At 45.5% G+C, this 121,883-nt stretch overlaps 3 protein-coding genes across 3 annotated transcripts; 1 reads left to right on the top strand and 2 right to left on the bottom strand.

Moving 5' to 3' along the window:
* Positions 1-3,531: 3,531 nt before the first annotated feature.
* KLHL3 (kelch like family member 3) lies at positions 3,532-50,548 on the bottom strand. Its single transcript, XM_075715129.1, has 15 exons — positions 50,535-50,548; positions 42,185-42,301; positions 39,139-39,245; positions 33,560-33,681; positions 24,639-24,801; positions 21,546-21,655; positions 16,485-16,601; positions 15,317-15,466; positions 12,595-12,712; positions 11,659-11,856; positions 10,729-10,830; positions 7,866-7,994; positions 4,173-4,313; positions 3,815-3,958; positions 3,532-3,560 (listed from the first exon to the last, which is right to left on the bottom strand). Exons 1-15 carry the CDS (start codon positions 50,546-50,548, stop codon positions 3,532-3,534), a joined length of 1,761 nt encoding a protein of 586 aa, XP_075571244.1.
* Positions 50,549-64,297: 13,749 nt separating this feature from the next.
* Positions 64,298-65,239, bottom strand: HNRNPA0 (heterogeneous nuclear ribonucleoprotein A0). Its single transcript, XM_075715389.1, has one exon. The coding sequence runs from the start codon at positions 65,237-65,239 to the stop codon at positions 64,298-64,300; it is 942 nt and encodes a 313-aa protein (XP_075571504.1).
* A 16,771-nt stretch (positions 65,240-82,010) lies between these two features.
* LOC104035088 (neuropeptide Y receptor type 6) lies at positions 82,011-83,132 on the top strand. Its single transcript, XM_009488270.2, has one exon. It carries the CDS (start codon positions 82,011-82,013, stop codon positions 83,130-83,132), a length of 1,122 nt encoding a protein of 373 aa, XP_009486545.1.
* Positions 83,133-121,883: the final 38,751 nt, after the last annotated feature.

Genomic DNA, 121,883 nt, shown 5'->3' on the forward strand with positions numbered 1-121,883 from the left:
CATTGCAAAGAAGCAGCCTGAGTGCGGGTTGTAAAGCTTTGACAAAACCTCCGGCAATAATTTCACTGGTTTTGGCAGCCTGGGGGGTTTGCACGCGTGCACTGTTGTGTGCATGGCATCCTCTGTCTTCAAGCAGCACCACGCTCACACAGGAGACAAGAAACGAAACCGCTGAGAGACAGCTGGTCCACCAAGCTGACTCGGAAGCAAACACGTGGCACAAGAAAATTAAATCAGGGTATTGAAATTGTTGTAAAATAACTAACAATCTAAGAGCGTACTGGTGACTGAGGTAATGGATTTTAATTTATCTCATAATGTTGAGCCCAATGCCGTCCTTCTAATACGTTAAAATCACCATAAGAGCTATCCCAGATCTTAGTTACAACATTTAATTTCTTGTGCAGAAAACATACAGATTCACACCTACATCATGGCCAGCAAAAACTGCACTGGAGTGTAAGAATTAGATCCAGAATTTAACAGAAGTGTCATTGATGACCATAAAAAGCAATCCAAAAAATTATTTAAAATTATCTTATAAAAATATTTACAGTAACATTTGTTAGCGCTAATGCTACGTTTTCAGTCCTAGAAAAAGGCAATCTTTAAAGGATCTGGCTCAGGTGCTCAGAATTAACAATACAAACATGAAACTACACACCAAAGAGACAAATTCAAGAAGCATTTCAAGGGGGGGGATACAGCTGGTTCGTCACGTGTTACGGTTGTTCGTATTGCATAGCTGGAAAACGAGGTCACTTGACTTGCATAACACTGCAACGTTTGAGAAAGAAAGAAAGAAACGTGTCATTCGCCATCGAGAAGAACTGGCTGCAGCCAGGAACACGTCCCTGGTAAGGGCTGTGAGTCCTAGCCCTGTCCAGCAAGCCACAGGTCTGGGCCAGCAGTGGGCAGAAATGCCATTTTACAATAGCAGAAAAACACCAAAAACCATTTTCCTCATAAGCAAGGAAGGTTTATAAAGAGATGTATAGCAGGGGAAAAATTATCCAGCTTTCAGGAATGTTCACCTTTCACAACATCTGACAAACACAACAAATTTCAAACTTGCATCTCTCTAGCACTAACTACTACTTTCTATCTCTAGCCCACGTAAACTCTTAGTCTCTGGGTAATATTTGCCTTTGCTCCAGTGATGCTATAAGTGAGGTTAGCTGGTAACTGTTTCCCACTAGTGAGCTGTAGTTGGGCTATATACTAGGGCTTTACGTTCCCTATGTCTATACCAGACCTAATGAGGGCCATGTGTGCCCAAATGCTCGTCCACCCTTGTCCAGTCATCTCAGTCTAGCAAGAGATGCTTAACTGACCAAAATGCTTTGCCTGAGCCATTTTATCCTCTATTCCCACAGGCTGAGTGAAAGGGAAACACCTTCTGGTGTTTGCTTTTGGGGCAGTGAATTTGAGTCAGTCCAAACCAAGGCATCCTCTTGCTAATGTCACTGTGAAGATCCATCTCAGGACTCCGATCTGAAGGCAGCTGCAGTCAGGAATACGTTTCTACCAGCCTCGATAGTTTTTACAGTAAGCAAGCAACACCTCGTAAGAGAGCAGCATGTCGTACTACTACTTTGGCACATTTCACTGCAGAGTGTAGAACCCAAAGCAAAAGGTTTAAAGGGTACGATAGAAAACACTAATTTTTTTTTAATTATTATTTTTCAAGACCTCTGAGCTGACATACAATGGAAGGGTAGACATCAAGAATAACACTACCATTTCTTTGGACAGTTTGCTTTCATTTGTAAAAACAAGAACATCCAAAGAGGAGTGGGTGCTACCTAACGTTCCCCATGAAGGTCAGCCCTGCTGTGGGAGGTAACGCAGCAAAGGTAGGTGGTGTTTCCCCCAAAGTGAACAGGCACCCATCTTACAAGGACTGCGTCAACTCCAACACTAAAAAAATCTACTTATTTACAGAACTAACCTACGCCTCTACAAAAGCTGCACAAGGTCATGTAGCCTTAGATCCCTCTGAAATAAATTTTCACTTATTTTTCTTTTTTACTGTAGAAGGTCACACGGAGTCTTTTTGTTAGGAGATCTATGGAGAAAGAAACCAGCAGAGCAGTGGTAAGTGCTGGAGCTCAACAGTAACATGGGCAGATTCTGTCCCGCATGCCAGTTGCCCACTACAAAAAGCCTCAGCTGACCTACAGAGGGGAAAACAAAACAAAAACACAAAAAAAAAAAAAAAAAGGAGAGAAAATATTTGTCTTCATTAGTTCTCTTCAGCTGGGGAGTCTTTTGGGAGTCCACCCCTGTATGCAGAAACATTCCAGAGCTCAGAAGGAGACACAAAAAGGTATTTTAAAGTCAAACATCTTCTTAACCAGGAAGCTTTAAGAATTTGGGATGTAAGCAAGACAGCTACATTACAGCTGGATCTAGATTTGTCTGTTTTGAACAATCTTATGAATTCTTCATACTAATAGAGGAACGCCTTCAGTACAGACAAGATTAAAATAGCAATTACAGTGACAGTGATTAGTTAAGCTCCATACTCTGGAAGCATTAAAACACTGCAGGTATTTTACCTTGCTCATTAATCACTGCTTGGGTGACAGAGCATTCTCGCTGTAGGCAATGTCTCTACATTAATGGCACCATAAGGTATTTCTTTTAACATCTAAACAGTCTATAATGAAATGGCATCGAGATGCTGGACAGAGCTAGAACTGGGGCTTTCAGCACAGCTGAAATGCATGGGTTGGGAATACTTTCTATTCAAGCAACATTTGTTTCACAGGAGCAATAAACCCCATGGGAACAGCACGCGTTTTGTGGGGTTGCAAAGTTTTGCATGGTTCAGGTGCTGAGACTTCAGCCCCAGGGAAGACACTGCCCAGCAGGTCCCATCACGTACAGCAAACAGCATTCATGGCAAGTAGAAAAATCTCATGGTATTTATTTCCACCGTAGGACAAGCATTTCAGGGATACATACAGTAGTCCAGTGGCATATACAAATGTATGACTGAGACAGCGTCACACTCAAGCCAGAGCACCCTGTTCCAGTCCATTTCTGCTGACTGCTTTTCTCCGTTGGTACTCAGAAGTTTCCACTGCCAGTAGTAAAGTCCACCCTCCAGGCACAGTGAGTAAACAGTTCAACCGATAATGTGCACGGAGCATCAGTAGTGAAGAAATCCAGAAGTGTTCATTTTTACTCACATGCCCAAACGTAGCAGTTTTGTTTCACACAAGAAATTCGGTGCCTGCAGTTCAAGCACAGTGTTTATCTCGGGACAGTAGCCATTGAGAAGAACAGTTGATTGCACCACAGATAACAAGCAACACCTCGTGTCTAGCATGGAACAGGTCCCCAGAAGGATTTTTGCTTTGCTACACAATCCACCGCAGAGCAGATGATGTTTGTAATGTTATCACTTGTCATGCTAAGACGTTAACAGCAATGAGATGGGTCAAGTCAGAGGTCAGTCACCTTCCCAACACCACCTAGCTGGATCCACTTCACTTCTGCTCCTTGCGTTGGCTTGATCATGTGTCACAACGGTTTGTGAATCACAGCCACACCTGTTGTAAGAATGGACGGAGATGCAGTTATCGTAGGAACAATTCCTGGCTTGCGATGTGGGTAAGATCACCCTGCAAAGCCAAAGACCAGCAACAGGCTAGCAGAGAGAGAGGTGTCTACTATTTCTATGAAATGTTCCTCTACTGAAAGCCACATAAAACACACAAAAATGTAAAATTAAAGCTTCAGGAGGCACAGCCCATGAGTTTATGAATGACCCCAGCTGTTGCCAGCTCTCCCACTGACTATTTACCTGCATAACTTCTCCCTGTGCTCATGCTGGTTGGTAATAATGTCCACTTGTCCGTGATGGGGTTGTAGTATTCCACTGAGGCCAAATTACAGGAACCATCATCTCCTCCCACCACGTAGAGGAGACCATTCACTGCACACACACCTCAAAGCAGAGCACAGACGGTTAGACGTGGGCTAACTCATCCCCGACGACACGTCGCCTGCCACATTCTGATTCATTCCCAAGCAGATACATCATCTTCCATTTTTATCACTTTCTTACAATACTGAACACTTACATCACTAGCACATTAGTCACATTAAAAACCACACAGACAACTACAAGCAAGCACCACAGAAAGGCTTATTATGGTTACCTGCATTTCTTCTACACATATTCATGTCTGCTACTTGCTTCCAGGTGTTTGTTCCTGGATCGTAGACTTCTACACTCTTCCTTACTAAGGGGCCATCGTGCCCTCCGGTAGCGTATAGCAGCCCGCTGAGAACACCAACACCTGCCAAACAGAGCCCAACATTAGCCAGACGTACAGGGGAAAGGGTTGCATGTCCCTGGGTCTTCTGCTGGGTATTGTCTTGACCTCTCCAAGGCATTTCCAAAACATGGGCCACATGTGCCTCAAGATCACCTGGGACATGGTCAACTCTCCACCCAACCACCACGTGGCATTACAGCAGACCTGAGCAGTAACACCTGGCAGATGTCCTATCTTTCAGGGCTGTGCTTCTTCTCAGGTAGATCTCAGTCCGAGATCAACAGTCTAGTCCCACAACATTCATCTCCCTTTATTCAATCTCTTTGGACTGACTTGTTCTCTCTTCCCTTTACCTCCCTGACCACTGCATCCCACTCCACCTTGTCCCTGTCTGCCTGATCTTTTCTGCTATGGGGCCCTTTGCTTTTAAGCTTGATTCCCACTTCCAGGAGCTTTATTTTTGCTTTTCCTGCTGCCTTTGTGCCACATGGCTTCATCCCTTGAACACTCAACAACTCACTGGCTTCAGTTGCTGAGGCTGTCACTGCGTTCCTCTCCCCCAACTCCTTCCCCCAAACATGGCAGCAGCACTTGGCATAGACAAGGTGCTTCCAAGGCCACCTTCCCAGCCACTTTTGCAGGCCCTTAGCTCGGTCTCTGGGAATGACAGGGCAACTCCCATGCCACGGGAACATCTCCTGGTGGTGTGTCACATCCCAAAAATATGATGTGTCACATTGCTCCGAGTCTTGCCATGGTCAGCAGGAACACAGACCACAGCAGCTGCTGTGCTCCACCTGCAGGACAGCAACATAAGGCAGGAAGGGAAACCATCTGAGCATTATTGCTCCTCCCTCACCCAAAAATGGGCCAGCACCTAACTGAGACTGACTGATGAATTAAAACTCCAGCAGGCACACCACTGTTTGGGGGACAGGAACGCTGCCTCAGGTCTACCACCATCACCTCTCTCTTCTCCAGATTTTCTTAACTTGCTACTGCTGGGTTTGTCTTTGACTAGCCATCTCTTGCTGCACCAAGAGGTGTTGAAATCCCAACATGACATTGGGATTCATGGTTCATCTCTGGAAAACACTGGTAATTAATCTCTGCCATAAACATCCACCTTACTTGGTGAAATTCTCAGTCTGGTTGAGGTACTCCAACATGCACCATCTAAGAAAGCAGAATACATCCCAGTATATGTCCTGGCCCCAGAGCTGGTGGCTTCCAGTTGACTGGGGAATGGGAACGCATTTAACTGGCGAGGAAAGCCGACTGCATCTGAGCCCAGCAACCTGGGTTTGCAGTGCCTTAGCATTTGACCATACCCAGCTGTTAGCAAAAATTTTACACTTTTAAGAAGTAATTTAATTAGTAAACTAATTCAAGCGAGTAGGAGAGTCCAGCTCTGGAGCCCTCAGCACAAGAAGGACATGGACCTGTTGGAGCAGGTCCAGAGGAGGCCACAAAAATGATCCGAGGGCTGGGGCACCTCTGCTACGATGACAGGCTGAGGGAGCTGGGGGTGTTCAGCCTGGAGAAGAGAAGGCTGCGGGGAGACCTTACTGTGGCCTTTCAATGCTTAAAGGGGGCCTACAAGAAGGATGGGGACAAGCTTTTTAGCAAGGCCTGTTGTGACAGGACAAGGAGTAATGGTTTTAAACTGAAGGAGCATAGATTTAGACTGCATGTAAGCAAGACATTTTTTACACTGAGGGTGGTGAGGCACTGGCACAGGTTGCCCAGAGAGGCGGTGGAGGCCCCATCCCCAGAACCATCCCAGGCCAGGTTGGACGGGGCTCTGAGCACCCTGGGCTGGTTAAAGCTGTCCCTGGCACTGCAGGGGCTGGGCTGGGTGGGCTCTAAAGGTCCCTTCCAACACAAAGCATTCTATGTTTCTGTGAGAGTAAAAGAGTCAAAAACACTCCAAGGCTTCTCCACCTAAAACTGACTCCCTGTGTGGTGAGACAGGGCACACACAGATGGGACGTCCCTGCCAGGAGGGGAAAGCCCAGCAATCCCAGCACTGCCAGCACCCGCACATCCACACAGCTCCTCTGCCTGGATTGGGGTCACCCCTGAGACTTGGGGACGCCAGTCCTCACCTCCGCTAGATGTCAGCACCGGGACGGCAATGCCGGCAGCTCTCCGCACAGTCTCATTTATGGAGCTGTACGATAGTCACTCTGCAGCACCACTTGTGATGAGTGGCACTGGGCAGTCCCCTCCCTGGTGCCTGCTAGAAGGGCATCTGGGTGACAACCAGAACTTGAAGAGCTCAGCTTTCAGGTTGGGAACACAAAATTGCAAGGCTATTTGGCAGGCAAGCAAGAGCATTCCTAGGGCTGGACTTGCCGTGTGGAGATGGACTTGCAAAGCAGTGCTCAGTGTTTCAAACAAAGAAAATTCACTAAAATCCATCTCACTACAGGCACAAACTGTTTTGCGTGTTTCAACATGCTGTCAACAGCACGAGATACTCATTCTGTTCTCCTGTAAGGTTGCACTGTAAGGCTAGGTTTAAGCATCACGCAGATACTAAAAACCTCTCCAACTGAATTCAAACCAACAGTGTGTGACCATATTTGCCTCACCTGAAGTTATGGAAAAGGTATTAAAGTGAGGAAAGAAAGATGGTGTGTAGAGAGCAGTCTCCCAACCTCCCAGCTCAGAAGGAAATTCCCCACAGCTTAATCTGCAGGGTCATTTCAGCCCACACGCAAAGGGAGCCAGCTTGGCTACCTCTGGGCAACTGCCACTTTGGCTGCTGTAAAATGAGAACTGCGCAATTTGACATCAGGGAGGACCCACTGCACACACTGAGCAATACGACCAATATTGACACATTCCCTTTCATCTGAAGATGATTTTAAATGCAATGGGCAAGAGTTTTTATCCCTTTCAGACAGGGACAGCCACAGAGAGGACAAGTGTCTACCTGGCTTAAGGTCATGTAGTAAGTTAGAAATCATCGAGGCTAGAAGATAATCCTTTTTACATGTCCTTTCCTCTAATCCTCCGGATCACCAACTCTTGCCAGCAAAAGGTACACTAAAAACTAGCTTAGCAGGGGCAATCTGAGATGAATTTTGTTACCTTGACTTGGTCTGCACATCACCCAGTGCAGATGTGCTTTGTGCTGCAAAGCACCCACTGGATGCTTGCAGAGAAGATCCAAAAGGAAAATTTATCTGACAACCCCTGAATGATAGGAGAAAAGGAGGCACAGCTTGGCTTTCCAGTCCCCGGCTGAGCTTGCAGCTGGCAATTTGGAAAGATAACTCTTTTTGCTCACAAGTGAGATGCATCTGTTAGCAAGGCGACTTAGAAACACCAAACATTATTTCATTAATCCAGAAATTCATTTCAATTTGGCAGATTTTAACAAAGTCAGGAGAGCTGCTGAGAGCTTCTAAGCAATTATGGTTTCTCCCCTCACGGGAAGGAGGGCAAAACAACAGGTTGCACTTGCCAGCCCAGCAATGCCAAAACACACTTCTCCTTCCTTTCCATGAGCAGAGGAGAACCCAGCGATCATCCACTCGTAAGAACACATCTCGGAGCCAGTACCTGCACCGCTGCGTCGAGTGCTCATGTCGGCTACATAGGTCCATTCGTTCGTGGCTGGGTTATACTGCTCGACGGTACTAAGGCACTGACGGGACGCTCCATCGTAACCCCCCACAGCATAGAGCTTACCTGGAAGAGACACACATTGGCATTGGCGTTACGGCTACAACTGATTTACGTTACCATCACGCCTGACGGCCCCAGGTCAGGACAGATCCCAGCTGGGGGAGGCCCTGGGAGACGTACCTAAACCTGCTGGGATGTCTGGGGAAAATCCTACCAAAAGGATCTAAAGTAAACTCGCAGACAGGCAGGATTGTTCTTAAAGCTGTTTAAGCTGTCAACTAAGACAAGGAAATACACGACACAACAGCTTAATTAGAAGCCAAAAGCCCAGAGGGTTTTCCAAATGACTTGTTGGCCCGGGAGAAGAGGTAACACCAAAGCATGTTCTGCCGATTGTGTGTTTCCTCCTGTTCAGGTGCCACAAGGCAAAGTGTGCTGTCAAAGGTCAATACTGTACATTAATTGCAATATCACATGAGCAATAAATAGGCAATAGCCTCTTATGTTAACATAATACCTGCATAGAAACCTAGACCTGATTTTGAAGAACCTGGGCCAAATCAAAACCAACCAATGCTGCTCCAGCCTGCTCACTCATGCCAAGCAATCACAACACAGAAGATACCACAGGAGACCCTCACAGCATGGTGTATCTGCCCCTCCCTACCTCAACTCAATGAAAGTTGGATAACATACACCTAGTGAGATCGGAAAAACACAGTCCGATGTCACGGGACTACACCATACATGAAACAAGGCTGATGCTCCACCGTGTCCTCTGTTCACAGACCTGACTGATAATGTCTCCTTACCTCCCTGCATCGTCTGTCAGCTCATTTTGCATTTAGGCAGTAAACTCTCTGGGCAGAGAGGGTTTCTCTGTGTTCCTTTACTAGACCACCTAGCACAAAGACATTCTGGTTCTAGACCAGGCCTCCTAGACACTGCAACAACCAACCATTAATAAAGTTCAACAAACAGGTAGGAAAATTCTAATCCAAATTTTTGTACAAAACCTGTGAATAAGACCAATTTTCAGTCCATAACAGCAGAGCCTGGCCACAAATGAGCCATGCAATTCTTTATCACATGAGACTCCCACCAGCAGTTATCATCTACACTCTTACACTTCTCCATCCTCCTGTTTCCTTGATGTTTGCAAGGCTCAAAGAACAGGCCAGCTCTTTTCTTTCTCATGGTCCTGCCTCTGACCCCTTTTCTCCCGCAGCTCCACTCATACCTTCCTCGGGTTGTGATCATTAGAAGAGGTTTGCAAGGATCAGGTTTACAACCGCGCTCCTTCCGCATCTTCCTGTCTCTATAAACATTTCAAGCTCTTATTTGTGGTGTTGTTTCAACCCGCCTGGTGTTAGTCAATGAATCAAGGCAAGAGTGCCAGACAGAGCAAGACAAGATAAAGTTCCCTGGCTGGCATAAATGATTAGATAGTTTCAGTACCCACAGACATCAGATCAATCTTCATCACGTTCAGATGAACACTGTGGATTAACTGCAGGCTGCAGCTTGTTCCCTACACCAATATGATGAGCTCTGCTTCCCCACCACACGCCCTCATTTTTTTTATCATGGACTCCAACATGTGCAACACTTATTTGCACTTTCAAATAAAGCAAAGGAAAAGGACGACTTATGTCTCCAGTAGAAAACCTGTCCACGGAAACACATGTCTCGGGTATGTACTTAATATTTGCTCCACATTCAAATGACTGACCCACTTTAGCAAATCCCACTGACTACCGGCAGCCCAGCACTTCACAAGCATGGGTCAATTTTGAAGGATATGCTTCTTAAATATGCAAGTTTTGCACAACCACCACTACTTACTCTGCCGTTATCTCCCTCCCTCTTCTCACATAAACAAACACATTTCATGTACATAAACACATTTCATGTATTTCCCATGCGCAGCGGTCAAACCAAGCCACTTCAAAGCACAGTTTGTAACAAGGCTTGTGCCAGCAGCTGCTCCGCACTGTACTAATTGGAAAGTGCTACACCACACTAGAGACAAGGTCAAATAAAACCTTCCACTTGCTTCAGAATTGATTTTGCTACAGGAAGAAAAGGTTCCTACTTAAACTGCTCTTTCTCCTGGATCCAAACCAAGCTGCTCAGTTCCAGCTCACTCGAGTTTGGTGCTGACACACAGGTGCCAACAGCCGCCGCGATCCCTGCAAGCACCCTCTCCACCCACCTCGCCTGCCTCACTCCCGAGCTGCCGCAGCACCGGCGTTTGCTATTGTCAGTCCCTGCTCATTTACAAACCAGAGCAAATCGTGCCGTGCGTGCCAGCAAGCCTGATGTCAATAAACACAGGTTTTAGTATTCCTGCCAAACCGCCAGCTTGGGGCTGTGGGATGAACTATGCTCCTGTTTCTCTTGCCGAGTAGATTTTCTGTGATGGGTACTCCATCCACGCAATGTCTGCTGATGGCAACAGCATACGCTGCACAATACCATTTGCTTCCCCAGCAAGAAGCAGCCCAGGAAGAATAAGGATTCAAAGAAACCTGCACACACTTAATAGCATTCACAGGAGGCATGGGCTGGTCCAATACAGGTCTGAAGCTCTTGGAAAGCTACACATGATTTTTCACTACGATAAAGAGGAGAATGGAAAAAGCTGCAGCGATTACGTCATATAAAATAAATCTTTACCAACTAAAGATAGTCTAGAAAGCAGTTCCTTCAGTTCCCTCCTATTGCACTTAAACATTCAGGCTTCTATTTGACACAGTAACATTTGCTTGATGGAAATGGCTGCTGATTTTCTTACCCTCCACAACTCCAACTCCAACACTGCTTCTTCTTGTGTTCATGGGAGCCACAAAAAACCACTCATTGGTTTTATAGCTATAGGCCTCAACTGATGCCAGACCTAGTTAAAAAGGGGATACACAGGTTTTCTAATTAAAAAAAAAGAGAAGAAAAAAAGATTGGTGTTGCACTTTCATCTGCCTTCCACCTCCTCCCAAGCCCGTAATTCCCCCCACACTCCTGCAACCCGATTTTCTAGTCCCTCGCTTTTCAGGCTGGGGTCAGCATGTCAACGCCACTTCAGCAGCTGGAAAAATTGTTACCCCATGGTCCCTGCCCTGGGACTGCTGCCCCTCCAACGTGCTGGGGACACCAAGGTGGAGCAGAGTCCAGATTCCAAGCCCAGAAGTCCCACATCCTTTCAAGCATTACAAAACGTCCATGCAAAGGTTTAAAAACTTCCCCAGACCCCATTGCATTGTACTCAACACCAACTGAAATAGTGAGTTTAGGGCTTAACCAAGTGGCAGAGCGCTACAGCAGAGGCAGAGGTGTGAATCTAAACATGCAGTTATGCCAAGATAAATCCCAGACACACGGACCCCATAAGATGCCTTGCTGGCATTTTATTCACGTTGCTATGAAAAATTTAACTAAGCAAAAAAAAAACCCTTTTCAGTCCAGAATAAGCATATTCATACACAGAATGAGACTGAAAGAACCGTATCACTAAAGAAAAAAACTAGGGTGAGATACCCTGCAATTACTGATGGGTCAGAACGTGCATGTGGTTAGTTACAACATGCAGTAAACCCAATCTCTGGCTCTTTCTCTACAAAATCATAGAGGAAGGGTGCAGGAACCTCACTAAAGCACTGCAGTCTTTGCACAGGTTTCTGAAAATGTTTTTCTGGGTCAGGCACTGCCTGATTTTTGCTCAGTCACCTACCAGTGCTGCCATCAAAGCCGCCCACTGCATACAGGAGATCATTGAGCACCGCTGCACCTAAAGTGCTTCGTCTTTCCTGCATACTGGCTATGGACGTCCACTGGTCCTTCACACCATCGTACACATCAACCGTCCGTACCCTTAAAGATCCGTTAAAGCCTCCGACAGCATAAACATTGCCAGCCATAAATACCACACCTGATAAAAGAGAAGAGAGATTTTTACGGAGGTTTTACAAACAGCTCGGGAAGCAAGTATCATCAGGCGTCTGTCGAGGCGTCTAAGACAGCAGGGAAGAGCAGAACGTGGGCAAGTCTTTGGCATTTTCTGCAGGTTAAGAGCATTGGAGCCAAGTATGATAAAACGTACATGTCATATGGAAGGTGAAATGCACATAAACACACAGCAACATAAGGCACAGATGGATTTCACACCTGAATGAGTAATATTCTGAGCCAGAGAGGACACCAAATGGTGATCCACATTTGCAACCCTCTCAGATGTCTTCAGAGGAAGACTCCCAGCTTACAGATCTGCTCTCCATACCCACTCAGCACTGAGAGGGACTGACTCAGCATCTTTGATTTTCACTACGAAACCAGCAAGTAAAACTGGATCCCTGTGGGCTGCCAGGCCAGCGGGACGGGAGGAGGAGGGGAAACTCTGATGGAGGAGCAGCCAGGAGAGAGAGGTCATGAAGGGGAGACAGTGGCTGTGGAGGGCATGCAGGCAGGAGCAACCCCTCTGGAGAGCAGGGCATCCACCTGAATGAGGATACACGTGTGTAGGGAAAGAGGAAGAAGGAATGGCAAAAAGAAACAGCTGCTTGAGGCTGGGGGCACAGAGGAAGGCCGGAGGGACAACTGAGGACATCCATCCAGCCCTGAAGAATTGCACTGGGAAAACAAAGAAGGTTGCAGGAGAAGTTCCCGTTACCTGCTCTGCATCTCCTTGAGGGAAGCTCAGCAACCTGATCCCACCGCTCCTCCTCAAAATCATAGCACTCCACACTGCGAATGGCTTTGGGCGCTTGCCCGCCCACCACGATCATCACCTGGAGAGGGAAGATGAGAGCTAGAAAACCTCAGACACCAGCCTGGGAAGCTGCTCTCTGCAAAGAAACCATCAGCACAACCTGGTCAAGAGCAGCTGCCAAAACCATGCTGCAGGCCCACTGAAAGCCTCTGCAGGGGGGGAAAAAGTTATCTCCAATTTAAGGCATGCTAAATATGGCAGCACCGTTAACTATTCCTCACAGTTCCCGAGGTGGGCAACCTGCCATATTTCCCCATGAAACACAAAACCGCTTGGCACTACGGCACACACAAGACTTGCTGCAGAAGTATTTTTAAGTGATGATGATCCCAGTGGAATTTCCAGAGCCAGCCCACTGTTTAGTCACTATCTCTATGGTGGTGCTAAAAATAATCGACGCCACTTAGCAAACAAAACCTGACAGCTGTATTGCCACCTGCGGGGAAGACAACACTCGTGGAAATCACCAGGACTATTAAGACCCGGGGTGCTGGGCTGCCGAAGGAAGTGATTTGTCAGCTTCATTAAGGCTTTCGGCTGCAACATGTATTGATGCAAACCCAGTAATTAAACCCTACATTCCTTACAGATAGGGAAGATCTATGTGAAGGTGATCAAGGGCAATCTCAGGAGCTCAAGAACCACTCTGCCAGGTCAGGCTAAAGGTCCGTCCAGCCCCAGGCTCTGTTCCCAGCACCAGCAAGTGGTGGAAAAGTGAGAAGGCCTGGATGGCGTACAGTGCGGTCCTTCCCAAATCTGCCCTGTCTGCCACCAGAAGACAAACGCCCCATGGACTCGCTGACTTGCCCAGGGGCAGTGGTGCCAGGAGCCTGCAGCTCAGCACTCGAGGGCTGCCCATTGCTGCGGAGCCCCAGCTGGGTACTGCAGACCAACGCGTGCACAGGCAGCATCCAAACCACCCGCACCTACAAACAGCTCGACCTGCACTTTGTTCTGAACACATTTCCTTCGACCCTCCACAGCTATCAAGAGGGAGGATTTGCTCCCCTTATCACAGCAAATCGGCAGGAGCAAACACTACCCAAGACAATCTGATTTTTACAAGGCCAAGGAGCTAGAAGCGAGATAAAAGGGCTTCAAATCTAGTCAAAGAGTGGATGGGAAACCGGCTTCAGCCTCTGCAAGGCAGCTGTGAGTAGCTGAGGGGATAAGATTGTCACTCGAGGTCACTCGGGTAATGAGCTCAACTCCAATCACAGCTGCTTTAAAAGTACAGAGCTAGACAGCAATTTAAAGAATATGAAGAGTATGGAAGTAGTGGACTGTTTGATCTACAAAGCTGAGAACGTGACATTAGAAAGCAAACTGAGTCTAAATTAGCAGCCTGACTACTAGTCATGTAACAGTCTTCCATGGAAAGCTGCAGAGCTTCACACGATTACAGAATTAAGAGATTTCACAGCAGACAGTAATCCCTCATGAGTGGGACCAACAGAGCAGATGAAAGTTTCTCAGTAACAGGATTGCTGGAAGATCATCACCTTCTCCCCTTTCTTTACAGTTAAAAAGAAGGGAGGAGCTACCTGCAGAAGATCTGGGTTTGTACTCATAGGTCATGCTACAGAAGATGTTGAGAACCTCTGAACTCATTGGCTCACTGTTGATTTTATCCTTAACTACTTTAGTCCTTGAACAAGGGTCACGTCAGCCCTTCATGATACCCCCAAAGCTATGTTCTACCAACTTCATCTCAGCACCAGCAGGCTGAAAGGATACAACATGCCGACACACTCTGCAGAACCACAATTTCTCGATGGACAATCCAATATCTAACATCTGAATAGTCCCTCATAGCACAGATCTCATACATCATCCCACAAACCAAGCTCCCTATGATTTGTGCTTAGAAAAATAATACACTGTGGGTTTGACATCTTACAATCTCCAAAATGTTTATTAATAACTTCAGCAACGGTCTGTTGAGAGACATCGTGCCAAACTGCGTTTATCTCCGGGGCACAGGGAAAATAGTTTCTGCTGTCATTTTTTTCTTCACTAATAAAGTGGTGGCCAGAGCATCACATGCCTGCAGGATAAATGCACGGAGTAACAAGGATTATTTATTCAGTAGCTGCTTTGAGTCTATTGAAATTTGCTTCAGACTTCCTGCCCATGGGTCTGGGTGCCGTTGTTTCCTGCTTTCCTGGCTTCTGATTACGTGTAGAGGAAAAGGAAAGACACCTACTGTGACCCTCCTCAGCAGGGCTCCATGACAAGTCAGCAGAAACCTCAGCCAACCCTCTGAGCACCACCGGCAGCTGCCTGCAGCCGCTGCCGCTCCACGGGTCAGCAATTCTCAAGCTGCAGCTCCAGGAGCAAGCCATTCACAAAACCACCGGTGGCTGACAAAACATTTCAAGAGCAGACCCCTGCCCCTGGGAGCAGAGATATTGCTTCTTCTAAGGGTTTATCTAAGTTTATCCAACTTAATTGTGCATCCTTGGTGGGCATAGGCAATATTAGAAGAGAGAGTAAAACACTTCAAAGGACAATCGTGGAGTTAGTGAGAAGCAAGGTGGCAAGTATGCAAGTTCCTTTCAAAGACAGAAAATGCCACCAGTGACATGGTGTGAGGTGACACGAAGCGACCAACTCAGCTTACCTTTGGCAGGCTAACAGGAGTCCTCGGCTTTGTTCTGGGATTCTTTATCAGTTGTCTTTGATCCAGAGGAAGCAAATGATATTTCATAGCCTCGATAAGGAAGTCTTTACAGGTGTTGTTATTCTTGATTAAAGCTTCTTCTTCAACTGTCTGAGAACACGCACACACATGAAAGATCATTTAAACTGAAGTACTTGGTGGCACAGGTCACAAGGAGCTTTGTAGAAAGAACATGAAACCTGGAATTTCTCTTCCAAAGTACCAACATAAAAAAAAAACATGCAGAAGACAAACACAGACTTCCAGCTCTTCCCAAAGAAACACATGCAGTAACATCCAAGCTTCTCACTTTTTTACAGTATTACTCACAAGTAGCAGTGCTCCCTCTATTTTACCACCCTCTGCCAGACACTTAACTCAGCAGAGGAGAATTCACCAGGAGCCTGGGTACAAAATAAGTAATTTCTTTTATTTGAGTCAGAATTTTTAAGGAGAGGCAATATCTTTTACCTGATCAGAAGATACAGTTGAGAAAAAAAAAAAAAATACATGATGGGTTCATCTTGTGAATACCGATTTTTTTTCAATCGTATTGATTTTTTTAGACACATGATAAAAGCATAGCAAAGAGCTATGTGCCAACCCCTTCTTTGGGGATTCTCAGCTCATTATCAAGGCTCAGATCCCAGGAATTAACACATCAAGAACAATCTCTAAGTCAGACTATGTCAGAGAGCATCTCGCCTGCCAGTCACACTGACCCATCTTTACGCACAGAACACATCTTAAGCCAAAATTATCACACATGACGTGTTCACACCAAGCTAAATTTACCTGTGCATTAGGGAAAAAAACGCACAAGCTTGTAACACCACCACCGGGGTATTTTCAGGGTGAAAAATCCCAAGATATTAACTTCTAAATGCTTCCACTAAGAGGGGCAGGAGCTCCGCACTTGGCACTGCCTGGCAGAGCACAGGTCACATTTGCAAGAAGGTTTCTGCGCACATACATTGATTTCAGAGTCCACACAATTTTTCCTTTTATTCCTCTGTTTACAGAATCAGCGACATGCCAAATTACCCATCTCAGACACAAACAGCCAAGCCATTGATTAAGGAGCTCAGCAGCTTAAGTGCAAGTATTAATTGCTTATTTGCAGACTAACCTGTACAAGATAATCTCTGGGCAAAAGGGGTAGGCGAACATGCTCCATCAGTTTAGCCATGTGCTCTAAGCGAGATTCCTTCTCATAATTTATCCAAGAAATAACCGCTTCAAAGACCTACACAGATAAAGTACAATTAAACAAAGAAGAGAGAACTGGCTGGCACAGTCACCCACCCAAAATCAGAAGCATTGTGATTTTACAGTATCGAAGGAAGGAGGTGCAAGATCTCTATCAAACAGACGAAAAACTCGGGAGTATGCAGAGAGCACAAGCACCACGGTAGCGAAGAGGTGAGCTGCCCATGCGTATCAATAAGCAACCTCACATCTAGATGTGCTGTATCACTCTCAAAGCTAAGCGCGCGTCCAGGACAATCACGTACCTCTTGGACATTAGTACTGGAAGGCAGCCAGGAAACTTAATTAGCCTGCTGGCATTTGCGCTGGACATTATTCATGAAATCAGCCACACCGATTACTCCTGATAACAGAGATCTCCCCTTCCGAAGGAGTCTGGCTACACAGTAAGTCACCCTGTTCACCATCATATTTAATCACTGCACCAGTTCTGCCCCCCACCCCAAAACCCAACAAGTCTTCAGGACTCGTTCACCACACACGCAGGCAAACCCGTATGCAGCCACGCACGCAGTTCACCACTAAAAATACCCAGATGCTTCTGCAGGGAAACAAGGGCACGCTGGACTTCTTGTCTGAACCAAAATCTAGTTTTACTCCCAGATCCAACCGGTTCAGATAAGCATCCAAACTTTGACTCCGTGACGAACTGGGCACAAACAACCCCGTGCAGCAGGAGCCACGCAGAGCCCTGCGCGACAAACGCACGCGGGCAGACGCGTCCTGCGTGGGCTCCTGGCATGAATATGCATGTGCTTATACAACCGTGAGCCTCGCTCCTCCCAGAAGAAAGGCCTAAAAATGTCACGGAGAGTGGGAAAGGCTTCCTGAGACACCCAGCAAGGCAAGGAGAGCGGCTGGTGCAGTCTCGGATGCTGCACAGCAGGATCTGGACCCTTGCAGTGGAGTTTCCCTGTGGAGTCAGAATTAAATTCTGACCTTTAACTCACATCTACAGGCAAAATTCCCCAAGTGCTCTCGCTACCCAGTTACTCACGGGGGGCTGAGCACAGCCATCTCCCGTGGACCCCGGCCGTCCTGCGCTTCCCCCAAAAGGCATCGCTGGCCGTCGCCCCGCACACAGCACGTGCCCGTGGTTTCAACTTCCTCCGGGGTCACCAAATGGTCAGGCCAATTTGCACAGATATTTTTTGCCTTCTTTCCACCCCTCCCTTCGCTCCCCAAGAAACCATTTTGTTCAGTCCAAGGTCGCTAATTTGACAATATTAACCAGAACCGAGGGCACCATCTCTCAGTCCCCAGTTGTTGCTGGCAAATGTATTTGCAGGAGGCACCGGCAGACGCGTCCTCCCAAAAAAAGGAGAGGCAGAGCGGAAAGGGGTTTCCTCCTCTGAAGCTAAACTATATCCTTAAAAAAAGGAAAAAAAAAAAAAAAAAAAAAAAAAAAGCACCAGCCTCATTTCCTTTCCTATGCCAACAAATGCTCTTGCTGAACTGTTTGGAATTCAGGACGCCACGATAAGGATTTAAGCAAGGCAATGGGGTGCCGTGTAATCACACCCCAGCAAATGCGGAGGAAAATAACTACAGCAGAATCTTTAAGTATTTTAAAAGGAAAATAAACAAACAAACAATTTCACTTTGGCTACAAGGCATTTAAAGTAGAAACTAGGTTGTTGTGAGATTCTTAATTGCAAATGAGTGTGGAAGATGCATAAAGCAAATGTTTAGCCAACAAACATGCTTTTCATTAACCTCTTCTGCACAAATGCTGAGCTACAGAGCAGGTCACGGGACTGGAACATCCCCAGCTACAGACCAAGATGACAGTGAACAAGTCTTAAAGGAAGGTAAAGCAAGTGTGCAGAAGGAATAAACTGCTTCCTCGGTGCTGGAGACCGCTCCTGAGTTAGGCACACACTGATGCTACCCTGCTGTGCCTACTCTAAAAATAACAGAAATTTTTAAAAAATCAGATTCTGGCACCTTCCATTGGCTCTGATTCCTAATTTTATGGGGGGCAGGGGGGGAGGATCTTAATCCAAGACAGCAATCTCTCTATTTAAAGGCCACATCTGTTTCCACTACTGCTATGCCCGCCCTCCGCACGCTGTGCCCGCTGCAGACCTCGAGCAGCTGCTGCCGCTCCCCCAGGAGACGGGTTTTTCCAGCCACGCAAGACCCGCTGCCAGGGTGCGATGAAATGAAGCAGTCACCCACACAGCTTTATTTAGAGCACGGGCATGGGCTGAGGTAGCAGCTGGCACCTGCCTGGCTGTAGGAGCAGTCCCGAGCTTGCGAGAAGCAGATTTCCCACTCTATGGAGTAGAAGGCTAAAAGCCTGGATTATCCCTTTTCTGCACACTACCTAAGCAAACAGCAAGCCCAGATGTTTTCCCAGTCTCTTTAGCCAAAAATCCAGTTGTTAGATACTCCCAGGAGTGAGGACCAAACTGCGTATCAGCTTCTACTGCGTGTTAGCAGCATGAGGCAATGAGTCAATTACTGGACGCTGTGTAAAATCCCCAATCCAAAAATCCCAACTCTTCTAAAAATTTCTTTCGTCACTGTTCCGAGTTGGCAGAAGCCCTTTCTTGAGGGCTGGAAGCCCCTCCATTTCACACATCATTAGTAAATATGAATAAACATGATTTTTTATAGTTTTTCCGTGCTTGCATACACTGTTATAATTAAAGAGCCAATTAGGTCGGGTACAGAAAGCATTGATAAAACTGTCTTCAAAGCACTCAGCTATAGCAAAAAGAGCAGGCAGGGACCAAAATAAACCTTTGCCCTAGGCCGAAAGGGCCAGTGCAACTGCGGAGGCTGGTAACAGCAAGGGGGAGAGGGAGAGAAAGGAGGATAATCTTTGAGTAACAGGGAAACGTTGTCACCATGTCACAATTAAAATAGATTTCTGCGGTAGCAGAGAATTTTTGCAGTCCTGATAGCCTAGGGATATAAGTATGCCAAAATTTGTGGAGATAAAGAATATATTTCATTAGGCCAACTGGTGTTAGCTGGGGGGTGGCAGAGGAAGGGGAGAACACACAAGCCCTTGGGCACACATGCCTTGAAGCACTGTAAGGGCAATATTCCCCTCCCTGGCCCTGTTACCTTCCGGCCCTGGCAGGAGCCAGCTATAACACTTCCCAGTGAGCCAGAGATGGCAAGGCTCTGGCTCAGGCTGCAGTACATGTATGGGACACGGTAAGAACCGGACCAAGAAAGCTTCTCGTGAAATGTGGCTGTGGCAATTCAGCTCTCCAATGTTTGAAGTATTTGCCTATTTACAACATCTTGTTGCTTAAAAATAGTTACCTATCCATCACATGTGCGCATGCATACACATAGATATGTGTGTGTGTATAGATATACACACACATATATACGTTTTTATATCTATATTTAATTTTCATAATATACATCTCATACATTAGCAGATAGGAAAAATAAAGGTCAGGAAAACTGCTTGTCTGTCATGAAGCTAACATAAAACAGCAGCCTACGAGTCTGTCCTCAATTTTCAGCACTTCTTTGGACTCCGGCACATATTTCACGTTTATGTTCCAATCCCATTCTCTGCCTCTCTCCTGTTATTCGTATCTGTTGTTTTGAACGTGCAGCTTATGCTTACATTTCCTTCCACTGCCTTGCATTCTCAACTTTTACAATCAGCCAAAGAAATACTGGGTTTGATTGTACAAAGCTCAGATGAGGGAGCGAGTACTTTGATTTCTCTGGGCGCAAGGCCAATAAAAGCTTTTCAACAATGCTGCACAGGACTCAAAAAATTGGTTACTAAACTTGCACTTCCTTTTGCTGGCTGCTTGGCTCGTGCAAAGCAATTCTCCCGCGAGTTCATGCCATTTGTTTTTTCCCTTTTTGGCCCTGCCTGTGTGGCACCTCGTAACACCCCGCCGAGACGCCCACACTAGCCCCAAGCCTGCGGAAATGCGCTCCCGAAGCCTCCGAGTTTGCTGGCTCAGGATCTGAATGAAGCATCGCTGCATTCATAACTCACGTGGTGCAGGTTTTCTGGCAAGCTTTACGGTCCGTACGGGCCCAAGCACCCACATGTCTGCAGCCCGGATGGGCTGAGCAGGATGGTGCACACAGCTGGACGTGCAGCCTGACCAGCTCCGTACAGACCAGCAGCACCAATACCCAGGTCCAGGCTCGTCCCACCAAAGCGCAGGCATTCAACAAGGGTCCTGAAGTTACGAGCCACATAATCCTCAAGCTCTCCTGTAGCCACAAGCGTCCATCTCCCCATAGGGACAATTCGGAGGTGAGCTGAAGGACCCGAGGAACATACCTCTCCCCAGAAACCTGCTGCAGGTCATGCAAGAAGCCCACACCAGAGAAAGGGGCTGGACCCGGTGTTCACCCTGTACCGTAACCACTGGTCACCCTCCTTCCCAGGACTACAGACCACACAAGATGTGCTGAATGTTTCAACCACAAAACAACATCAACCAGTGCTTTCCCCGCCCCCCTTCCATTAAAAACACTGATGATGCTAGAAAAATGTTTCCTTCCTTCTTTTTGGTTGCAGGCCTCCTTTAGTCGTCCTGTCCAATGTGCAACAGAAGCCAATACTCCTCCCTGGCCTAATGAAATTCACCTTTTTTTGAGGTTTTACGGCAGGTAGTACAAGCTTTACACCAACAGCAGATGGGAGTGCCCTAGTTTTCCAGAGAGGGAAGGTATTTGGTTCTGTCCCCCAGGGCTTTTGGAAGAGATATGGATCTGAGAATCATTGCTTCCTACAAAGAACAACCAAGTGAAGGTCATTTTTATGTGTTTTTAGGATTCACATTATTTTTAATTTCCCTTTCCACATAAGCTCTGTTGGAAAATAGCCCCTAAAGAGCATAACATGAGAACAGTTCCCGATGCAAGATCTAGAAACATTCCAGCATTCTTACATTCACTGTTGCTATACAATTTACTGTACCTTTTCTTCAGAGGAGACTGTGAGCTTGTCACTTGATATTAAACTGCAAACCTGGTCCAGACTAAGGCTAAGAAATTCTTCTCCTAGCATCACTTCAGGAAAGTGCTGCTCTGTTCAACAAATGAAAAGGGGGAACAGAAAATTATAATGAAATCCATGCTTTAAGTCAGTGGAAGGACTACAGCTTTCAGAGAACTGCTATTACTGCAGCTCTGGGCACCCGAGACGAACAATGCATCACAACTGCATGGCCGAACAGAAAAAGAAAATAGTCTCAGAGTAGGTTAAAGAAATTTGATGTTATTTCAAGTAACACAAGCCCCATGAGACGCTTTCATAAATTACACTAAATGGGAACTTAACTTTCTGCAAAGCCACTAAGTACATTCCAAGTGAAAATATGATTTGAAGTGGCAATTGAGAAAAGTGCCGATGCCTTTCTAAAGTAGTAAATAGCCTGGCCACCTCGAGATTCAGTTCTTGCCTACTTGAACAAGCTAGACAGAATCAGATCTGCTCAACACCTGGATGAGAGACTCCAGCAAGAGTCCCTGATATTTGTAGGTATTCAAAGGAAAAGCCCACCTTTAACATCAATCAGCCAAACAGTCAGTTTGGTGCATACGCTCAGCAGCAAATAGTGAGGTATCCCACGGCATCCAGCTGAATCTGTATGTGCAAGGGGGCACACAGAGAGGAGCAAGGTGGGGGGGGATCCTCATCCCATGCATACAAATGGAAGGAGAGCTGATCCCACTTGTCAATTCTTTCCCCAAAATGTATAAATTTAACCTTTCCCCAGCTCCAAACCCTTTGCACCCACCTTCCCCAGCAGCCTTGCCTCTTCCCACTTAGTCTGTAACTGTACAAATTTCTTCTTTTTCCCCTTTTTGCCTCTAAATCCCTCCGTGCTCTAACTTTGGGAACCACTTGAAGAACAAAATACAGCAATTCACATTACTGCTTATAATCCCAAACTGGGAGACTTGTGACCAATTGCAACACAGATCCAAAAGGGATCATCAGATCTGTTAGGCTTTACATTTAGCCAAAGGGCACTAGGAAAGAATTACTTTTCTAGAAAAGAGTTTTTAGGTCAAAACCATCGTTAGCCAGTTGCAGACAATTTTAACTTTGCAAGCATTTGTTACAAATCATGCCAATTTTATCTCACCTGCCATTTACTAAGTCCCATTTATCTTTGACTGAAATACAGAAACATGAATCTCAGACACTTTATCTGAAGCAGCTTTTTTCCAGCCCTAATCCCTTCAGCTTTGAGAAGCTCAGACTGATGTATCCAAAGAGCTCCCCCCGCAGCAAGATCTGCCTCTAGTTTTCACCTCTGCAAAGTACTTTGCCTGCCAAAAAGCAGCACCACAGGGACACAAGCTGGCATAACTTCCAGAGAGGAGCTCCTTGGAGATGGCACCTGAACAGCTCCTCACCAATCTGGTGCTGCAGAGGGCATCGGGGCTTCCCCAACCATGGACCCTACTTTGTCTCACAGGGACCAAAACACCACAGCTAAGCCAAAGGCTCTGAGTAAAAATAGCAGTATCTGGATAAAGTTTAATACTCTGTTATGCTGGAAATCATATATAAGATCTAATGAACTCTTCTGGCCCTAAACACTTGAGAAGCAGGAAATGCTCCCCACACGGTAAGCTGGATGCACTCCGACTTCTGGACACAATCTCCTATTCATTCTGGACTGGCATCTGGCAGTAGAAAGATATTTGATCTCTTGTTATTAGTTGGAAGCAAGTACAAATATTTACTGATTTTAATACAGTAACTTGTGCCTGCATCAAGAAGGCTCCTCCACCTCCTGAAGTTATCCATTGGCCAGAACTAAGCACTTCTCAAGTAACTGAGCTCATGCACGCATGGACTCTTGAGCTTGGGGACTTCTGTCTTGGTTTAATGCTGTTACATAAACAACATAGTGAAAAGAATTTTAATGGCATTTTTATTAATGGAGTTCCATTAACATTACATGGGCTGTTGTACTAACGGGGACTTATGAAGGCCAGTAAAACAACAAAGCAGACTTTCTAATTGCCAAACAACCAAATAAATATACAGTGAATGCACTGCTTGTTGAGTTAAAGATTAAACAGGGCCTGGAAGCAAGGATAATGAGATATTACAAGCAAGCCTTTATACAATTAACCATTCCTTCCAGAGTACCTTTTCCTCCAGGGGATAATACAGCCAGAGCAGCTGAAAAGGTTTTACTTTTATTTGCAGGAGAATAGGGGAGGACTTGGTGGGCACATTTTTATTCCACTGAGCCTACTTACGGTCCAATTAAGGACAAAATCATACCAAGAAAAATGTTGCAGGACAGAGCAGGTGCCCTGGGAGACAGCAGGTGTATTTTTCCCTATACAAATAGACAGAAAAGCAGAAAACCAAACTCAAGTAGAGAAAACTACCAGCTTCTCCAAGCAGAGGTCAAGGGCAACTCTGCCGGAGGAGACCGGAAAGCACTGGAGAGTTAAGAGCATGGGGCCACTTAGAACAGCTTTACATTTACAACGTAGAGGAGAAATGCTGAAAGCCATTGCCTGCACCTACTTACTGCAACCAGAGCCTATCCACCCTTGGGGTAAGTGGCCATTGCTCCACAGATCAGAGGCTCAAACTGCATGACAGTTTCAGCTGAGTGTTCCCACAAGATTTAATTTTGCCCAGTGCCATTTATTCCTAGAATGCACAAATCCCCAACATTGCCTACTGCTCTCACAGGGCAGCATACACAGGGAGGACACCAGCACACCAACACCGTGCTGTTGAATGGGCAGCCAAAGAGCTTACTAGGAACATACTAAGGAACTATTTCATGGGCTGGGATCCAGAGGATCAGGTTTTTTTACCTCCTTAACTGTTCCCCTGCAACCAAACCACATTTCACAATTTGCAGCATCACAGAAAGTTACAAGTCTACAACCCAGTAAAGTACTCCCTTCCTTCTTCTAACACTAGAAGCATGAAGAGAGCAACCAGGATGTGCTGACCTTGCTCAACCTACGAGTCACTGTACCTGGAAGCAGGTTTAACTCGACAAACAGATGACCCTTCCCTCACCTGCGTAGGCATTCGCCTGCTGCAGCAGTTCGGTACAGGCGTGCACATCAGCAAAAGCTCGGATTCCAAGGCAGTTTGTGGGATGCAGCTGGGACTGAAGAAAGTCACAGCAGTTTTTTCTAACATCCATCAATTGCAACAAACTAGCAGCTGGCAACAACACCTGCAAAGGCAAGAAAGGGGAATTAGAGTTAGCAACAAAGAAAGTTTGATCCATAGCTTTCACAAGTTAGATGTAATTCCCCTTCGGACAGGGACACATTCCTGTGGGGTACAAGAAGGAAGGTTAAAATTTTAGCACTGTCTGTATGCAGAAGATCCCTATCTGTGCTCCAGGAGATGGAAACAGCTATCCTATATCCTACAGCAATAGGACGAGAGGAAATGGACTCAAGCTGTGTGAGGGGAGGTTTAGATTGGATATTAGGAAAAATTTCTTCAAAGAAGGAGTGGTCAAGCATTGGAACAGGCTGCCCAGAGAGGTGGTGGAGTCACCGTCCCTGGAGGTGTTCAAAAAACATGTAGATGTGGCACTTCAGGACACGGCTTAGTAGGCATGGTGGTGTTGGGTTGATGGTTGGACTGATGATCTTAGAGATCCTTTCCAACCTTAATGATTCCTAGTTTTTACTTTCATTAAAAATAATCCAGCCACCAAGCCAGGAAACATGAAATTGCTACTCTACCCTTAATTGGTTTAGTGGTGGACTTGGTAGTGTTAGGTTAATGGTTGGACTGGATGATCTTAAAGGTCTTTTCCAACCTCAATGATTCTATGATTCTATAGGTCTCCTATTGCTGTGTCATGAGCTCTAATTTTCTAGCAGGGTGAGGGTGCGTTTTAAAGGGGTTTTGTGCAGTTTGACACACAGTTTTTCAGTCTTCCTCAGCAGCTGGAAGGAGCAATTTCTGGGTATATTTCCGGCTTTGTTGCCGGCAGGTCCTGTACACAGATTTCCCCCCTCCCCCTAGGAAGAGCTTTATATTATCTACATGCAATACCATCACATTCAAAGCCTATAGCAGACCAGCACTCCAACACCCTCAAAACCTCAAGGCCTTGACAAAACCACATTGGCTTGCGAGCAGGGTGCCCAAACTGTCATAGTAAAGAGGGGGTTCTCAGAAGCTCAAGCAGGTTTTGGTGACAGCAAGACTCTCAGGAAAGATGAGGCCAACTATTCAAACCAACGGCCCTCATTTTCACCCACACAAAATGCTGTGGACACTTGTGGTTCATGACTGCATCTGAAAATGAGGTACTGCTTTGTCTCTACAAAACTAAGTACGGAAAAGGGAGACAGAATTGGATCAGGAATGTGATATCTGCTGGAAAAACCACCTTTGAGGTCAGTGATCAGGACAGGAAGTAGAAAATAAAGTCGGTCAGGATGTTACAGCTCGTGACATCAGCTACTTCCTTTCTTATGTCGTCCAGCAACTGCAGACGTGTCTTAACCCAGCTCTTCCACAGCTCTGGCTGCTTCACACATGTCCTTCCAACCAGGCATCTGTGCTCACCATCTGAGCACAGATTTCTGGAAAATTATTTCCGACTCAAAAAAGCCCAAGCGGCTGTTAAACAAAACAAACAGGTTAACTGCAAGCACCTCCCTGGATCTCGATGGCAGGGAAGGGAAAAATAAGTCCCTTCCCCGTCCCTGCTTGCCGGCCCCCACAGTCCCGTTCCACATCGGGGCAGGACACACAGCCTGCCCCAGGTCTTTTCTAAGCCACTGATGCATTCCCCCTCTAGCCCAGCTGTACAGTGTCTGACTGCTGCCAAGCAGCCACCCCAACAAGCAACAATTAAAAAAAAAAAAATCAAATAACACGGGAGCCCGTTTTGGCCCAAGCCTCTTGATGCCAGGAGGAGATTAGTTTGTGGTTTTGATTAAATCAAGATAGCAATGCTCTCACATTTTTGAAACCTAGCTGTGAACAACTTTCTATCTAGCTGAACCATCTCCTTATATCAGCAGAAAGGCAAGCACCTGACTTGCGTAAGGGCTGTGGGTAATGAAGTCAGACTCTCTGCAAACTATCTCTGGCCAAATACCAGCCAAAGCTTCCTCCATGCACCCCCCATCCATCCAGCGGATGTGCCTGCAAATCCAGGTGGGATGCTTACCTGGAGTGTTTTGGTATATTGCCTCTAAGACAGAGGCTACTCACTACCATCGCTAACTCCCACATGCTACACCCCCTGAACGTCCTAGTACTGCTATTACAACCTCGTGCTGGCTTGACAGGGCAGTGTAGAAGGAGCCTTATGCCACTGCAGTTACTGGGAAAGGAGCATTATAGAATCATAGAATCTTTTAGGTTGGAAAAGACCTATAAGATCATCCAGTCCAACCATTAACCTAACATTATCATATAATACTTTTTAGAAGTAGAATATAATAGGCTATCAAGAGATGAGTGGATTTTCTCTCTTATTTCCCAGCTGAACATCTCACCACTCATCTTGTTTTTACCAGGGAAGGCGAAAAGCAAGCAAAGGATATCCGCTAGCACAAAGTCTGTTTCCTTTAGAAATAACAAGAGGAAATGCCCTGCCTAAACAGGCAGCAGGACCAAACTGCAACCCCATTAATATCCAGGCAAGTTACTCTACTTGGGTTTGGATTTGGCTCTTAATCTTTGAACTCCAACCACTGTGAAGGATTTACAGGGAGCTGGCTTCTCTACCAGATCAGCCTCCATACCAAAACCCAATCATCTTTTGAAACTATGTCAAAATGATCTGCTGTTACTACTGAGACTGACTTCTTTGCTAAATAAATTATGACCAGAACCTCATCTATGGTGTGTAGATATATACACCCATAACCATCTAGTTCACAGCTGTGCTCTCTCGCTCTGCAGACTCTGTACCAGCCTCAGGTTTTACAGAACATTGCCTGTGCAATTAAATACTTTCATAAACCTTTGATGTCTCTGAACTAGAAACATCTTTCAGCCAAAAGTGCTCTGTGTTGCTATAAGGTTTGTTCAATAGGCAGGGCATTAACGCTGGACTTAAGAGGCTGGGGTTAGTTCCCTGCTCTGCCACAGCCTTCCAGGTAACCTTGGCCAAGAGTTAATCTACGCCGTGCCTCCTCTGCAAAACTGGGAGAGGAGCATTTCCCCAAGGCAGGGGATATATTAAAGCTTATAAGTTGCTTTGCCATTTTAGTCAAATTGGAAGCCAAATAAGGGTACTGGCCATAATCCTCAGCATCACATCTAGTGCCACAGCTGGGTCTGCACATCTGCCCAAACAGGGAGACAGCTCCCAAGCACCCTCCCAGGGGAATCCGTGACCAAAGCAACAAGCAGATCTTGCATTTGCAAGGCAGGTTAAGGACTTGATTTTAACTGAACAGCTCTAAAACTGCACAAGTAACTGAGATAAAACTCCATTACTGTAATGTGGCTTTTCAGTGTTAGGAAGGCAATTAGGCTTTATCACTCCCCAGCTGCTACGAGGCAGTGCTGAGGGTGAACAATGGTGCTTCTACTTAAATACTCCACCTGGGGTGAAATAGCCACAGCAAAGGCATGTGTAGCAGGATCAGAGAGCCACAAAACCTCTCCAGGAGCAGGCATCAGAAGGAGAAGGGATATAGAGATGAGAGAGAAAACACAGGAGCAGCTGGCAACTTCCCTCCTGCTCTACCTTTCTCCAACTTCACTGCACAGAACAGCTACACCATCCCTCGGTTACAGAGTGGGATAAAAATGTGCAGAGATATCCATCAGACACAGCATAGTCCTCTGGTGTCATATCCAGAAGTTTCTCCTCACTGTTCTATTAGGCCAATCCAATCTGAAAGACTTTCCGTAGGCCTAGGAAGGGCCCCCAACCCAACTGCTCTAACACCCCAGAGAAGTCAAGCCTGCTGTTGACCAGGGCTCTCCAGCACTCCAGGAGGGTGATGCAAGGCAAGGAGCTTTGTCTCCAGGGAGGAAGACAGCCCTGATTTATTGCATCTCCTGAAGCTGAGTTGAAAGCGTCTCCGCCTCACGCTGGGCTTGCACCTACTATAGTTGCAGCTTCTTGAGTGAAAAAGGCGGGGAGGGAGATGAACTGACCCATTTATCCCTTTATCATCAAAACTGCAGCTGCCACAGATACTCTCCTTCCTTTGTTGTGAAGTCCTAAGTCCCTAGGGAAAGCTGAGGTGCAGAAGCACACTTCTGGAAGGGAAATCCTACAGCTTCTAGCAAAGCTTTTTTCCTCCTCTCTCAAGCCATTTTTTATTACAATTATCATGCCTGCAAAGCTGACAGTTTCAACATCTATTTCCTCCAGACAGCTGATTTCTAGACACCTCTTCACTCTTCTTTCTATATGAGCCATATCTCAAACTGTATATAGTATACAAGGACACACCACACACATGGTACGCTGCATCTCATTCGTAAGAATTTGTGTGTGAAATCAGGTTAATCAGGACTTTTGCCGGGGAATCATTACAACCCTAACGGTAATGACTTTCTTAATTGGGAGGGTAATTCTCAGGATGCCTGCAAGTAATTAAGTGCCATCAGTAAGGATTGGTGAGACACACCAAAGAGGGACTGTATTCACTGTCTACAGCCAGAGGTCCAGGTCTCTTCACAGGACTGCCCAGGAGAATGAAAAGCCTCCTCCTAAATCTCCTCTTCATTCAGCTCTGCTCAAGGACACCATGTTGAGCCTCTTCTCCATCACTGGACTTTGCTCCCATCACTCTTCACTGAGCTGCCAGGTTTGACATGAGTGTTGGAAAGAAAGCAGCAGTGCAGCCAGTTCAGCTGCAAAAATCAAGAACTAACTGAAAAATCCAAGGAGCCAATATGTTAAAACTGCCAGTTATTCCATAACTCCAGGTATGGAGCAGCAGGCCCTGTGCTCTGTTTGATGTGTGCATGTGGTTTCCATTGAAGCCAGCCAGGGCTGCACATGAGCATCTGTGAACTTCGTCAAGTCGCTCAGCTTTCATTTTCCCTCACTTTTACAGAAACTGTACAGCACAATTTTGTTCCAAATAAATTTATCAAGCTCCACCTTCAAACGAATGAGACCTTTTTGTCATGCATATGAATCAGATGTCTTTACAGCTAACCTTGATGTGGGGTGCAACAGAAGGGGAACAACAGAAGGCAGTGGGGACAGAAATGCCGGGATGGATTTTCCTGAGACTACAACATGACTGCAATGAAGACAGAAATTCTTCCTTGCTCCATGCCTTCCAAACAAGTGGGAGGTTAAATCCCAAATGCGTGTTCAGAGGCAAAACACTGCTCGGCACAGAAGTGTCTCTATCATCCATCATTCCTGAGCCTTCCTACTACTGCATCTATATTGCCTTGAAATCTCACTCTAAAAATGAGGTTCCAATGCATAAAGCAGAATTCCATTTGTTGGGGCAATTCTCACCCACGTACCCCCAATGGAGTTAGAAGACAATATTCGCTCCCACATGGGCTCAGTGCTCTCTCTCATGGAGCTAGGGTGGACTGGAAATCCCCTTCACTCCCCAGTAATTCACTACGAAGATGATGACTGGAACTGACTGTAAAGGTCTGGCCCCTTGTACACACATCCTTCCTTCCTTAAAAAAAAAATAAAATAAAACCCAAACAACACTTTGTGCAATGAAATGACAATCAGCTACAAAAATACGTGCTTAGAAAAACAAAGTCTCACTTCCTGAACACCATACCAGGTCTATAAAAGCAAAAAGAGACAGGTTTCTATCAGAAAAGAAACAACAAAAATACTGTAAAAAGGCTTGTTGTTGTGAAGTGCTGGGCACCACTCAGCATTTGAGCACACTTGGGAACACTCATTCCTGCACTACCATGTTACCTTTGCCGCTTACCTTTTTCCTCATTTCAGTTCTGCTCTCATTTTATTTTGCTCGCTGACAGGAACTTGTCTTTTCATTTATTCACATGTTTTGGTAGCTTGGCTGCATCTGTTCACTTAATGCCATTTAGCAATCTTTTTTTCTTGTAGTTTCTACAGTGAAATTACCTGGCACCGATACCCAGAAATTGCTCCTTCCAGCTGCTGAGGAAGACTGAAAAACTGTGTGTCAAACTGCACAAAACCCCTTTAAAACGCACCCTCACCCTGCTAGAAAATTAGAGCTCATGACACAGCAATAGGAGACCTATAGAATCATAGAATCATTGAGGTTGGAAAAGACCTTTAAGATCATCCAGTCCAACCATTAACCTAACACTACCAAGTCCACCACTAAACCAATTAAGGGTAGAGTAGCAATTTCATGTTTCCTGGCTTGGTGGCTGGATTACTTTTAATGAAAGTGAAAACTAGGAATCATTAAGATTGGAAAAGATCTCTAAGATCATCAGTCCAACCATCAACCCAACACCACCATGTCCTCCTCAGGAGATACCTGCTGGCAAAAGAGAAAGTCTCACCACGCTTAAGCAAGACAGTGAAGGAACATTGCTGAAACAACGCAGACCGGCACTACCGAGGCATCCTTCCCGCTGGATGGCTGACACAAAGCTGTGCAGCAGGAGGATGAGACACCGTAAGGGACCAAACCCGCTCACTGCTTAAGACTGACGTTGCTAATCCAAACCAGAGACTGCAAGGAGCTTAATATTTTGTTGTTTGTGATGTTTGCCTTGCCTTCACTGATGTGACTCTCTCCAACAGATCACAGAATATTCTTTTCTGTAAAATTCTTCCTGTCGTTGCAGGTGAATATTAACCTATTTATGTCATTCTGCTCATGGCTAAAACACCCAGAGACAGGATGGAAACTTCTCTTTAAACTTTCTACTGGTTTCACCACAAATGGATGATAAATTCCATAAAACATTTTCAACAAGGATATTTTTAACACATAATAAAATTTAAACTAGTCAGTCAATCCTGCTTTAGATCAGCTTCATTTCTTAGCTCCCATGAATTAATTTACATCCAGCCTAAAAAGTTATTCACAGGGTGGTTATTTAAATAAATCATGTAGAAAAAGAGCTGCGTTATTAGATCGGGAAAAAACCTAAGGCCCAAAACTTATCTATTCACCAAATTTGTATTTCTTGATCCTATTGCCTGAGAGATGGAAGCCAAAAGAGCCAGGGCTTTTACGTTAACTCTTTGTAATCCCTAGGCCATCAGAAGGCAGGCCTTGGTTAGGTTTTACTAAAAAAGATAGCATTCCGTTTGCTCAGAAAAGGTAACATCTGGACTTCTTCACAGACCTCCTGGGCAGTGCAGGGCTGAGCTGGCTCTCCAGCCTGCTCCAGCTCCCACAACACTGTTACACCCAGGTGCAGCTGTACTCGAGCACTGAAACGCTCTCATGGGAAAACAGCCAGAGCAGGCGTAGTCACTTCAAGCAAGCTTCATTCAACGCAGACCGACTCGGGCCAGCACACCAGATGGTATCCCGAGCTCAGCACCTCCCACGTGCCGAGTGGGTGCTTCTGGGCCGCCTAACAACCAGCAGCATGGAAGGAAAGCATACGTTTGAGAAAGCACGTGGATATAGTCTCCACATTTCCCACAGGAAGAGGGACCGGCTTGAGACTGTGTAAATGCCATTTTTTTCCTCCAGCAATGGAGGATCCCAGAGGTCCAAGGAACTCCACCCCGGTTCCCTACTGAAGTAATGTTGTATCTCAGCTCCCCATGACCCTGACTATATGCTGTAATTAAGCATGGGCTACGCAGCAGAGAGCTAGCCCAGATGACTCACAGTTGGGTTTGAGCCTCAGCTTCTTTGCTGTAATGGTACCTTGAAGGTCTCCTCACTGCTGGTCCTCAGCCTCACTGTAGGGCAACCAGGGTCCACACTCCTACCGATGCAACAACTGCCAGGTTGAGAGCGTGCCAGAAAGTCAAGTTTGTAAAACTGGAGGGCAGAAGGGGCAAGAAAAGGCACCCACAAACTTAGGTCATGGAGAATAGCGCAGGCCTTAGACTGCAAAGCGGACATAGCTCAGGGGTTTGTCCGAGTTCCTGCAGGAACAGCAATATGCTACAGGACAGCAAGAACCTGGAGCAGAAGCATGTCCCATCCACAGCAAGAACCTAATTTCAAGCAGAACCATTCTAATTTTACCATCTTAATTAGGTCAACATAAAGCACACAGCAGCACTGCCCCTCTCTCTCCAGCATCCACGGACCCAGACTTGTTACCCTGCCCAGCATCCAAGTCGCAGAGAGGAAGACAACAAACTCAGACGGCACTCTGCACTTGCAGAGACCAACTGAAAAGCACATCCACACATGAGCTCCCAGCAGCCCTTCCAGAAATCAGTGGCTAAGTGCACAGCTGTTTTCTTACCACAAACACAAGTAGAGTCAAAGAAAAAGCTTTACCAGCAGCCACAGCCACGTGAGATAGCAAAACGCTCTCTTCCTGAGCATCCCACTTTATCTGCAGGCTGCCTTTCAATTACTCTTTTCACTTCTACACAAATATTTACCTCAAAGAACTTCAAGATGGAGCACACACACACAAAAAAAAAGGAAGAATGCCCTCATTTGAACAATATATTCCACTCAAAGCTCTGCCAGACAACTCAAACTACCCAGAAGAATTTAAAAACTAACAGCCAGATTCCTCGACCATGACCTTAAAACAGCATTTGACTCACTGCTTGTTTGAGTCTATTTTGACCTTTGACAGACTGACCCACAAGTCAGCACAGCTTCTTGGAAGGCAAATGCCTACTCTCGTTAGAAGAGCTCGACACAAAAGCTAAATGCAACATGACTGAAGTGCGGGGAAAGCAGCAAAGTGCCTCAAGACTAAACAAAGGCTGGAAGCAGCTCTTTTCAAGCCCAACCTTTTACTTTCTGCAGCCTGAAGAGATCACTCACCGCTCGAAGGACCCGTGCCTTTGAGTTTCAAGCTTTTTACTTGGGTCTCCACGGGAGCCACTGAACCAGACCTACCTGCACGTTCTCTTCCGTGACCTCGATCTCAGCGGTGTAGATGTAATCAATCAGCTTCCTCAGGGTCTGCCCATCAACGTCTTTTATCTCAATCTTCTTGGCTTTACTTTCAGACATGTCTCCTGAAATTAATTTCAAAAGGACAGTTAGTGTTAGCTTTGCAGGACCTCGTTGCAGGCCCTGGCTCCCCATACATCCAGCACATCCTCCTGGTATTTGACTAACAGACTGCCCGGGCACTATCCCTGACCATCGAAGGACAAACAGCAAGATTCCCAGAAGCCTCCTAATGCCACCTAAAAAAAACATCTCAACATCTGAAGACACTAGTGTAAAATACAAGAAGTCAATAAATGGAAGCAGCTCAATTTCTTGCCAGAAAAGAACCTGCCATGGTTCACCTGCATTCAAACACATATAGGGGCTAAAAAAAAAAAAAAAAAAACCAAACCAGTATGACCCTCAACCATAGGGACAGACTCAAAGAGACTGTAGACAAGTCTTAGGAGGGCTTTTTAAAAAAATATATATTTTATATATTTATTAAAAATATTTTCTAAAATTTTAATATACATACATATATATATATATATAGGTAGATGAGTAAGTTGCAACAGCTAAGTTAGGGTGCTTTGTGGTACACCCTACAATAAAAGCAAGGCAGCATTACCCTCTTTCTTTAGAAAGAACCTGAAACCTGCTGAGGAAAACAAGCACACATGCCAGCAGTTACATCCAGTGTGCTGTAAGCTTCTCTCCTAAATCACGTTGCTGTAACCTGTCCACGCAGTTACACCTTACGCAAAGCATCTGTGCAGAAAGCTGTATTTCTCATCTCTCGCCTTCCCAACCTCGCACCTCAGGGGCAAGGCAGCCTTTGGATCCTTTCTCCAAATACATAACAAAAACAAACAAAAAACCCCAAACATGCAGAACTAGAGCAATAATTTCCCCTAGGGATATACAAGTAAAACCCATATCTGTGTAAGAGCCTACACATGAGCCGGTGCTTTACGTGCACCTTCCCCACCGCTGTCGCGGCCAACGCCGTGCAGGCACCATACGCACATACCCTGTGCGTAACAGGAGCGCGTCACAAGAACAAAAGCATGCTGTGGAGAGGAGAGCGGACTCCCTGCTGCCCTTCCAGCGTCCACGCACACGGTGACCTCACCTGGGTTTTAGTCACCAAAATCTTGAGGAACCATAGAAAAGAAAGAACAAACTCCCAAGCGGAAAGACAATGATAAGTGAAAAAGCAAAGCTAAACGAAGGAGAGCATGAAAGAAATGTCAATTCTTAAACCTGGGCATGAATAATCACTACGTTAAGAAATCTGGTGACTCAGTACCGCTGTGGGATTAAGAGGAAAAACAGTTCCTGCAGCCTATGGGAGAAGTAATTACAGCCTACATCTCTGTACAGCGTGCGACAAGACGTGGCTGGGCACATTAAGTGCACAGCACAGAGTCAGATGCTAAAGGGGGTCCAAGCTTGAGCAAAATCTGGATCCTGGAAATTGAACTTTGAGGGTTTCACTTATGCCGATAAGCAGGTAAATAAATAACAGGAGTTGGGTCAGACCATAAGTATTAGAAGAGCCAACAACGTCCCAAGGGAAATGTAGACTGAAATAATATTTGCCCCAAATTCAATTTTTAAAATTAAATAATAAAATGTTACTCAGAGAAGCCCATGAATACAAATGTACAAGTACAAAGGGATAAACGACCTACATTTGGGAGGCCTTCAAAGCGGGTAGGACTTTTTAATTGACAAAATAAATGTCATCTCCTTCACACGCTTCCTCCCCCACCAAAAAAACATCTCCAGAGATGAGAGGGGGCTTCTGAGAACAGGCCAGTCACCATCAGCCTAGGAGGAGCTGGAGGAGCCTGCACGGAGCACCCAGCCAAACCCCACCTGCACAGCCAGGGGCAAGCGGAGCAGCCAGAGCCCTGCAGCGCTCGCCGGGACCCGCGGGGCAGAGGAAGGGCTCAGATGCACGCACCCGGAGAACGATGCAGAAATAGCTTGGAGGGACTGATCCGACAACATCATCTGTCTTTGCGGCGTTCATGTGACACAGGCAACAAAAATAAAGGCTGCGTGGGCTTCCACACCCACCAGCAAGCTGCCAGCCCTGCATACGAACGGCCTCCGCTGCCTCTGCTCCGGTAACAGCCCAGCGCACGATGAGAAAGGGGAGTCTTGCATGCTGTGCCCCACGGTCGGGTGGGATCCAACCCCTCCAGCCACACTGGCACGATCGAGCGCCTGCCACGTGCCGGAGGCTGCTGCTCTGGACACATCTCTAACGCTGCAGAGCGAGGAAGAACCTGAAGACACCACAAGCGAACCAAGGCAGGGGTTGGTGCAGACCAGGAGCACACAACAAGCTGCACCTCCCTCCTCCAAACACAGACCCAAGGCAAACGCAGCCTCTAAAGCACGGCTGCAGGCAGCCGAATGGTGGGTCAATCAAGGCGTCTCATCCCACATCCTTTCAGAAGGAAAAACCACACCTTAAAGCCCACAAAACCCAACCCCTAGGATGTCTTTCACAAGTCAGACTCGAGCCTTACCCGATACCTTAATTACAGAATAATTCAAAGCGCTAGCATCATCTCTCATACATAAAGGCTGTGCTGAGAAAGGGCTGCCCTGCACGAGGTGCTGCACAGAGGGAGCAAAGGCAGGTAAAACAGGCGGAGTCGCTCCAAGCAGACCCTCTTCAGGGGACAGACTTTGCAAACACCAGCCCCTCGTGAAGGCAAGCCCTTCATGCATCACGCTCAGCACCCAGCAGTGCTTTCTCCATTCCCCTCTGCTCATGAGGGGAGGGGGAGAGCAGGGCTCTCCTGGTTTGTCACAAGATAAACTACAGTCAAAACTGCAGCAGCTCACAGTGCCTTGTTTACCCAAAACAGCAGCTTGCCCTGCCTCCTACATACTGCACTCCAGAGAGGCTTCCCAGCGCACAGCTACAGCTTTTATTGCTTCCTAAGTCAGAGATGTGCCGAAGGAGAATACGAGTGTCCACCATTCAATGGAACAACAAAACCACAGCCTCTTGCACATGGGGCGAGCACTTTGAAGTGGCTTGCGAGACCTGCAAGGGAGGTTTCTGCCTTGCTGCTTCCTCCTTCAGCACTTCTGAAGTTCCCCCACGTATCTCACAGGAGCAGTCCTAGCAGCATCACCGAAGTATCTCTCGTCCTTTCTGAAACTATTGTGTTTTCTTCTAAATGGATGGAAATTACCGTCCCCAATCATCCCCACAGAATGGTGCCAACGAGGACCAGCCACCATCCAAAATGCTCTAGAGAAAGCCAGCAGGGGAAGGGACACTCAGTTAGGAAGTGCTGGGTGCCATCTCTCCCTCAGCAGTGGAAGATACAAATGGAATACAGGCCTGCTTATTTTCAGGCTTCCCGAGGCTATTTCAAAGAGGAACGCCTAACCAGAAGACACCAGACGGTTTAGGAAAGACCCCAAGGTCATCCACGAGTCCAAAGTCAGGCCCAACGTACAGGGACAGGGCCTGCAGAGCAAGCATCAGGCAAAGGTGGATGAGCTGCAGGTCTCAGTTTGGCTCCCACTGCTCACAGCTTTACACTGATCATTCACTACCGCGTGGCTGCCGGCACTGCCAGGGGACCCCTCCAGCTCTCCAAGCCCCCAGAAAGCAGCTCCTTCGGTGGGGACTGGGTGCAGAAGCAGCTCCTGCCCAGTTCTGCAAACACCCACGCTGTGCAGCTGCCCCCGGGTCACTGGGTTGCATTGCTGATGTGCAATGCAAAAAAGGAAAAAAAAAAAAACCCAAACTAATTTTCAAGGTGCGATTTTAAAATCTCCCCCTACAGAGAGTGAACCACCACACAGCTGGAAGGAGATCACACGCTTGGTCTTTGCAAGAGGGAGATACAGACTTTAGAAATTTGGGACTAACTGGACCAAAAGCAAAGGCAGAACTGGTCTTTGCCTGAGCCGCTGCCCCCGGGGATGTGTCAGCGGGAGGGGACCGGCGGCGGCCGAGGCTGTCACCCAGCCCAGGGGAGCTGCCGAGCCAGCCACATGACGGCGGTTAGCTGATTACTGTTTAACTCGCGGCGTGAGGGATTACACGGCCCGGAGAATTCCTGCATGGAAACATGAGCAGCCCCACGCCACCGCCTTCCCGCTCAGATGACCTCTAAGGATCAGACCGTTTTTCCACCAATTTTTCTATTTTAAGCTGCTCGTCAGGGACGAACATCACAAGCACAAGGCCTCGCCGAGGTGCCCTGCGCAAATGGTTGCCTCTGCGCAGGGTTTGCTCCTCTGCCTCGCCACCATGGCCAATGCCCGCTTCCACCATGCGGTGCCAGTGCCCTAGCAAGCACAAACGCTCTCCACCTTAGCTCGCCACGCTGACAAAGCCATCACGGCAAACCTCACATCTCGTCTCGCATTCAGACATCTGTTTACACCGCAGGTTCCCCCCCTGCATTACAGAAGGGAAAAAAAGCTTCCCAAATGACAAGCTTTTTCCTGAGAAACACTGTGTTCTACTTCAGTAAAACAAATAAAACCAGGTCTAACCCCAAGGCTTCCTTTTTTTAAAAAGGAAGAAGCAACCCCTAGACCACAGGCAAAGGAACATGAAACAGGGGGAAAAACCCCCACGCCTCATTTATGCTGAAGCTGAGGGATGGTAACAACCACTCCCTGGAGCATACAATCATTTTCTTTGCATTTGGATAAGCCAGTTTCTATCCTGGAAAGTACGGCAAGAAAAAGGAAAGGAAGGTCAGCAGCTCCCGACCAGACTAATTTTACTAGAATGACTTAAGTCAGTCACTCCCTTGCCTTGGGATTAGCATGGCTTTTTTTGCTGCCCCACCTGGGCACAGCCTCCAAAGGGCCCATGCTATAGGGATCAGAGCAAGAATTTTGTCCTCTTCTTTCCTTCACACTGATGTTGCATCTGCCATTACCAAAACATACCGGACTGCAGCAACGCACCCTGCAAAAAGGCAGAGCTGCTAAAACACACTGGGATCGAGAGAACGGTGTTATTTTGGGCAGCAGCAGAAAGTGCCACAGGAGATTAAACATTCATGACTGCAAATTGGCATCGGCAGGGCTGAGCCTTGAAACTACAACTCCTGTGCCAGCGACTTCTTTGATGTGCACCATGAACATTTAGGGCATTGCACACGTGCTTGATGTTAATGATGTGTTTTCATGACCCAAGGTCTTGTTAAGAGGGGGAAAAAAAACCAACCCAAAAAGCAGTGAGCCAAACCTCATAATAACCTTCCTGTGACTCATATGCTACCCACTCACCCCACATCCATACAACCACCCCACATCCATACACTGTGCCTCAAGGAATTCGTCAAGGATGACCAACATCATCCATCAAGTCTAGCAAACTGCAGACCTAACCATACTTCTCCTCTCAAGGAAACTCTTTCCCCACAGGCCATGCCTACTGCCTCTGCTGCAGCTCCTGCCGGAGACACAACCAGAAGCCTCTGGGTTTGCAATGGCCCGTTCAACCCAAGTACGGTGTCTGGTGTCAAGAAGAGTACCTGTAAACATCGCACAAAAATAAGGGCTGCAGGCCGCAAGGACCACGCGGTGGGCTTCCATCTCCACAGTTTCAGCCACAATCACCACATCACAGAGGAGCCGCTTGCTGGAAAAACACCAGAAAAGACAAAGATCATTTCAGAACTCCTGGTCAGGCAAAAAGCTATGTCAGTGTAGCCTGAAAAAGTAAGCAGAAGACCCACCATTACAGACAAGGCACCTGAGCTTCTGCCAAATCCCAGTGGAAGGTCCTCTAATCCTTCAGCTACCAGCTCCTACCAGTGTTTGCCTGCAAAGCAAAGCCTGAATCCTCCCAGTGCTGCAGTCCTGCCTGTGGTTCTGCTGTTTCCAGAAAAAAAAAAAATCTGGTAGCCAACTAGGCATACATGCTGCCCGAAGAATGGATGGGTATGGGTCTCCTTCCACCTCTCAAACAATTAGGGCTTGGAGAAGGCACAGAAGAGCTTAAGAGTTTGGGCACTACCTGGAGCCAAGCTCTAGTAAATCTATAAGACAAGAAATAGCCGTGCAAGGGAACACCAGCAGCGCTTTCATCTTTCCACAGGGGAAAGGTAAGAGTGGAAAAATGAAGTTATTTCTGCACTTCCTTCCATGTTCGGCCCTACAGAACATGACCACCAAAACATCTCCTGGTACTGACCAGCGCAGAGGCTGCCCCAGCCGTCTCCCAGTAAGGAGATGTCAATCACTGGAGTTTATCCATGGGAGGACTTTGTTTACCACATGAATTAGTCTGGGATTAAGAGTCACTGGGATAAAGCACAGGATTCCAAACAGAAACCAGAAAACTTCTAAGCTCCCCCACTGACTCATTGTACAGCTTTGGAAAAGTCACTTCATTAACTAGTGACCTTTTCTACCAGCCCCACGTATGTCCTCTGAGGATTCATTAGTTAATGTTTGCACAGGGCTTCGGAGATGCAGACAGCTAGAAGTGCTCAGCCTCCCAATAAGTTGGTTTAAGATGTTTGAGCATACAAATGCAAAATAAGGTGTTCTTTTCAAATGTCAAGCCTGAAAAAGGATCAGTGTCTGTAAATCTAGATGTCACCTTTTCTTCAGAAATGCTTATCACCACGCTGCACTTTGTCTTTAGGAAACTGCATATCAAATAAACACACATGGAGCTTCTAATGGACTACATATGTCTTCCCCACATACTGGAATACATAAATAAAACATCTGTGAAATGGAGGGTTATAATTGGAAAAGAGGAAGAAGTACGAACTGGTAGTCTGTGCTCTACATTCATCCCAGTTTGGCAATGAGGGAAGCTCTTTAACATCCTCTTAATGGAGGCTTCCTCATTTTCTTCAGCTTATGCAAAAGGCGCTCTGTTCAATTCCTCTTTGGACTATAGTTATCTGAAGTACCACTCATGAAATTAATTTCACCTACATTTGAAAGCTAAAAATTTCAAGTGAGCAACATATAGCAAATAGGATAAAGGCTTTGCAAGATTTTTCTAGACCCCTCTGTCTGAGATTTCTGGATGCATCTGAATGGAGGCACTATTATCCAAGGTAGCTACTAACACTGATTGCTGACAGCCTAACGGATTGCAAGCTCAATGCACATACAATAGACATGAGAACTGAATACTCCAGAACAGCAGCAGGAGCTGACAAAAAGGAGTGCCCAGAAGAAGAAAACATCAAACAGGTGCTTAAGGGCAGCTTTCAGTCTTCTATTTTTTATCACTTCAGTATTGCACAAGATCTAGCTAACTACAGGCACTAAGAAACATTGTCAGTCTCCAGCTATTCCCACTATGCTTCAATTAACAAAGGAATTATAGTAGCACAATAGATTTCTGAATATAGCTGCACAAACCTCTGTTTTCAGATCCTTTGCTTTCAGCACAAAGAAAGGACTGGAGGGATGCCAATAAAAAAAAAAAAAAAACACCACCAACAAAACACAACCCCATACTCCACTTCATGTAATTGTTACAAGGGAACGATATTTCCATTTTCTGTTCCTATGCAACTGAGAATCACTGTCAGACATCTGTGGAAGGAGACATTGCTAAACCTTCTCCACATGAGAGAACATGTATATTGGGAAACTACTTAATCCACAGAAGAGAGGTGGCTATTACAGCATCTTTTGAGTACTTTGAGTCTGGAGGAAGAGTAAAGGGTGTTATCTGCTTTCATCATACCATCTGAACAGTGAGGGAGCACATACGTTCATGTGTATGACACATGTACTTTCCACAGGAATTATTCTAAAAATTGGGTTTCTAAGTCCCTATTTGAATGGTAAAGGACTTGAACGAACTAGTTGGAGAAATGCTCGCTGAACTTCTAACTGGTTTGTGGGATAGCAACAACAACCAAGAAACAACTTGGGTTTAACCACTGCCACGGCACTGCTGAGGTGATGACAGTGGTTCTTGAAGACTGTGTTTGCTGATACTTTTTTCAGCCTCCATTCTCCCTGTACCCACACAGCTGTGTAGAGACTGAGGTGTTCTCTTTTAACCAATATCAGGATTTTTAAATTTGCAAGTAGAGAGGTGACATTCTTCCTGAGTTGTTGCCTTTTTTTCACCCCCTATTTTGGAGTGCTAGTTTAAGAGAATAAGAACAGTACGTTAATAATCTTTGGTCTGTATTTATACGTAGGTGTCTTAATGTCTGTAATGTTCTATTATTGGTTTTCAGACCATTAGCTCAGTTAAGAACATAGTTTACAGCTGAATTTGCTGTAAGTAATGGAAAAGACTAAATGAATTATCATCCATAAATGAAGGCTATTGCTCAGGTAATGTTTTTGAGCCACAGCTGGCTTCCTTCTGCTGGAAAGATAGAGAGGTCTGAGATTGAGAAGAGCAACCCACCACATAAGGGCTATATTTTAGCTGTCTCTTCCTACTCGTTTATTAATACCCTACGCGCAACCATTAGCTGTGACAAAGATGGCACTTTTTTTTTTTCCTAAGTCTCCCAGAAGCCTTTCTGTTCCAATCAGCACATTTCTGCTAAACCAGAGAGGGTGCCCATTAAGTTGAATGTGTACCTCCGTAATTCATTCATGACTTTGAATGCCTTTCTCATGTGAGAGGGGTTGACTGTCACTGTGCGCTGGTCCTTTTCATCTTCAGCTGCCTCAGAGGAGCAGGAACTCTGCTTAACGCTAAAAACAGGGAAAAAAAGGAGTAGAAAGTTTGATTCAATGACACTTTAAAAAAAAAAAAAGGTATCATAAAACTGCAGCACAGGGTATTATGCTTGGAGTTACTTGCATGTTTGTAAGTTGGCGTGGGTTCACCGTATGAAGAGCATCACGAAATGCAGCTACTTCTGCATGGATGCTGAAAGCCAACCCAGCCCACATTTCAGTCAGCCGGGAAGAAAAGGAAAAAATGCCAAACACTTGAGGACAAAGCCCAGCCTTACAGGCTTCAGGCCAGGAAAGCAGTATAAGTTGAAATTCAAGCCAGAGCATACATGCTTCACTGAATAGAAATAGACTTCAGCACTGGGAACTACAGGAGTACCGTGGATACTTTAACATTCATCCAGAGAAAGAGAAGTTTAGTTTTCAACGCCCCGTCTGAAAAACGCAAGCATACAATACACAACTTGTATCTTCTTCTATAGAGGCAAGTAGAAAAGGACTATTAAAACCCCCTGCGCAGCTTCCAAAGCATTAGATTTACAGAGGCCACATCCCATTTCCATTTTAGAAATACGTCCATTTAGTGCCACTGAGACATATAGAAAGAATTATTAAAGCAGACCTTCCTATCAGAACCACTAGCTAGATAGGTAATGTCAAACCAGATGCACCCAGTTATGCGCTGCATTTAACCAGGCCAACAGGTGCCTAAGGCACATACACGTCCTCATTACTTTGTTGGGAGCATTGGCTCTTTATACAGAATTGACATGAGGTCAATATCTCTACCTCCCTGATCTGGAAGTGTGTGAAATCACTCTGAGCTAAAGGTTTCCACCTATGAAAAAAACAGCCCTTAGAGCCAGGTCCCTGTTCTGCTTACACCCACGGCTCACCCCTCAAACCTGCCAGCAGGCAAAGGCAAACAAGACAAATTGAGCAAGGTTGTTCGTGTCAAAAGCCAACCCCAAACGAACGGCAGACCTCCGGAGGTAACCCCTTCACCACCATGCACCAGATTGGAGACTTTCTCAGAGTCTTCCTTCCAAAGGACGGTTTCCCTCAGCTTCACGTTTGTCCCCTCCTCGCTGCCACCCTTCTTAGTTGGGCTTGTATCACAATAAAAGAACAGGCTGAATCAGTTTAAACCAATGGTCTGGGCAGCCCAGCATCCTGAATCTACCGGTGACTGGAAGATGATGTCTGAGGAAGGGTACGAAGCCAGGGAAGGGTGGAGGGATCCTTCCCCAGAACAGTCTGCCAGCCTCTGCTAAGGTGTGTACGCATGCACACATATATCTATATACACCTATACTCACACACAGTGACTTTGCCTTTGAAAAACACAATTATTCACAATTTACAACCCCTTGACAGCGTGGAGCCCTTGCTGAACATCACACCCTCCCCGCTGCCTGCTCCTGGCCGGTGGCTGTTACCAGCACCACATCCCCCTGTCCTGATTTCGGCTGGGATAGAGTTAATTTTCTTCCTAGTAGCTGGCATAGTGCTGTGGTTTGGATTTAGGAGGAGAAGAATGTTGATAACACACTGATGTTTTTAGTTGTTGCTGAGTACTGCTTATGCCAGTCAAGGACTTTGCAGCTTCCCATGCTCTGCCAGGGGCACAAGAAGCTGGGAGGGGGCACAGCCAGAATAGTTGATCCAAACTGCCCAAAGGGCCATTCCATACCATATGGCGTCATGGGCAGTATAGAAACTGGGGGGGTTGGCCGGGGAGCTGCAATCGCTGCTCGGGAACTGCCTGGGTATCGGTCGGTGGGTGGTGAGCAATTGCATTGGGCATCACTTGCTTTGTATATTATTATTATTATATATAACAATATTATTATTGTTATTATCATTATTATATTGTTATTATCATTACTATTTTACTTTGTTTCAATTATTAAACTGTTCTTATCTCAACCCAGGAGTGTTTCTCACCCTTACTCCTCCAATTCTCTCCTCCATCCCATCGGGGCAGGGGGAGTGAGCAAGCGGCTGCGTGGTGCTTAGTTGCTGGCTGGGGCTAACCCATGACACCCCCAAGACCACACGAAGCTCTTTGCCCCCCCAGGCTGTCCTCAGTGGGCTGCACTGTCCTTCTAGAAACAAGACGCTGAACAGCAGCCAAGCTGCACACAGCTCGAATACACGCCTGCATACTGAGCGGCCTCCAGCTTTGTGCCCGAGACAAAGGTTAATGCCAAAAACCAGCCAAGACCAATTCCTTCACTCTGCTGAGCAAGTGAAATATTTTCAGTCATAAGTGAAGTCGCGAGGCTGAGCACATCACTCAGCACATGTCCCAGATGAGGGAGACAACTTCCTAGACTGCGTTACAGTCATTATCCAATTAGCTTAGTATGGTTGGATTATTAAAAAAAAGTCAGAAAGACGAGTACCTCTTGTTAAACATTCAGTATTCAAGGGACTGGTACCGGGCAAGGACACAACCAGCTTTTCCGTGCCCGAAGAAAGCTGAACTCATTCTGTGCCCCACGTAGCACCAGCGGCGTTCATGGGCACGGAGCAGTGCCGGCACTCGGCTCTTCCCCAGGTCTGCACAGAGACCCGAGGGAGTCTCCTTGCTCCAGGGACACAGACAAATTCAGCTGAGCCTCAGCGCTGTATCTATCAAAAGCCCTGGTTGAAATCTTAGGCCAAGTGAAGGTTGACCACAACTGTAAACACGCCAGCGTAAACCCTTGCTTTTCAAACAGCTAGACCTGCCCTCGCGGCACGCCGGAGCCAAGGAGTGAAGAATGAGGTTCTGGAAGTGCAAGTGACTTCATCGAGGTTTCAGTCTCCAAAGCTGAAACACATACAGGAAGCAAACAAAACAAACGATTAAAAAAAAAAAAAAGAAAAAAAAAAAGAAAGTGAAAGCAAGAGGTGGTGGCAGGGACAGCTGTACCCATCGCTCCTGGGGCGGGAGAGCTGGACCGCCGCGGGACACCGCTTCGGTCGTTGTCAAAGGCAGACCTCGCGGGCTCCAAAATCAAGTGATGCACACAAAAATCATGAGACTGCTTTAATAAAAAAAAGCTCGCCACTGAGATTTATTTATTAGCACTCCAGTGCCAGAGACCAAAGATTCATTATTTTCAAACTTTTCCGCTAGCGAGGGATACAGTTCAAAGGACACGGCAAGTTTCACTGAACACCAAAGTAAATGTCAGATCAGGAAGCCTTCATAAAGCCTCAACCCCACCAACGTTTGTCTGTGTATTTTAAAAGCAAAAACCTTGCTTCAGAATTTTTGAAAAACATCAATCAGTTACTCTTAAAAAGCATGAAAAGTAAGTTTTTAAAAAGCATCCTAAAAGACATCCTCAGCTTTATTAGCAGGGGTGGATTTCACATTTTGCTAAAGGCTGACCATAAGAAAATACCCCAAATTGTCTGGTTAAAAACTTGTTTTAAAAAAAAAAAATCAAGATATGCTATTTAAAGTTTTTCCAAATGACTCACATAAAAAACACATTTAAAAAATTAATGGCCAAGAGCCTTTAACTCATCTTTGAGACTGACTCAGCTCCCACAGAACTGTGTTCCAGTAACGCACGGAGGATGATTTTATCTGAGAGAAAGATTTCACACCCCTTTGCACGCACTCTCAGAGATCACCAACACATTTCCAACATAAAAATGCAAGAACCTAAACGCTCCAAGCCAATGCAACCTGCCACAGAGCAAAAGCTACCCCGAGAACACCAAACCAGTGCATTGCATAGCACTTTTCTGAGGTTTTTTTCCCTACAATGCTAAGAATTATTACAGTTATTACACTGTTATTTATTAATGGAGCAAAGCAAAGGAGGAACAGAGTCCTCTGATCAGAGGTACTGGCTGAGACCACGGGGACGTGCAGGAGCCCCTGCGCGCCGTGACCACAGAGACTTTCCCCCCAGCACCTTCACACTGCCGTAGCTGATGTCCTACCACACCAGTGGGACTCGCAAGCCGGCTGCCAGGAGCAATTTGTTCTATTCCTGGGCTATCCGAGGCCATGCACTGAGCGAACAGACAAATGATTTAATTTCCCTGGGCCAGATGAACATCCTCGTTAGGGGCACAGCAGGATTCTCCTAAAATAAGCAAAGAGGCTCTTACTTTCAGAGAGTGCCAACCCCACCATCACCTCCTTCGTGGCCTTTCAATGCTGTTCCCAAGTAGAACAAACAAACCCTGATTTGGGAGTCCCCAATTAAGCCAGCGCAGCTAATCACAACCCCATTTACACCGTGCTCCTCCTCTCCAAGACCCACTAGCAGGGCTCGGCTCAAGCTACCCGCAGGCTCGCAGCACTGAGCGCGGCCACACACCAGCCAACAGGAAGGTATTTTAAAAACCCATAACCCGTAGCTCTGCTGCATGCATGCATGCATCAACTATAAAGTTGGGTTGCCTTAGTTACCAGCAGTAATTACAGATGTCTTTGTAGATTACGTGAAAGAATAAAAGCTTTCCTTAGAGCTAAACTGTCCCCTGGCAAGATTATTGCCATGCAGAGAGCCGGTAAACCCCAGGAACAAAAATCCCGTCTCCGCCAAAACCAGTTCTACCGCTGGCTTTACTGGAGCCAGGAGTTCACCCTAGAGGAGGGGCAGATCTCAGATGCGCTCTCCTTCGGAGCAGAGAAGGATGAGCTTCTGCTCATGCTTCTGGGAGAACAGCTGCCAGGCTCAGCTGCTGGCCCAGATGTGGACACCACGAAGGTCCCTCTCCACCAGGCTCTCACATTGGAGAGATGATGGGACTCCAGACACATCCAGTCCCGCCCAGCCTCATCCCACTTGTGCGGCACTGGGGAGGTAGCTGGGACCTGCTCTCATCTGCCTGGACACCACCAGCTGAGATCTGCTCTCCTGGGTTGCCCCGTAACACCGCAGAGCTTCGGCCTCCCAAGGTTGGCCAAAGAGTCAAGAGGGCTCAGCGACCTGCGCTCCCACAGCGCGGGCAATCCAAAACCTCCACGGGCACTTCATATTCTTATATTAACTTAAAAATGACATACTAACTGCAAATTTTCAAAGCCTCTGGAGCTTCTTTGTGGGATACATTACAGTCATCGCTGTAAAACGTTAATCTTCAGTTTCTGAGAGGTTTGACATAGCTGTGATCTAAAAGTTTGATAGATGCCCAACAGCAGTTTCTAGCGTTCAAAATTTAAATGCCTCTACTAAGATAAATGGAGACCCAAATATTAGTTTAGTCTTAGCAAAATGAAAAATCTTTTTACCTTAACTGGCGTAATTCTCTGTTTAGAATCAATGGCAAAGATTACGGCACAAATACATTACGCCAAATAGTTTCATTCCTTGAGTCAGGCAGACACAGTAAGAAAAAGATGTCAGTGTAATGGCATATCTAAAAATCTCAATTTTTGAATTTGTCTTTAGGTGTATAAAAAGATAGTAGAAAAATGTGACTGAAGGAATCAAAACAGTGAGACAGATTTTGAGACAATTTCAGAGAAACATAGTATCATTAAAACATATGGGAGGTAGCCTAACGGAAAGGATTATTTTTTTTCTAATAGCATTATTTATTTTCCTATTTTGTTGAATTTTTTCAGTGCCTACATCAACACGGAGATGTTAGCTTAGAAAAAATACACAATTGGTAAACAACAGATCCCCAAAAGGATATTCATATCAAAGGAGACCTCAGGGGAAAAGCAGACTTCAGGAACTACTGAGAAGAAAAGTCTTTGCTGACAGTAATGGAAACAACACAAAATAACTCAGATATGACAATACCATTTGCTTTCAAAGGTGAATACTGTATTTCTCAAACAAATACTACGAAGAAACTACCCCAAAGATAAAGTTAAAAATAATCTGGCATTTTAATTCTTTAACCAAAAAAATTAACATTCCAGGGGTTTTTTTTCCCCTAGTCAAACTCAAACAAATCTTGCAAATTCAGAACCAGAGTACCATGCCCGATCATACGGCCTTACGTAATTTCTCCATAAATGAAAGTCCCTAGGAGCACAGTAAAAGAAAATCAGGATTCTGAAATACTTTATTGCCAAATGTGAATGTTTCAAGTTAAATCCCCCTTGCCCCCGGCTGCTTCTGCCCACGTGCAATGACATGGGCACATGATACCACTGAACAACTCGGATGCGCAAGCTATCGGGACATTTGAGTGCGGGCAGGCTTGGGACCAGAGTCAGAGGTGATGTGAGCACCAATAACATGTTCCTCACTGACTACAAAAATGGAAAAAGCAGTAACATTAAAAAGCAGAGGGAAGTCTGCTGTCATGAAAGCCACAGAGTGTAAAATTTGAGGTCTAATCTGCATGACGTAGATCTGAGCTGAAATGCAGAGCAAAAGTACAAAAAACAGGAACAGAACCAGCCCACGGTGCTCACCCACCAAGGTCATTTTTCAACACCTCCTTCCAGGACTTGCTCACAGCAGGCAAGGCAGCCTCAGCACAGTCCCACACGACATGTCCTTTCGAACGAGAAAGCAGGTGAGTATTTCCAGCTTTCCTTGCCGAGAGTCAAACCCTACATCATTACTGCCCGCAACCAGTTCAGGGCCACCTTCCTCTTCCCAAAAACTAGAAATATTTGGAATATTGCTCGCAATTCGGGTAATCATTCCTCAGTTCCAGAGGCAAAGAACATGCTGATGGGGACAGTCCTTCGTGCCCTAAAAAACAGATGGGCTGGAAAAAAAAGATGAGGCAAAACAGTCCAGGTACTTCCCCAATGACTTTTTCACCGCCACATCCCAACAAAAAGCCTTCAGTCAAAATGAGACCATTGCTGGTAACCATAAGAAAAGATAGTCAGTAATAGTGCCACGGATGATCCCAGCCTGCAGTATCGAAACAGCCCCTCTCCACTTCCTCAAACCCTAGACTCATTTATATATAAAGAAAAAAGAAGGAAAACCTACTCCATGGGCTAGCATTTAGCATGATAATCTAAGATTTCAAGGGACCCAAAATTACTCAATAGCTGGATTAATATCCAGAGGTGGCCATTCACATGCTTCTGGGAAGCAGAAGCCATGCAATGTAATTTTAAGAAAAATGTGGCAGGCTGAAAGTTTTGTTTTGCACATTAAATACAAAACAATTGCAACCCTTGAGTCACGTAAGGGTAGAAAGCTGCCCTTCGGAGCTTGGAAAGCAACTCCCACGGGCTGCTGCGAGCATTTTTCCTCAACAGAGGGAAAATTTCCAGAATTTGGGGGTTGACCCCAGCTTAATTTTTCAGTGTATCATTATTTAAACGAAACTGCTGTCAAGCCCTGATGATTAGTACTACCAGCGGGTCGAGCCCCTTCTCTGTATCCCCCACCCCCTGCAAGGTCACCAGCACAAAAGGAAGCACTCAGCATGTCCTGTTTTTAAAAAAAAATACAAAAAAAAACCCCAAACCAAAACCCAAACCAGCTTCATGTTTAGTTTGAAGCAGTACAAGCGAGGTTCTGGTGCGCAAAAGGCAGAGAGGGGAGGAAGAAGGAAGGCAGAGCAGAAACACTGACCATCTCTCCGGCGTCTACGAAGTGCCTGTGCAGCAATAATCTCTTTTACGTGTTCAGTGGACTCTGCGAGCGCTTCTGCACACAGGTTTTAGAGCAAAATAGCTGCCTTGCAGGAAATAAAGTATATACGGCCCAGCTGCCGTGCGAGGGACACGGGATCCCCCGTGCCTGCCGTAACACCCGTGCGGTGCACAGCTTCTACGTACACCGACAGGTAAATTGGCCCCGAAGGCTCCACAGATGTTACAGATTTTCACTCAAACCTCAAGCGAGCCAAAATATCGGTGGGTATGTCTTCAAGGGAACGACAAAGTGAGCGGCTGGAGGTTGGAGATGCGGGCAAGGCGGGCGCGAGCCCGGCGTTTTTGCGAGGCACGTCTCGCCGACGAAGGACCCTGCAGCCCGGCAGCCCACCCTCCTGCGCTCCAGCAGCACCCACCCGAGCAGCCTCCCTTACCTCGCTATCCGTACGTAAAGAGCATCCTGCCGAAAAACCCCGCTCCGTTCCCTCGGTGTGGGTAGACGGGGCGAAGCCGCCGGTCACCATGACATTGCAACAGCTAGCGCTGCCACGGCAGGCGCTCGCCGCGGAGGGTATTTCTGCAAAGCGGGCAGGAATGGGGATGGCGGGGGGTCCCCGCAAGCCGCATGGCTCCGCACCGCCACGGAGGGCTCCCCGGCGAACGGCAGCCCCGCGGCAGACACAAAGGCTCGGCGGCGGCACCTACCTCTCCTCCTCCATCGTGCGGCGCGGCGGGGGCCGGGGCCGTGGCCGGGGCGGGCGGCGGGGCAGGCTCAGCGCCCCGGGCCCGGCATGGCTGCGAGCGGCCGCCCCCGCCCCGGGCCGCTTCCTGCGGGAGCGGAGCGCTGCGTCCCCGCCGCGGCCGCAGCCCGCACCGCCCCCCGCCGCCCGCAGCCTCCGCCCTCCCCGGGCCCGCTTGCGATCGTCTCCGGGCAACGGCAGCCGTGCAGGGCGGCCCCGCCGCCGGCCCCGAGAGCGCCCTCCTCGCCCGGGCTGCGCTTGGCGCCGCGGGCACCAGCCCCGCTGGCGGCAGCCGGGGACGGAATAGGTCAAAATGGGCCGCCCCGGCTGGGGGGGGGGGGCGGGAACCCGCCGGGCAGCGGGACGGGAGAGCGCTGGCACCCGCGGGGAGCGGCTCCGGTCTCCCCAGCGTCCACCGGCTGCTGCTCGTCGTCCTTGCACCAGGGCCGCTGCCTGCGCGGCCGGAGCTGGCCCCCGCGGAGGTGGCGGGTGAGCCGGGCGGCCCCCGCCGCTGCAATCCTTGCAGTCTGTAGGAGAAAGGGCAGCTTCGGCGGACTGCAAATCCCCGGCGCCCAGCACAAGGTCAAGGCTGCGCGCAGGGCAGCGGCAGGAGAGGACTGGCGATGCTCAGACCTGCTGAGGAGGGAGAGGGGCCCAGCACCCCCAGGTCTCCCCACGCCCTCCGCAGAAAGCAGGATCTGGCCTCCGGTTCCCCAGTTTACAAAAACCTTGCTGTCCTGTGCAGTCTATCAGGCCAAACGCGCGCTGCGCAGGAAATACGGGTCCTTCTAAACCGCAGGTGCTATTTAGCCTGAAGCGCTAGACATAAAATGAGGAAAAAAAAAAATTACAGATTTAAGTGAAAGGCCCTGCATTTGCCATTTTTATTCCAATTGCTACAAATGCAGGGACTTTCACTTAAATCTGTAATTTTTTTTTCCTCATTTTATTAAAAGATTCTCTCAATCTTATTCTGCAACAATGAGGCCCCAGAGGTTAATTATGATAGACAGGAACATTTACTTTCTTGTGCAAAGAGATAAGAAGAAGTATTGAGAGATTTCTCTTGCGAGAAACCATTCCATCTCTTTTGTAAATAAAATTACCTCACTTTTCCACACTTCTCCTCAAACCATGTCCTCCTCCTCCTTACCAACCTAAGTTTCATACATCTTTTAAAATGTACGGGAAATGACGACTGAACAGATGCTGTCGCACCTTCCACATGAGGGTTTCAAAAGCTTGTTGAGAATCTTAACTAGTCATCACCCCCATTCTTCAGATAAGAAAACTTAACACACCTGGAAGTTAAAGGACTTGAACAAAGTCACATGGGGATGCAGAGTCTGGAGTCCTGCTGTTTAAACACCATTTGGCAGCCTCCCCATAAGCAGAAGAAATACAGATAAAGTCATGAAGTCAAACCTCACACAGGATTCAGGCAAAAGGAGATGACTCCTGCGTCTCCCTTTGAGAATCCTGTTAAACTACTGGTTCCACACATCCAGATCCTCAAGTATTTCCCCAGTGTCCATTCAGTCTTACACCCTTGATGCACAACAGGCAAAACTGCAAGACGTAAGAGTTCAAACCAAAGAACAGGTAACGATACCAAAAATACTAGACTTTATCTAGAAAACAAGGGCTGGAACTTGTTTCCACTGAGTAAGTCCCTCAGTAATCATAAAAGATGTAAGAGCAGTCCTGAAATTGCTGCCTAGTACCTGTGTACTTTTATTAACACATAGTTTTTAAACACCAAAATATTTGGCTTTCATCATTTAAAAAAAAAAAAAAATATATATTATCTCACTTCAGTCAACCTGGGAACTAGGCATCTAGGTTGAACCACACCAGCAATACCTTCTTACGTGCTTTGCCCCACCGACACATCTACCGCTGGACTCTACAAATGCCTAGAGCAACCACGGAAAGGGAAATCCCAGCGACGGACAACAGCAAACCCGTGAACAGTCATTGCTGGGATGGGACAAAGACATGTTCCAGTAATCACAGATTACCTTTATAGCAGCCTTGCAAAATAATCATGACTGTGTAACAACCCCAATAAAAACAAGCAAGAAATTTTTGTAAGTGCAAAGATTGACATCTTGAAAGAGCAGGTGGTTAAAAGTAATTAGTAACACTAGCCTCTCTCAAAAATTCCTGGTCCCAAGTAGTCCTAAATTCCTCCTATATCTAATCTCCCTTCAATCACTGGCAACCATATAACCGATGCTCAGAGCAGAAAGGTCCACAGAACGCCTGTTCCAGCCGGTACCACCATCCCTCGGCCCACCAAAACCTTTCCAGATTCCTGCGACAACCTTCAGATCTACAGTGAAAGACCAAACCCCCCAACTCTAACGAGCCGTAGGGAGATATGAAGAGAGATCAAAGCATTGCCAGTGTCCCTATGACAGCAAGGAATTTCTACAATAAAAATGCCAGGAAGGGAGGGAATAAAAACAACCCCTGCCAATCCGATTCAAAACTCTCTCCCAGCCCAGAGTCTGGCCGCTGGTTTATCCCTGAGGTTGTAAGGAAAGCACGTTGAGTGCTTCTGAGAATTTAATTCTGTGAAGAGCCCCAACATGCTCTGACAACGCCCTGCCGATCTCCACAGCTTCAGCAGAAGCCAGAAAGAGCCCCCTCCCCAAAACCCAGCAGAAAGCACTCTGCATCAAGGGGGGGGGCGGGGGAATAAAACCACCAGTCCTGGCTCTTCAAGGCAAAATGCAAGAGCCACAAATCACAGGATCATACAGCTTAAATACAGTGCAAGCAGCAAGTCAGGAACCCTTCACTCCCCTGTATATACCCATTTTCGGGTATATACCAACATACAGATTCCAGAGATCTGTATCATAAACAATTTGCTATCTTTAGCAGCTCTCCTTTCTAGCTGTATAATCCCCGCCACCAAATTGCTAATCATCTTTCTTAAAAAACTATGGCTTCTGCATTGAGGAGCTGTGAAAGGTATGCATGAAACACCGCATTCACGGAAGCTTCCAAGGCTGAACCTTCTCAGCCTAAGTTATTTTTCATTCTGTTTTTCAAAAGATATATATGTCTCAGTCTTATAATCAAACTTATTTTATTTTTATATATATCTCTCTATATATATCTGAGTGAACAACCTGATCTAACCCTGAAGCTGGTCCTGCTTTGAGGGATGTTGGAACAGGATTACCTCCAGAAGTCCCTTCCAATTAAAATTATTCTGTGATTCTGATTAAGTAAATATTCATTTAGATAGACCTCTATTTAGACCATAAGTTTTCTGGAAAAAGGTCCACTAAGAAAACTAATCTAAGAAAAACAGTGAAAGGTATCTACCGAAACAGATGCCCTGGTATCTCAGTGGCTAACTGAAGTCACTTGGAGGTGACACTTGGGTACCACGCTGACTCCCAGGGGACCCGGAGCACGAGGTGAGGTGACCTGGCAGGGAAGTCCCGAAGGTATATGCTGCCTAACCACTGCTAGCATTTAGAGCATGTCATATTGCTTTCACATAACAAAACCAAAACAGCAGCTAAAATTCAGCTATTACAGCAACTCACAGGCACCCAAGTGAACACATGGCTCAAAAAGGAAGCTCTAGGAGACCTTCCAGGTAGGGACCTTCTCAGAGCTGGAATCAGTGATGTTTTGGCAGCTGAAGCTTAGAATCATAGAATCACAGAATGCTTTGGGTTGGAAGGGACCTTTAGAGCCCACCCAGCCCAGCCCCTGCAGTGAGCAGGGACAGCTTTAACCAGCCCAGGGTGCTCACAGCCCCGTCCAGCCTGGCCTGGGATGTTTCCAGGGATGGGGCCTCCACCACCTCTCTGGGCAACCTGTGCCAGTGCCTCACCACCCTCACTGTAAAACATTTCTTCCTTATATCCAGTCTAAATCTATTCTTCTTTAGTTTAAATCCATTACTCCTTGTCCTGTCACAACAGGCCTTGCTAAAAAGCTTGTCCCCATCCTTCCTATGGGCTCCCTTTCAGTACTGAAAGGCCACAGTAAGGTCTCCCCGCAGCCTTCTCTTCTCCAGGCTGAACACCCCCAGCTCCCCCAGCCTGGCCTCGTAGGAGAGGGGCTCCAGCCCTCGGATCATTTCTGTGGCCTCCTCTGGACCCGCTCCAGCAGCTCCATGTCCTTATGCTGAGGGCTCCAGAGGTAAGAGGCTCCCACTGAAGCACTGTTTTCTGAAGCGGGTGGTTTGTAGAGCAGAGAGGGCTGGAGCACCCACCCAGCACACACTCCTGTGCCACACGCCAGCAAAACTGGGCTCTATGAAATACATTTTCCTTTAATCTTTAACATAAATCACCATTCCTGTAAAAATAGTGGGTTTACTCCAACACTTTCATCATAATGTTACCAGCTTTAGAATAACAACCCCTGGCCATCTTCATCCCCAGGCTGTGATTTCTGGGGTGTAAGCCGTTCTATTGCTCACCCTACACAGCAGTAACAGATCAGCTGAAAATGTTCTTCCTGCTCCTCCTCTTAATCTTTCCTGTGGCATAAGCAATTGATGTCGCCCGCAGTCAGCTATGTCAGAAGCACAGACTTCCTGCCCTGTAGTCGCATTACATACTTATCAGAAACTTGCTGCAAGATTTTCACATAGGTTTTACAGTTTAGAATTGAGCGCTCAAAAGGAAAAATTAACATTCAGGAAGAAAGCTGTAAAAACAACTGTTGTGGGCACTAGAACAAAGGCAAAGGCCAGTATTCAGATGCCTAAATACTACCAAGTCCCTCTGCCTCACGAGTCCTTCGTTTTGACCCCCATTTCTGCACCTACTGAAGTGTACAGTTCTCGCTAAAGGCTGAGTGCATGGACTGGAGAAAAAGTTTAGGCTACGGCCCAAAATGTGGGATTTTTGTTTTCCCCAAAATTTTTTGCTGAAGTGTTGACATACCATTTTAATGTGATTGTCTTTTTAATATATCCCTTAATGCTTCCACTACCACCTTCTGTAACAAGGGGAAACTACCCATATGCTTCTTAAAGACATTGTATGCCTTAATTAGTATTTGTATACTGTAACTCTGAGAGACCAGCACAAACAAACCTATTCTCCTTCAGGATCTCACCACCCCAACCCAAGCCTCTTTACGACTACTCCTTGTACACCCATTGCCTCGCTCTCTTCTTGAAATTTTTTAAAAACATTTCATTTTTTGTTCTTTGCAAAAGCCAAGAAATCCAGTCCACCATCCTCGTATCATTAACACAACATGCTGCGACATTAACACGAATGAGCAAATCACACAGCTGCCACACAGAAATTTAGGCAAGGCTGTTTTCTGCAGGCACATTATTTTACCTGAGCAGAAGCAGCGCTCTCATGCAGCATGTCTTCCTGGCAGGTAACGGATTGTCCTTCGTTATCTAGCTTGGTATTTTCTGGGCAAACACCTTTTTCTGCCCAATCTCCATAGCATATTCAGAGTGGGAACTGTATGTCAGGGGCTCAGCTTGGGTTTCTGTTCACTTACTGAACTTTCACGGTGTGCTTTTCAGGGCTCAGCTTTCCCGTCCTCCCTCTCTCTCTCCACGCAGAAGTGCACCCTGTGAGGGAGAAAGAAAACACACTTTGAGAAGGCATTAGAGAGCGTGCCGCACCAGCTTGTTGCAAAAGTTTTGGCCTAGAGCAGCACTAGCAATAAGACAAGCCCAGCTCTTCCTTCCCAACCTTCCTTCCAAAGGCGATGTTTCTCAACTCCCTCTCGGCCGATTCCCCAGCGCACACAAAACAAGAGCTCCCCATTGCCACCAGCTACGCACAAACTCAACGTAAGGTTTCCAAAACACATGTGGTGCTGACTCATCACCAAGCTCGTGCCTCAAAGAGGCTTTAAAAGTAGCTTTGACACACAGAGCAGAAGCCCAGATTCTATCTGGTGCTGGGTGAGTAAAAGAAAACTCCAGTAATAGCTTCTAAAAGACATAATAACAGAAAAAAATAATTTGTCTACATTTAAAATTGCAGAAAGTAACGGATGGGTTGGGCCTAAAGGAAAAAAAGGCATGGTAATTTGCACCAGGTTACTTACTGCAAAGGCTTGAAACCTCCCCTTGTGCTCCTGGGGATCTCACTCTTTCAGGAGGATACCTTTCCATGAAAATAACAGTAGAAAGCTAGACATTACTTATCTTGCAGGATGCACTTTGCTAAATAATCTATGCAAGAGGCATTAGCAACTACTACCACAACTGTCCTGCAGTCCAGTAGCGATCTCAGGGGGAGAAGTCCTGAAGTTGCAGACAGGACTCTAAGGAGCCCTCTCCAGTAAATGGAGCATCATTATTCCAGCAGTGGTGGAAAGAAAACAATTAAACAAGCCCGAATGAAGTCACACAGTGAAGGACTTTGGCTGAATTTGTTACCCAGTAAATTTAAAAGATTACTAAAACCTGAAAAGGTACTAGACAACCACACAGAGAGAACTGGGAATTCAGCATCAGAAACCTTTCACGACTCCGCAAGCCAGCCAGGGAGCAGTCAGTGAGCCCAAAAGCAGAGGACACCCCTTTTGAGGGGGGAGGGGACCTGGAGGGTGAAACAGGAGTAAACTATTTCAAAAGACAGCTGATAGTGTTGTGCTTTTATACAAGAGCGAGGCAAGCACAGCCATCCCCCAGGGCCATGCCCTGCCCACGTTGTTGTAATTTGTTCATCAGGGTGTGTGGTTGGGAGAGGGAGGCTTTCCACTGAAGCTGCAGTAAAGAAAACAAGATTATTGATCCACAGAGAACAAGTAAAAAGAGCATGAACCTCCAGTCCTGAACACTGCTCCTGCGTTTTATCCAGCATTACTTTAATCCAAGTCTAAGCTGGAAACAGGGACCGGACTCCTGATTTTTCTTCTTCCCAATCAGTGCCTACAGTGACGAGACTCAGGCTTCCTTCCCTCTGGGATTTTGTAGAAAGCAAAATTTCTTACAAAACAGAAAAAGTCCATTGTAAAACCACAGAAAGCAACAAAAGTTACAGAAATGACAGAAGAGACTGAGACGCTATTCATCTTTTACATTGACCGGACTACAGGCTAACAGCGTATTTTCAGATGCGTAGCTTTGCACGCCTTTTAATTCAAAACAGTATTCCCAGTGAGAACGGGGCTTTCTGCGAGACAAACTAGTTGGCAATTGCATGGGATAAAGTAGCATTGAACAACTGAAGTATTTTCAGATTCATCAGCTCATTCTGCTTCTAAGGAATTTTTCTGCAATGTCCATCAGCAATTTGTACTTTGATGGTAGTGAGCAAATGTGCATCTTGACACATTTCCAGCCAGAAACTTAATCCCTTTCTAAATTGGCATCAATTCTTTACTGCATTACACATGAAAAGAGATATTTATAGTAGTTTAATGAATGTAATATGTAACAAAATTATACATAGCTCTACATTGTGTAGTTTGGGTTGGTTTTTTTTTTTTTGAGGAAGAGCTGTTCTTTCCAAATCTGTGTGTTTTCCATTTGTGAAAGCATTCAGGAATGAAGCTGTACGCATCAGACTAAGAGGGTTAATATCCAGATGCCTCAGAGAGATGGCATTATTAGTCTGACTGGGCCTGACATCTAGTTTTCAAAGTTAAGGAGCTTTGGTTACTTGGATGGCTGACAATCCGAGAATAGCCAGTGCTCTAAGCTCAATGCTTTCTGTAACAGCAATAGGCAATACGACAGCTTTGCCTAACAAACATTTAGCAAAAAAAAAAAAAGTTACACCAAGATCAACCGCACTGAGAAAGTACTTAAGAAAACGCTGCTGCAACTTTTAGTTTAGGACCTCTACTGGCAAAGGTTGAACTAAGGACAGAGCACAGTATTTTGATTTTATTTTTTATGCTTTTTTTTTTTGCTACAGGCTAGACCTGAAGTGTTTCAAATTTTTAACTGCTCAGTGTATTCAGCAGATAGGAGAACTATGGGAAATAAAAGAATCTGAAGAATGCCTCTCTTCTGCACCAAACTACAGCTTTACAGCCCTTGCTCTTTCAAAGTTCCCACTACCCATTTTCCCCACAAGATGGGTTAGATGTTTTTAAGGGGAGTATAGATATGACTGAAATGCTCTCAGAACCATATGAACAAGAGGTATCGGTTCAAAAGTGACTATATATTTCCTCCCATTTATACAAAACAAACACACACACACAAAAAAAATCGAGGAGGGTTCTGGGAGCAGAGAAGGCAAAAAGACTAGGATTTGTCAAAGGAACGTGAAGGAGGAAAGCACGCAACTCCATCAGCCCCTTCACAAGTCCTAGTATACAGGTAAACGATAGAAAATTCCTAGATAACGATATAGAGCAGAAAGACTTTCATCTTGTTATAAGAAATACACATCTGACACCCGTCAATAGTAGTACTTACATTACAGTACAAATAAATACTCATTAAAGGTAAGTGGAAGTAGAGGTAAGGTGGGTGTGCACGTATACACGCACCTACCAGAAATAATAGCGTAGCAACACTTCAATAGCAGACCTAAAAAAAGCCCATCAACAGAAGCAAATAGTGCTTGTTCAGGCTGGCTCCAAACTCCTTACGGTGTGCTTGTATTGTGGAATACGTTTTAAAATGAAGCAGGGATGTAACCGTTTTATTCGCTTAAGAAATACAGAAAACAACAAGCAGAAAATTCATCTTTAAGGGATGCATACACCAGGTCACAGAATCAGGTATGCGAAAAATATTAAATAACCCATTGTTTTGTAAATGACACCTCTGGTTAAGGTGAAAGACTGAAATTTTGGGGGTTACACTTTCAATCACCTAACATTAACCCAAGGTATTATATATAGACACATAGTTTGAAAAACATATTGGAAATGCCTTCTTCCTATTAAAATAGCTTAGAAAGCAGAGGTCTGTAACAACGTATACCACGTAAATGTGGTACAAACTTGATTATGTGATAAACACTAACCCGTAATAGCTACTACAGGACAAGCAATCCTTTTAAAAAGGCCTGGATAAGCTACCTTCTATTAGAAAACCAATCATCTCACAGACTGTAGGAGCAAAACCCCATTCTCACAAAATACACCATGTTTTTGTTTCCTGTGCGCGTATCAGAAGGGAGTCCTTCAGTTTTATTTTTTAGAGATTAACTAACAATTTAAACGGAACATTTGCATTTTAGAAAGAACATTCTGAGGTATGTAGAAAAAAGAAGCGGCTCTCTTTTCAGACTTGAATGGGAGGTTGGGGTCCTCAGCACCACTCAGGCTCAGACCCTTTCAGCAGCGATAGGAATGCCATTATATTGCGACAATAGTATCAGCTGACAGGGCAGGATAATAAACCAGTGTTCTGACCTACGCTATCCACTTCGGTCTTGCAATGCTAAATGAAAGCAAAATCTGCTTTCCAGAAAGGATCGAAGTTGGGGTGGGGGGAGAACACCATAAAGTATTTGAGAACTTTAAATCACATTTTTAACCATCTTAAATATTCCGGCTTCACCGATCGTTAAGTATGTACGCACAAAGTATCCAACAGAGTTCAAGCACAGCTCCTGCCAGTGCCCCCGCTGTGCACGCCGTCCGTCGGCATCCCAGCAGGTCTGCGCTCCCGTAAGCGGAACTGGGAGTCCGAGAGCGAGTACCGCAGCTGCACCACTTGCAACTATTTCAAACACACAACACAAAACCAAAAGCTTGCTCAATCCTGGAGGGTAAAGATTCTCTGCCTAAGTATACTACACAGGCCTGCAGAGCAAGGCACAGCTTTTATTTCTCAAGTCTCACAGCTGTAATACAGACAGTGACCCACAGAGATTTACCGTGATCACAGCTGTTTCAGTTGTTACTGCTGTTGTGAACTACCTTCTCACCACCTAATGGTAAAACAAGTGAGAGGTACTTCCACTGATTTGTGCAAGTATAGATTCATTACGTATACAGGTGTTTAGGGTGTTTCTTTTTAATGCAGTAGTCACCTGTATTATAAAAGTGTACATTAGGCCAATTTTATTAGCCAAATAAAATTTACAAGTCACACAAGAAGCAGAATCAAGAACAAATTATACTTTAGACATGAATACGCATTACTACTAAAAAACTGTGCGCACATCACAACACACTGAGCTATACTGTGATACTGTAGTCTCTGAAAAGCTTTATTTTATGGAATTTCTTTTTGTTCACGCAGATTACAAAAATGAACATCTGTGTTTTAAGAAAACTACTGCACTTTTACTTTCATTATTAAATGCTGAAAGTAAGCTAATTGCTCTCACTTCCTATTTCTCACAGGTGAAACCACCACAATCCAGCATTCATTCCTGAACAGAAGGCCATTAAATTATTGAGATAATCTCAGACACATATACTTCAGAACTAAACTACAAACTAAGGAACAGCAAACTAAAGTTATTTTATCTCTACCTCCGTGACCATCCTAGAGCGACTGTGCAGTCACAAACTTCTTTCTTTACACGCCAGCTATAGACTTCATTTCATCTTAGTTCCTCCTGTGCACCTCTACACAAATCCACCCAGGGGTCAGAAAATTACTAAATACCATGAAATACATAAGCAAAGCTTTAGCAACAAATCTCTTCTGTTCACTAGGAACTGTACTAGAAACCGGTTTATATTCAAAGAGAGTCGTTATCGTGTCTTTAATGCTATCCAATACAGATTTGCATCTCTCCCTATATGCCGTGGTACGTCCTAGCATTACTTATCAAACACGAGCCTCCCAGATGTTACCTGCGTTGTCACAAGGAATTTCTTGCTCCCAAGAGACAAGAGCAGAGCATGTCCCACCTACTCAAGACGCACACCACAGAACACTGTTAAACAGATGACAATCTTTTGAGAGAGAAATTAGGTAGCATACTCCCCAACAGAGGTGCAATTTCTAGGATCTGCTTTTTACCCTAGAAGACATTAGTCCTACAAGAGGACTGTTACATACAGGTAATCAAACAGCATGTTTCAGTACGATTCTCAAAATCAAGCTACAGCTTGGCAAAACTGTCAGATTTCACACATGAAGTCACTTTTTTAAAAAAACTACTTGCTTCTAGCGTCAACATATTCCTTCATGGCACACATGATGTGAAAATACCATAAAGCTATAGTTGGTGCGCAAATCTTTACCTTCCCGAGTCAAACGACAAGCCACATCACAGAAGTGAATTTATTTCTTTCAAAACCAAGCTGTCCCTTGCTAAGGTTAAGGCAATTCACCATTGCAAGAGACTGAATCATACACCCAAACTAACACAAGACCTAGAACTCAGTAGTTCATTTCAGCTACCAAAAGGAACGCTGTGCTTCAAGTGAAGTTCCAGGATAACTGTCCAACATGTTTTTTAAAGCGCAAAGGTAAAGTAAAAAACTTTAAGCCCAGTGAACTGAAATAAAACCAACTACCTGAAGCTGTTCGCTGACAGAGCTAGTACTTGCAGTGTTTTACAAATACTTCTCCAAAATGACTTGCACTTTCAACAACGTATCAGCGATACTGGTTCACAACAGAGGCTAACAAGCTTTTGAGACAGAAGAATTACAATATAATTGCAAACAGCAAGTTACTTGGAACCTATTTATAAAAGCTAAGCCAAAGAGAACCAGTTTCACTGCAAGAGCCATAAATTATCACAAGTCAAGAGGAAACTCAGGTCTTGGTTTAAATCCTGATGATGCCAAAAGGCTGCCCTGTTTATTTAAGCTTACGTTGGTAATTAAGTTGATGCTAGTTTTACTTCTAATAGCAACAAAAAGACTCAACTAAAATCAGCATCAGGTTAGATTGACTGGTATCAAAGGCTGACAATACCTTCAAATTTCACACGAAATCCTCCAGCCCAGAAGCAAAAGCCCTAGACGTTTACTTCCCACGGGAATCAGTGGGAATTATATCTCTAATATCTTGTATGTCTGGAGCAAAGCAAAAAAATCAGCTTTTAAGATGCAGTCCATAAAACATCAACATTAAAGACTAAGTGCTTAGAAACCTGAAGTCAAAATAACTTTTCACTTTTCAAATCCATGCCCCGTATCATACATACTCTCACTCAAGCATATAAGGAATTCAAATCTTTATTTGATATCCATAAACGTTGCTATTCTCTATTTCTATGCAGGAAGGCAGTTTTCCCCTAAAACATTATGCTTTTTAATAAACAACAAACTTTTAATTCTATTGCGTGAAAGGGCTACAAATATACATTTGTTAACCAAGCAGACTACACAGATATTTTTGCTTTACAACTGGCACCTATGTTACTGGTACACTTAGCTGGCTCATTTATCATAGCACTTTGCCCACGTAGTTTAGATTATCACTTTTTGAAACATGGGCAATTGCAATTATTTAAAAAAAAAAACCAAACCAAAAAAACCAAAACGTGCTGAGGCAGGTATTGCAAATCCATTCCTTTTTTCCAGTCAACACTCATGGAGCCCATCTTTATTCGTATGCAGGTGTCATTGCATTCTACACCAGTCATCTAGTGGCATAAAATAACTTTCAAAAGTCTAGTACAATCGTTAGCGAACCAATTTTACTCCTGCTGTAACGAAGCCTGCAGCAAGGGGGCTGCCATCCTGTCGGTAGATGGTGCTGCGAGAGATTCTCGGGGAACTTTAACGTAGGACAATAGTTCAGAGTGAAAAGTCTGTTAACCCGGTACTATGAAAACAAGTATGCCTTTAATCGAAGGGATAAATGTCGACCCTTTCCTGGAAGGAATCATACACAGACAAACCGGTAAGAGGACTTGAAACTAAGCAATTGGAAATTCTGAACATTTTATATGAATGAAGCACATGCTTAACACAAACTATTTCTTCCAAACTACACAGTACATACGTTGATGGAAGAGTCCTATAGAAAAAATTGACCAACCATGTCAGCACGTCAAACTGCCTAGTACAAGATGGTGGATGCACACAAACTGCATAAGTGAGAATGGATATTTAAAAAACAGACCACATCCACGGATTAGCACTTCAAAAATTTCTTTCTGCCGAGTGTTTGAAAAACCAATAAATCCACTAGGGGAGTAGCAAAAAAGTCAGTTAGGACCTTTACTGGCAATAAAATATTTACTCTAAGTACATAGAGATTTTAAAGCAGAGGAACACTTGCTTCAAACCTAGAAAAGCCTTAAAACCGTACGGAATGGATCCTAGGAAAAAAAATTAGACATGTAAAGGTCAATGAACACAATGATTTATTTAAAAAATAAAAAACGTAAAAACGATTTTTTTCCTCCTTTACAGAAATGTTAATTTCAGTCATGGGATCCGAGTAGATTTTGTAGAAAAAAATGTAGTAGCCAGGTATCGAGTCCTTAGAACAAAGGAAATTCCCCCGTAACCCTCCCCAGTTTTTACTCCAGATCGGCAAGACGCTTCCCACCCCGTACCCCCAAAAAACAAATTAAAACAAGACATTTTTCGTTGCTAGTATAAAAACGACCAAGGTCCAAGTAATAATAAAAAAATAGAGTCCATCAATGACTGTAACACAAAGTATGTGTATGTGGGGCCCAGTCCATCTTCAGAGAGAAAGAAGTGGCACAGGCAGCAGAGGCGACCCCCAGGGGGCATTTAGGAGCTGCTCCCACAGCAGGGAGGCATTTAAAAGGAGCTGCCCTTCGGCGAATGAGGGGAGAAACCATTGAGAAGCTGCCCCGTATCAAAGGGAGGGCTCTCCACGCCACCCCCAATGCGTATGGGCGCTCCAGCTCAGAAAGAGCCGCCCCCGTAGCCTCCCCCACCATAGCCTCCTCTGTACGGTCCACTGTTACTGCGGCCCCCCCAGTTGCCGCCCCCTCCGCCACCTCCTCCGCCGCTCTTCATGGGGCCGTAGGAGGACTGGTGCTGGCTGTAGCTGCCGAACCCGCCGTACCCGTTGCCGTAGTCGCCGCCTCCCCCTCCGCCGCCGCCTCCGTAGGAGCCGCTGCCATAGGAGCCGTAACCGCCGCCGCCGCCGCCGCCTCCGCCGCCGTAGCCGCCGTAGCTGTTGTAACCGCCGCCTCCTTTGGAAAGGCCGTTGTGATCCCGGTTGCCGGATCCGCCGCCGCCCCGACCCCTTCCTCCTCCTCTGCCTCCCCGGGAGGGCCTGGAAGAGCCGCCGCCGCCGCCCGACTGGATGTCCTCCTTGGGCACGGCCTTCTTGACCTCCACGCGGTGGCCCTGGATCGGGTGGAACTTGACCACGGCCGCCTTGTCGGCGGCGTCGTGGTTCTGGAAATAGACGAAGCCGAAGCCGCGCTTCTTCCCGCTCTGTTTGTCGGCGATGATCTCGGCCTTCTCCACGGGGCCGAACTGGCTGAAATGCTGCACCAGGTCCCCTTCGCCCACGTCCCCTTTGAGGCCGCCCACAAAGAGCTTCTTCACCTTAGCGTGGGCCCCCGGTTTGGCCGAGTCCTCCCGGGACACGGCCCGCTTCAGCTCCACCGCGTTCCCGTCCACGGCGTGGGGGGAGGCGGCCATGGCGGCGTCGGCCTCCTCCACCGCCGAGTAGGTGACGAAGCCGAAGCAGCGGGAGCGCTTGGTCTGCGGGTTGAGCACGACCACGCAGTCGGTGAGGGTACCGTAGGCCGCGAAGTGCTCCCGCAGCCCGGCCTCCGTGGTCTGCACGTTCAGGCCGCCGATGAACAGCTTGCATAGCTGCGAGTTCTCCATGCTGCCGCCGGTGCCGGGGCTGCGCCTGGGCCTGGCGCCGAGACTCCTCCTCCTGTTGGGGGGCAGCTCTGAAGGTTTTTTCCCCCCCTTCTCCGTCTTGCCGCTTCGTCCCCCTCGCTCGCTGCGAACAGCGCGACCTCACGGCTGCGGCAGCCGCCGGCGATGGCTCCCTCGGCCTGGCCCAACGCCTTCGCTTCGCCTCACCTGACCAGCAGAAGAGACGGGGCGTCCCAGCTGCCGCCGCTCCCGCAGAAAGGGGGGTGGGGGTGGGGGAAAACACAGGCACGCACAAAATGGCGGCTGCTACTTCTCCAGAGCTCGGCCGGCGACTGGTGCCCACACAAAGGGGACGCCGGGAGCCCCGCCCGCACGGCCGCCGCCAGGCACGCCCCCCACGCCGGCGCAGCCAATGAGAGCGCGTCGCCGGGGCCGTCCGCGACTCACCTTTGGGGGCGGGGCTCCCAGCGCGATCGACGAGAGCGCCGACTAATCGGAGGGCGCGACCTCCGCCGCGCGTCGGCAATAGGCCCGGGAGGGAGGGGGTCCGGCGGTGACAGACGCGGCGCGCAGCCAATAGGCTTGCGCTGCAACGGCCGCCAGTGCGGGGCTTGCCCTGCGCGCGCCGAGACAAGGGGCGGGCCAGGCGCCGGCCTGGGCCGCGCCAATGCGTCAAGCTCGCGGACGGGAGCCAATGGGCCGCCGCCGGCCCGGCCGCGCGCTTTCTCCCCGGCGGCCCCGCCCCGCGGGCGGGGGCAGCGGGCGGCGGGCGGCTCGCGCGGGAGCGTTTGAAAGGCTGACCGTTAGGCGGCCGCGCCGCGCGCCCCCCGCTGTTCCCGGCCCGAGGCGGGGCCGGGGCCGGGGCCGGGGCCGGGGCCGGGGCCGGGGCCCCCTCAGGGCTCGGCCTCGCCGGGCGGGGGCCGGGAGCAGGGGCTGAACGCTGACCGAAGGCTGGCCCAGCCCCGGCCCGGCAGGGCTTCCTTTACCTTCGGGTTGCGTTGCGTTCTCCGCCTCTGCCAGCCCCAGCCTTGCCCCTTCGTTGCCTTCGGCTCGCTCGCCTTCCCCGCCTTTATGGCAACAGGGACGGTGTATTCCTGGCGGGCGGTGACTCCCCTCTTCGGGGGGTTTCCCCATGCCGTTTTGTCCAGTTCCCGTCTACTCCCTCTTAGCGGTAGTCGGCTCTTCTTCCCTCATTTCTGTCCGTTTTCCCTTTTCCAACAGGCTCCCACCCACCCAGTCTGCTCTCCCAGGCAGCTTCTTGCTTGCTTTTCCTGCCACAGTTTCCTCCCCCGTTCCCCAGTCCTCTTTCCAGCCCTATCACTGCCTCCTCTTCTCACCCTTCAATCTCTCCCTGGCTCTAAAAAGGCGGTATTTTCTTAAAGAAATGATTAGAGCTGTTCAAGGGTGTGAAGCCCTGTGAAATGACTAACAGCGAGATGTATTTCCTTTTCTTTTTTTACTTTAATAGCACCTTAAACATTGTCAGCTTGAAGACTGCCGCACTATTTTCAACATACTGAATTTTTCATCAGAAACAGGATTTTTTTTTTTTTTTTTTTTTTTTTTTTGTCTTGCACCCACTGGGGTTTATCTTGGAAATTGCCTAGGAGCTAAGAATGATTTTTGTGGTGGAATTTTCTTTCCTTGAAGGTGAAAATGTCAGTTCACGTTTCACTAGGCAGGTTAACACCTGCACCACACAGTTTCTGAAACTCATGTTAACTTGCCTAAGTAAGTTAGACAGATACTTGTCTAATCTGTTTCTAAGAGCTTCAGCGACGGCAATTTCACAACCTCTTCAGGTAGCTTCTTCCCTTGTTTGTTATTTCCACAATGAGATAGAAGTTGCCATTTAGACATTGAGACAATCTTTGAAAAAATACACTACAGGGACTTCATCCCCTTCTATAGCACATAAAAGTTTTGACTGGGCAGGGCCAGCTCGATTGGCAGATCCCCTGGTGTTGACTACCCAGGTGGCTTTTGCTAAATGCGTATCCCGATATTTGAATGTCCCACCACCCACAGTCTAACAGTCCATTGTATCGTTCAGTTTTCCCAGAGGCTGGTGCATGACAGGGGATGTGCTATACCCTCTCAATGCCGTGCTCTTTGGCCCAGGTGTCTATGAGGTTGTTTCGGAAATGAGTCCCGTTGTCTGAGCCAATTCTTTCTGGGGTGCCATGTCGCCACAGGACTTGCGTTTCAAGGCCCAGGATGGTGTTCCGGACGGTGGCATGGGGCACGGGATATGTTTCCAGCCATCCGGTGGTTGCTTCCACCATGGTGAGCACATGGCGCTTGCCTTGGCGGGTTTGTGGGAGTGTGATATAATCAATCTGCCAGGCCTCCCCATATTTATATTTCAGCCATCACCCTCCATACCAGAGAGGCTTGAACCGCTTGGCTTGCTTGATCGCAGCGCATGTTTCACATTCATGGATAACCTGTGCAATACTGTCCATGGTCAAGTCCACCCCTCGGTCACGAGCCCGTCTATATGTTGCATCTCTTCCTTGATGGCCTGAGGTGTCATGGGCCCACCGAGCTATAAATAGTTCACTCTTATGTTGCCAGTCCAGATCGACTTCAATTTTAGCGGCCTGATTCACCTGCTGGTTGTTCTGATGTTCTTCAGTGGCCCGACTCTTGGGTACGTGAGCATCTGTGTGACGAACTTTTACAACCAGGTTCTCTACATGAGCAGCAACATCTTGCCACAATGCGGCAGCTCAGATGGGTTTGCCTCTGCGCTGCCAGTTGCTCTGCTTCCATTGCTGCAACCACCCCCACAGGGCATTTGCCACCATCCATGAGTCAGTATAGAGATAAAGTACGGGTAGATGTGGCGCTTCGGGACATGGTTTAGTCTAGTCTACCCTTGATTGGTTTAGTGTGGACTTGGTAGTGTAGGTTAATGGTTGGACTGGATGATCTTAAAGGTCTTTTCCAACCTAAATGATTCTATGATTCCTAAAAGCTGGATCTCCTGTGCAGGTCCCTTGACCTTACTTTGTTTTATGGCAAAACTTCAGAAGGATTTGGACTGTTTTCTTCCCTTTCCACAAACAATTCTTCTGCTGTGTTGCCCCACACGATGATGCCACCAATGTACTGTGGATGTTCCAGAGCTTCCCCCTGTTCCAGTGCTGTCTGGATCAGTCCATGCCCAATGGTGGGGCTGTGTTTACACCCCCGGGGCAGGTGATTGCAGGTGTACTGGATGCCCCTCGAAGTGAAAGCAAACTGCGGCCTGCACTCTGCTGCCATAGGGGTTGAGGAAAATGCATTGGTGATATCAGTTGTGGCATACCACTTGGCTGCCTTTGACTCCAGTTCGTATTGAAGTTCTAGCATGCCCAGCATGGCAGCACTCAGTGACAGCGTGACTTCTTTCAGGCCCAGATAGTCTGCTGTTAGTCTCCACTCTCCATTCGACTTTCGCACTGGCCATATGGGACTGCTAAAGGGTGAGCAAGCCTTGCTGATCACTCCTTGGCTCTCCAGTCGACAAATCAGCTTATGGATGGGAATTGGGGAGTCTCGGTTGGTGCGATATTGCCGCCAGTGCACCGCTGTGGTAGTGATCAGCACCTGTTGTTCTTCAACCCTCAGCAACCCCACAAGAGAAGGGTCCTTCAAGAGACTGGGCAAGCTGGACAACTGTTTAACTTCCTCCCGGGCAGCTACACCAAAAACCCACCGGTACCCTTTTGGGTCCTTGCAATACCCTCTCCTGAGGCAGTCTGTGCCAAGGGTGCACGGAGCCTCTGGGCCAGTCACGATGGGGTCCTTCTGGCACTCAGTCCTGGTTAGGCTCACTTTGGCTTCCAATACTGTTGGGATCCCCCTGTCACTCCGGGTTGACTCCTGTCACTATAGGTTGATGGCATCAGGGTGCACTGTGCACCGGTGTCCGCTAGAGCCTTATACTCCTGTGGGTCTGATATGCCTGGCCATCGAATCCACACAGCCCAGTAAGCCTGGTTGTCCCTTTCCTTCACCTGCTAGGGGCAGGGTCCCTCTAGTCCTGGTCACAGTATTTGTTATTCTCTTCTGGCAAATGCGAATCAAAAGTCCCTTTATTAAGATGAGATGTAAAATCAGCCCTTCTACTCTGTCTGGGGAACTGCTCACTGGAAATGGAGCAGCAGTTTTCCTGGAAGAACACCCTTTTGTGATTGTTTTTGCTTGTAATTCACGTACCCGTGCCTCTAGGGTCGAGGTAGGTTTTTGCATCCCACTTCCTCATGTCCTCTCCATGGTCATGCAGGTAAAACCACAGGGTGCCCCATGGTGTGTACCCACTACATCCTTTCCCTTGGGTAGAGAGGGACACTTACTCCTAATGGCTGAGGTACTGGTCCATACAGGTGGGGAGTAGGACATATCCTCTTTTTCTGTTGGAGTGTAACAGGCCTCAGATCCTCTGTATCCCCAACTCCAAAACCCTAGGGATCGACCTCAAGTCTCCCCTGGTGCTTTCTGCCAGAGGCTCCAGGTAGGGCCATGCTCCCCGGCTGTGGTGCAGAGCACATTTTTAACATCTTGTCCTGCCCAGACTGGCCCAAGAGCTACTGCATGACCAATCTCCTGTTCAATACTAATCCTGGGAGCCTTTTGTAAAGGCGTATACTGAATATTCCAATCCTTCTGACCTGGTGGTTACAGTTTTGTATCAGGCACCGTATCAGGATGTAGTTCCACAGTTGTCTGAAGTGATCTGCTCTGGGATTGCTGCGCTCCAGCCCTCCAGCCATGTGATCCTGCCTTCTCCCATGTGCCAGCCCTGATGCTTGTGCAAACACACAGCAATCCACTTAAGAGAACTGAGACAGCCAAAAATAATTTTATCATGAAAAAGGTCATAGTTTTTAGCTGCATGAGCTTTCTGAAACAGTTTTTTGCATGATCCCATGAGTGCCAGTGCTTGCAGGAGGGAGGAAGCAGAACTGCAACATCCCCCCGATTTAGATCAACTGCTGTGGAAATGCACCCTTGGAGACTCACAGATACAGCATAACATTGACTGCACTGGAGGGTTAGTTAGCTGTAGCCCCAGATGAAGACCAGAGAGGCTGAACATTTCAGCACAAAGATTCTTCCTTATTCCTCTTCAGATGGTGTCAACTCCAGAGATTAACACTGCTAGTAAAATTCTGGCCTCATTTCTATCGGTGGGCCACGTTTTCATGCTTTAGTCTCAAAGGCTATGATTATCATTAACTACTAGGATTAATACTTGCAACATAGTAATCTGATTTTTCTTAAATTGGATTTTTTTTTTCTGTTATAGCCAAGTCTGTTAAGAGTAACTTATTAATATGACAGGAATATTAAATGTCTGTGTTTGACAACCACTTACAGGGAAAGATGCCACGTGTTTAGATCCATTTATCTCAATGCATGAACAGACACAATCATTTTATCTAGTTTTAGAAAAGAGAATATGCCTATAATGTCACTGAAATATTTGTGGTTTTAAAAAAAACAAACATATCCTACGCCATTAAAAAAAAAACCTTCTTCCCAGAGGCCGTCTACAAGCTCTGCACAATTACAGGAAATACAAAAATATATTTTGCCTACCACTTATTGTAAAAACTGTGTGGCCCTTCCCAAGATAAATTAATGTCTGTTTCATGTAGAAAATAACCCTTGAGAGTTTTATAGACCCTTAACAATTTACAGCGAAAAGGAAGAAAAATTAAGAGCAGCTAATTATGGCCTCAACAGATAACAAAGAAAACAGAACGCTTGTTTACAGCTCACTTTCTCTCCCTGAAAGCAAGACAGACAAGTAGGCCAAGGAAGAGATCAAAGAAAGAAGTCACTGCTTCTTTCAGCAGGAGAAGGAGATGAGGGTCTTTAAGATGTGAGCAAATCAGTAGGCAGAATCAGTCGCTCACACAACTCAAGTATAGCACAAATGCTTCCTCTTCATTTGCACTTCTGACTGGTTGAGTAATGAAAGGAAAATGCCTTTAAATTATATATACCCATCTCTTGCAGATAGAAACGTCTCCTCTGATTCCACAGAAAGGCCAAACTCCACTTGACCTGGTGTCCTCCCACCCACCGTCCTTTCCCAGCTGCCGTGTAAGTGACTTCAGGTCGTCTATGCATTCGCTCGACATCGCGTTCTCAGAGTTCCGTCCCCACATTGAAAGGGCCAAGCGCACTGCAAACGTACACGTGCCCTGACACGTACCACCAGGCTCCGGTGAGGCAGGGTTTCCTAGACAACTAAACATCAGTTTCTCCTGCATATCCCACAGACCTTCGTACCTCCCAGGTCACCCGAGCCACCACAGAGACTCCAGCCAGACCTCTCCGATTCCTGTCGCATTGATGCCTGGCAAGGCATCCAGTCACTCAATCAGTGCACCGGGTCATTTGTTATACACATTCCTATGAACTACGTGCCTTTACGTGCTCCTGAAACGTGCCTTTTCCCTCTAGCTACGTCAGCCACTGCGAACGTGAGATACGCAGGTACCGCAGCAGTGTGAGAGCGGAACCAAAGACCGAGTCTCCCGCTGTGCATGTGAGATGTGACAAGTCTGCCAAAACAGGTGACACTCCAACAGCTACAGCAGCTTCCCCTCCATATTTTAAACTGCTTTCAACTCTACACGAGTAAATGCGTAATATCATCCTATGTATTTAAAAGGCAAACATCATTAAAAAGAAATACATACTTCTCCCCTCCTGACAGGGCAGTCGCAGCATTAAGTTGTTTCAATTCTGATAGCAACCTGTAGAACACAAATTCATCGTATAAGCAGTTTAAGTTTCTAACAGAGGTAAAAAGCTGCACCTGTATCATCACCTAAAGAAAATGTGTTTCTCAAACAAGAGGCACTGGCCAAATAATGCACTGTGTTAAATGTCTTCATGGGATATTTTAGTTAGTGTTAGAATATTAGAAGGAAGGAAAAACACATTGTTTTTGTACATAAAACATTCCAGTTATCCCAGTAGAAAGCATAATATCTGGAGTCCACAGGAGGGCATCACTGCTTAAGAGATCATAACAACAGAGGCGTTTGAACAGTCCCTTTCCAGCACTAGGCTTCCTATGTTACCATACATTCTTAGTAAAAGCTGATGCAAAATAAATTATTAAGGAAGTTTTTTTATAGCAATTTTTGTCACTAAAGAAACATAATTCTGTCATGCTGTTTAATGGGTCCAAACTTCTAAGGTAGAAAAGGAATACTGAAGGTTTGGAAAAGAGCATCTGAAGGATGAAGGTTTGGAAAAGGGGCAACAGAAGGACATTAAGTCGTCAAAAGTAGCTCTTATAAGTTATAAATATTTTGATTACCTAAACCCTCATTTAAACACAAAGTCATATCCTTTTAATTTGTTTCAACCTCTTTAATCTAGTCTGTATCAGTGTGGTTGGCTTCCATAGTCAACAGATATAGATTTAAAAAAAAAAAAAAATTAAGTTTATCAGCTGGATTTTTTAATGAATTTAAGAGTGTTTTGTTAGTATAGTGCAATCCTCTAGATTTAGGTCTGGGTTTACCTTTCAGGAACTATTTCTTCAGTAAGTAGTATCAAAAGTTCATCTTACTGAACAAAACCTTCCCTGAGCCCTTTGTAAGGGGGGTGTGCTGAAAGAGAGAAACACACCTTTGCACAGGGTGAAGCAGAAAGTGATCAGAATTGAATTTGCATCCTTTTCTTTGGACTTACATTACCATTTATCCTTAAATCCTGCCCTCCCTCCTCTTCCTCTGAAGCTCAATTTCTCTTTGCCCCTTCCATCTTCTCACTCTTCTGTCGTAACTGATGATTTCCTTTCTTCTCTTTCCTAAGAGTTTATATAAGAGCTGGTTATAATTTGGAGTGAAAGTAAGACAGCAAAATACAGTCTGAAAAGTCAAGGTTCTTGTCAAGGATCAAAGAATCTAGCAGTGCTGCGACAGGTGTGAGATCTTTCACTTTATCTTAGTCCAAGACAGACCAGGATCCTAAGTTTTGCCAAAGGAAGACCTGGAGCCAGCAGCAATCTCAGCCATGCTCTGATCTTTTTCCATCTGCAGATCTTTCTTTATGTATTTTCCAGTTAAGATTAAAATCTGCTTGCTTTTTTTTCCCTTAGCTCTTCCTAGGCCTCATCTATTTCTTGTTCCACAGAAGCTCTCTAGGGTGTTTTTTGTGGTGCTTTTGCATGAATGACATCTAGCTTTGTTTGAAAACAGCAGGAGGAGTTATGCTATGAAGTTCAATATGTACCTGCCTGAAATTAGCTGTAAGGCATTCATGCTATTCAAGAAATTTTAAAATGAGGCGGTGAATAAAAGCAAGGCTTTCTGAACACAAAATAGCAATCTAGAATTCATGTTTTTAATTCAGAAAATCAAAACTGTTATTATAGTTTGAAACATGCAGGAAAATTGAAGCAGACTGAGATTAACAGGAAAAACCTTTTGATTATTTAAGTATTTCTTAAGTAACAATTAGGACAGTGAAAAATGTCATGGCATAAGAACAGCGGGGTTTGGTGCTCACAGTGTTGTTATAAAAAGACAGTAGAATGGAAAAAAAACCACCAGAGATACAAATGATCATATTCCCCCCAAATCTGTGAGCTACTGAAATAATTCATTCTTTGGCAGAGATCACTCTTGGAAAACATCAGCTGGAGAAGTTCTAAAAAGCTACAAAGGATTGAATCAGCGTTTAGAAAGTGGAAACTATTATAAAATATTAATTAATGCAGTCACAGTCCTATTACAATTACTCACATATCTTATCTCTTTTTCAGTAAGAAAAGTGACTTTGCTGACCCCAAAAATAAAGACGCTAACCTTCCAGCCAGAAAGTATATCAATCTCCATCTCAATTGTATGCCAACTGAATAAGGTCCAGAAATTAGCCGAAAGTTTGTGGCATGATATAATTTTGAAAATGAATATGCTATTATAAGTAACTCATTTAAAGTTAAAGCAGATTTTAAAACAGTTGACTTTTCATTCTAGGCATGACCTAATTGAGAGGTACGGACCAGAATGAAGCATCAAGGATATTGTGAAGCTATTCTCTAGGGCTATGCAATATAAAGGAGTGAAACCTAAACTCCAGGTAGTGAGCCCGAGTGATTTTTGTGATAATTTTTTCCAATTAAGAAAGAAATTCTGAATCATGGAGCAGTGTTTCAACTGACACATGTATATCAATCCTTCCTTATCTGCATGATCTTTGGAGAAATATTTACAGTGCATACTTAGTTGATTTTCAGATGTTGCTAGTTTGGTCAAATTATAACCTATTTGCTGAAGATAACTTATTAGGGTGTTGGTCTCTCCATGAAACAGGAAAATGTGAAGGGACTGTGTTTTTCCTCCATCACAGCATATTATCTTACTTTCCTGACATGAACCGGCACATCTGACACTAACAGAAGAGATTTCCAATTATTCTTGCTTGATTTCTCTGTGCCTCTTTGAAGTGCTATAAAGAATATTATTTATTAGGAAGAAATATTCCAGATCCTTCAGAGATATTACAGGCCACTGAATCAGCTCTTAGCCAAACTGCTATTAAAGCACTCTTTCACCTAGGAAGCCGAGAAATGGTATGTGTACATCGCTACTAAATCTTGCTTTCTGAAGAAGGGGGCTGCACAGGAAGGAGCAAGCACTGCTGCACAGCTACATGGGAGAAGCATCTAAGCAAACTAAGCAAAAGCAAGAGTTCAGAGTCATCAGCAAAGATTCCCGCTGGGCAAGGGATCACGTAAATGCCAAAGCAAAAGGTGAGCTCAGAGGACTTAGATGCTAGAGAATTTTTCACCAACAGGCTGTTGCCAACACAACGGACGTTATTACAAACTTAAAGTTTGAAAATTTGTTTATTATGGCACCTGATCACCCTGGTTTTCCACACTGCCCATGGTCCGTATGCCAGAGCCTGGGAGCCAGCGCAATAGCATGCCCTCACGGTAATCAAGATGAGACCGGACTTCATAGACATGGGCCATGTTTAGCTCCAAGCTGGCTGGTTCAGATGATAGTGCCCTGCGCCCTGTCCTTGTAATGGTTAATTCCTACCTGGTTTAAAACTAGCTTGGGAATATTTATGCAAGCTGAGGTCATGCCTCTAGCTGCCGTATAACCAGATGCTTGGAAAAGATGTTCCAATTACTTTCAATATGAATATCATACCTGGAAAGCTTTTAGATCAGGCTTTTATTGGAATAATTGTGATGAGGTGATAATCAATATAATGACCGGCATTTAGCAGAGTCAGAATCAGGACACTGATTGTTTTGAGGTTCCTCTTTCATTTGTTTTGCAAACTGAGACAGAAATCCCTAATAAAACTTTAAAAATCATATCAAAACTCCTACCGTTTCCTACGATATAGAGTCATCTTTGAGCTGCTGAAATCCCACAAAGGCAGAGTTACTAAATTCACACTTGACATTGGCAAGCCAATTGCAGTCTTACCTGCAATATATTTTAACTTCTTGTTCTCAGGTTAAGTATAAAATTTGCTTCTCACTACAGTTGCAGTCCTGCCTTCCGGTTAGTTGTCAATGTCTACATGTTTTCCCATCACTTAATATTGAGCAATTTAGAAATAACCTGATGTCCTGGTTTCAGCTGGGATAGAGTTAATTTTCTTCCTAGTAGCAGGCACAGTGCTGTGGTTTGGATTTAGGAGGAGAAGAATGTTGATAACACACTGATGGTTTAGTTGTTGCTCAGTGCTGCTTATGCCAGTCAAGGACTTTGCAGCTTCCCATGCTCTGCCAGGGGCACAAGAAACTGGGAGGGGGCACAGCCAGGACAGTTGATCCAAAATGGCCAAAGGGCTATTCCATACCATATGGCATCATGGGCAGTATAGAAACTGGGGGGGTCAGGGGGCTGGGCGGTTGGCCGGGGAGCAGCGATCGCTGCTTGGGGACAGGCTGGGTATCGGTCGGCGGGTGGTGAACAATTGCATTGTGCAGCACTTGCTTTGTATATTATTATTATCATCATTATTATATTGTTACTATCATCATTACTATCTTACTTTATTTCAATTATTAAACTGTTCTTATCTCAACCCAGGAGTGTTTCTCACTCTTACTCCTCTGATTCTCTCCCCCATCCCATCGGGGCAGGGGGAGTGAGCGAGCGGCTGCGTGGTGCTTAGTTGCTGGCTGGGGCTAAACCACGACACGTGATCATTTATATAAATTAAATACAATTCTGCTATCCATTACCTTTTTTTGCAAACAGACACTACAGCATTTGGCTGAAAACAATACACCTTGATCCCTTCATACACAGCCATAGATTCCGCTTGGTATGCACACCTCTGACGTCAGGCATAAACAGAGCAAGAGCAGCTACACCCGCAAGCCTCTGAAGTCAGATGCGATCTAATTCACAACAGGTTACAACAAAATTAAATCCACAGAAGGCAGCAGATTGATAGGACTGTAAAACCGAGGGGCTCGCACGTTAAACACTACAGTCTTTGCACAGATGGAGGACTGCATGCAGTGTTATATTAGAAACAGAAGCCTATACAAATAAGCAACCTGACCTTTGTTTGAAATTTATAAATAGAATCAGAGCATCTTTTAATTTTACTGACTTATTTCCTTTATAAACAGATAATGAATTTTTACAGCTTGTTCTGATGCATATCTAGCACATTTCATTTGTAGGTCTTAATTCACTTCCTGGGCTACACTACAACCAGAAACAGAAATTTTAAAGTACTTTGGAAAAGCTTTGTTTTTATAGTATTTCTGACATAATCAAACCCAGCAAGCACTAGAAATGTTTTAGAAAAGTATATTCACATAGCATTTTGGTTAGAATTTCAGAATTCACAGACCACACCTAGAATAAAACACAATGGGCTAAACTAAAGCGAAGGAAATTTTAGGAGGAGGTGTTAAGGAAGTTTTTCTAACAGTAAATTAGGCACTTGACTGCCTAATCTAGGATGGCACTTGATTACCTCATCTAGGATTACCACGGATGTTTAAAAAACAGGTTAGACAAATACATCATGAACAGATACAAATACACTAGAAGCAGGATGTTCATCTGGCTGATCTCAGAGACAGCTCCCACCCCTATTTTCTACAAATACAATAGCAAGACAGCTAACAATATTTTCAGATAATTAGTTCTAACCTGCACTCTAGGTACAGCATCAGTCTTGCTCAACCCAAAAATCCTACTGCTTTTCAAAATCATTCTCTCCAGAAAACCAGACACAGTAAGACAGACTCCAGCACACTCTCAAATGTTTTGTCTGCAAGTTTCTACTTCTCTAATTTAACAGAGAATTCTCATCTAGTTTTCCTGAGTCTGTTCCTACACAAACACATTCTAATGCTAGACCATTTTCTATTGCTTCTGCTTTTTCTAGTACTGGAGAGCCAGAGAGTGGTTCAGCATAAGAGATTGGGCTACTGGGGTTAAGTGGACCCGGGTGCAAATACAAGAGTTTAAAAAGCAATGTACTAAATAGCACGTTCTAAGAAAAACCTGTTCCTTTCCTGTCCCATAAAAGTCCACTCTAAATATTTAATAGGGAAACATTGAAAACTAATTTTTAGATACAACCAACTATAAAAAGTATGGGCTTTTATTGTAAAAACAGTAATAGTAATAAAGCCCCTTTTCAACACGTGCTAGTGTAGTGTGCCATGCTTTGCTTTTCAGGAGTATTTTTGTATCTCTGGACTATAAGCTAAAATGGCAATTTATAGTGAAAATACAATGATCTTAATTGCAGTAGAGCAAATGGTACCCTTAATAGGATGTGCATGCTCTTCCTAAGCAGCTTACTGTATTTTCATATCTCCCTCACTTAAAAAAGCAATAAGCCATCTGCAGATGTTTATGTATGAAATCCAACACAGGGAAAACATTTGCACTACAGAACAGATAAGATAATTGGAAATGGAATGGCAAGATAAGGTGTTTGACAGGGCGGAGGGAAGCAGCACAGTGGAGGAAAAACCATCCCCATGACTACTGGTCCTTTCTCCTCCCTGCTCATTGCTGTTCGCCTCTTCTTGGATTCCAGAGCTTGCTTTATTCCTCAGCAGCCTTTCTACAGACTGGTGGATGCAGTCACAGTTGGAAATTGTGGAACTGTGGTTTGTTTCAAAAAGAGAAGAAGAGAGAGTTTAAGTATCGCTTTAGCAGCGGATGGCTTTGCTTTGGATTCTCTTACACACAAAGGAGATGTGTTTGCTGGCTTTGTAATTAACTCGAAAAGGGAAAAGAAAAATTGTTAAAGGCAGTGTGGATATGACTTGAATTTTTCATCAGGTAAGAAGTCAGAAAATCCATAAAACTGGGGCAAGAATTACTGAAATATATCTTTTAAAGGGTTATTGTATTCTGTACTTCCTATATTTAAAATTGAATGGAAAGTTTCCTCCAGATTTTATCTGTGCAATACTTTGGAACTTAATAAACAGACAATGTTTGCAAACAAATCATCTACTGGTCACTTTGAAGGGATGGGACTATGTGTCTTTAACATAGATAAGAAAATACTTAGGAAAGAAAGCCTTTTTAAAACTCATTTTATTTAAGACTATGCTTTTAACTTTCTTTTACTTATGCATGTTTCAGTAATGTTTCTGCATCTAGAGGAATGAAACAACTAGGATAAGTGGATTATCACTTCTTATAGTGTTAAACTCTCACTACGGTAGAGAATCTTTTTCAAAATGCATGGATTAGGAATTGAAGTAATTAATTCTCTTATTATACACTTCAATCCAATTCTGACATCAGCTGTAGTTGCTGTTCAAGGATGCTGATTCTGCTAATATTTATTAGCTTAAAAAAATGCCCGTATGTATTACAATATAGTTGAACATGCTGCAGGAAGTACTAGTGTAACTTATTTTTCTAATGCTATGAATACTCCAGATGTTTAAACAAGACAGGTGTAATTGTTTTGTTGCCAAGGAAATACTTAAATTGCCTTGCAGAATGGCATGTACTAAAGACTACACTTTTTAACTCACAGTACAAACCAAACAGTGAAAAGAAATTAATCTTTTTTCCTGAAAAAAAAGGACAACGTAGATGATCAGTGTGCCTGAAGCTCATGTAGTGCATGAACCAATCAGAAGGTCAGTACAGGGATGTTTCCTTAATGGTGGAAAGTGCCAAAGAAGCCCTACCACCCACACTGAATTCTTGGGAGAGGACATTCAGCATTCGCTACCAAACCATGTTGTGCAACCATGGGTAAATAAGCGAGCATAACAAATAGTGCATAAAATATTACAAACCTGGCTCAGCTTCATGTCCTTGGAGTCCCCACAGCTTCTCCTGGTAATATAAAAAGCAGGGAAGAGCAGAGCTTGTCTTTGAAGGTATCTTGCTTCCAAGCCAGATCCCCTGCTAACACCTGATCTTTTCTCAAAGGGCAGAGCTCAGATCTCTGCGAGTCAGGTGAATACCACAGGCAGTGCAAAGAGAAAGATCGCCCTTGGGATAAAGCAGCCAGACTTTAGACCCTGACACATCTAAACTGGCAGTAAAGCTCATCAGGGCAGCCTTTACCACCGGTTGGCCTCCTGTCCTTCTGGCACACGCACCCTTCTGGGTGATAAATCCGGCCAGGCAATTAGTGCTGCTTCAGGGGAAAGTAGTTTACAGTGCATTCCAGGAAATAGGTTGCCTGAAGGTGCTGCTGCCCAGCCACATCATTGGTTTCTGCAGGGTCTGACTGTGCCAGCTTCAGAATCCCTTCCGTGTCTCCTGGACATATTAGGAGAAGAGTTTTTCCAAGCTGGTGCACGCACAGTAGGGTACATAGTTCTTGTTCCTGACCTACTGGAGTAGGGACACCTGCGAGCAGCCACAAAGTCTATCTGAGCCACTAGACGTCAATAGCTTTTGCAGCACGATTGTTCAAGTTTCTATGCCATTCCCTCAAGACAGCTGTAACCGAGGCAGCTGGGTTATTTAGGGAGACTACAGGGCTTAATATTAGGCCCTGACCACAAGTTAAGTCATATTTGGAATATCAGGGCCACATGTAGTCACATAAATCTACAGCCACTTCTCACTCCAACATGACTACGCTAGTTGAAAAGTGTATTTGAATCAGAATGAGAGTGGTAACAGATCCTCCAAAGGTGGTTGGGATTTGGGTTTTTTTCAGAATCTTAATTTGAAGCACCCAAACTAATGTCATGCAGAAGTATCAGGATAAAGCAGTCGAGGATATAATTCTAGCTGGAATATTCTTTGGGTGCCTGGGGGCAAACACAGAATCACAGTTCCCAGTTTAACCCTGGATTTGGTGTTTAATCCCATGCAAGCAAGCAAACATTTTTTATTCCTTCATGACTAAATAATGGCAACAATTTTGGTAAAAAGGTTCACAAATCTTCTACACATAAACAAATTATTTCTAGTAATAATAAAACATCCACCTATCCCTTCTTTTAATGCATCCTCTTTAACTTTTCACTGCTGCTTCATCCTCCTTTCTCCACAGGGCTCTCAACACTATGGTATTTATTACTAGGGGTGAAGAATGACCTCCTATCAGCCAGCTTTCCAATAATTCCTACTTCAAAAAGGAATTAAGGTGAGTTGAGTTAAAGTTGAGTTTTGAAAGGTATATGTATAGAACATATTTATCCATCTTTCAAAGTAAGCCTTATATCCTCCTTTTTTTCCTTTCCCAGGTTGGAAACAGCCTCTTTCTGGCCAGAAAGCTGGTGAGACTTTGGTTTAAGATTAACTCAATGATAAATTCAAACTCATCAAGATATCCTGCTGAACCCAATTCTTCCCGCTAATACTAGTTTTATAACAACAGAATTGTACTAATATCAGATTTTTGCTTGACAACTGTTTAAGTTAGAACTGAAAGAAGAATCAACTCTGTGTCTCTTGGGTACATGTTGTATTTAAGCACAGAAAATTTCGGGGGTATCATTTGTCAAACTTGTACAACAGCAAACAGTGTGTAGGGAAATGTAGAGAACCTTTGGCAACTACCGATATGGAAATAATTGTATGTATAACTAAGACGTGATCTTTGTTTGGTTTACATTTTTCTTAGATTAGATTGAGGAAAAAGGACGTACTGTCTTTAATACATAAGCAGAACAGGAAACTCCCTTAAAGATGTCATTCATAGAGGTGCTGAATATCACTTAAATGCAAGCACACATCATTTTGATTAAGACAGAAGGATTTGGTGTATTAGCTCACATTGCTTTGTAGTTTTAGAGAAAATGTGTGTGATGTCTAAGCTAGCAATGTGATGGCAGGACCCAATTCTTCATTTTTCTGATAATAATAAAGCAACAGATTATCCTCATTGGAATTCTTTAAACCTTGCTAAATCTTTGGCTGAGGCAGATCTTAAAATATTTTATTTTGAAAAGCAAAGTTTATCCACAGTTGGTAAAGGAGGATTGGCATGAAAAATGTTCATACAAGTTTAAACAGAGCTGTCACTGCTATTTCTCATACATCACAATCAGTTACAGTCCTGTAACACTGTCAGTGCAGAACCTCAGAAAAGTATCATCAACCTCCATCCATATATATTCAAATGCACTGATACTCAACCACTGGCTTTTCCTTTCAGGATTTCTCAGTGCTATAATTAATTATAGTCCATTTGCTCAGAACTTCAAGGATACCAACTACAAAGATAGACTCGTAGGAATCATTGCCTTGGAAAGCTCCATACAAAGTATATTCTAAATAATACTAAGTTTTGTCCGTAGGTTGGCAGATGGTTCACGATGGCTAAAGCCATTCAGCATCCCAGTGAGATTCTGTCTAATCACACTATCTCAAACATTAGCTATTCTCAGTTTTTGAACTTTGATACATGCCAACCTTCCTTCCTTGCAGAATTCTTGCTTATTACAGCCTACACATTAGTTACAATAGTGGGGCTTTTTGGAAATCTTTGCCTGATTATTACAATAAAGAGACGGAAAGAAGTTCAAAATGTTACCAACATTTTGATTGCCAACCTCTCTTTGTCGGATGTCTTGATCTGTATCATGTGTATTCCTGTCACAGTTGCATATACGTTAATGGATTACTGGATATTTGGGGAAACTATGTGTAAAATAAGTTCTTTCATACAAAGTATATCTGTGACAGTCTCCATTTTCTCACTTGTACTCATTGCTATTGAGAGATACCAGTTAATTGTGAACCCACGTGGCTGGAAGCCTAATATTTCACATGCTTACTGGGGAATTCTTTTCATCTGGGGGTTTTCGCTCATAATATCCATTCCCTTTTTAATATTTCACCAATTAACTGATGAACCCTTCAAAATTCTATCTTTCCATAGTGATTTCTACAAGAACAAGGTTGCTTGCATCGAAGCATGGCCATCTGTTACAGAACGACTGATTTTTACCACTAGTCTGCTGGTTTTCCAGTACTGCTTCCCGCTGGGGTTTATTTTTATCTGCTATCTCAGGATATTTGTATGTCTTCGAAGGAGACATGGTAAAATAGACAGGATGAGAGAGAACGAGAGCAGGCTGAGTGAAAACAAAAGGATTAATATGATGTTGATATCAATTGTTGTGACTTTTGCAGCTTGCTGGTTGCCTCTTAATATATTCAATGTTGTTTTTGACTGGAACTATGAGGCACTAATGAGCTGTAATCATAATCTAGCATTTACAATATGCCACCTTGTAGCCATGATCTCAACATGTATTAATCCCATCTTTTATGGATTTCTCAACAAGAATTTTCAGAAGGATTTGATAGTATTAGTTCTCCACTGCAGATGCTCAGCATCACAAGAGGAATATGAAAATATTGCCCTTTCAAATCTGCAAACTGATGCATGTAAGGGATCTCTGAAATTAAATAATCCCCCTGTGGATATCTAAAATAATCCAACAGCAGTTTCCAAAATTTTGTATTTTGTTGCAGATGACCTCTTTCTGTAGCTCTTGATCATGTTATTGATGAGTTTAGAGGAAGTCTTTGTCATTTAGTTCAGCAAAATCAGGATTATGCTCCCATAGGCATACTCTTAACAAGTACTTTAGGATGGTATTAATGCTAACAAACCAATTCCAAGAGTCCTAAAGATCAATAATAATGAATTATAAACAGTACTAACATCTTACTTTTTTAATCCACAATTTCCAAGTCACTGGCATGCTGCCTTAGCACCAATAAAAATATTTCCATTTCAGCCACTGACGCAGTTGTCCTTCCTAAACACCTGGTTTCACCCAAGTAAACCATGAATACTATGGCATTCCTCATTTCATCAGCCTTTTCACAGACTGTTTTCTGGCCTTTTAATTTTCCAACATTATTCCCTCCTCTGGTTAATCTGCCCAACACTTCACAGGTAGTTCAGCCTCTAAGGAAAGCCCCTGAAGTTATCCTAAGCCTCCACCATCTTCCTTTCAGCCCCAGCACGCAGTTTGCTTTGCTTTAGTACCAGTTCAGCCTACAAATTGTATTTTAACAGGGAAAAAGACTAGAGGTGGATTCTTTTTTTTTTTTTGAGCGCTAATACAGGCCTCATTTGATGTACTGCAAATTCCACTCAGATTGATGCTGTTCAAGATGGAATATGTATTTAGCATTTCTCCTAAAAGCATTGTATTCTACTCCAAACCACTAGTATAGATCATTGCTTTCTCTGTTACCACCATCACGGGTCCTTAAAACAGACCTTTCAGAATCTCCATTATCAAGCAAACACACTATGAATTCAAAGTAAATTTTGTTTTAGCTACTTATCCAGATTATAGGTTTCTCTTTCAGTAGGAAATTACTTTTGTGTTTTAATGTCAGAAATATCTTTTTCCACATTTCTACGCTAGCAAGAGGTCACACTTGAGGCAGACGTGGTAATTTCTGTTGGACCGTGTTTGAAAATAGTTTCTTCTGTAATGCAGTGCACAGAAGCCCAAAGGTGTAATACTGAACACAATTTCCCTCAAACTAAAACACATTAAAAAGCATTATCCAGTTTGGTCATAAAAAAATAACCAAACACATTCTTCATCCATGCTACGATGCGAACATAAATAATCAGTTAAAATTGGTCTGTTTAAATATGATATTTAGAACACTTCAGTCCAACAACTCACCACCTTAGAAGTAAACTTGACTTCTTTCATTCACGTTAAATATAATTAACTACCTGTACCGCTAAAGCCACCTTCTTTTTTTTAGTTCCAAAAACTAGCATTGTTTTAACACTTTTACATAAAATTCCTTGTAATTTATTCTCTAACTTTAGCAATTTACCAATGCCCCACTTAAGCACAAAGAATTAACGTTCAGATTACAGTCAGCTCCTTGAGGATTCAGCTATGATGAAACTTACCTTAAGGCTATAACATTCTCTTGGATAGGGACCATCATTTTCTGTAATCATACAGTTCTTAAAGGATTCTGTCAGGTCATAGTTCTCTTGCTACAGCATTAGTGCAAGCTGTCTGCACTACTCTGCTCATCAGAGGAGCTCTGTGAGAAGAGCCTCGCAAGCTCTTGCAGATATGCTGGATTGCTAAGTGCTTCCTGAGTCACACGGAGCAAAAAGACTCACTGAAATCTGCTAGGGCCCCATCCCATTGAAGTCATACGGGCAGCACTACTCATGAGAGCAAGGATGGCAGAATTAGTGACATGGTAATCAAGTATTTCAGTGAAAGGTATGGATTAGTTTTGGCATAATTTAGGGTTTTTTTTCTAATTCAATCAAATATAATGCATGTAGACTGCATAAATAACCGCAACTTAAGCACTCGCCTTGAGCATCACGGAAGGAAAAACAGGAGACAGCTAAATACCTAGTAAAGGCTAATGATCAGACAGCTGAGAGTATCTTAGTATTAATTATTTCCATTAACTCCCACCCTCAGTTACTGGACTCCCTTTATTGCTGACACACACCATCTGCTTGTCCAGCACAACAGGCGTTTAACCAAGCAGAAAGCAGTAACTTAGAGTCAGCGATGCTGCTGACGTACCGTGCATCGTCAGGGTGCCTGGTGTACGCTTTGGTGAAGGGGAGGGGGTGGAGTCGGTTCTCTGTTCCATCAGTGAGACTCCAGGTTAATAAAGTCATTAATTATCTCCATTTCACTTGCTTAACTGAGAACAAATCTGACCCAGGAATTTCACTTGTCTTGGAGATTCCAGTACCCATACAGAAAGCCATCTAATGCTGTCAGAAGGTCATTCACTGAACAGAGCATTTTAACAAATTATGGTGGCATACTGCTAGAGGCTGGCTTAGCAGCTGAATTTCTCAGAGTTTGGAACACAAATCTCTATCACCATCTTCCTCATATTTAAGCACACTGTTTACAGCTTCAGAGCCCATGCTTAAAGCAGTTTACAAGCACATGACATTCACAATATATTAATATTAGACACAGTATTTCAGATTACTCTCAGTTCTCATCATGGCAAACATCTCAGACAGTATTTAGTGCTTGAATCAGGCCCAGTTGAGATTCCCATGTGTGAACTTGGCCTAAGTGGCTCCCATACCGGTATTCCCATTCCATAGCCATGCCCAAGTGTGCTTAGTTTTACAGCAGAGTTGGTTTTAGTATCAGGCCCCAAGTGGTTTAAATACAGCCACAAAATGAACACCAGTCTAAATTATGTGGTCAGTGGGCCAGCAGAAACACTTGTGACCTTATGAGAAGGCCAGGGATGCTGATGGATCATCTCCCTTTACTGTCTCTCCCTACACGTGCTTGGGCGGTACATTTCTGTGGCATTAAACAGCTAAAAAAACAGGTTGTTATTGCTTTTTGTAACACCAGTTGTCTACTCCTGACATCCCGATCAGAGTTAAGCAATCAATTTTTCCAATCTGAATCTTGGCATAAGAGGGTTCTTCGTCACCAAGTGGAAGCTCTCTGAGCAGTGAGACTGCTTCAGAATCGAATGTGAATAATGATACTTGTGCCTTGATTTCTTCTTGTCATTTCTTTCTTACGCTTTCATTTGACTCAAGTGCCGATGCTCCATTTCTGTTCTGAGCATTGCTATCACTTATCTTTTTTCTTAATGCTGCACTTTTCAAAATCACTGCTAACCGAACGCAGTATCATCACTGTCTTGAAGACGTCACCCTTCACGCTGCATGTTCTCTCATGACATCCACTGGCTTTAGATGCAGCCTGATATCTAATTCCCAGACAAGTCAATAGGAGCGAATTGACTTTGATAGGAATAGGAACAGCCAAAGAGAAGTTACTTATCTTTAATACATAAGCGTTACGGACTCCAACATGGTGTGTGATGATGATGTATGCAACTATGCAATATTTAAAGATTCCTCGAGTCATAACATTAAACTGACAAATGTTGCCCTGTGTTAGGTAATGCCGATAACATTATTTTCCCTTATTTTATTGGTATAGCAAGTAGACAAAATTAGAACAGCCTTGCTCACCAGGCTGTTGTTACTTGATGCAACCAGATGGAGGACTGTGAGCTTCCTCGGGGAAGCAGAAACATGGAATTATTTACGGAAAGCTAGAAGGGGACCCTGCACTCCAGAATGCTATCCAAATGTACAAACAAAGTCTTAGCAGTGATGTTTTTTTAAAAAAACCTGCATCAGAGCTTTGTTCAAGTGTTTCAGCATGTAGACCAAACCCATGTATTTACAAACATCCTGGTAAATGACTATATCCTTACATGTATTTGTATTTTATTGTTGATTGGTTTAACTGTAACCACATATAACTAGAGTCAGAAAGTGGCATTCGTTGTGCAAATGATTCTGTTGAACAGAGAGCTCAGTTGATTAGTGACTGTAATTATGTACGTGGACAAAAGCAGTGCCATTGCTGTGTGTTATTTAAATATTTTGATTTCTCCCATCTATTGACAAATAAATATTTCCCTGTATAAAACTGCTACATTGCCCAGCTGGTAAATTTTACTGCCCATAATTTGGATAGGACAGTTCTCATCCAGACAGTTCTGGAAACTGGGTTAGCATTTCACATGTTCACTTATTAGATAAGCAGAGAACAGTGAAAAATTAGATATTTGCTGTTTCCAGAAGAGAGAACGACTTAAAAACAGCTAGAGAACCTTCTCAGGGCTCATGGTGCTGGCATACTTTTTGGTGGAGAAGGACAGAATTATAAAACAGGGAGGTTTCAAGTGAATTTATGCCTCAAGGGCAGAGCAACTTTTTACTATGGCACTTCATGATTTGTACTCAAATATAATCAATGTGTTTGGAATACTGTTTTCTTAGACATTTTGCGGATACATTGAATAATCTGTGCAATTTGCCAGAGTGGAAGTTTCTCTTTGGCAGCTCAGAAATTTTTATCTGTAGCACAAATACTGAAAGAGCTCTTCTGAGTTCTGCATTGCAGCCCAGTTGGTACATATTTGTTTCCAAAGTAGCATCTACTACTGTGTTTTAATTCATCAGTATCTAAGTAGGAGAAAGATACTTTTGATTTTTCTTGCTTCAGACAAAATGTTCATACCACATTTGCCTGCATTATCAATATTTTATCACATATGATAAAAATTTCTGGGATTTAACAATGACACGTATTACTGGGACAGATTACAGCCTTGAAGATGAGATGTTTTTATTTTACCCAACTCTGATCCACTACAAGTGGCAAATGATACCCAGGTTCTATCTCTTTTCTTCTTATATTTTTTTAAAGTTACATCACAGCTGCATCAATTGCAAGGCAAGAATATTTCACCCTAACATAACTGTACATTAACATTGCACTAAACTGTACTGCAACAGGTAAAATTCTGAAAAACACTAGAGCTGGCTTTCAGGGAGATAAATTTTGCATCTAAGAAGTGTCTGAATCTTACCCAGATTCTAGAAAGAAATAGAAATTATGGCAAGGCAGGTAACTACATACTTATAGAAATGTGGCCATATAAGGCAATTAAAGTATGTTATTTTATGCCATGTTCTTATTTAGCAAGCTCTGCTCCATGCCTCTTATAGAATCATAGAATCATAGAATCATTTAGGTTGGAAAAGAACTTTAAGATCATCCAGTCCAACCATTAACCCAACACTACCAAGTCCACCACTAAACCAATTAAGGGGAGAGTAATAATTTCATGTTTCCTGGCTTGGTGGCTGCATTGTTTTTTAATGAAAGTAAAAACTAGGAATCATTAAGGTTGGAAAAGATCTCTAAGATCATCAGTCCAATCATCAACCCAACACTACCATGCCCACTAAACCATGTCCCAAAGTGCCACATCTGCCCGTTTTTTGAACACTTCCAGGGATGGTGACTCCACCACCTCTCTGGGCAGCCTGTTCCAATGCTTGACTACCCCTTCCGTGAAGAAATTTTTCCTAATATCCAATCTAAACCTCTCCTGATGCAGCCTGAGGCCATCTTTTGAAGCACATCTTGATTTTAGCCTACCTTCCTATAGAAACAAAGTTTATACCATTATGCATCTGTCCTTTTGACCCTGATAACGTTTGAGCCATTGGCCAGTTGTAACCAAATTTGAAAGAATAAACGTCTTGCAGATTATTACTCCTATCTTTGGAAGAATGGTGGCTGGCTAGAAGGCAGAAATGCAAATTGCCACCCCCACCGAAAGGTTGCACATGCAGCAGTATGTGCTCAGTGCTGCACTGCCTGATCAGAAGAAGCACAGCTTCAGACTAGCAAAAGCACATGCTGTCCATTGCCCAGGAAGGGTATCAGAGTTTCAGAGAGAAGACTCAGAAGTTTTGCCCCAGCATTTGGGATCCTTTGAAGTTAAGAAACCAACCAACCAAAAAAGAACCCGCACCCAAGTTGCCACACTATGTCCCCATTACACTGTTGTAAATGCATCAAAACCTTTGCATTCACGTAGGCGTGAATGGCACTTTAAAACATTTATGACACTTCTTCCAGGTTGAAATGGCCTCTGGGGCAGAGTAAAAACAAAGCAAAGAGAAGGCAACAAAACATCACCACTGACAGAGAGCTCTTTTAACCAAAACATTATCTTGGGACTCACAAACTATCATGGTCTAACTACGGCAAGCCCTCTAAGCCCTGCACCTCCTTTCCCAACTTCCTCCTCCTGTTCCCCGTGCATAGGTTGTGTGGGGCAGGGGCTGTATCACAGGATGCACGGAGTGGTCAACAAAACAGCCGCTTCTTACTTGCTGTTCCGGAGGTTATTTAATGGAAATAAAATAGGATTTGGCTTTCAGGAGAAAAATCATTCTTCACATTCACAGACTCACCTTTTTCCTTTTTTTATCTCAACTCCCCACTTTCCCCAGGCCCATCACAGTAGATGGGTGATAAACCAAGCTATTAGATATATATGAAGTTTGCTTCATCATATAAACACTTGGTTTTCCTTCTTCATTTTTTTGAATAGTACTCTGAGAGGACAGCAAATCTATAGCAAAGCTTTAAGTAACCTCACAACAAAGGGTCAGACGGACTGCAGATATACTTAGTGGAACCTCAGAGACTCGTTAAATATAAAGCAACACTGTCCTTTAAATGCTATGCTAATAAGACACTTAAAAATGTTCCACAATGGCAACTTTAGAATTATCTTGTCTGCTATCACTCATTTTTAAACAAGATTCCTTTGGCATATAGCTTGGCTTCCATGAAAATGCACTGACGGATGTCTTTTATTTCGTTTCATAGGCTTCTCTATTAGTCACGGGCTATTTACATAATGTGATGGAATTGGCACCTGTGTGGAGCTCTTCTCTGTGCAGAATTCATTTCACCTTCATATGCAGTGAGGAAAACTTGTTAATTTAGGTAGATGATAGGGCTATAACAGCTACGTGAATTAGTTCTTCCAACCAAGAATGGCTACTAGAGTCAGAAGAAGCTCTCTAAGTTTGCAGTCCCTCTAAAGAGAATCGCTTATACCCCCTTGCCAGCTCCATTTATTAGGTTGGAGACTTCTGCAGTGCTTACTTCCATGAAGCCAGAACCACAGCATCGGAGGTGGCTCAGAGAGGCATGGATTTTCCAGGCACACACTTCTGTAGTGACTGCTGCACAGCCTCCACCTCCACGAACTCCCAGGCCACAGTTACATTTCCCCAGCATATTCAAATCTCTCTCATCCTCGATACAGGCCAACAGATTTGTCTATTGACAAGCAACAAAATGACTACTTTGGGGACTAAAATCATTTGGGTGGTATAGTTGTGTCATGTGATTCCATGCTTTAATTTCCACCTGAGAGCCATCTCAGGATTTGCCATCATTACCACTACTAAAACCAACCCCATGACTGTAGTCTGATCATATTCCTGTATTTCCTCAAGTAGTTGGCCAATGGAAGCCATTTAATCCACATTGGATTATTGGTGGGTTTTTGGGTTTTTTTTTTGAGGGGGGGTGTTTTTTCAAATAAACGCAACCACTGTTTTCTTACACGAGGAGTAAATCTAGGCAAGAATAAAATTCAAGAAGTTTTGTGTGGACCAAAACAAGAAAGGAGATCCCAGAACAGTCCCTGTAATCTCTTCTGTCTCTCCAGAGCCAACTGTCCCATTCTTCTGGAATTTTCCTCAACAAAATTATCTAGCTGTGTTGTGAATGAGTGATTCAGATCACTTAAGGAATCACCATCAAAGGTATTAGCAAAAGTGGTTTTAATATGATGATGTAAAAGTGTGACTTGAAGTTCAACAGCAAGGTTTACTCTCTTAATTACTGCACGGAAGAAACATACAAAGGAAAATTGAGTTACACGCAAGTTAGACTGATTCACAGAGAGACCGGGGACACAAAAAGGTACGGAGGACCCTCCCGTTGAGTCATGAGGTTCACAGTGGACCCCCTTGCTTTCTAAACTCCTTCCTTAGAGAGGACTCTAGGTGCCGCTAGGTCCAAACCTAGTCTCAGACTTGGTCAACAGTTTCTGTCTAAGGGTTTGTACATGCAAAGTTTATGTAAAGTTTCATCAGCATCAATTCAGCATGCAATCAAAGTTACCAAGACAAAATCAAAGTTACCATATGACAAGGTTATGCACGATATCGGTCACTTACCAAAGATCTGTTGTGGGTAAAAGATCTCTCTGCCTTGAGGACCAACCTTGAGAGGTGTCCCAGCTCAAGGGGACATCACCGCCATGCAGCCACGCATGGAGAGCTCAAAGAAGGCTCACTTAGGCTGCCATATTTATGCTATAAAGTCATTGGCTTGTAGTCAAATTACATGCAATGGAAAAGGTATGCAGGAGACTCCTTGTACCCTCAACTTTCTTTGTTTCTTGATAAATGAGTCTTGGAAAAGCCACCCGCTATTCATGTGTCAATCGCTATTCATGTGGATCGGTGTTCCAAGCTCATATGCATAGATGCTCACTGTGCCACACTGCTCCTTTGTGGGTTTTCAGACAACAGATTGAAATGTGAGGAGTTCACGGCCAGCTACGGCTCTGGCCTTTAGCTCTTCCGGAGCCTGCACCCAACCACTGCCAGTCTGGTTGAGGGGTTGAGCGCACCCGTCACAAGCTGCCATCCCCTTCCCTTCTAAGTAACACTGCAGGAACTTAAAAGCAACTATTGCCTCACAGTCCTTACCCATTCTCATTGCCTCTTGGATGGATTCCACTGCTAAAAGAGCTCTCTTCGGCTGCAGAAATGAATGCCAAACAGCCTGGATTTTGGGGAAGGGGCTTGACTCTGAAGTGGCAGGGAAGGAGCTGAGCTTAACAGAGTAGAACAGAGCCAAGCCGAACGCTCACAGGAGCTCAGACCCTGGAAGAGACTCAGGAAGATTCTGTAAGGAAATGGAGATACAGTTTACAAGACTCAGAGTAGATTGTAACAGATGAAAATATACATATGTGTTTAACTCAGTACACTGTGGCAACTATCTGGGCTTTCAGAGAAAAAAATTCTATTTGAGCATCATATCTTCATAGGACATTTTTATAGAGATAAAAAGGCACAGGAACCATTTCATAGCTAACTTAAGTCTTACAGCAAAAAGCACGAAAAAGCCCAAGACTGTGGGCTGCTCTGAGAATACAGCCGGCCTGTGGCTTTGCCGCAGGATGGGCACTTTACATCCTCACCAGGTGGTTGTAAGTTTATTCTCTTTTGAGGAACCCCGAAGTAAAGGTCAGAAGGACCTCACCGCACCCACAGGTAAACCTTTAGGAGAATAATTAGGCAGTAAATAGTCTCTTCTAAGGTACCCAGGCCTAATATTCCACTATTTGTAAAGAACAGCTTTATGAGTCAACCTAGCAAGGCTGTCAGCATGACGTGACATCCCATCCAGCACACATTTACATTTTTGCATTTCAGATGGTTTTAAGTGTCTTATTGCTTCCAGCCTTTTATTCACAGACCTTCCTGACTGTGTGCGTGGGTCAAGTTCTCACACCAAACGTACCTTGCACTCCTGTGCTGGTTAGAAATCAGACTTAAAGACTTCTTCCTTGGCACTTGTATCATTCCTTTCAACCCACACCAAATATCTGTCTAAAACACAGCCTACGCTTCTCCTGAAATTGGCTCTCAATAGGGCGATTCCCACAGGCGCCGTCTGTCTCCAGCTCTTTGTCGGAGGGAAGTGCCGGGTTGCAGTGCTCGGACCGGAGCAGGGAGGAACTGTGGATAATGTCACACTCCAGCGGTTTTGAATGCCACCATCCGGGTTAGTGACCGTAAACGTGATCCCAAGAGCACATTCTCCAGGAGCATCCACAGCCTTTGAGCACTGCAGAACCTCCTGCCAACCGGTGTCAAATCCCACACTTGTCAAGCAGAAAACCTAAAACCTAAGGCATATGAGAGTATAACCATATTTTGAAGGGCTCTTTATTAACTGAAATGAGCTAAAACTTTCGCCTGTGTCTAGGCATGCATACAAGACCCTGGCTATACTGCATTTAATCATCAGTTGAAGTGACTGATGTCCTATGACTGAATGTGAACACAAGATTGCTGGCTTCTAATTAAAGATGAAGTTGAGAATCCTTTAAAAATTGGCCACAGACTTCGTATTGAATCCAAAAGAAAAATCTGAGTTGACTGAAAGGTCATCAACCACAGGGAGATAATTACTCCTTGATGTTCCAGGAAACCTAAGCTCTGACATTAAATTTAAACAAAAAACAAACAAACAAACAAAAAGGCATGCTGGAGGCCTTTGATGAACGATAACAAAAAGTTGCTTTCTTCTCATCCCCATCAGGCAAACAGACCAGGCACGAGATACTGAAGGCGTTATGCAAGAAAACCCCAACAGTCACGTGAGCCTGAGCATCCTGTTAAACCTCACGTCCTTGTTCACTGAAATACAGGACAAATCAAATATTTCAACGGAAAAGTAACTTTTTTTTTTGTTAGTATCATTTACTTTGCTGACTAATCAATTTACAGAGTTGATTAGGTTTTGCTTATGCAGCTTTGAGTCCTTGCCTCTTTCCAAAAGGACAACATTCCATGTACTGAGGTTCTAGGACTACTCAAGCTATGCTAAAAGACTGCGTGGAGTTAGTGTTAAAATACTTTCAGTATGTTTTTGCATGGAGGAGATCTGCAGCAGCTGTACAAAAAGTATTTGAGAACAGCAACAGCAAGTTATGAGCAAAAACAAATTATGAACAAAGGAAAATTATGAACAGTCAAATTAATATAATCATGAGTTACAGTACATCTGCTGCTAAGAAATAATAGCTGCTTCTTGTATTCTTGGAAAAGCTCAAAAAAATCAGCTGCTAGTTTAATAATTAAGAAGGCTTTAAAAACATACAGAATGATTGAATCGCTGAGGATGGGATCTCTCTTGAGATCCTCTAGTGCTCAGTAAGATATAACGCTTTTTCTGAAGCATAATCATAAATTTACCTAATTAAAACTTCAACAGAAAACTGCTCCTGGGGGAGCTGGCCATGGAGGAGCCATGCGTGGGTGCATGGCCAGCCATGCCTGTGTTTCTGTCATGGCACGTCGCTTAACCACCGTTCATCTCGATGGGAAGCTTGGTGCCAGCTCCGGTTCAGTGTATCTCCACCCTGGAGGATTTTGTTTTTGTCTGTCCCAGTTCATGTTGCTGGCAAGCCGGGAGCTGAATTTTCTGAGAAAAAAAAAATCAAAATCCCCCAGTGGAGGCCACTCCAGCCACCAGAGCGAAGGCGGCTGCCAGGGAGGCCGTGGTGAGCAGACATGATGTGGAGCCACTGATGAAGCAGGCAGGAGCCTGGTACGTCTGGGCAGACGTGCAAGGCTAAAGTAATTTTTTTTTTTTTCTTTTTTTCACCCAACAGACCCAACCAGGGCTGAAATCAATAGCAGTGAGTTTCCTGCCCACTTCATCTGTGGAGTCATGATGGGTTTGGAAGCTAATATTTCAGTGCATGGTACAGATATAGAAAAAGAGCCCAGCAGAACTGCCTTAGATGACCAGAGTCCAGAGATCCTGCACATTACTGCCATGTACATTTTATATGAAATATGACAGATTTGCTTGTCAAATCTGACCCTCAGGAATATGTGTCAACCTTTCGTAATGACTTTATTTGTTTCACCTTTACAGCAATCAAACTGGTCCCCAAGGCAGGTAATACTCGTGTGCCACCTTCAGCACAATCAGATTAGCGACGTGTTTACTCTAAAAGCTGAAGCCCCGGTGCAGTGGCAAACTGAATGCTCAGCACTGAAATGAGATTGCCTGAACAGAGCACGCAGCCCGGCCCTCATTTCCAGCCCCATCTTGGAGACGACCGTGCTCACCATATGGTGCTCCTGCTACGCCTGTGCTGTTTCTAGCTTCAAACACTGGAATTGGAATGGACAGATTTAAAAATAAGGCTTTGATCCTGCCAAGACGTCTGCTGACCACACCATAGACCTTTTTTGCTGGTAGTTGAACCAGCATTGTGCCAGGCACCCTTCAGATGATCCCTGTCAGTCCCTTTGTAATACAGGTTCACACACTTTGCTCTTCCTTACCCAATTCCTTAGACCTACTTTTACCCACATTGCTTTCTCTCCTACTCTTCTCGCAAACCCATGTGCCTGGATTTGAATGTGCTTTGATTCTGACACTGCTTATCCAGCTGGAAAGAAAGCAAACTTATACTCTAGACAACTGAATGAGTCTTTCACTCCTTGAAAGCCTCATTCCACCATTTACCCAACATCCACCATCAGTGCAAGGTGCCACTTCTGCAGCACAAACAGACCCCCCGAGGACTGGCCGGTCCTGTGCCCACCACCGCGTGCCCAGCCCTCTGGGCACAGCTTCCAGTCAAAGTCTGATGGAAAATCAGGTGCCAATGACTCTTTCCAATCCAAAGTTGCCCACATCCCACTGTCAGCTTTAGGTAACACTAAATATAAAATAACAGTTTACCTAAAGAAATTAATTTCTACATAAATCACTGGATTTCTAGTTAATAGACCTCTAAGGATTTTTTGGTAAACTAAACACTCCTTTCAAAGCAAATGATATAAAAAATAATTTTTTACTCTACTTTTCAGCATTCAGAGTAATCTACTAACTAGTTTTAACATCTCAGCAGCCATCCTCCTGCAAAAATGAACACTTAGCAGTCCTAGTCAAAAAGCCTTGAAAGGCTTTAGTATTCACAGGGGGTACAGGGGTACAAAGGATATCTCCTTTGCGCAGCGACTAACCTCCTTAAATCCCCACAGCTGTAGCAAAGACAGAAATCCGGCTTGCGTAGCACTCTCCTCAGTGCACTGAGTACACCATGAACGAACCACTTGGCGTGTAGGATCAAAGGTAGGAAATGTGCCATTACCTGGGACTGTTACGGAGAGAGGAAGGCTTTACCCAGGCTGTTTCCAAAGCACATAGAGGAAATGTCTCCTGTCTCAAAGTTCATCACCCATTTCTAGCTCCACCAGGACAAAGAGCCCTCCAGTGCTCAGCTTGCTTTACCTGGATTTTCAGTTTCCCTCTCCCTCCTTCTTTCTACCGTTCCTTTACTTACTGGGAAAGAGCAAAGATGATGTTTCCCACAGTATTTAGCAAGAGCAGCTACATGACACAACTGCTTTCCAACTCCTTGGGCACCATTAAGCAAGCCGTGGTCTTTTTACTGGCATAATCCCTGAGTACTGGGCTACCAAATACCAGACTCATCCTTTTTCTTCCTGGAGATTTTGGCAGTATTATGATTTCCACAGCACACCTGAGACACTCCAGAAATAAGGATTTGTCAAATGTACAAAAGGAAGTAGTCCCAGGAACAGCAATACCCCAGCTGACACACGGACCATGACCACATCCTCCCACGGGGGACATAACACACTTCAGACAGTTAAAGGCATGCAGGGCTTGCCTTCATATCATTCTCCTGGAGCCAAATTCAAGGCTGCTTTTCCTTGTCAGCTGTTTACTCCATGTCAGTGCCAAATGACATTTACATGAAGACTCCCTGAAATTCCATCTCACTAACATTTAAAAATGTGCTATTGATTGGTGTCTGTCTCGTGTTGGGGCTTGTCAGCAAGCTGCTGTGAAGGACATGCGATTGAAGCGGGGCACTCTTCAGAGATGTTCTGCATCAGAAGGGGAGGGTTCAGAGCGCTCAGCAGCTAGCTACAGTTCCCAAAGGGGTACGTACATTTTGGTAATCGAGATGATGCCAGTTTCCCAAGCCAGATGGCCAACTGATTTTATAGTTGATGGCCTGATGGCCATCTGATATTATAGAGCGCATGGCCAGTCTAAAGCAGTTTGTCATGCTTCATTACACAGTCTGTGTCTAGTTGAACATCTTCAGATCCTCTGGAGAAAAAAGGTAAAAAACCAAAAACACATTACTCCCAAAACTGTCAGAAGATACAGGTACAGCAATACCCTTGTTAAAAACTAAGTCTTGAACCTTCTTAGGGAAATCAGTGTACTTCCAATGCAATAGACAACTTTTCCCAGGAAACTATCTTCAAATACTTCCAAACTGTGAAGCTGTGGGCTGTCACAAAGACAAGACATTTGCAGGACAACTGCCTCATTTTAAGTGTAATGAAATGCCAGGACAAACTCAGCTCTAAATCCCTGCCCAGGTCTACTTGCTCTGCTTTGACTCCCACAGAGCAGCTGCTTGTTCGGGCAGCCTGGGAGGACCAGCAACCCCTTTCTGCATGTTACTGGGAGCACCTGTGACGTTTCCTGCATGAGCACTGTGTCAGCTCTTCTTCCCAAGCAACCCAGACCTCTCAGCTTGCCGATTTACCACACCTTACACTGATGCTACTATAAAATACAGTGAAAGCATTCAGACACTGTATTATCAATTAATTTATACAGCTGCATTTAGACAAAGCCCAAAGAGAATCCAAACCTGCTGAGCTTCATGCATGAACTGCCTGAGCTGTCTGTCGAGTTCCACTGTCATGCTTGGCATTCTGCTAGTCAATCTGTAATTCCACATACTTTTCTTCTGGTGGCCTCCATGTAAATATGCAGAGCCTGAATTTAGGAAGCAATCAGATTTTTTCTTTGGTCAGTTTTGACAAGAAAGAAGAATAATAACCAAAATTCTTTCCCCATCTCATTCTTCTATTGCATTGACATTTTGTCTTTTTATCTCTGGAGACCAGGGTTAAAGTTCCAACTTGGACATAGGTCACCGGGCTTGATGGAGTTGCTTCAGTCCCTAATAATTATCATCATCAAACTATTATCGCAGAATCTGTCATTATTAGCCATTACTGTTTGGCCAAGGTTGTATTGGTCACACCTAAAGTACAGGCTGGGTTGGGCAAGTTAGATAACACAGCAACTGCCTGCACAAAGCACCCCTTTACCTAGGAGAATTGTTCACTTTTTTGAAAAAGAACAAAATCAACACAAAGTTTAAGAGGAGTGGTTATTTTATTGGCATATTTCCTGCTAGAGTTTTATGGGTGCAAACTATTTTTTGCATTGGAGAAAATCAAGGCAGTATTATGCTTAGATTGTATCTAATTATTTTTTCATAGTAAAAACCTTATCAATGCCAGATGGCTGGTAGGTGGCCATTTAGAAAGTAGAAGGCATCAGTCGGAAAAAACCTAAAGCCCTCAACTTTGTTCACTGAGTCCCCTTTTTACCTATGGCCTCGCTAGTCAGATTGGATTATATACCTGTGAACAGGGAAGTCATTTAAGAGAAGCATGAATCTTTATGACTTTAATGCAACCTTTTCCCTAGCCTTCAGAATTATTCTTTCCCATTCAAGCCAAGACTCTCCAGGGTAAAATACAGGAGCACAGAATAGCTACCTTTGAGTTATCTTTTACTAGGTCAAAAGATCTTTCGGTCATCTTCATCATCATCTAACCTGGGGCCATTGAGGAAGATGCACGGGGAAACCTAGAGCCTAGGTCTGCTGTGGTTGCCATTGTCACCTTCAAGGTACAGTTTGCTCACTGGCAAAGGAAGAGCATTCCCACTGGGACAGCTGAGCAAGGGACAGAGAGCGCTGCCGAATCCAGCACGACCGCAATCAGACTCCGGGTTTGTCAATGCCAGTGCAGAGAGGAGCAAAGCCCCCGTCTCCCTTCTGCACAGGTGAAGCCTGGGCTTACACAAACAGTGCAAAGGCACTTCTGTCCAGCTTATGCCAGGCTACTCGCTGGCTAACATTTGCCAGAATGTCACAGAGAAAGGAAAAAAAGTGCTCCTTAGTTATAGTCCTTCTGTTGTTCGACTCGGGGGTTTTATTAAACGGGTAAAAAGCATAGAGAGCAGCCAATCAGCTGCTCCTAACAAATGAAGTTCTGGAGATTGATTTTTCAAGTGATTAGCGGTGCAAACACACATTTTCACAACTCAAAATCTTTGCATTTTTACTCAACAGCTATTTTCATTAACCAAGAGAGGATCAGAGAGGGAGAGTTAACAGCCAATGCTAGCCTCAAATACTAGTGCCTTTATTACCACAGCACCTAGATTTAAAAACCTATATTGCAGCTTTGCTTCCATAGTCCCAAGATCTCCATAGGTTCCATATGCAGCTTTAATTAGAAGCAAAAGCTGTTGCTGTACTTTTGCACGTATGATTCTTTCACGACAAAACATCACTTGCTGGACAAAAAGCCATTCAGCTTCGCACAAGCCGTTCGCCATCTCCAGCAGCATTTAGCGCCGTCGCTCCCATGCTCGAGTTAGAAGCTCTAATGACAGAGGAGAGCAGCTGCCAGCAACTTATGGGCTGGAATAGGAATTGGAATAGCTTAGAGACAGATGATACACCCTGAAGGGAGCTAACAATAAGCATGGTAGTATCAGACAGCCTATATATTTGCTGTGCTTCTTTCTGTACCTGCTAGTCCCTCGAGGTATCGAGAACTTGCAGCTGACTGTACTGCTGGCGTCGGGAGCGCCGGGTGCTCAGCACTCACACAACACGCTCCCAGGTAAAGCCAAGCCACAAAAATTACAGTCAGAGAACCTGTTGTATAGCTCACTAACTAGATTTAGTTTAAACCTCCAAAAAGGACAGCTTTAATAAAATCATCACTTGCCTAATTTTCTGAAGGTGAAAGTCATACAAGTTTCACCAGTGACTTCATATTTTTCTGAGCAATAGACTAGATGGGGAAAATTTCTTTGCTCCCACAAACAGTTAGCACACCTTCACCTCCCTGGCTCCCCATACATTGGTGACAGAAAATGTATTTTTTTTTCATAGAATCATAGAATCGTTTAGGTTGGAAAAGACCTTTAAGATCATCCAGTCCAACCATTAACCTACACTACCAAGTCTACTCTAAGCCAGTCAAGGGTAGACTAGACTAAACCATGTCCCCAAGTGCCACATCTACCCGTTTTTTGAACACTTCCAGGGATGGGGACTCCACCACCTCTCTGGGCAGCCTGTTCCAATTCTTGACCACCCTTTCTGTAAAGAAATTTTTCCTAATTTCCAACCTAAACTTCTCCTGGCGCAGCTTAAGCCCATTTCCTCTCATCCTATCGCTAACTACTTGGGAGAAGAGACCAACACCCACCTCGCTACAACCTCCTTTCAGGAGGTCCCTGTGTGTTCCTTTTTACCAGCCATATCCAAGAGAACAGGCTGGATGAACTTTGCTGCCTACAATTTGAAGAGAAAACAACAGGAGATTTTCCTTCTCCCAAACATGAGTTTCTATGACATTCCCAAACACCAGTCCAAAATCCCTTGGACGGCAGCAGGTTAGCATTTGTCAGGCTAGGTGAGAAATGCACGCGTGCAGCTAAACACAGCGGCATGCAAAGCAGCTATGCCAGGGAGTGAGAGACTCTCAAGCCGTGCGTCGTATTGCCGAGTGGAAATCGCAGACAAGGAGAGATTGGTTGGGCTCTCACCCCTGGGAAGCGGCATCTTACACGCTCCATGGCTTCTCCTTCACACGGCGCAGCCCTGCTCACCCTCCCTGCTGTGCAACGCCTCGCTGGCACCTCTCCACTGAAACCTCCTGACACGCTGTTAGATGTGACTTCGATGGGAAAGCCCCAGCTGGACAGTGGGCCAGCAGGACCCCTGCCCGCACTGCAGCAAAGCCTTTCAACAGGCTCCCAGGGGAATTAAAATGTCCCTAACTCATACTGGAGGGAGACATTTTCCACAATCAAGGAAATGCATTTAGACTGTGAACACCTCAGCTCCCAGAAGCTGGAGGGAGAGGAGAAGGGGAGCTGATGCTTTTATTTCATTCTCACCAAAGCAACCTTAGTCTGGCTTAACTCAGAGACAGAGTTTATGGCAGGTTTTAGATTCTATTCCTTCCACCTCTTACAACTTCCAAGATGCAGCATTAATGCCCTGGGAAGGCAAAGGACTCTGAATTAAGGGCACAGTTGTCACACGAGTCGTTACAGCCCTCCCACTTCCACTCACTGCGCTCTCATTACAAAGCACCGCAGGATATTCACTTACACCAACGACTGGAGCTTCACAGTGTGTCTGCAAACAGCGTGATTTTTCCTCTAGTGAAACACCATCATTTACAACTAGTACAGTTGTGCAGGACACTGTTACCGGACCTGCAGCTAACAATTATAATTAATAGTTGGTGATAGGAGAAGCATAGATTAAAGCACTCTCTATACATCACAGAGATCTATATAAACTATTCTTCAGCAAGACATTTCATGCTATATCTGCAAACCCAGCCTCTTCATTGCACTGCCTTTCATCCAGTCCTGCACAGTCATTAGAGCAGGTCAGTGGGACCAGGACAGAATATGACCGTATGGGTTTGTCCCTGCTCAAGATTTGGGGCACCTAGGTCATCTTCGCAGGGCTCCAGGATGAGCCAGTCTTGTAGCGATCAGCGAATTATTTCCAGTCTCAATGCCAGGTTTGTTTGTCCTCTCCAAACTGCCTGCACAGGCAGCTCTTAGGCCAAAATTTCACTCCCAATAGAAGGTTTGCCCCAGTGCAGAGCAGCTGGAAAGCCATCTAAAATTGCTTCCTAAGAATTACTCTCTTGAAGAGCAATCCACGGCCTAATTTAGGGCTGTCACAAAATCCCGTGTGCCCCAACCTCCACTTGCTGGTCCGTGGCGCTGATGGTGGAAGCAAGCACCGGTAATAGCCATGTGATACTTTTCTGGACCCTGAATTACACGAGACATTGGTGCAATGCATCTGGTCAGGGATGTTTCTCCTCTCCCTTACACAGCCTTAAAATCATAAAAGTATAAATGAATACATAAGGGACTGAGAGTAAAGGTTGATTCCTCATGCTTACACAGGCTCAGAGATAATCTTACTGCAGTTCTCAGTGGAATTAATTCATGCACTGTGGGCCCAGAGTGTTATCAAGATATGAGAAGGAATGCATTACATAAATATAAATTTATCATAGGGAGTGGAACAGCTGAGACCAATTTTCATTTTTGCTTCTGCACTTAGATATGCTTTGTAGATATTTTCCTTCAGCAAATGATTCAATCCATCACAATTAAAGTAACACAATGTAATCTTTCCTTTGATTTAATTGTTCCCCTTCTGCCAAATATACAAGTTCAAAATACATTCAAAGTAATATTTAAAATAGAAAGATTATTTTCAAAATTAGCACAAATCTCTTAATGGGTTCAGAATTACATGCTGGGAGTCTTGCAATGCATTGATTTTTGGTACTTAATTTTAAAAGATTTCCAAAGTATGCCAGCATGAATCTGAGCTGATATTTCCCAGGAAACTCTAATGGACTTGGGTATTCAAATCCCTCAAGAAGATCAATCTTCTTTCCCATGCACCGCTGCAAACGCTCTCCTTCCCCTACGTGCTCGGAGCAGAGCTGCCCCTCTCGCATCCAGGATGGTGCCTACAGCCCACGGGAGGAGCAAGCCCTGCCTCCTCGCGAGGCAGCAGCCCGCAGCATCCGCATCTCGGGTACTTGCGTGGCTCAGGAGCAAAGCCACGGGGAAGGTCACAAACACAGGGTCAGAATGAGAGATGCATGGAAAGACACCAAGCAGAAATACCGATGGTGTCCTTTCCTTTGACAAAGACGCTCGGGGAGAGGCAATGACCGGCCACGAAGCCAGGCCACATGCTCCAACAAATTTGCTCACTGCTAGCTTGGGCAGATTTGACCTGACAACTTAAAAGCTTTTACTAATCGTTCCATAAGCTTGCCCAAGGTAAAGCATATGTACATACAGACATGCTTGTTAAATAGCAAGCAAGAGCTATGCTCAGAGCTGTTGCACTCTCCTGTAACCAAGAGACAAGTGAAGAAGAGCAATTCAACATCACCCCAAGTAATGAATGAGATTTGTTCTGTCCTTTTCTTCCATCTTCTACCTCCTGATTTTGTTTTCCACCCCCTTCCCTTGCTGTACCTCCTGAATGTTTAATTTCATGTCCAGGCTCTGCAATGGAGAAACGCCAGCGCTGGTGCTTCTGAGGGGAAGAACTGAGGACTACTTAGTATGGGGAGGCCTAAAACTCTCAGCAGGAGGGCGCAACACTGGGTGTCCCTGCCGAGATCCCCAGATTGCAGAGCCACCGGCAATAATTTTAATGGAAATGGCATGCACCATCACTGTAAGGATTTAAGTTTTCATTAGCTGTTGGAGCAGGGTTTTATATAAGCAGCAGCGCTGCTTGCAATTCAAAGGAAACGATCACCCAAACCAAGCTGTAAGCGTCCACATTATGCTGAAGCACTTGCCCTTCCTCAGCACAGCCATCCCAGAGCTTTCTAACTACTTAGCAAGACAAAGAATTCTGAAATAATGAGCAGGTTCAAACCCTTACTGTAGCAGGTATGCAGCAGGACCTGAAAAATTGCCTCAGAAAAGAAACTGGTGTAAAAGGAGTAAAAACTCACAAGGTTTTTTTTTTTTTCTTCCTTTTTCAAACGTCTCTCTGTGTCTGGCAGGCAGAAAGCTGTGTGCAAGCACATGCAATGAGCTTTAGAAGGTCAGGATGGGAACCAAAATCAGTAGTGTCCTACCAGCTCACCGTCCCCCCAGCTGGGTTTGCACAGAAAGCAATGCTGGTCTGTCCCAGGTGGGCTTGGGTATTTCTACATCGCGTTGCATCAGCCAGCGCAAACCCATCCCAGAGATGGCTGCACATCACCTATGAGCATAAGCCAGGGAGAAAAGGGTCCCTATTTCTCCTTTCCACCCAGGTGGGCTGGAGCAGGGAACAGCCTTCATCCCAAACCTCTCCCTTTCCTTCTCCTCCACACACCGAACGACACAAGCGAGGCAGTAACAGACACCCAGCAGAGGGAAAACCGGCTATTTTCAGCACACAGCAACAGGCAGCAACTTGCCGAGTGCAAACTGAGGCTTTTGGAGTTGTTCTCCACCCCAAACTGGTGTCAGTGGAGGAGCAAAGCTGACCAGCTGTGCACTAATGGATCAAAAGGCCTTGTGTCTCTCCTGCTTCACATACGAACTGAGACCATTCTGCACAGAACCACAGAATACAGTCATTTACACCAGTGTTGCAGGATCCAGACCCTTTGTCTCCAGATACAGACTTACTTCATGTAGCCGCTCTATGCAAAATAAAAAATTGCCTGATTCCTTACTTATATACTCATAAATTAATACACCAGAACTCGTATTCTTATTTTTCATGTACACATACTACTACTACGTATCCCACCTGGAGACTTGGAGCTAAATGCAATGCATGTTTAAATCAATTAAAAGATTTTTTTTCCTCGTCTTTGACAGAATTCAGACTCTCAATACCAAGATCCTATTGTGTTGTGATACTGAGTGTTAGTAGGATGCATATCAGCATGTGCAGCAAAACATAACATTATATCGAATCCTGTTAGAATAGAGCCTTATCAAAGAAGTGATTGACAGGAAATATGTTCTCTGAAAATAACTGCAGTATTTGCTCATGGCACTCACACAAAGGATATCTTTGAGACACAGCTCGTACCTTTGCGAAATGAGAAACCTTTAAAAGAGCCTAATTTTTTTGCTCATTTTAATTTTGCCCATTTTAATTTTACATATGAAAATTTTAAAAAATAATGGCAACGTATTTTAAAGAGAAATGTTACTTTTTTCTGTATGGTTATTATTTTCTACAGCACGCGGACAACATAAACAAAGCAAATTAGTGATGTTAGAGCAAACTAACAGACTCCGTGCAGCAGAGTTTGATGCTCATTTACGCAGAGGAAATAAGCAGGGACGGGAATCCTCCTAAAACACAGGAGGGACACAAGGAGCCATCTATATGGTTTGAGTTGCCAGAAAACTAAAGCACGCCGTGGCCACGGTCTTTACAATTTCTTCTGCTTGTTCATGTAATCACAGCTTACATCTTCCCAACACCCAAAGCCTGACAAGCTTTTTCTATACTCCAACCACCTCCAAGCCATGCAAATAATTAAGAAGCAACCTCATTTACAGCAGGTGAGAATAAGGTGTTTGTTGAACAGAGGGTTGTAACGATGTAAAGGCTGGGGCCGCAGCTGCAGTCAAAACCAAGCCGCACAGAAGGACAGGCTGCTAGGCCAGGTTAAAATGGGGGCTAAAATCCCTGGCCGTTGCCGTCACGCACCCGCACATGGCCCGGGCGAGGGGAGCGGACAAAGCAGCTCGTCCCTGCGCCTTCACCCAGCTGCCGCCCGTCCCAGCCCCTGGGGGTGGCTGGTCTGTGCCCGCCCGGGCCATGAGGAGCTCTGTCCCACCCCTCCGTCCCAAAGCCAAAACCAGATCTTTTCTTTCTTTGTTCGTTTGGCTCCAAACCACTGCAGCAAGGCACACAGGATGGGAAGGAGAATTACAGGAGGAATTACAGCCACCAGCTGCCTATAAAGTTGCTTATATATATTAAAAAAAAAAAAACAAACCAGAAACAAAAACAAAAAAAACCTCTGCTACAGCCTTAATTTTACAGCTTAAATGCTCAGTAATATTTCACCTGCTCAGTTACAAGCTGTAAGAGGTCCTGCTGAAGTTATTTGTGGTTCTCCTGCACAGGCGCAGGGTGCTGGTGCCATCTGCTGTTTGCTGGGGATTGGCAGGCAGGCGCAGGCAAATCCAGTCACAGCATAACAAAAGTGACTTGATAAATGAGTATCTGGTCCTAAATGAAAATCCTTCGGGTGCCTGAGGGTCTCCTGTGGCAGTTTAGGGATAAACGGGGTTTTAGGCAAGATTTATTTACATGGGAAATATCACAAGCAAATCCTTGCTGACACAGTCCTTAATGCTGCATGAAATTAGACACAATGCCTTTCTAGAAGCAAAGAGCAGGATGAAAACAGAGATAGCCACTTACTTTTAGGGTTGAAGGTGCTTTTTTAGCTTTTAGATTCGTTACTTTTAGCTCCTCAGCCAGGAGCATGACTCCTGGAGCTCATAAACCCAGCAGTCCCAAGGAGAATGGCAACAAGTGCTTTTCCTAAAAACTTATTTACTACTTAGGATGCACAGAACCACCTTCATACATAAAACCCAGACAGAAACCCAGCCTGCTCTGACCTAGCTCCTCCACCGAAGAGACCACCAGAGGCTCACGACCCCCCACCCTTCACACCACTGACAGCCACCTTCCCACACCACCTCCCCTGGAGCCTTCCTCAGCCACCCTCCTCCTCGCATCCTCCAGCCAAGCCACCCCCACTTTCAGGACCCCCTCAGCAGGGCAGGAGGTGACGAATCCCCAGGGAAGCAGGTCCCAGCTGCCCTGGCAGGGAAGGTGCTGCCCTGCGACAACACGGCCGGCCAGCAGCAAGGCTGAGTGCTGGGGCACCTCTGCCCAGTGTGGGGACAGGGGACCTGTCCCCTCCCTGCCAGGGGCGAGACCACTGCAGGCAGTGACCTGAGGGACTGGAAACACAACCACTTGCCCAGCTGCCTTTTCAAGATGCTCAATTTGCATCCAGACCGGACACAGAGACGGCAGCTCTCAAGATACCGGTTTGTTTGACAAAGGAGGATGTTATTTTGCTGGGGCCCAATTCAGCTGCTTTGTATGAGAATCATTCCCACTGTCCTTCTGGAGAGTTATTTATACTGACAATCGTGCTCTGCCTTAAGCACTTAAGCCTGCTGTCCAGCCAGAAAACAAGTTTCACACCAGATACCATGCCTCTTCCTACCCATACCAGCCACTAAACACTGATAAAAAGGTGCCGTGCCATACAGAGAAGGCAGGTAGAATATTTCTGGTAGAGCACACGCAATGTAATTTTTAAATGTCCTTGTTTATGGGCATTGAAACCTGCAGACTTGAGGGCCAGAGGTGCTTGCATGGCCATCAAGAGAGCTGCAGCTGTTGGGATGGCATCCTGAACATGCAGAAGGAGCTTCTGCCAGAGCTAAAAACAGAAAGCTTGGGTGGTGCGAGCAAAGTGCAGACGACCCACATGCTGCATTTGTTCTGACCATCTCTGGCTGAGGCATGCCAAAAGGAAAAGTCTCTGCTTTTAGCCATTTTCTCTACTTCAATAAAGTGACTGGGTCTCCTAAGCACCAAAGAGAAAAGCCAATTGTAAGAACCACTGTCATGATGGGAAATGGACCAACCTGATCTCCCGCTATGACAAGGTGACCTGCCTACTGGATGAGGGAAAGGCTGTGCATGTTGTCTACGTAGACTTCAGTAAAGCCTTTGACACCGTCTCCCACAGCATTCTCCTAAAGAAGCTGGCTGCTCATGGCTTGGATGAGCATACTCTTGACTGGGTAAAAAACTGGTTGGGTGGCCAAGCCCAGAGAGTTGTGGTGAATGGAGTTAAATCCAGTTGGCGACCAGTCACAACTGCTGTTCCCCAGGGCTCAGTACTGGGGCCAGTTCTGTTTAATATCTTTATCTATGATCTAGATGAGGGGATCAAGTGCACCCTCAGTAAGTTTGCAGATAATACCAAGTTGGGTGGGAGTGTTGATCTGCTCGAGGGTAGGAAGGCCCTGCAGAGGATCTGGACAGGCTGGATCGATGGGCTGAGGCCAACTGTATGAGATTCAACAGGGCTAAGTGCTGGGTCCTGCACTTGAGTCACAACTCCATGCAACGCCATGGGGGAAGAGTGTCTGGAAAGCTGCCAGGTGGAAAAGGACCTGGGCGTGTTGGTCGACAGCCGGCTGAACATGAGCCAGCAGTGTGCACAGGTGGCCAAGAAGGCCAACAGCATCATGGCTTGTGTCAGGAGCAGCGTGGCCAGCAGGAGCAGGGAGGTGATTGTCCCCCTGTACTCGGCGCTGGTGAGGCCGCACCTTGAATACTGTGTCCAGTTTTGGGCCCCTCACCACAAGAAGGACACTGAGGTGCCAGAGCGTGTCCAGAGAAGGGCAACGAAGCTGGTGAAGGGTCTGGAGCACAGGGCTGATGGGGAGCGGCTGAGGAAACTGGGGTTGTTTAGCCTAGAGAAAAGGAGGCTGAGGGGAGACCTTATTGCTCTCTACAACTACCTGAAAGGAGGTTGCAGCAACGTTGGTCTCTTCTCCCAAGTAACAAGCGATAGGACAAGAGGAAATGGCCTCAAGTTGTGCCAGGGGAAGTTTAGATGGGATACTAGGAAGAATTTCTTCACCGAAAGGGTTGTCAAGTATTGGAGCAGGCTGCCCAGGGTAGTGGTTGAGTCCCCATCCCTGCAGGTATTTAAAAGATGTGTAGATGTGGTGCTTAGGACATGGCTTAGTGGTGGACTTGGCAGTGCTACGTTAATGGTTGGACTTGATCTTAAAGGTCTTTTCCAACCTAAATGATTCTATGATTCTATCATGATAAACACAATCTTTTCTGCTCTAACAAGTAGGTTGCTTAGGGAAAGGCCAGGATAAAACATCTCTGGAAATATCTCAGCTCTAGCTGGATAAAACCTAGACCCAAATCCACAGGGGAAACTCACATAAAATTTTGACATATTTTGTGGAGCTGTATCATGATGCAGCCTGCAGAGGTTTGTTAGGACCCAGCTTGGGGGCACATCAGTACACTGTCTCTACAGGTATCAGAGTAAGTGTCCTATCCAGGACCGGCAAATATCCAGCAACATTCACCACTCCTCAAATTGCCTATAGATAAGTCTGTACAGTCCAGACTGGCACAGGTTTAAGTTGCACTGGAAAATATATTAGATATGTCAAAATGCCTGAAGTTAAACCCAAGGGAATGCTGCTAGAAAGCGTAGCTGTAAGATCATCCAATAAGCAGATGCTTCAAGGCATCATATAGTACCATCTCTAGTGCAACACTGTGAGTGAACTTTAATTTGAGGCTAATCAGATTCCCCATTAAAACGCTGCTCCTGGGATTCAGTGTGCAGAGAGCAAGCAGGCACCTCTGCTAAGTTGCTTTCAGAAGCTAATACCGAGAGATGACTGAGAACATCTGCCAGCAATGCCACTTTAGTTATGTAATAACACAGTTCCAAACTACTCATGCTCATTTGCAATCCTTTTCTACCACACTTGCTCACTCCCCTTGAAGTCTACAAACATGTGCCAGCATAATTTAGAAAAGTATTCACCTAAGTGACATCATCAGAGATAATCTGAATTTACACCAAGATACCCATGATAAGCATCTAGGCTAAAACTACTGATCTGTCTGGCTCAGTGAGAACATCAGATCTTCAGTGGAACAACTAGTAACAACAGGAGAAAGGTCAAATGTGTCCTGTTGTCCAAACACAGCTCTCATGTAAACCTGCATTGCTCCTCTGAAGCCAGAGGAACTGTACCAATCCAAATTTGGGTTTGGAACAGTGTTCTATCAAAGATGGAGGCAGCCCAACAATTGCTGGTCTCAAACAGGCTTGGTTAAGTATTATCAACCAGATTTGGCTGAGTCTACTGGTGAGTCCGGTTTCAGACAGGTTTGACTAAGTGTAATCAGCCAAACTTGGCTGAGTCTATCAGTGTTTACCACCCACTTGGAGACTCAGCAGTGAGAAGATAGGAGGGAGGGCCTGGGGAGCCTCCCAGCGCACACACTCACAGCCCCTCCACTGCCTTTGGACCACAGGCAGGCTGTGACACCTTCTGGCAATGACACCTCTGTGTGACTTAAACCTCCCCAAGTCTCTCCTCCGCTGGTCGCAGATGACATCTTCATCAATGACATAGACAGTGGGATTGAGTGCACCCTCAGCAAGTTTGCAGATGACACCAAGCTGAGTGGTGCCGTTGACACGCCAGGAGGACAAGATGTCATCCAAAGGGACCTGGACAAGCTGGAGAGGTGGGCCTCTGTGAACCTCATGAGGTTCAACAAGGCCAAGTGCAAGGTCCTGCACCTGGGACGGGGCAACCCCCGATATCAGTACAGGCTGGGGGATGAAGGGATTGAGAGCAGCCCTGCGGAGAAGGACTTGGGGGTACTGGTGGATGAAAAGCTGGACATGAGCCGGCAATGTGCGCATGCAGCCCAGAAAGCCAACCAAATCCTGGGCTGCATCCAAAGAAGCGTGGCCAGCAGGTCGAGGGAGGTGATTCTGCCCCTCTGCTCTGCTCTGGTGAGACCTCATCTGGAGTACTGCGCCCAGCTCTGGGGCCCTCAGCACAAGAAGGACATGGACCTGCTGGAGCGGGTCCAGAACAGGGCCACCAAAATGATCCGAGGGCTGGAGCACCTCTCCTATGAGGCCAGGCTGAGAGAGTTGGGATTGTTCAGCCTGGAGAAGAGAAGGCTGCGAGGAGACCTTATTGCGGCCTTCCAATACTTAAAGGGGGCCTACAGGAAAGATGGGGAGAATCTTTTTAATAAGGCCTGTTGTGACAGGACAAGGAATAATGGATTTAAAGTAAAGAAGAATAGATTTAGACTAGACATTAGAAAGAAGTTTTTTACACTGAGGGTGGTGAAGCACTGGCACAGGTTGCCCAGAGAGGCGGTGGAGGCCCCATCCCTGGCAACATTCAAGGCCAGGTTGGACGGGGCTCTGAGCAACCTGCTCTGGTTAAAGCTGTCCCTGCTCACTGCAGGGGGGTTGGGCTGGACAACCTCTAAAGGTCCCTTCCAACCCAAAGCATTCTATGATTCTATGAACTTGCAACCATGTTCATTGCACTTCGCTGAGGATCTCCTAGAGGAAGAGCCCTGGCTATTACCAGCAATGGGCACCACCACCTTCCAACATGTACCGCAGGCAGATGCAGAAGTCTGTCCTTGCACACCCGTCTGCTCAGCGTCCTCTCTTCCAGCAGCTAGCCTCCACCAGCCTCTGACTACCAGAGGTAAATCACTCTTTGGGAAAGACCAGCTGAGGCCTGCCAGGCTACCTGGCGCTCCTCTCTGTCCCAAAAGTCATAGCACTGCCAAGCTCCCTCCCTATCCCAAGCTCCCTTGTGACATGAACACCAGCTTACGCTCAGCTTCTTCATGCAAGAATGGGAAGATGTGCTGGATTTCCTCACAGAAGTGAGAAATTTGTGCTTCAACTCTGAATCCAACCATAAGAATTAATTCAATTCTTAATGTCAAAACTACCCTAGACACCAACTTGCCAGGGAAGATATCTAGTTTCTCCACGGGGCAAGTTCATTCATTTTCACACCAAGATCATTTGTTACCCACATTCCTCCATTCAGAAATTCCCTTTTGGAAAAATAAAAAATTTTAAAAAAAAAAAAAAATCACTACTGATCTGTCTCAGAGTTTGATATGGTATAAATTGAAATGTCATTTCAGAAGCCCCTGACAAAGTGCTTCAGGAAGAAGGGCCCCAGCATTTGTGGCCTTTGCGCCAGCTGCTTTTCCATTTTGGGAAGGGTTTAAGATGGCTGGAATAGCCAGTCTCTTCCCACCACCCCTGCATTCAAGCCAGCGTCAAAAGTTCATCTGGTAATTATGCCATCAAGAGGTGAATAATAGTTTAAATTCCTCGGGCTAGATTGTCTAGCTAGAGGATCCGAGTAAATCCCATTAACATGCGGCAGAGCTGCTCGTCCACAGGAGGGGGAGAGCAGCTCTCCTGGAGTTCGAGGCCCCTTCCTCAGAGGTCTTCAAGCACAGATGAGAACTGGAGGAGCAAAAGACAGCCAAAGGAAGCAGGCGCAAGCAGGGGCCTCTCCCAGAGCATCCCTACACCATAGTCTGCGCTGGAGGGCAGGATCCGCTCGTCCTCAGGCCCAGATGGCCTTGATACAATTTGCAGTGACACAAAAAAAAATTATACAGCCATTAATAACAGTGCCAGGAGAGGTGCTTTAGCCAAAAGTATACACCTTTTTGCATAGCTTCTGGGACTCAGCATGAATGAAGCAGGCAGGTAATCAGAAAAATTTAGGAGCTTATGCTTGCAGGAGACCCAGCTGCAAGTCATATTTTCAAACTGGGAATCTGGGGAAGACCTCCAGAACCCCACAAAAGGTAACTAATTCAGCATACCTTAAACCGCTGGTAGGGCTCTGCACAGCAGCTGGATTATTTTCATGGTCACAAAACTGATGAAGGCTGGCAATGCCAGGACTGAATGGTCTAACACCCCTTCGGTCTTCAGCTGTGGAAGTGCCCTGCTATGGTAGAAGACAAGATCCAATTTGTTTACAGACACTTTCAGAGTGATGGGCAGTTTTGCTTGCGGATCTCTCCTCCTACCCTTTACGCATCTACACAAAGCAATTCCCCCAAACAAGCTGTTAACTAGCATTTTGGAGCACAGGAATTTCCACCTAAACTTGCCGAGCTAACAGTGGGCACAGACACAACCCTGCACTTCAGAAATGCCCTTGCTCCAGCTCCTCCCCTACACGGTACCTCACTGAATAATGCACCTTGCTTCAAATTTAAGTGGCACTGTGCTTCTGCCATCATCAGGACATTACTTCAGCTCCCACGAGCTTTCCACAGCTCCTCTACCAAGTCTGGAGGATGCCAACGTGAAACCGTTCAAGTCAGCAAGACATACACCGGCTCCACTGAACCCAAGCTATCCCCCTGCATTCCTCAGCATTTGGGGAGAGGGGAGAAACTCAGGTTTTCATTATATGCCAGATGAATAGGAAATTCTTTACATTCCAGATCTGTATAAGAGAGTCTTGCTTCTAAAGAAGTTTTGATACACTTCTCTTTCTTGGCTCTCTTTCAATGTAGAGTCACAATCGACCTGAGCTGGCATCTTTCCAGCAGTCGGGACTACAAGCACAATAAATTATAAGCAACTACGAATCTGGCCACTGTTGTACCTCACAACAGCGGACCTGTTTTGTTCCAGCTAATGGTGCCGCTCTGTTGACTTTCAAACAGGCTGGAGAGAATAAATTGCTGCAGTTTATTCCCATACAGCTGACATTCCCGCCATGCCATCACTCACAAGCAGGGATCTGAACATTAGAAATGTAACCCACCACCCCAGACAGCCTTCAGTCCTCGCAGGGGAGTTGGTGGAGAGGAGACTTTCCACTTCAAGACTCGGCGCTGACTCAAGCTGCTGGCAGCAAGAGCCCCAAAACCAAACTGATGGCTTAGAGAGGTGAGTAACACTTTAATTTCTAACATACTAATCATGTTCTCAGGTTACATGAGGGCTTTTCACGAGGTGGGCAGGAGAGGTAGGGATGTGATTTTTGATTTCAGATAGCAGCGTTCCCCTTTCTGGCACACTGAGCTCTGCTCTTACTGTCGGCTCATCAAGGGCGGTCATTTAAGCATCCTAGCAAAACAGGAGCTCCAACCCCACAGCGTGCTTGGCTCAGTCCTCCTGCCTGCATGAGCACCTCTTACCCTCGCACCCAGGAAACCCAGGAAGACCACGGTTTCCAAAGCAAGCGGGGATTCCACTGCCAACCAAAGGGCATCCTGGCTCCACAGCACATGTACAAGGGGTGAAGCCACGATGAGCTGCGCCCCCTTGAACATCTCGCTTCATTAACGAGGTACTTTGCAAGCAGGCAATCCACCAATACTTCATTTAGTGTCTTGGGCTGAGAGAAGAGGCAAACGGTCCACAAGACACTCAGCTGAGATGCAGGCTTAGTTGTGCAGCAGAGCATCAGCACAGCCTCCTCCTAAACATGGCTCACAGGCAGGTTAAAAAGGAAAGAAAAGGGATAGAGATGCTACAGGGAAGAAAGTGGCCAGAAAATATAATGCATCTTCTCACTGAGAGTCTTTTCATAGCACTGGGGACTGTAAGTAACGGAGATAACCAGAACCACAGGCGTGGGATTTGGATTTAGTCTTTCACCCTGCTCCACCTTTCAGCAGCACAGACTGCTCCGATCGTCTAACAGCACTTCATCTGCAGCCACAGAAGCTCACACTCCAGTGAACTAACTCAAAAGCTACCACCATGTGCCACAAAAACACATTGCCTGGATATTCCTCTGCAGCAGCCAAGGAGGCAGGACACCCTGTTTGTGCCCCCTGCAACCGGGCAGCAGCAGAGGGTAACCTCAAGCAACGGGCAGAGCTGGGGCAGGAACCTCTTCTCCTACCCCAGCAGTGCAGGACCCACAGCCCCAGCTCTACGGCACAACAAACATCTTGCACATTATCCGTAGGCCTAATCCAGAGTGTAGCAAGAACAAGGGCCAGGCGTGGATGGGAGTTTTGGGCCTCCCAGCTCCAAATGACAAAGCAGTTGAATGTTTTTCTTGGCGGACCGGGGAGTGAGGCAAACCCGAGGGCAGGACCTGCCTCTTGAAAGGAATTAAATTCCCTCTGTTGCCTGGATATCAACTCTTCCTTTTCATATTTTGCTTTTCAGTTGTATTAATTAGTAGATTGGGGTATTCAAGAGCTTTGTCCGTAACACTGTGTTAACTCCTAGAGAAATTCCTAGCTGTTGTTGCAAAAGGTAGCAAGAAAATTCAGTGGTGTGTCTTCACTGCCTGAGAGGAACTTTGTCCATTTACCAGAAATGCTATTAACAAGAAGTGTAACCTGTCTCTACTTATTTAACCTTTAACATTTTAAATGCATTTACTGACCAGCTCTCTAAACAGAAGCAGACTTTTGTTTGGCAAGGAGGGCAGGCAGAGACAAAGCCTTGGCTCTCCTGTGCACTGCACACATGCCTTCATATTATCATTTCCTAATTTCCAAAGGCTACGGCTGTCAGGGGACAACCCCTCGCTGACTGCCAGGGCTGCTGCAGGCTCCGGTTGCAGCACTAGCTGGAGCTCACAGCCATCTGGACACTGACGCGTTCGGCGCTGAACGCTGGTGGGTGAAATGTTTCCAGAGCAGCTAGGTACATGCTAGATTAGGCATTTTTGTTTTCCTGAGACTTCCCAATAATTAAGAAACATAGCTTGTTTACGGGACACTTGAGCTGGAGTTTAGCAGACATGCTATCTCTGTCACTCTCTAGTAGACAGAAATTTCAAGCCTTGCTGTATTTTTAGGGTTTTTCTACCTAGGAAGTTTGTGTCAGCTGCCAAAAAGCCAGCAATCTGAGCACTCACTGAGATCACTGCCTAGATATACTCTCAAGCAATTAGCATGACATCTAGTAGATCAAAAGACCACCAGTAGCTTAGGCTCAGACCACTGCTGGCTTTCATTAGATACACCTTTCACCGTAGAAAACCTTTTCACAAGAGGGGAACAGAGAGAGTATGACCAGAAAACCTTTCCACCAGTTGTAAACAGAAACAGGTATGTACTAGCATGAAATGCAATACAGGGTAAGAAAAATAAGTAAGACATGCCTCGCTTTTTTAATGAAATGGCATTAAGATCTAAGAGTTTGGGCACCGCACCTCTATGGTTACAAAGCTACAGCTCCAATTTATGCGAGTCAAGCGCAAGCTAAAACCGGGCCTGGCTTTCTAGATTACCTTTGGGTGGAAATGAACATATTTGCTTTAGCGATGCACTCGGGTTGCTTGACAGGCCCGCAGATTTGTATGACACCAGCTGCTTCCATATCAAATGCTGTCCATGCAGTTAAAATTAGACCGATCATGTTTCCTCGAGGGGTTTCGGCTGTACAGCCCACTCGCAGCCTGCGCGTGGGCTCCCCAACAATGAAGAGTTCGCTGCTCGGCATAAACCAGGCACACGGCACTTTGTGGAAGCCCAAATGCCATTGTTATTAATTTCAACTAACCTTTTCTCCTCCTTGGACACAGGGTATGGCACATGTCACTGTCATAAGAGGTGTTTGTGAGAGCTTAAACAGTCCAGTCTTGATGCTTCCTAGAGACAGAAAATAACCATTAGACCAGGTGCACGTTTACTTTTCATTCAAGAAACATCTGTGTAAGTTATTTAATTTTATGCAACAATTTTTGCCGGCTCAATTTCCTATAAAATAGCTTGGGTTTTGTAAAATTATTTCTCTATAAAACACTTCCTTTGACTGTACAGTGATGGCTTAATTTAGGCAACTTGAGTAATGACAGTTTTGGGAACTGGCACTGTTAACTGCTTCATAGTCTACGCCTTAGTTCTGCAAACATGCCTCTAAACTACAGTGATTAGCGATATTCTCATTATTTGGACTTTGAATGCATGATTTATGCTCTGTGTAAAAGCTCTGAGGCTTGAATAGTTGTTTTCACCGTGTTTTACAGTGCAACAGGTAGGTGATTCCCATTTTGAGCTTTGTGGTGATACTGCAGCATGTGCAATGGGATGACAGTCCTCTGACCACTGCAGGTCTTCCAGACTCGGTTATATGATGCACTCTGGGTCCCAGCAGTTTTGGATAATTACCATCAGCTGTTGGTATAGACTCAGACTCATTTTTAGATGCCAACATCTGCTCCAGCTTCTCTGGTGAAGAGATCAGAGATAGGGCCTGGCCTAGACATAGGACTGAGAGCAAGTATTTAAGAGACCCCAGCTCTGCCCCACTGCACGGTACCCTCCAGCCTCTGCAAATGCCGTGCGAGGCCAAAATGACCGAAAATCCCATCCCTGTGTTGGCATCAGAGCCAGGTGCATCCCCCTGCTCCCCTCGCACCACCCAGCACTAGCATCCTGCTCCAGCATCACTTTAAAATAAGTCACTTGAGATAACTCTGCTGCTCAGGTGGCAGCAGAGGGAGGAGCCCTGGCCCAGTGTGAGCAGGAGGTGGCCAAAGGCCCCGTCCTTCGGGGGCTTTCCATGCTCACCTCCCAGCTCCCCGGCCTGCCCACCCGCGGCATGGCGTGCGGCGGTGCGGGAGCCGGTTTCACCGATCTCTGACGACCAGCGGCTGCCGCTGCGGTTCACGTGCCCACCGCAAACCCCTCGGCTCCCGGGAGAACCGCACAGCACCAGCCTGCCGCCTCGGGCAAGGTGCCTGCGGTCAGCTCCTCGCACCACCGACGCGGGGACGTGGGGACGGCTCTCCCCGGCGGCGGCTCAGGCAGACGCTCCTCTGCCAGGAGGCGAGCGAGCTAAAAAAATCTCCTGGCATGTCAGTGAAACCGGAGACGAGAGCGCTTTAAATAACTCTCCCCTCAAGCAAACGGTCTCCAGGGGTATCCTGGGTTTTTCGTTTAATCGCGCGGGTTCAAATCTCGCCCGCTGACTTTGCTCCGCTCGTGGAAGCGCTGGCACCGCCCGTCCCGGTGTCGGTGGCTTGGCACGCCGGAGCCGCGGCAGACTGGGCAGCGGCACAGCCCCCAGCAGCAGCTCCGAATGAACGTGTGCCCAGCGCGAGCGGTGCTGGTGGAGCCGAACCAGGACACGATTTTTAGGCCAGAATTCACCGTGGGCCTAGATGCGAGGTGATAAAGTGCAGCAACGAGTAGCCTGGAGGATCATGTGCTGCTGTTCCTGTGCACAGGCTCCCCTGCCTGGGGCGCGGGCTGGAAGCAGCTCCCGTGGCACTAGAGATCAGACAGGCGCGTGAAACTCAGCCACTCACCTCCGTTTTCACTGCAGCCTTCGTTGCACAGCAAGAGCACGAGCAGCTCAGGGGCCTCACATGCAGTGGGACAAGAGGGCAGGTAGGCTCGGGAGCTTTGGTTCAGCTCTGGATCCGCCAGCTTGGATGACATCAGGTTTATATGGCGGAAACATCAGACCACCGGTCAGGATGTGGTGTGGGATAACCACCGAGACACACCTGTGTGACGGGAGATGACAGAAGCTACAGCAGGCACATGCTGCTTTGCGTAGCACTTCAGACAAAAATATTATGCGGGCTCTGCAAAAGCTACCCCAGATTCCTATTTGCTTCTGAGTGCAACTTAGCTACTGCCATCAGTCTATAGACATCCCATTTGAACGTGTTCCCACCCGAGGATATACTTTCTCTTTCCTCCTGTTCAAAACAATTTAAATCAGCTAAGTTAAAGCAGGAAGCTCTGGGAGAGAAAAAGCTCCATTTTTCCATTTTGGTATGTACTAGTAAAGACATCCCGTGCTACGCTGGATGCTGTAGCAGTCACAATTCATATGGTGCTGTTCACAAAAATTCCTTCTTTGCGAAGAAGGAGGGACACACGTAACAGGTCCGGTTTGGGAACAGCGGAGATCGGAACACGCTGCGTCCTGCAGAAAGCACAAACGTAACAGTACAGGCACCGCCAGCAGAAACAGCAAGTCATCGCTGGGGCACCGGATAGCAAAGCCCTGAGTCACGCACAGTTACATGCACTGACCACACAATTCCGATCTTCTCCTAAGCCTGCTGGATTGACATATCCACCTCCTTGGAAGGTGTGCCCCACATGAAGTATTGAGCTGGCTAGACTGCACTCTCTCCTCTTTGGCACCGTTAACTTAATCCTCCTTGTGACTCACAGGAGAGTCATCAATGTATTCTAGGGTGGAGAGGTTAACTTACTTGCTGGCTGAAGAGCATACTGTGATATTTTCAAAATTAAAAAAAAAAAAAAAAAAAAAAAAAGACCGTAGGTTCTCTTATGTATTAAGGCTGAGGCTCTGCTGCATTATTCACTGCAGGTATCCACGGGGGAACGGGGAAAGCATCCTCCAGCAGTCAGCAGTGAAAGGGAGAGCTGGAATTTGATTCACCCTCTCCTCATGCACAGCCAGGCTCGTGCAGGCAGGAGGAGCCGCTGGCTCCTGGCACTCTGCGGCTACAAGGAGGGGAAGTGATGGGTCAGATGGCTCACAGATTGGTACAGAGCAGCTCAGCACTGCCCCAGCGCATCAGCTCTCGATCCAAGCACCGACAACACAGAGTTCTTAGGAAGTAGTAATTCATGAGACAGTGAGCCTGGGGGTGTTTCCCCAGAGCTTGCAGGAAATAACTTTGTCTAGCTTTGTTACTATATGGCATCCTAACCGCAGAAATAGCGGTTTCCAGGTTCTTGAAATAACATTCTTTCTGCGGCGCTGAACACTTGTCCCTAGGGCCCACATAAAGGACCCCCACCTTCCACCAAATGCAGCCACTGGGACGTGCCCATGCAACGTGAATGCCAAAGGTACACACAGCACAGGCAGCGGAGAGCAGGCAGGTGCGCCAGGATGGCCGGGGATTCCACAAATGCTGTTGCCTTCGCTCACATCTGCAGGTACTCTGCAGGTCACAGCCATGGGCACCAGAGTCTCCATGCACTGTGCTCCCCAGGATCTGCAGTCTTCATGTGTTGGGCAGTCTGGGCTCAAAATCCTTCTACAACGCTGTAAAGTTCTGGCATGCAAAGAAGTGGGGCAGGGTTGGGGTTTTTTTATAGGGAAGAAAGGAAGCAAATGACCAGGATCTCTCTTTGACATGAATCTACTTACTTTAACAAGTATGGAGCTTCATTATTTCAAGTGGAAGCTTAGCATCTCTTAAAATAAGCTCTAGGCATCTTTTAATGTCGGTGCTTAAAAGGGGATTTAGTGACTTGGTTCTAGGAGCTCCAGTTTGACTCAAGTGTCCAGTATCCGTCGGCAGTTCAGCTGTTATCCAAATAAGGGGAGGGAAAGCCAGGATTTTCCAGCCCTGAGAAACAGCTGTACTCAGAAGAGGCATGTAATATGAGGGATAAAATTAATTCACTCTCAGCCGTAGTTTGCGAGCCGTTCCCAGCCGCCGGATGAACAGGCGGGCTCTCGCGGCGGGACCCACGGGGCTGCACGGAGCGCACCCCGCTAGGCGGCCCCAGAGCCATGCTGGGGGGGACCTCTGCTCTCGGCTAAGGGCTGGATCAGGGGACCTTCAAGGCAACTGGAAGGTGATTTGAAAGGAGAGATATTGAGGCCCCATCCCTTCACGCTGCACTTGGAGCAGGATGTGTACCGTGAGCAGTAACAGCCTGAGAACGTGCACCCCTGCACACTGCCCGTGGACACCAACATCCCACAGATTCCACCGCCACGTGAGCCACACACAGGGTGTGTTTGCAAACACTCACCATCTCATCGGGGACATGTCTTAACTAATTCCAAGAATAAGGTCTCTACTGTGCTTTTCCCTATATTAAGGCCACTGTCGCCCAAATGCCATTACATTGAGATTGCTGATGTTCATAGAATCCTAGAATCGTTTAGGTTGGAAAAGACCTTTAAGATCATCCAGTCCAACCATTAACCTAACATTACCAAGTCCACCACTAAACCAATTAAAGGTAGAGTAGCAACCCTTTCCCCGTGACAGTCTGCTCTGTACAACGGACAAACTCATCTTAAACTTAGCAAAGACTTTCAAGCATGGAGCACAGTACACGCATTTCTGCAGCCGTGCTGTTCTCCATGCTTGAAAGTCTTTGCTAATCCTAGAGCGAGCCTGTCCTTGAAAGCCAGCGTACCTTTCTGCCCTTCCTGAACAGCATGTATGGAAATGCCTACCAGAGTTCCATACACAGTTTTTGAGATGCAAATCTAATCTCCTACCTGCTTGATGGGAGACATTAAAAACCTAATGCACAGCAAATGAGCCTTTGAAATAGAGCACTTCAGTGCTACATGTTCTGAAAATATGCTGAAAAAAATTGGTCTTTGAAATGCACTCAGTGTTCAGCTGCATTTCTACAATTTAGAAAGACACTCAGCCAGCTTCAAATCCAATCAGGATACTGCAGCTTCTGTAAATACCTTATTAATGGCTACAATAACCTCCTCCAGCTATTTGCTTATTTTCAGAATATCCTAGCCGATGCAAACCTACCCTTCTCCCCAGCGGAAGAGCAGTCATTTTAAGAAACCGTTCCACAATTTGAAACTATCACAAATTTCCCTGCAATCTAACCTCTCATCTCAGGACCCTTGGTGCGCGGGAAGAGAAACAAATAAAATCATTTTTTTCTCACTTCCTACAGAAGGCTCGTTATTCACACCCAAAAGCAATAGGGAAGCCACTTTCAAATCACATATTCACGTCACCAAGTAATTCACAACTAGAAAGCTCATTACTGAAGTGGTGACAATTTCCCCATTTAGCCATATGGCACAGAAGAAATACAGCTCCAGACGGAGCTTTCTCCAGCCCACTGCCTTTGGGAAAGCCTCATTCTTTGCAGTCCTATGTTCATATCACTGTTAAGCCATCTAGGGTAGTGCCACAGGATAGCCAAGTGTCTAGCGTACGTTCCCAAAGCTTGAACACCTCTATGAAAATTAATAACACCATCAGGTGCATGTGGATGGCTTGCAAAAGGCATTGCTTTCAAATTGACTGAAGGTTGTTATCCTGTATAACTATTTGAGTCTCTTTTCTAAATAAAAGATGTGGTTGTACATTAATATGATGATGCAGTCTAGGTCTGCCTCACTTCTAAGTGGAAATTCTAAAATGTACTCCTCCCCCCTACACACACTCTTTACAATGCAGTGTATTTCAGATCCAGCAGATGCTCATTTTGTTCCTAAAACAGATTTAATGGGTTTTCCATGATCTAAACACCTGGCAAAAGGGCTCCATGCAGCTTTAATACTTTCCTAACCCTGTGTTAAATTTGTCCTAGTGTTGCATATAGCATAATTCTGCAGCCATGTCAACTATTCAGGTAATGTTAGAATGTCGTCATTATGGTTTGTGTCAACAGCATGATCTGTATGTACCTTGTAATCATTCTGGTGTTCAGTTGCAAAGGTCCTTGGACTCTTCATTTGGCTGAGTCTAATTCTGTCCTCTTCACAAAGATCTAGAGTTACACTAAGTAAGGGTTGACATTTACATGAGACACTAGGACTGCTAGAATGACTCACCAAGGTAAAACTTTGGCTATATATTCTTTCAAGGGCATAAGGTGTACAGTGCCGACATTTCCGCTGACCTGCTGTCGAAAGCCTCTGTGCTTAGCCAGGCAAACACGGACAGAGGGGCATGTCAGGCGAGGAGCTCGGCAGGACTCGGGAACAGGATCTCAGGAGTCTGAAAACAGATAGTTTAAGAAGCCTGGAG

The sequence above is a fragment of the Pelecanus crispus genome, chromosome 8, assembly GCF_030463565.1.
Source record: "Pelecanus crispus isolate bPelCri1 chromosome 8, bPelCri1.pri, whole genome shotgun sequence".
Classification (NCBI taxonomy): Eukaryota; Metazoa; Chordata; class Aves; order Pelecaniformes; family Pelecanidae; genus Pelecanus; species Pelecanus crispus.

What these genes read in the sequence shown, in the direction of transcription:
- HNRNPA0 (XM_075715389.1), bottom strand. Translation starts at nt 65,239, where the DNA reads ATGGAGAACTCGCAGCTATGCAAGCTGTTCATCGGCGGCCTGAACGTG.
- KLHL3 (XM_075715129.1), bottom strand. An exon ending in GTCATGAATGAATTACGGAG is followed by an intron (nt 39,246 to 42,184) that starts GTACACATTCAA and finishes GTGTTTTTCCAG; the next exon opens with CAAGCGGCTCCTCTGTGATG. An exon ending in TATGTGTAGAAGAAATGCAG is followed by an intron (nt 3,959 to 4,172) that starts GTAACCATAATA and finishes CTCTGCTTTGAG; the next exon opens with GTGTGTGTGCAGTGAATGGT.
- LOC104035088 (XM_009488270.2), top strand. Translation starts at nt 82,011, where the DNA reads ATGGCTAAAGCCATTCAGCATCCCAGTGAGATTCTGTCTAATCACACT.